Source organism: Phoenix dactylifera, chromosome 2 (assembly GCF_051530095.1).
Source record: "Phoenix dactylifera cultivar Ajwa chromosome 2, Ajwa_hap1_PhDact_Kaust_v1.1, whole genome shotgun sequence".
NCBI classification, from domain to species: Eukaryota; Viridiplantae; Streptophyta; class Magnoliopsida; order Arecales; family Arecaceae; genus Phoenix; species Phoenix dactylifera.
Genome location: NC_143191.1, coordinates 28,840,291 through 28,972,466, shown reverse-complemented (window position 1 = coordinate 28,972,466; position 132,176 = coordinate 28,840,291). Strand labels below are relative to the sequence as shown.

General features: G+C 45.6%; 4 protein-coding genes, 1 long non-coding RNA gene and 1 other non-coding gene across 11 annotated transcripts; 5 read left to right on the top strand and 1 right to left on the bottom strand.

Moving 5' to 3' along the window:
• Window positions 1-11,213: 11,213 nt before the first annotated feature.
• On the bottom strand, window positions 11,214-11,411 carry LOC113461326 (U2 spliceosomal RNA). Its single transcript, XR_003383541.1, has one exon. It is a non-coding gene; the product is annotated as a U2 spliceosomal RNA (small nuclear RNA).
• A 45,381-nt stretch (window positions 11,412-56,792) lies between these two features.
• Window positions 56,793-63,958, top strand: LOC149768270 (uncharacterized). Its single transcript, XM_089928850.1, has 2 exons — window positions 56,793-62,791; window positions 63,566-63,958. Exon 1 carries the CDS (start codon window positions 57,292-57,294, stop codon window positions 62,758-62,760), a length of 5,469 nt encoding a protein of 1,822 aa, XP_089784976.1. The 5' UTR covers window positions 56,793-57,291; the 3' UTR covers window positions 62,761-62,791; window positions 63,566-63,958.
• A 14,329-nt stretch (window positions 63,959-78,287) lies between these two features.
• LOC103723820 (serine/threonine-protein kinase SAPK2) lies at window positions 78,288-85,419 on the top strand. 4 transcript variants are annotated; one of them, XM_008814868.5, is made up of 9 exons: window positions 78,288-78,651; window positions 79,000-79,074; window positions 83,533-83,634; window positions 83,730-83,783; window positions 83,868-83,960; window positions 84,033-84,125; window positions 84,204-84,308; window positions 84,584-84,682; window positions 84,957-85,419. In XM_008814868.5, the coding sequence occupies exons 1-9, from the start codon at window positions 78,532-78,534 to the stop codon at window positions 85,242-85,244; spliced, it is 1,029 nt and encodes a 342-aa protein (XP_008813090.2). In that variant the 5' UTR covers window positions 78,288-78,531; the 3' UTR covers window positions 85,245-85,419. The 4 variants fall into 4 exon arrangements, with proteins under 4 accessions (XP_008813090.2, XP_026656047.2, XP_008813092.2 ...); XM_088715794.1 differs by lacking the exon at window positions 78,288-78,651 and adding an exon at window positions 82,217-82,280 and having other exon boundaries at window positions 79,014-79,074; XM_026800246.3 differs by having other exon boundaries at window positions 78,384-78,651; window positions 83,868-84,125.
• A 2,367-nt stretch (window positions 85,420-87,786) lies between these two features.
• LOC103697086 (large ribosomal subunit protein uL30y-like) lies at window positions 87,787-106,463 on the top strand. 3 transcript variants are annotated; one of them, XM_008778866.5, is made up of 8 exons: window positions 87,819-87,907; window positions 88,062-88,126; window positions 102,570-102,678; window positions 103,774-103,984; window positions 104,511-104,608; window positions 104,726-104,863; window positions 104,947-105,049; window positions 105,799-106,463. In XM_008778866.5, the coding sequence occupies exons 4-8, from the start codon at window positions 103,799-103,801 to the stop codon at window positions 106,012-106,014; spliced, it is 741 nt and encodes a 246-aa protein (XP_008777088.2). In that variant the 5' UTR covers window positions 87,819-87,907; window positions 88,062-88,126; window positions 102,570-102,678; window positions 103,774-103,798; the 3' UTR covers window positions 106,015-106,463. The 3 variants fall into 3 exon arrangements, with proteins under 3 accessions (XP_008777087.2, XP_008777088.2, XP_008777089.2); XM_008778865.5 differs by lacking the exon at window positions 102,570-102,678 and having other exon boundaries at window positions 87,787-87,907; XM_008778867.6 differs by lacking the exons at window positions 87,819-87,907; window positions 88,062-88,126; window positions 102,570-102,678 and adding an exon at window positions 103,261-103,386.
• Window positions 106,464-107,097: 634 nt separating this feature from the next.
• Window positions 107,098-107,557, top strand: LOC148714656 (uncharacterized). Its single transcript, XR_015975249.1, has 2 exons — window positions 107,098-107,237; window positions 107,330-107,557. It is a non-coding gene; the product is annotated as an uncharacterized LOC148714656 (long non-coding RNA).
• A 3,699-nt stretch (window positions 107,558-111,256) lies between these two features.
• Window positions 111,257-112,473, top strand: LOC120104650 (zinc-finger homeodomain protein 9-like). Its single transcript, XM_039116144.3, has one exon. It carries the CDS (start codon window positions 111,400-111,402, stop codon window positions 112,312-112,314), a length of 915 nt encoding a protein of 304 aa, XP_038972072.2. The 5' UTR covers window positions 111,257-111,399; the 3' UTR covers window positions 112,315-112,473.
• The last annotated feature ends 19,703 nt before the right edge of the window (window positions 112,474-132,176 follow it).

The following is a 132,176-nucleotide window of genomic DNA, read 5'->3' as shown; positions in this document are numbered from 1 at the left end:
CAGGGCCAGCTGTGGCCATGCGGATGGGGTGAACCCAGCGTTCAAGGACAGATTAGAAAAGGATTACCGCTAACCATCGCCGTGGGGCTAGTTAAGGAATATTAATTAGTCTCTAACTACCTTCACTATATTTTTTCCAAGAAATAAAGTGGAATCATCATTTAATGTAATATATCCTTCCAATATTACATTAAATGGAGAGAGAAAATAAAAATAATAATTATAAAAGTAATTAGTTATTAAGAGAGAATAAAGAAATACTTCTACTTTTTTTTCATTTCCTACTTTACCCATTAAGAGAGAATAAAAATGAAATGGCAAGGTTCAGTGCATACCACCATGACTGCTTTTGTGCCTACTCTGCCCATGGTGACATGATGCTATTTTAGTAATTTTCAATTAACAAATGGAGATACATCATTATAGCCAACAAATACTGTACTAATAACTTTTCCACTTTAAAATTTCAATCAAAATGCAGAATCAATTAAAATCCAAACATGAACTAATAAAATTCAACATCTTTATCAACTACTTAAAATGATCAACCTTGAGATTGAAACCAAGTCCACGTTGGGGAGGGGGAGGGGGTGTTTCCTAACTACAACAATGCTTCTTCGTGCCCAAAATCCAAGTCAATTTTTTTAAGGGCCATAAATGCACTTGAATGAGCGATGTCCATGTCCTGAAAATTTTTATAAAATGAAAATCATGTAAAATTTTTTTTATAACCTACCACTATATGAATATAAACAATAAAATAAATATGCAATGACGTATACCTTGAAATTTTTATCTAATATTTCAAAGAAAATATGGGGTTCAAGTCCAAGTCACTTGCGACAACCTTCTTCTTTTTTTTGCGAACCATTTGAAACAATGGCATTCTCCTTATTTTCGGGACATTTGTTCACATAATGCCCAGGTTCCTGCACATTGAACAAGTTCTCGTATTCTTTATTGAGTTTTTTCCCGCTTTCAGCCGCCTCTTCTTGGGAAGACGATGGCGGTGGAGAAAGACGACGGCAGGCAGGGTTCGACGAGGAGGGAAGGAAAAAAGGATCCGGGGCAACTATGTGTAATATAATTTGAATCCCACTAATCATCCGGGGTTAAGGGATAATAATTAATCTCCAACCACCTTTATTATATTTTTTTTTAGCTGCTTTTTAGAAGCAATTAATATTTTTGGAACAAGCTGCCTTTTGGAAGTAATTAATATTCTTGAAGCAAGTTATCTTTTGGAAGCAATTAATATTCCTGAAACTAGTCCTTCTTTTGAAAGCAATTAATATTTCTGAACCATTGCGGCCATGGTTATCATTTGCCACTAAAAAAACCAGTGATGTTTCTGCTAATAATCTTGTGACTCGTGGTGGGATCCACTTTAAATTGAATGCTAATTTTCGTGGTACGGAGAAAAGGCTGTTTCTTGTCTTGAACAGCTAATTTTCTGCCGTTCATTAAAATGTTTTTTTTAATAATTATTGGTAGAAAAACTTTAGACAGCGTGGTTGAATTTTATGCACTTTTGACCTTGCTGATAAGTGATAAGGCAAAGGTGTCTGCTTACATGCCTAAGCAAATAATAATAATAATAATAATAATAATTATTATTATTATATTATTATTATTATTATTATTAAAGGTGTTCATAAAAAAGTACTTTCGTATAACACTAACATCCCAAAGAAAAGTTATGTTATTGAAAACCCTTGGATCCTGAACAGATGGCAGCTAGCTTTGGATCGGAAAGCCATTGAACGCATGATCGAGTTTATGCAGGCAAACCCCAGTGACTGTTCATGATTAGTGGGTCTAATCAGAAAGGTTCATCTTGTGGACACCATTCGTTGGACCTCGTCTCCGGCTCGCAACGTGGGAAAGGAGAATCTTTTTAACGGCTTGATGTTGTCACGCCCCGGATCCGGATCCGTGACACGGCCGTGCTATTGCCGACTATCGCCCACAGTAGCACGCAGCCTCATACAGGGGTAACAGGTAGCCAAAAAGGATTCATCCTTATATATATATTAAAAGTTTGCAGTACAACCTTCAAGTTTGAAACCAAAAATACAGAACTTCTATGCTATTCAAATGTACAGAAGTATATAAGCTTCTCCAAAAATACGAAGCTCTGTAACAAAATAAAAACATATCTGATGGCGATCACTGGTGAGGATCTGAAAGAAAACGAAACATAAACAGATGTGAGCTACACGGCTCAGTAAGTAATCCTGCATAATCCTACCGGATCAACCAGTAGACTAAACATGTAAATCAGGGTTTTGAGAAGCTGACATGCATGTTTATCTAATAATCATCCTGGCATAATAAGTATGCGGTTTAAACAAAGCAGTAGTGCAAATCACAAAATTTTCATATTATATGCATATGAAACCGTGCCCCGGCATGCCGTGGTCCATTCTCTCGGATGCTACTGCGAAGTCAGACTCGACCACTGGCGGGGCCAGCTCAGTTACTATTCAGCCACTGGCGGGGCAGCTCAGTTACTATTCAGCCACTGGCGGGGCAGGCCCAATTCCAATTCAGCCACTGGCGGGGCAGGCTCAGTTACTATTCAGCCACTGGCGGGGCAGCTCAGTTACTATTCAGCCACTGGCGGCTCAGTCATTCTCAGTAGCATCTTTGAGCCCATTATAGTGCCTCTGGGGCTAGCTAAGACTTTATAAACTTACATGCATGATTAAAATATCAATATCATCAGGTTGCATACATAGCCATAGCTTCTGGGATCATGCAAGTTACTTATGCATTGTAACATATCATGCATGAAACATATGTACTTAAAATAAATGCTTAGGAAAACATTAATAACATGACATGATCTATAATAGGATTAGAACAGGTTACTTACATTCTTCACTAATCATGCATACAATTCAAATTGTATAAAAAACACTGGTTCATCTTATAAAACGTAATACAAGATCTACGATAGGATTAAGACAGATTACTTACATCAATTCGCTTTCCAAATTGCTCAAGTCCAGGTGACAAATCCTTAATCACCTAAAACAACATAATAGGGATTACATTATTCCCTATTTATTTATTATAAAATCTCTTAGTTCATCATATTATGAATTTACTTGCTTGGATCCCATCCAAGGATTTAGCCCAAGTCCAATTTGAAGCCTTTGGGGTTCGATTTAAAACCAGATTGGGTCTGCTGGAACTAACTCAATTTAATTGGGTTCGGACCCAAATCAATTTGGGCTTAATTCGGTTCGGATTTGACCCAATTTGCAGTTTGGGCTCGTCCAGACTTAGCCCAATTTAATTAGGCTCGGGTTCAGGTTCAATTGGCTAAATCAATTTCTTATTATTGGGCTTAACGGGTTTCGGACCCGAACCCGATTCCGGCCCGTTAACCCACTCTTTTCTTTTCTCTTCTCTTTTTCTTTCTTTTCTTTTCTTTTTCTTTTTCTTTTCTTTTCTCTTTTTTTTTTTTTTTCCTTTTTCTTTTCTTCTCTTCTCTTCTCCTTTTTCTTTTCTTCTCCTTCCCGAAGCTTCCTCCCCTCCTCCTCTCTTTCCTTCCTTCTCTCCCGATCTCCCCCTTCCTCTCTTCTCCGACGATGGCAGGACGGCGAGCGGAGGGGAGGATGGCGAGCGGAGGGAGACGGCCCACGACCGGCGGCGTCCGCGGCCAAGCCCCGCGGCATCCCCGGCCGAGCCCGCGGCCGAGCTCTTGGCTTCCCTGGCCGAGCCCGCGGCCGAGCTCTCGGCTTCCCCGGCCGAGCCCGCACCGGCGACGCTCACGGCCGTACACGGCAAGTCCCCTCCTCCTCTCCTTTCTCTCTCTCTCCTTGGTTCCGATCGGAAGCCCTAGCCATTTCGGCCGGTCCTCCGGTCTTCTTCTTCTCCTCCGGCCGGATCTACGGCCTCTTCCTCCTCTCTCTTTCTTTCTTTCTTTCTTTTCTTTGGTCCTTCCCTCCGGCACCACCCCCTATTCTCTCTCTCTCTCACTCCCAAACCCTCTCTCTTCCTCTCTCCATTCTTCCCCTGTGAAGGAAGAAGGGGGTTTTGGGAGGGCCGAGCCACAGTCGGCAGTGCCACGGCCGAGCTCGCGGCGTCCACAGCCGCGCCTGCGGCTGAGCCCACGACCGCGCCTGCGGCCGATGCCCGCGGCCACACACGGGTGAGTCCCCTCTTCCCTCTCTCCTTTTTCTTCTTTCTTTCATTTTCTTTTCTTTCCTCCCTTCTTCTTTTTCACTGAGACCCCCTATCCCACTGAAGAAGAAGAAGGGGAATGGACTCCGGCCGACTGCAGCCCCCTACCGAGAGCCGGCAGTGACTGCAACTGAGGTCCATGGAGTCCCTCCTCTATTTTTATTTTGGTAACAGGAGCTTACCATTTCCGGGGATGACCTGCGGTGCCTCCTCTCCAACACCTCTGCCGACTTAGGGGTTCCTCCTTCCTCTTGGAGCTTCCGGGCTCTCTCTCTTTCTCTCGTTCGGTGTTTAGGGGGTCTGTCATTTTGGGGTTGCCGGCATAGGCTTAAAGGACTGTTTAAGGATGAGACCCCCTCTGAGAGGTCCCTTCCCTCTCCATTCCTCCATACCTCGGGACTGGCCGCCGCCCCCCTTGTCTCCGGCGCGCCGGCAGCGGCTGTCAGCAGGGGTGAGGGTCACCCCTCCCTGTCGGTCTTATCCCTTCATTTTTATTATTTTTTATTTCAATCCTTATACAGCACTGCCCACAGTGGAATTTGGGCCCAACCCTTAACTAGGCCCATTTCTTATTGGGCCTAGTAGGTTCTGGGCCCGGACATTACATCCTACCCCCCTTAAAATAAATTTCGTCCTCGAAATTAAACATACCCTAGGTTCTGGTTTTCAAAAGTAGTCAACCATTGAGTCATCCTCTAGTTCTCGGTTAGTCTCCCTCTTAAAATGCTTGCTGATAAGATTTTGGCAAAATCATGGCACCTCAAAACTTGAACCTTTCCATCTATGACACGTAGGAGTTCTTTGATCTCTTTCAAAAGAGGACTAATCTTCCTGCCTTAGATTTTAAATGCTATGATTCTTGGCCCAAGAAATTAATTGCTCTCGATTAAGTCCACACAACGGTCGTAATCGGGTTAATAGAAATAGGTGAGAGCATTAGCATCACATACTTTTCATAATCTATAATCTTCTTTCTTCTCTTAACCTTGCCTACAATTTTATGATCAACTTTTATCCTAGCAAAACTTCAAATCCCTTTTAGATAGGTAGATCAAAGATGTCATAGCTAGGAGTAGGGAATATTTCAGGTCTAAGCCCAACCAAGGCACCATCAATCCGTTAATACTAAATTTAAGATGCCAAGATTCTCCCGGGAGTTACCAATAATAGAAAAACTCATGGGTGAAGATTATACAGCTCTCTCTCCAGATTATTCATAGAATCAACATCTTAATTCTGAATAAGAAGATCAAGTTTCTTTGTCAAAGTATCAACTGCTCTCGATTACCCGATCTATCACAAGATTAGATCATAAACAACTTCAATCCACCCTTGATAGTTATTCATCAAAGTCAATTGACAACCTTAATTTCTTTCAATCAGATGGAGGGTTGATATTAATTAAAGAAACTCAAGCTTCAAGTTTAGGAGGACGGAGGTTTATATCAGCATATTCCAGATCTGAGATCAAAATTGATGATCCGTTAATTCTAGTCTCGAGATGCTAAGAATTTCTTAGCATGACATAAAACTGGAGAATTTAAGGTAGCACAGCGATATCCCAAAAAAATCCGATCATTTTCTTTTCATTTATCAAGGAAAATCCTACTACAGAAGAAAACAGATCAAATCTTTTATTATTACAACTTTCCGAATCAATGGAATAATACTACAGACCAACTTAGAGAACTAATTCAGCCCACTATGTTTTCGCTGCGCACTCTGATTCAAAACATCAATTTTTTTTTTTTTTTTTTTGAATTCATTAATAACTTTTGATCGCCATACTATTTGTCTACCAACAGAACTATTTAATCCTTCATATGTATTTGCACTTCAAATCTTTCCTCCATCTAGATCATATGTTACTTAGCTAGAACTTCCTTTTACCTTTTCATGAACGAGTACAGAAAGGGTATCCCAACATAAGATCCCCTTAAATAAGTAACGATGCTTTAAATAAATTTTACATTTTCAGCAACTTCATTCATATAAAATGAGCCAAAAATATTCTTCAAGATTGGAAATTATCCCAGAATTTACTAAATGACTTTCAATCAAAATACCAATCTTACATTGTAATTTGAAAAGATCTAATATGTCACATTCCAAGTAAACAAAGGAGAAACTCTTAAATGTCATTCTCAGATATATTTTCTTTCTATACAATAGTTTCATGCATAATTGTCATACCGATTTTAACCTCGAAGAATATAAAAGCTTTCCTTGTCCAAGCCTTAAACAACTTATGAATGAACCCTATCTTGCCATCAAAATAATTAACTTCAAACTAGAAGTATTATCCACAGTATCCGGTATCAAGTTAAACTTCCAAAATCACCTATATACTGATACACCAATAATCACCATGTACCTTAATATTCCATAGCTAGTACTCCACTTAATATCAGTCAAAATATACTTTAATCATAATCCAAAATACAAATTACTCCATCGAGAAATCTCCAAACTAGCTTATTCTTATTTTGGCATGGCTCGCTACCATTCTGTTTGAAAACATCAAAAATTTTTTGTAGTCTTGAATCTTGAATTCTGATACCATCCCTGTCATAATCATGCCCCTCGAATGATTTTGTATTAGTCCTAACTTCTTTCTTTTTGTTGCTCATTGTCACCTATCAAAATATTTGTGTCAAGCAATTTTCGTGACTGACCGATGATACGACCAATAAAATCTTTTCTTTTTTTTTCTCTTTCCAAGTATGCAGAATCTTACCGAATGAGACTTAACTACCCATTCCCTTATTAAAATTTGAAATTTTTTTTTTTTTTTTACTCATGATTAACCTATTGCTCTGATACCACTAGAATGTCACGCCCCGGATCCGGATCCGTGACACGGCCGTGCTATTGCCGACTATCGCCCACAGTAGCACGCAGCCTCATACAGGGGTAACAGGTAGCCAAAAAGGATTCATCCTTATATATATATTAAAAGTTTGCAGTACAACCTTCAAGTTTGAAACCAAAAATACAGAACTTCTATGCTATTCAAATGTACAGAAGTATATAAGCTTCTCCAAAAATACGAAGCTCTGTAACAAAATAAAAACATATCTGATGGCGATCACTGGTGAGGATCTGAAAGAAAACGAAACATAAACAGATGTGAGCTACACGGCTCAGTAAGTAATCCTGCATAATCCTACCGGATCAACCAGTAGACTAAACATGTAAATCAGGGTTTTGAGAAGCTGACATGCATGTTTATCTAATAATCATCCTGGCATAATAAGTATGCGGTTTAAACAAAGCAGTAGTGCAAATCACAAAATTTTCATATTATATGCATATGAAACCGTGCCCCGGCATGCCGTGGTCCATTCTCTCGGATGCTACTGCGAAGTCAGACTCGACCACTGGCGGGGCCAGCTCAGTTACTATTCAGCCACTGGCGGGGCAGCTCAGTTACTATTCAGCCACTGGCGGGGCAGGCCCAATTCCAATTCAGCCACTGGCGGGGCAGGCTCAGTTACTATTCAGCCACTGGCGGGGCAGCTCAGTTACTATTCAGCCACTGGCGGCTCAGTCATTCTCAGTAGCATCTTTGAGCCCATTATAGTGCCTCTGGGGCTAGCTAAGACTTTATAAACTTACATGCATGATTAAAATATCAATATCATCAGGTTGCATACATAGCCATAGCTTCTGGGATCATGCAAGTTACTTATGCATTGTAACATATCATGCATGAAACATATGTACTTAAAATAAATGCTTAGGAAAACATTAATAACATGACATGATCTATAATAGGATTAGAACAGGTTACTTACATTCTTCACTAATCATGCATACAATTCAAATTGTATAAAAAACACTGGTTCATCTTATAAAACGTAATACAAGATCTACGATAGGATTAAGACAGATTACTTACATCAATTCGCTTTCCAAATTGCTCAAGTCCAGGTGACAAATCCTTAATCACCTAAAACAACATAATAGGGATTACATTATTCCCTATTTATTTATTATAAAATCTCTTAGTTCATCATATTATGAATTTACTTGCTTGGATCCCATCCAAGGATTTAGCCCAAGTCCAATTTGAAGCCTTTGGGGTTCGATTTAAAACCAGATTGGGTCTGCTGGAACTAACTCAATTTAATTGGGTTCGGACCCAAATCAATTTGGGCTTAATTCGGTTCGGATTTGACCCAATTTGCAGTTTGGGCTCGTCCAGACTTAGCCCAATTTAATTAGGCTCGGGTTCAGGTTCAATTGGCTAAATCAATTTCTTATTATTGGGCTTAACGGGTTTCGGACCCGAACCCGATTCCGGCCCGTTAACCCACTCTTTTCTTTTCTCTTCTCTTTTTCTTTCTTTTCTTTTCTTTTTCTTTTTCTTTTCTTTTCTCTTTTTTTTTTTTTCCTTTTTCTTTTCTTCTCTTCTCTTCTCCTTTTTCTTTTCTTCTCCTTCCCGAAGCTTCCTCCCCTCCTCCTCTCTTTCCTTCCTTCTCTCCCGATCTCCCCCTTCCTCTCTTCTCCGACGATGGCAGGACGGCGAGCGGAGGGGAGGATGGCGAGCGGAGGGAGACGGCCCACGACCGGCGGCGTCCGCGGCCAAGCCCCGCGGCATCCCCGGCCGAGCCCGCGGCCGAGCTCTTGGCTTCCCCGGCCGAGCCCGCGGCCGAGCTCTCGGCTTCCCCGGCCGAGCCCGCACCGGCGACGCTCACGGCCGTACACGGCAAGTCCCCTCCTCCTCTCCTTTCTCTCTCTCTCCTTGGTTCCGATCGGAAGCCCTAGCCATTTCGGCCGGTCCTCCGGTCTTCTTCTTCTCCTCCGGCCGGATCTACGGCCTCTTCCTCCTCTCTCTTTCTTTCTTTCTTTCTTTTCTTTGGTCCTTCCCTCCGGCACCACCCCCTATTCTCTCTCTCTCTCACTCCCAAACCCTCTCTCTTCCTCTCTCCATTCTTCCCCTGTGAAGGAAGAAGGGGGTTTTGGGAGGGCCGAGCCACAGTCGGCAGTGCCACGGCCGAGCTCGCGGCGTCCACAGCCGCGCCTGCGGCTGAGCCCACGACCGCGCCTGCGGCCGATGCCCGCGGCCACACACGGGTGAGTCCCCTCTTCCCTCTCTCCTTTTTCTTCTTTCTTTCATTTTCTTTTCTTTCCTCCCTTCTTCTTCTTCACTGAGACCCCCTATCCCACTGAAGAAGAAGAAGGGGAATGGACTCCGGCCGACTGCAGCCCCCTACCGAGAGCCGGCAGTGACTGCAACTGAGGTCCATGGAGTCCCTCCTCTATTTTTATTTTGGTAACAGGAGCTTACCATTTCCGGGGATGACCTGCGGTGCCTCCTCTCCAACACCTCTGCCGACTTAGGGGTTCCTCCTTCCTCTTGGAGCTTCCAGGCTCTCTCTCTTTCTCTCGTTCGGTGTTTAGGGGGTCTGTCATTTTGGGGTTGCCGGCATAGGCTTAAAGGACTGTTTAAGGATGAGACCCCCTCTGAGAGGTCCCTTCCCTCTCCATTCCTCCATACCTCGGGACTGGCCGCCGCCCCCCTTGTCTCCGGCGCGCCGGCAGCGGCTGTCAGCAGGGGTGAGGGTCACCCCTCCCTGTCGGTCTTATCCCTTCGTTTTTATTATTTTTTATTTCAATCCTTATACAGCACTGCCCACAGTGGAATTTGGGCCCAACCCTTAACTGGGCCCATTTCTTATTGGGCCTAGTAGGTTCTGGGCCCGGACATTACATGTCGCGTAGATCCGTCCGTCATTGGATCAAATGGTCCAGAATTTTTTGCCGTTTCACACTCAGCTGAGGCTGGAGGCAGGCGGACAAAGAATATTTATTGGCTAATTCTGAAGTCCAGGTTTTACTAATCAAGAATTAAACCCCCGGGATTAAACCCCCGATCTCTTGCTTGGAGGCAAAAAAAAAAAAAAAAAAGCACAGTCCGAACTAAAATTCGTGGTCACTTTATTAGCAAGTTTACAATACTCTTGCAATAGTTTTAGCCATGTTTATCCAATTTATTGAATTAAAAAAAAAAAATACAAGCCAATCCTTATTAAATTGGTTCTATGATACAGTATAATATTAAAATTTAAGCAAATGAACAGAGTTTGCTAGAAAAATTTCAAATGCGGCATATTGATCTCTTTGTCTCTCTTGAAAACTACTTCTATAATTTTATCTCATATATTTCGAAATATCAGACAAATTATCAATAAATATTTTATAACGTAATATTTGACATTGTAGCATAAAGACATTGAAATGAACTTTTCACTAGTAAGTTTTGCAATAAGTTTTCATCAATAATTAATTTATTATTAATTAAATATAGAAATAAATAAAATGATATAATTAATAATAATTTGGTAAAATTACTATTAATTATAATAAATAATGCATCAATAAAAATATAACCTACCTATCCAAAGTCAGTAAGCTATCGCCACCTGAAAGTAAAACTTAAGCTCCATTGGGATTTGGGAGCCAAAGTCATTTTTGATCATTTTAGTTTAAAACAGTTTAAAGTTGATTTAAGCCTCAAAATGACTTTGGGGTTCTACTTTGACACTCAACTAGAAAATGATAAAAACTTAATTTTATAAATGTGACTTTTGGTATTCTCAGGGATCACTCACATCCCAATAGTGTTGTTCGGATTATCTGACTAATTCCCACCTAAACTCATCATTAAATTGCATTCAATCAGAATCATTACTTCACACCTTAGCATATTTAGATCCAGCCATAAATGACATTGTGTTGTTTCATCACATGATATAATCATTAAAATTGTCTAACTTTTGGTAAACAACCTTGCTAAACACCAAACGATCACATGGAACTTGCTGAAATGAAAATTATCAGCAAATATAATAAAAAACTGAGAAAATCCGAGTTTCTTTGCTTTTGAGGGGCAGATGTTGTTCCAAAAATTCAAGTTCGATTGTTTAAAGAAACGTTTTCTGAAAATTAAACAACAGTAGAGTCGTGCCCCAGTCCAATAGGGAGGGTACCCCATTTGCAATTTAGATTTGGTAGTTGGGTGCGCCCGGCCCGTGCCGTAGTGCAACGCATGGGCGACGCTCGGGGGCCCCGGTGGCAAGCCACCGTGAAGGACCCTCCCCCGTAGAAAAATTAATTTAATATCATAGTGGGCCAATGGCCCACGTATCAGATATTAAACTGATAAGAACAGATACTACACTTGATCTTAGCCAAAAGGCCGAGAAAGGTATGAGTGTAACGGCCCGCTCCCACCTCCTTTTATGCCAAGAGCACTTTATCCACATGTTGCACGTGGCCGATGTGGGACTAAGGACAAACGGCTCCTAGAATTCATCTCGTTCAGTTCTTCATCAGCCTTCACGGTTTGATGATAAAAAATCTGTTGTCATTGGAGAGGGCATGAGTTTCTTCTTTTTAAGAAAAATATGTCTTTAAAGATAGAGTCAATGGATTGAACCCAATAGAATTGCACATGAGAGTGAAAAGAAAATAAATTTTAATGCGACATTATTATTTTTTTCAAGGATTACATGAAGTGCTTGTTGTTTTATCAATCATTTATTTTTTTGATAGTGAAGAAGTGAAGATATAATTTATATGAGTTAATAAATTTTTTCAGGGGTGTATCAAAAAATGCATTGTGTTTCACCATGTAGTTCTTTTATACTGCATTGTTTGATATCAAAGTTTGAGATTTTATACCAATTCCTTCTCTTTGACATTCTTGCTCATCCTTGCTTGTGCACGATTGGTCTAAGGTCACCAACTCCAAAACAACATCACATCATGGTTCCAATATCATATGTCATCATGATTGAAAAATACCATCACAATTATTGACTACTAAATATTAAAATATTTAATAAAGGAAGCTTCCCCCAATTTATTAAGGAAGTGAAAGCATGACTAAACGAAAAAAAGAAAAAAAGAAAAGGAGGTAGTAATTACAATGAGAGTTTTACGTCTTCAAGTAATCTAAAGTGTGTTACGGAAAGAGTAGATGGTAAGAAAAAAAACTTGTCGGTTGAGACGTGATGTCACTGTCCTTAAGAATAGATCACGTCTCTCGAAGAATAAGTCTGGTGCAGCAGGTAATGGCGGCCTATCCTCCAGGATACAACAACCGGATCACTCTAAGCGTACACTCGCAGATATAGTGACACTAGCGAACAGCTCAGAATCGCTCAGGAACACAGAAAACAGAAAGGAGTATGAAGAGGAAGATAAGGAAAAATATTCTGATTTTTAATCCTTGGATCTGATAGTGTTTAAAAAGAAGGAAGAGATGTTTTTAAAGAACACGATGTTTACTAAGAGACAAAACTAAAATCATTTTAAAATTTAAATTCAAAAAACTAAACGGCAAAAAAAAGTTAAGCCCAAGCCCAACACCCGCACCATCCACCAACACGAGCTTAAGTTTGAAAACGTACCAAATGCTTCTAATGAAAGGGCACTTAATTAAAAGATGCGAAGAGGTTTCAATACTTGTACTGTGATGGGACTTTCAAAGCTTGCTGTCGAACATATTTTTGGCGAGAACTTGACTGTTTACAGCCTATTCTTCAAGGCAAGGCAAAGAAAAGATCTACCTTCTTAAGCACAACTGCTTTTCACATTGCCATATAAAACGGGCAAATAAAAACTCCATTATTGATAAATCTACGACAGGAATCTATTGAGAAGATGTCATTGGTAAACTTGCAAAACCGATGCGTCAGCAATTCTTGAAGATCCGATAAGTGATTAGAGATCAAATAAAAACCCAAGTTGAAGGCCAGAAGCCAAGTCTATCAAGAGAGCCTTGCATATGCTTAAATACACACGATTTATCTTCCAAGCAGAAATTTTGGGTACGTTGCTATATATGATCATCAATAGAGACTGACATGATAACTCCATCGAGCTCAGGAAGCACTAGATATTTATGTTAAATTGCAACTTTTACAATTGAAGTTATATTTACGAGATTCAATTTATTATGCGGACAACATTAGTGAGAGCCATATATCTAACATAAATCACATATATGTATGTTAAAGGTATGGATCTAGAATTAGCAACATTCTCTCCTAAAATTGTGTACATTACAATTTCATCTTTCCGATGGCATAGTTGCCCTACCCATAGTTATCATTGCCAGCCTAGCCAGTTATCGAACTACATGTGTAACAACTCGTGCGAGCGTGTGTTTAGTCCCATATTGGTTATTTGTTGGATAAATCTTAAGTATTTATACAGGATCAAGTAACTCAAATAACATCTTCCGGCTAGCCATTTTGGATGAGGTTCTGAGTTGTTACAAATAGTATCAGAGCCGACCTGGCCTATAATCTATGTGGATTAGGGGACACTGTAGCACGGATTCATGGAGGCTGATTACGTGCCTATCATAGTGCTTGTGATTAGATTTGAATAGATTTGAACTCTTAGCCTGACGAGGACGTTAGAACTTGAATAAAGGGAGTATGTGATGATCCATGCAGGCAGGTGTTTATTTCTACATTGGTTATTCGCCGATCTTGGGTACTTATACAGAACTAAGAAATACAAAAAGATACCTTCCGGCTAGTCCTTTTGGATGAGATCCTCTATCATGACAAATGGCATCGGAGCAGACCTGGCCCATAACCTATGTAAACTAGCGAATAATGCAGCACAGGTTTATGGAGGCTGACCATGGGCCTATCGTGGTATTTGTGATTAGATTCAAATAGATTAGAACACTTAGCCTGACGAGGACGTTAGGGACTGAATAAGGAGAGTATGTGACGATCCGTGTGGGCATGTGTTTAGTCCCACATCGGTTATTCGCCGATCTTGGATACTTATACTGGACTAAGAAATCCTTAAAAATACATTCTGGCTAGTATTTTTTGGTGAGATCCTAAGTCATGACAAATGATATTAGAAAAAATCCGGCCCATAATTTATGTAAACTAGGGAACACTATAGCATAGATCTATTGGGGCTAACTATGGGACGATCATAATGCTTGTGAATAGATTTGAACTCTTTTTTTTTGATAAAAAATATATTTGAACTCTTAATCTGACGACAACGTTGAGGCTTAAATAGGAGAGTATATGAGGACCAATGCGAGTGTGTATTGAGTTCCATATCGATTATTTACTAAATAAATCTTGAGTACTTATATAGAATTAAAAATTTTAAATTAATTTTTTTTGATTAATTATTTTAGATAAGGTCCTGAATTGTAAGATTATGTATCTATGATTACATTGCAAAAGGTGCCCCTAATCTATGATTACATTGTAGAAGGTGAAAGCGCATGGGGACTCACCTGGAACAGCCGCCCAAAGGAGCCCCCGGCATCTGCGCCACATATTTAAGAGGCCCACCCATGACTTTGTTTACTCCCACACATTACCGTTACGGAATAATCGTTATTTATTAAAAAATAATAATAAACCAACACCGAAATATTCAAAGTTCCGATGGATCAATTTTGATGGATCTGTTTCGAATGGAGGTACGCAGAATTGTTAGAAACCTGCCCATGCCGCTGATATTTCAAAACAAAAATCAGATGGCAGCGGAAAGGGGGCATGTGCGGGATCAACGTTCATCGCATGAACGTTGTTTCGAGACCTTTCGTAATTAGGTAAGAATTAAAACTTTTAAAAACATTAGGAAGATCAGATCTTCACCTTGCGCGGGTAGATGATCACCGCAAATCTGAATTCGTGGTTTTTGGAAGAGGGTTCGCTTGAAGCCGTTCAAACGTCCGGCCTCTACGGGTATCCACACGAAGTAGAGGACCGATCAAATCTTTCTTGTCTTCCCGGGGTGCTAGCTCCCTTGCAAAGACTTCTTTTGATGGCTGATCTCCTCTCTTTCAATCAACCCTTGATTGTGCTTGAGAGGAGGAAGAAGAAGGATGAAGATGGGAAGAAGATCAAAAGCCCCTGCAGCCTTCTTCTCTTTTCATGCGTTGGAGCCAAGGAAGAAGACCAAGAGGAGGGAGACGCCTCCTCTTCTTTTCCCTTTGCTGATGGCGGCTGAACCAAGGAGAGAGGAGGCCACGGCTGGAAGGAGGTTATTCACCCTCCTAGGGTTCCGCCAAGGCCTCTCCTTTTAAAGGTGTGGAGCTCCTAACTTTTAGGAGCTCCTTATTTTCTTCCAAAGAGGGGTGCCGGCCCCTCTCTTCATGCCGCACCAAAGAAGAGCAAAGGAGGGGCGTGATCCTTCTTTATTGTGTTGCCCTAATCTTCCTCTAAGGAGGATTAGGTGTCCCTCTTACGGCTAAGTCCTAATCCTATTAGGCTTTAACCAAATCATGAATCAATTGGGTTCAATCTATGCTAGTCCTAATCCAATTAGGACTTGAATGAACCATGACTCAATTGAACTCTTCAATCCTAATCCAATTAGGAGTCATGTTGATTCATTAGATTAATAATTAATTAGGACTTAAAGAATCCTAATCCAATTAGGATTTGTTTAATTTTAGTCCTAATCCAATTAGGACTCTATTTGAATCCGAAGTCCTAATCCGATTAGGACTCTAGGAATCCTATTCCAAGTAGGAATCCTATTCCAAGTAGGAATCCAATTTTGATTCAAAACTCCTAATCTCATTAGGATTGCAGGAATCCTATTCCAAGTAGGAATCCCAGTCCTACTCCAACTAGGATTTTCAGTCCTAATCTAATTAGGACTCTAGGAATCCTACTTGAAGTAGGACTTTTTGTTTCAAGTCCAATTAATTAATTTCCTTTGTTCCTTCTTCAGCTTCTTATCAATCGAATTGATTATTTGTGATTCATAATCACTTTTCAACCATCGGATCGGTCAATACTTCTGGTGTGTGTGACCCCATAGGTTCTACTCTGACTGGTAGTGAGATATATTGTGATCTCTATCACAATATCATTGAAAACTCCTTTCAATGGGTTGGAACGATTCCAACTCAACTCATTAGGGTTTATCGATCATCGAGATAATCCCTGTGAGTCCCACCATCCACCAGTGACACCTAGCAGCATGTAGTGGCTACCCAGCAGAATGGAATGATGAACCTCTAGGTGCAGTTAACGTGTGATACAGTCCTACTATCGTAGATCCCTACAGGACGGAGGTCATGGACAACTCGTCAAACCCCATCGTCTGTCATATGTCAAGATTTATTCGACTCGAGTTCGATAGTGGAAAACGTTTTCTCCACTTTATATTACTGCCCTGGCCAAGGTCTTAGAACTCAGTCTAACAAATCACATAGGATCACTCCTCTTCTATCAAGGTCGATAGATTCCTTGTAGGTGCATACCCTACTCCTACAGTGAACCTACTGCAGCCAATCTACACTGCATGGACCCATATGGCTAGAGACCATGTATGTGTGCAGTCAAACTACAATAACCTCACTGTGAGTAGCCGAAGCACTGCTGGTCAAAGGACCAGTCACACTACTGCAACATCAAGTAAGTCACTGACGAGTGGATAGACATCCAAGTGACTTCTTGTCTTGGTCACGCTCAGTACCCTTATTCTCTAACAAGCACCTGCACTATCAGTTCAGTATCCCCACACTGTGGACTCAAGTCTCGTCCATCCAGAAGAAAAGTGATCTGTGCACTGATCGGATCGATCACCGTCCTCGTGATGATCCATTGATCAGGAGCATTTAGAAATTAATCACCAATGATACATGGCTCAAATTCTCAACTCTTGAGAATATGCATCATCATCTTATTAATTTCTTGGACGATTCATAGACACATAGATAATATGAATGAAAAGATGCCTTTTATTTATTCAATAATAAATAGTCAAGTACAAAATTATGTCCCTAGAATTAACAATGTGTCAGCCAGATTGGCTTCTAGGGCATACTTCTAACAATCTCCCACTTGCACTAAAGCCAATCAACCATAAACCTAAGCCCCATCTTCTCAAGATACGCTTTAGTTTTTCTGCCGACTTAGCTGCTTAGTGAATGGGTCCGCCACATTTTCTGTGGAGTCTACTCTCTGATCCTCTACTTATTTTCTTTCGAGGTAGTCGCTTATTAGGTTAAACTGCCGCTCTATGTGCTTTGATTTCTGGTGAGACCTTTGGCTCCTTAGCTTGTGCTATGGTGCCTTTGTTATCGCAGTAGAGTGTTATGACATCTGATGACATTACACCTAATTCTGCAATGAACTTTTTAAACCAAAAGATTTCCACTGCACCCTTAGAGACGGCTTAACATTCAGCTTCTAAGGTAGAATCTATAATGATCGGTTGTTTGAAACTCTTCCAATTTGCTGAACCACCATTGCACATATTCTGATGTAGACTTTTTATCATCAATATGTGTGCATCCTTCTACCTTCAACTCTGATGATCCTCCAAAGACTAAGAATAAATCTTTAGTTCTTCTCAAGTACTTAAGAATATTCTTCACAGCTGTCCAGTGTTCCTTACCTGGATTTGACTGATATCTGCTTGTGACACTCACAGCAAGAGCTATATCAGGTCGTGTACATAGCATGGCATACATGAGGCTCCCTATTGCCGATGCATAAGGGATCTTGCTCATGCATTGAATCTCTTCAGATGTGTTGGGGCACATCTTCTTGGAGAGATGAATTCCATGCCTAAGGGGTAAGAGACCCCTTTTGGAGTTTTCCATGCTGAACCTTTTCAGCACTTCCTCTATATACATTTTCTGTGATAGGCCAAGTATCCTTTTAGATCTATCTCTATAGATCTTTATTCCCAAAATATAGGATGCTTCCCCAAGGTCTTTCATGGAGAACTCTTTTGACAACCAGACCTTGACCGAGGTTAGCATGGGAATATTATTTCCTATCAGGAGGATGTCGTCCACGTATAGTACGAGAAATACGACAGCGCTCCCACTAACCTTTTTGTAAACACACAGTTTCTCTTCATTTTTGATGAAATCAAACGTTTTGATTGTGTCATCAAAACGAGTGTTCCAACTCCGAGATGCTTGCTTTAGTCCATAGATGGACCTTTGCAGCTTGCAGACCTTGTGATCTCCATCACTGGAAGTGAAACCCAGAGGTTGTTCCATATAGATATCTTCATCAAGATATCCATTCAGGAAAGCAGTTTTCACATCCATCTGCCAGATTTCATAATCATGAAATGCTGCAATGGCAAGCAGTGTTCGGATGGATTTCAGCATGGCTACAGGTGAAAAGGTCTCCTGATAGTCAATGCCTTCGCGTTGACTATACCCTTTCGCCACCAGCCTTGCCTTAAAGGTCTCTACCTTTCCATCCGAACCTATTTTTCTTTTGTAGATCCATTTACATCCAATAGGTACAATACCTTCTGGTGGATCTACTAAGGTCCAGACTTGGTTGGAATGCATGGAGTCTAACTCTGACTTCATGGCTTCCAGCCATTTCTCGGAATCAATATCAGATATCGCCTCATCGTAGGTTTTGGGATCTTGTGTATGATCCCTATCTCCCACTAGGAACATTTCCTCGGTATCCTCTTCTAGTATACCTAAGTATCTATCGGGAGGATGGGAGACCCTACTAGATCTACGAGGTGGTCGAGGGACATCGTGTACTGGCTCTGTATGAATGGGTTCGATAGGATCCATGACTCATTGCTTTTCAGAGACTTTCTCTTCAAGCTCAATTTTCCTCCCACTGCCTCTATCAAGGATAAACTGATTTTCCAAGAAGATGGCATGACGGCTCACAAACACATTGTGATCCTCTGAGATGTAAAAATTGTATCCTAATGACTCTTTAGGATATCCTATAAAACGAGCACTTATGGTCCTAGCCTCTAACTTGTCTGCCTGTAGTCTCTTGACGTGGGCCGGACATCTCCAAATCTTGAGATGACCAAGACTTGGTTTCTTACCATGTCATATCTCATATGGTGCGGTAGAAATGGACTTTAGAGGGAACTCTATTCAACAAGTAAATAGCTGAAAATAGGGCATCTATCTAAAGAAACAAGGGTAAATCAGTGAAGCTCATCATGGACTGGACCATATCAATAGAGTCCGATTCCTCCTCTCTGACACTTCATTGAGCTGAGGTGTTCCAGGAGGAGTCCATTATGAAACTATACCATTCTCCTTGAGATAATCACGGAACTCTCCATTAAGGTATTCACTTCCTCGATCTGATCGAAGAACCTTAATGAGTTTTTGTGCTTATTTTTCTACTTCATATCTAAGCTTTTTGAACCTTTCAAAAGTTTTATATTTGTATCTCATACACATATCCATACCGTGAGTAATCATCGGTAAATGAAGTAAAAAATTATAACCCCTAGCCTGCACATCGAATGGGCCACACACATCAGTGTGTACTAGGATAAGTATTTCAGTGGACCTCCCTGTGTCCTACAAAGGATAACTTGGCCATCTTTCCTTGAAGGCAGAATTCACAAATCAAATATGACTCGAAAGTCAATGAGCCCAAAAGCTCATGTTTCTCCAATTTGTTTATTCTGTCTTCTCCTATATGGCCAAGCCTGAGGTGCCACAAATACTTTAGATTTATCTCATTTTTGGATCTATTAGATCTTATGGTATTCACTGTTTGCTCAGATATATTCACAGATACATCCATATGTATGTGATAGAGACTGTCAATCATAAAACCATGTTGAATCAATTTATTTTTCAAATAAAAATCTTTCTGTGCTCAATAAAATACAGAAATTAAATTTCTGCTAGCAATAGGTAACAGTCCCTAAGTATCTTGAGCATATCTGACATACCTTCTGAAGGTGTATCACCCTTCATGTTCTTTATGCTTCCCATGTACGTAGGACAGTTCCTCTTCCAATGGCCGTCCATGATGCAATGGAAACACTTTTCCTTGCAATTGGCCCTTTTCTTGGAACTTCCTAACTTGGTGTTTTCTTAGTCTTCTGCTTCTTCGCAGGCTTCTTCTTCTTTCAAATAGACTCTCTCTTGAAAGTAGAAACCAACTTGACAGCGAAAACGATGCCCCTTGAACTTCTTCAAGGTCCCTAAGTTAGTTACCAATTTATTCAACAATTCTATTTTGGTGCATACAATCTTGTTCATATGGTAATTTACTATAAACTGTTCATATGAAGCTAGAAGGAATTATGGGATCAAATCCGTTTGCAATTCCTTGTGCATGGTCATGCCGAGCTTCTCAAGCTTCTTTAAGTCCTTTATCATGGTCAAACCATGAACATGGATAGACTGCCCATCGCGCATCTTTGCCTTGAAGAGCCTCTTGGACACTTCAAAATATGCTGCGCAACTCTGATCGCCATACAACTCTTGCAGGTGATTTAATATGTTCCTGGCAGTCTTCATGTTCTCATGCTGGCATTGTAATGCATTGGACATGGATGCCATTGTGCAGCACCTAATTTTATTGTCATTGTTCTTCCACTTAACAAGCGTCTTACGCTGATCAGTGATCGGACGGATTGGTAATACGGGGATTCCATGGTCTAGCATATACCCGAATTTCTCACAATTCAAAACTATTTTGAAATTTGCTGAGCCAATCTTTATAATTGGGTTTGGTCAAACGGTTGTTCTATAGGATATGATTTAAGAGTCTAGAAGCTGACTTTATAATCCTCAGAGAGTAAAGATTCTAGTTAGACTTTTGTACTTGATCCTCATCTGTTCTAAGGTCTTTTAGAACAAATATAACTCCCACTATTTTCTCGAATTCCTCACACTCCCCCGGTAGGAAAACGGAAATCCCACACGACTAGGGTTTCTAGTGGGTACTGCGGTCCTACCGATTTACATGCCACCTCACCTAACAGTTATTGGTGACACATAGATTGATGAATGTACAACTCTTGTACAATGCTTCTCAAGCATGTTGCAGTGTAACTTGGTCTCTAAGCCATGAAGACCTCACCTAACAGTTATTGGTCCCATTTCTTAGTTAAGTCAGACCCACCGTATAATCGTAGGAATAAAGTCGTCATTGGGTCCTCACCTAACAGTTATTGGTGCCCAACCCCACCTTTACCCTACAACATTTCATGTCTATAGAGAGGTCCAGCCCCCCGATGCAACTTGACCACTGTGTCCAGCCGAGACAAATCAACATCAGAAAGGCCTTAGCAGCTCTACTACAGTGGAAGACCTATTGACTTAATATTGGTTAATCAGGTCTTAGTGTTTACAACTTGAGCTCTTCATAAGAGGTAATCGAACAATTGGCCAGGTAAGCAGGTGGGAGGCTCCCCTTACTCAGAGAGTAAGGTCCTAATTAAGTAACCACCTTTCATGCTTTCCTAGACACCAATTAGATCAATTAATCTAATATGACTTGCTCATGTCGGTTCACTCTCGACTTGATTGAGGAGGTTTTGATTTAGGTCTCAATTGGGTTTGCTACATCATATGTAAACCTATCTACCCGACTCACATTCACATCACATGCAAACGGCGCATTGCAGGCATTTATAATCGCAGCAATAATTAAAGCTAAACTTTAAATAGGTGATGATCATGGATTCTAGTTAGGTCGTATTACAAGCACATGCACGTCAATCGATCAACTGATCTTCAACTCTTGAATTGGTTCCAAGCCTCCTTGACTCGATCCTTGACCAACTCTTGATCCAATCGTTATCAGCCGCTTGGAGCCCTGTTCATCTCATGCATCATCTTCGACTTGATCGTTGACGTACATCACATCACAGAAATACAATCAGATATAAAATAAAAATAAAAATAAATTACATCTCCCTTTTAGGAGGCACGCAGGCCTCTCAAAACATCAAATAAAATGCATGCAAGCATCTGAAAAATTACATGACATCGCAGATCACATCGCAGGTCATTACATTTGATACCAAAAGGGTTTGAATCCTATGATCATCACCATATGCAACAATTATAATTTTCAGATCTGATAATTAATTGATTATCTCATGACATAGGTTGCTGATCATGCTAATCATGATTCTATACTTTGTAATCACATTAACAATGCTATTAGAATCATCCTTTTATCATATAAAAATCAGCATGTAAAAATCAGCACCCTAGAAAAATTCTGCATGTAGAAAATTTTCAGCATGCATGATCATTCAATTTTCAGATCTAATAAGCCTACTTATAATTAATTCTTACCTTAAACTACGAAGCCTAGGCTCTGATACCACTGTTGGAAACCCGCCCATGCCGCTGATATTTCAAAACAAAAATCAGATGGCAGCGGAAAGGGGGCATGTGCGGGATCAACGTTCATCGCATGAACGTTGTTTCGAGACCTTTCGTAATTAGGTAAGAATTAAAACTTTTAAAAACATTAGGAAGATCAGATCTTCACCTTGCGCGGATAGATGATCACCGCAAATCTGAATTCATGGTTTTTGGAAGAGGGTTCGCTTGAAGCCGTTCAAACGTCCGGCCTCTACGGGTATCCACACGAAGTAGAGGACCGATCAAATCTTTCTTGTCTTCTCGGGGTGCTAGCTCCTTTGCAAAGACTTCTTTTGATGGCTGATCTCCTCTCTTTCAATCAACCCTTAATTGTGCTTGAGAGGAGGAAAAAGAAGGATGAAGATGGAAAGAAGATCAAAAGCCCCTGCAGCCTTCTTCTCTTTTCATGCGTTGGAGCCAAGGAAGAAGACCAAGAGGAGGGAGACGCCTCCTCTTCTTTTCCCTTTGCTGATGGTGGCTGAACCAAGGAGAGAGGAGGCCACGGCTGGAAGGAGGTTATTCACCCTCCTAGGGTTCCGCCAAGGCCTCTCCTTTTAAAGGTGTGGAGCTCCTAACTTTTAGGAGCTCCTTATTTTCTTCCAAAGAGGGGTGCCGGCCCCTCTCTTCATGCCGCACCAAAGAAGAGCAAAGGAGGGGCGTGATCCTTCTTTATTGTGTTGCCCTAATCCTCCTCTAAGGAGGATTAGGTGTCCCTCTTATGGCTAAGTCCTAATCCTATTAGGCTTTAACCAAATCATGAATCAATTGGGTTCAATCTATGCTAGTCCTAATCCAATTAGGACATGAATGAACCATGACTCAATTGAACTCTTCAATCCTAATCCAATTAGGAGTCATGTTGATTCATTAGATTAATAATTAATTAGGACTTAAAGAATCCTAATCCAATTAGGATTTGTTTAATTTTAGTCCTAATCCAATTAGGACTCTATTTAAATCCGAAGTCCTAATCCGATTAGGACTCTAGGAATCCTATTCCAAGTAGGAATCCAATTTTGATTCAAAACTCCTAATCTCATTAGGATTGCAGGAATCCTATTCCAAGTAGGAATCCCAGTCCTACTCCAACTAGGATTTCCAGTCCTAATCTAATTAGGACTCTAGGAATCCTACTTGAAGTAGGACTTTTTGTTTCAAGTCCAATTAATTAATTCCCTTTGTTCCTTCTTCAGCTTCTTATCAATCAAATTGATTATTTGTGATTCATAATCACTTTTCAACCATCGGATCGGTCAATACTTCTGGTGTGTGTGACCCCATAGGTTCTACTCTGACTGGTAGTGAGATATATTGTGATCTCTATCACAATATCATTGAAAACTCCTTTCAATGGGTCGGAACGATTCCAACTCAACTCATTAGGGTTTATCGATCATCGAGATAATCCCTGTGAGTCCCACCATCCACCAGTGACACCTAGCAGTATGTAGTGGCTACCCAGCAGAATGGAATGATGAACCTCTAGGTGCAGTTAACGTGTGATACAGTCCTACTATCGTGGATCCCTACAGGACGGAGGTCATGGACAACTCGTCAAACTCCATCGTCTGTCATATGTCAAGATTTATTCGACTCGAGTTCGATAGTGGAAAACGTTTTCTCCACTTTATATTACTGCCCTGGCCAAGGTCTTAGAACTCAGTCTAACAAATCACATAGGATCACTCCTCTTCTATCAAGGTCGATAGATTCCTTGTAGGTGCATACCCTACTCCTACAGTGAACCTACTGCAGCCAATCTACACTGCATGGACCCATATGGCTAGAGACCATGTATGTGTGCAGTCAAACTACAATAACCTCACTGTGAGTAGCCGAAGCACCGCAGGTCAAAGGACCAGTCACACTACTGCAACATCAAGTAAGTCACTGACGAGTGGATAGACATACAAGTGACTTCTTGTCTTGGTCACGCTCAGTACCCTTATTCTCTAACAAGCACCTGCACTATCACTTCAGTATCCCCACACTGTGGACTCAAGTCTCGTCCATCCAGAAGGAAAGTGATCTGTGCACTGATCGGATCGATCACCGTCCTCGTGATGATCCATTGATCAGGAGCATTTAGAAATTAATCACCAATGATACATGGCTCAAATTCTCAACTCTTGAGAATATGCATCATCATCTTATTAATTTCTTGGACGATTCATAGACACATAGATAATATGAATGAAAAGATGCCTTTTATTTATTCAATAATAAATAGTCAAGTACAAAATTATGTTCCTAGAATTAACAATGTGTCAGCCAGATTGGCTTCTAGGGCATACTTCTAACAAGAATGGCGCGAAGTTTGTTATGAAAGACCCGAACACCAGGATGATGGCAGCAAGTGGGCTGTCAGCTATTCGATATTTCGATTTCTGGTGCAGAGTTGAGGGTCACGTGGGCAGGCCCTCGACATGCCCGGCTAGGTTTGCGAGCTCGCTCAGTCATTCTGAAGGGCGACTTGGCTACGGTTATCAGATAGATCTAGAGAAATCCAAGGGGTACGGATGACGACCAACCTTTGCTTCGTAATATTTGGGCCATGACGAGGAATGGAGTGGCCTTTCAAGCCAAACTTATCTTCCATAAAGCTAATGGGGCTGCGGATTGGGTGGCCGCCTATATGGCCAGCTATACGGATAGTACCGTGTAGGCTGGAGATAGGGAGTTGCCTCGGGCACTCCAAGATATTTTGTTCTCTAATTTTATTGGGTGTATTTATACTCGTCACATATAAATCGTCTGTCCTAGCAAAACAAAAAAAAACCCTACAAAGTTCTTTAGGTATAGGTGATGCGGTCGCAAAACTGCTCTCCCAAGTGCAGGAGAATCGCGCAAGTAGTAAAACTCGGAAGTCCGAGGTCGAATCCTCAGAAAACGGTATAGGTATTTGTTGCTGGTGGTCCAAACCGAGAACGATTGGCACTGCGGTGTGAACGGAGTTCCGTCTGAGTTGTCTTGGTTGGTGTTGGTTGCGCTCCACCTTCCGCCAAGAAACCTGCAAACAAGCCTTGCACCACCACCAGGGTGGTGATGGCCCTCCGACGGTCAAGTCAGAGGAGATTGGAGGAGGAGGAGAGGTGATAATCGCAAGTAAGAGAGTGCTCTGGGAGATATTGCTCACCTCCCCCCTTTCTCCCCCCAGCCGCATATATACCTGGCTGGGGGGTCTCTCAGGGGGGTTCGTTATCGTGGGGCACGATGGTGTGGCCACTGACATGGCCGTTACAGGACGTCGTGGAGCAGCACCGGGTACGGCCACGTCAGGGCATAGTGGGGCTCCGCTTTGTACGGCTGATGCAGGAGATCGTGGAGCAGCATCGGATACAGCCGTTGCAGGGAGTAGTGGAGCAGGAGGCCGCGGCGTGCCTCTGGGGAATAGCCTGTCGTTATCAAGAGATCTCCGACTCGGGGTCGGAGCGCTGGATCAAGGGGCAGCTGACTCGGGGTCGGGCTGCGGAGCCGAGGATATCCGACTCGGGGTCGGATTGCTGGATCAAAGGGCAGCCGACTCGGGGTCGGGCTGCGGAGCCGAGGATATCCGACTCGGGGTCGGATTGCTGGATCAAAGGGCAGCCGACTCGGGGTCGGGCTGCGGAGCCGAGGATATCCGACTCGGGGTCGGATTGCTGGATCAAAGGGCAGCCGACTCGGGGTCGGGCTGCGGAGCCGAGGATATCCGACTCGGGGTCGGATTGCTGGATCAAAGGGCAGCCGTAGTCTTCCTGGGCGCGCGTGCCGGTCACGTGGGGCATGGCGGCTTATTTCCCCCGTAACAGTAGCCCCCCACTTCCGAGCCTGGAACCAGAAGGGGAACAGGTGAAGGGAGTGATGTTTCGGGATTGCCGCCGTTCCTCGGAGAGGCGCGCGCGCTTCGAGCTCCCCGCCCTTTTTATGGCGTATGGCGGTTATTGCTGACCTGGCAGTCTGAGGATTTCGGCGGACATCCTTCCTTAATGGTGTCGATTCGCCTTTGGGGCGCGAGCGACCCTTCGGCAGCCAGGCGTCCTCTGGCGTCATTGAGGCGTCACTTGCCTTTCCGCCTATTTATTCGGGGGCCTTTCCCCGTCCGTCTTCTTCTTTACAGATATTTTCAAGTTTCCCCTTTGCGCTGCTGTTGCTGCCGTCGGACTGTTCGCTCGTTTCTCCTTTGGCGCTCTCGGAGCCGTTCTTACCTCTTTTCCGGTGAGTTTTCCCCATTCTTCTGCTTAGGGCTCTCCATACTTTCCCCTCTTATACTAGTGTACTCCAGTCGCTCCGGTCTTTCCCCCCTTCCTGTCCCCGTCCTGACCGTAGGTTTATTGGCCATTAGGAATGGGCGAAGTGAGAGCAGACCAAATTAAGTCGGAGCTGGTCGCCACAGACTTAGACAGACTTGTGGCTCGGTACCACCTTCCCGAGGCCTGCAACGCCACGCTCCCGGGGCCTGAGGAGAGGATGTCCCATCCTCCTCCAGGGAAGATCGCCATCAATGAGGGCATTCTCCAGGCCGGGTTCCGCTTCCCCCCTTCGGATTTGGTCATGCAGGTGCTACGGGGTTTAAGAGTGGCACCGACGCAACTGGTGCCGAACTCGTGGCGGGCCCTGACGGTCTTCCAGGTTCTCTGCCGTATGCACGAGATCCCCGCCACCCTGAATGTTTTTTGGGAGTTCTACAGCCTGAGCGGCCACCCCCAGGACAAAGGGTGGTGGTGCTTCGCAGCGCGGCGAGGATGCGGCCTTGTCAAGGAGGCTCCTACCTCCATTCACAAATGGAAGGAGCGCTTCTTTTTTGTTGATACAGATCCCTCTTGGGAAATCAGGGCGACCTGGGAGACCCCGATGAAGTCTCCGATCGGCCTATCGAGACTGTCAAGGGAGGAGTCCGATGGCTTGGCCGCCTTGAAGGGGTTGGTTGCCGAGGGCCAGCTCCCCCCGGTGGCCCGCCTTATTTCCGAGGATACTTTGGTGAATGTCGGTCTGAGCTCGGTCCCCACCGACCGTGAGTCCGCCACCGATTCTTTCTTGACTTTTTCCCTTCTTTCGTCCCGTTCTTTCCTTTGGTTTCTCCGTCTCCGACTATCCCGTCCTTTTTGCAGAGATCGACGACGTCATGCGGTCGGTGAAGACAAAGGCTGTTGGTAGGGCGTCCCTGCTGGAAGCAGCCCAGAGGAGGAAACGAGCTCTTCCGAGCGGGGCCCCACCGGCGAAGAGGTCCCGTAAGGAGGTGCCTCCGACGCCGACCGACGAGTCCGGGCCCACCGATCAGGGAGACGTCGTGGGCACGAACCGGCAGCTGACGCTGTATCAGCCCTCCGGTGGTAAGATTGCCGCTACTTCGGAGGTATCATCCGAGCCTGCCCGAGACGGACGGGTCGGACGTGATCGGTCCCCGACCCGGCCTCCGACTCGGTCGGCTCCTGATGACTCGAGGAGGGACGCGCCGAGGCCCCGACCGAGCGAGACCCTATCAATTCCTGGGGTGACCCCCGCCCCGAGCGCGATCGGCCGGACTCTTCCCCAGGCGATGGATAGGGGTAAGGCTGCAGAACCACCGTCCAGCTCTGGGGAGAAATCGGGGTCTGCCTTCACTACCGATGGCGCCCGAAATCTCATCGAAACAGTGCTGCTGGAGAAGGACCGTCGGCGGGTCCGGGAGTTGGAGGTCTCTGACGTTGGGGCTGCCAGCTGTGTCTGTCTCATGTCGGTGAGTGTTCTTCTGGCCGCTTTTCACCATTTATTGGCTCTGTTGTTCTCCGCCTGACTCCCTTATTTTTCCTATTTCTTAGCTCGCCCAGTACATGATCCGTCTGGAGGAGTGCTACAAGGAACAGGCGGGGCTTCTGGCGAAGGCCGAGGACCGGCTGAAAGCAGTGGAAAAGGAAGGCCAGGCTGTGGCAGGCAGGACGACCGGGGACTTCGAGGCGAGGCTCCGGGAGGCCGAAGAGCGGGCACTCGGCTTTGCTGCCCTCGAGAAGCAACTGTTGGAGGCTCAGGAGCAGCTCAAGGTTGCCTCGGGTCTCGAGGGCGAGGTCAAGAAGGCGGATGAGCGGGCCGAGAAGCAGTCCCGGAAGGCTGCCGACTACCGGGAGAGGTGGGAGAAGGCCCAGCGGTCAGCCGACGACGCCCGCAACCGAATCCGGTCTCTTGAAGCTAAGCTGGGCGAATTGGAGTCGGCCTTGGAGAAGTTCCGTGCGAGCGATCAGGAGCTTCATTCGCGCCTGACGGAGGCTGAGGCTGCTCGCATTGCTGCCGAAGCGAAGCACAAGGAGGCTCGGGCTGAGCTGCTGAGGGTCTCCACCGAGGCGGAAAGCCGGATTGTGGCGAAGGTCTTGGAGGCGAAAGCCCAGATTATGGAGCGGGCAGAGGCGGCGCTGGCCGAGAGGAGTGCGGAAATCGGGCGTCAGGCGGTAGAGGCTTATCGCCAGTCCGCCGAGTTCGCTCATGATATGTCGGAGGCAGTACAGACCTATCGTCAGTCCGACGAGTTTGTTCGTGACGCGTCGGACGCGGGGGCCGAAGCCTTTATCTTAGGCTTCGAGGAGGGCCTGGCAAGGGTGTCGGCTAAGTACCCCGAAGTTGACCTGAGCGAGATTTCCCTTCTCGACTCCTCTCCGGCGCCATTGCCTGCTGGTTCTCCTGCTGCTTCCCTACCTCCTGCGGACGAGCCCGACGTTCCCGACCCGGGAGTTCCTCCAAGCTGACCTCTTGTACCTTTCATTGTCTTCTCTTTTTTTTTGTATACCGGAGTTTTGCCAAATTGTATGGGCCTCGGCCTTGAAACAATGAAAATTAATGCTAGTTGAATGTTTCTTCATTTCGCCTTCGTCCTTCTTTTTCTTTTAACTCTCGGTAGCGTCTTGCTGACTCCTGGCTCCCGAAATTCTTCCGGCGCTAGGCCAGGCATCCGAGGGTTAGGCCTCAGGAAACTCTTCCGGCGCTAAGCCAGGCATCCGAGGGTTGGGCCTCGGGAAATTCTTCCGGCGCTAAGCCAGGCATCCGAGGGTTAGGCCTCAGGAAACTCTTTCGGCGCTAAGCCAGGCATCCGAGGGTTAGGCCTCAGGAAATTCTTCCGGCGCCAAGCCAGGCATCCGAGGGTTAGGCCTCAGGAAATTCTTCCGGCGCCAAGCCAGGCATCCGAGGGTTAGGCCTCAGGAAACTCTTCCGGCGCTAAGCCAGGCATCCGAGGGTTAGGCCTCAGGAAACTCTTCCGGCGCTAAGCCAGGCATCCGAGGGTTAGGCCTTAGGAAATTCTTCCGGCGCTAAGCCAGGCATCCGAGGGTTAGGCCTCAGGAAATTCTTCCGGCGCCAAGCCAGGCATCCGAGGGTTAGGCCTCAGGAAATTCTTCCGGCGCTAAGCCAGGCATCCGAGGGTTAGGCCTCAGGAAATTCCACTCGTTGGTCGACCAAGGCTGGCGCATGCCGAGGCAACTGGTCGGGGCTTCAGGCTAGTCTGCTCCCGGGATGGTCATCGGGTTAGCCTGGCATCCGAGGGCCGAGCCTCGGGACCTTCCACTCGTTGGTCGGCCAAGGCTGGCGCAAGCCGAGGCGACCGGTCGGGGCTTCCGGCTAGTCTGCTCCCGGGATGATCATCGGGCTAGCCAGGCATCCGAGGGCCGTCAAGCCTCAGGAAATTCCGCTCGTTGGTCGGCCAAGGCTGGCGCAAGCCGAGGCGACCGGTCGGGGCTTCAGGCTAGTCTGCTCCCGGGATGATCGTCGGGTTAGCCTGGCATCCGAGGGTTGTCAAGCCTCAGGAAATTCCGCTCGTTGGTCGGCCAAGGCTGGCGCAAGCCGAGGCGACCGGTCGGGGCTTCAGGCTAGTCTGCTCCCGGGATGATCGTCGGGTTAGCCTGGCATCCGAGGGTTGTCAAGCCTCAGGAAATTCCGCTCGTTGGTCGGCCAAGGCTGGCGCAAGCCGAGGCGACCGGTCGGGGCTTCAGGCTAGTCTGCTCCCGGAATGATCGTCGGGTTAGCCTGGCATCCGAGGGCCGAGCCTCGGGAAATTCCGCTCGTTGGTCGGCCAAGGCTGGCGCAAGCCGAGGCGACCGGTCGGGGCTTCAGGCTAGTCTGCTCCCGGGATGATCATCGGGTTAGCCTGGCATCCGAGGGCCGAGCCTCGGGAAATTCCACTCGTTGGTCGGCCAAGGCTGGCGCAAGCCGAGGCGACCGGTCGGGGCTTCCGGCTAGTCTGCTCCCGGGATGATCATCGGGCTAGCCAGGCATCCGAGGGCCGAGCCTCAGGACATTCCGCTCGTTGGTCGGCCAAGGCTGGCGCAAGCCAAGGCGACCGGTCGGGGCTTCCGGCTAGTCTGCTCCCGGGATGATCATCGGGCTAGCCAGGCATCCGAGGGCCGAGCCTCGGGAAATTCCACTCGTTGGTCGGCCAAGGCTGGCGCAAGCCGAGGCGACCGGTCGGGGCTTTCGGCTAGTCTGCTCCCGGGATGGTCATCGGGTTAGCCTGGCATTCGAGGGCCGAGCCTCGGGACCTTCCACTCGTTGGTCGGCCAAGGCTGGCGCAAGCCGAGGCGACCGGTCGGGGCTTCCGGCTAGTCTGCTCCCGGGATGATCATCGGGCTAGCCAGGCATCCGAGGGCCGAGCCTCGGGAAATTCCGCTCGTTGGTCGGCCAAGGCTGGCGCAAGCCGAGGCGACCGGTCGGGGCTTCAGGCTAGTCTGCTCCCGGGATGATCATCGGGTTAGCCTGGCATCCGAGGACCGAGCCTCGGGAAATTCCACTCGTTGGTCGGCCAAGGCTGGCGCAAGCCGAGGCGACCGGTCGGGGCTTCCGGCTAGTCTGCTCCCGGGATGATCATCGGGCTAGCCAGGCATCCGAGGGCCGAGCCTCAGGACATTCCGCTCGTTGGTCGGCCAAGGCTGGCGCAAGCCGAGGCGACCGGTCGGGGCTTCCGGCTAGTCTGCTCCCGGAATGATCATCGGGCTAGCCAGGCATCCGAGGGCCGAGCCTCGGGAAATTCCACTCGTTGGTCGGCCAAGGCTGGCGCAAGCCGAGGCGACCGGTCGGGGCTTCCGGCTAGTCTGCTCCCGGGATGATCATCGGGCTAGCCAGGCATCCGAGGGCCGAGCCTCGGGAAATTCCGCTCGCTGGTCGTGCGCTTGTCGCTCGCTGCCCGACGGGGTTTCTCCGTGGCCAGCCGCGATCATGTTTCTCCTTTTCTCAAGCGTTGCCTGGGGGAACACGAGAAGGGCATTAAACGCTAATTAATGCGTTACCTGAGAAATCGGATCACCAGCTGCTGCTTGCGAGGAGTGTTAGTTGAGCGGCCGCGATACGCGGGTTCTTCGAGGAGGATACGGCCTGGGCGCGAGCGGAGATATGTGGACCTAGGGGTACATGACACCCGGATTGTCCTGCACAAAGAATGCGGTTTAAGGAGAATGACGCTTAGGAAATCGCGGGGAGATACGCCTCGGGAGCCGGAACGGCTCCGATTTCAATGCGCCTGCATTTATTGGAGCCACCCGCATCGAAACGACCAGGGGGCCGCAGTTTGGCTATAAATACAGGTGCAGGTACGATGGAGTTTGCCAAGCCGGAGCTGTTCAGGTTGCCATGGATCGCGGACCTCCTCCTTGGCATATGACTGAGAGACTCCTGCTGAAGGAAAGGAGAGACGCTCCCCTTGCGACTTCAGCCAACTAGCCGTTTCATCTGGGATCAACAAGGAGGGTCTTCCCGGCGGAGCTCCGCTCTAGGCGTTTCATCCGGGATCACATCTCCCCTCCTTGAAGTTCAGCCTCCCGATCGAGCTCTGCACCAGACGCTCAGTCCGGGACCGCGCCTCCATATGCTCTTCCCCCTCGTATTCCTTCTCTTTCCTACCACTGGGGAGGATGGGAATATCCTTTGGAGGCGGCGTTTCCCTGGGGGCAGCGGGAGCTTCTTCTGCGGCGGCTCCTCGTCTTTTTGGTGAGGTGCTGGATGGCGCCTCCGGTTAGAAGCACCCACTTCCGGTGGGATTGCAGCTGCTTTGGATTGAGGGTTTGGGATCCTCGGTCCTCAGCTCCACAGATTCTCCACCTCTTCTTTGCTTTCTTTACTCCCTAATTCCCCTCTGGGAATTCCTTGTAATCACACGAGCACGCCATTGTAACCAGAAATTATTGAAATGAAAAGTGTTGCACCTTTTCAAATTGTCTTTCTGGCCTTGTTGTTCTACTGGTAATACATCCGCAGGTTAGCGGAATTCCAGCCACTTGGAATTTCTCGGCCATCTAGGGCTTCCAACTGGTAGGAGCCAGGTCGGTTTACCCAACGAACTTTATACGGGCCTTCCCAATTCGGCGCTAGCTTCCCACCTTCCGTAGGTTGAGATGCCTTAGCTCGCCTCAGCACCAGATCTCCAATTCTGAAAAGCTTCGGTCGGACTTTGGAGTTGTAATATCGGGCCACCCTCCGCTGATACATTGCCATCCGAACCTGCGCCATTTCCCTTGCTTCTTCCAAGAGATCCAGGTTCCCTCGGAGTTGCTCCGAGTTGGCCTAGGGTCGGTGTGCGGCTACCCGAGGTGAGGGAAGTCCGAGCTCTACGGGGACAACGGCTTCCGTGCCATAGGTTAGGCTGAAAGGCGTCTCCCCGGTAGGAGTCCGATGCGTGGTCCGATACGCCCAAAGGACATTCTCGAGTTCCTCGACCCAAGCTTGCCCCGTCCGTCCGATCCGCGCTTTGATACCTTGGAGGATTGTCCGATTTGTGACCTCGGCCTCGCCGTTGGTTTGTGGATGCGACACAGACGTGAACCGATGTTCGATCCCGAACTCCTCGCAGAAGTCTCGGAAATGCTTGTTATCAAACTGTCGACCGTTATCCGAGATGAGGACCCGAGGTACCCCAAATCGGACAATGATGTTCTTCTTTACGAACTTCCGGACTTGCGCCTCCGTGATGGTGGCCAGTGGCTCTGCCTCCACCCACTTGGTGAAGTAGTCGATGGCGACAATCAAAAATTTCCGCTGGGCCGAAGCGATGGGGAATGGTCCGAGGATATCCATTCCCCACTGTGCAAAGGGCCATGGGGCGGTGATTGGCGCCAAGGAAACAGAGGGGACTCTCTGGATGTTGGCGTGGCGCTGGCAGGCGTCGCATTTCCGTACGTGATCCTTTGAGTCTTCCAATAAGGTCGGCCAATAGTAGCCTTGCCTCATGATCTTATGTGCCAGGGACCTAGCCCCCAGGTGCGATCCGCAGATGCCTTCGTGGACTTCGCTGAGGGCGTAAGCTGCCTCCGAAGGGCGGAGGCACCTTAAGAGGGGGGCGGTGAACGAGGTCCGATACAGCCTTCCTTCGTAGAGTACGTAGTGGGTGGACTTCATAACAAGTCGCCGAGCTTGATCTTCATCTTCGGAGAGGATCCCTTCGGCGAGGTAGGCTACAAGCGGGTCCATCCAAGATGGTTCCGGATCAATTGCCATTACCGCTTCAGCCTCGCCGATGCTCGGGGCATCTAGGGTCTCCAGGTATATCGCCCTTGACAAGTTGTGTGCCTCAGCGCCCACCAAGCGGGACAACCTGTCGGCCCTAGCATTTTCGCTCCTTGGGACCTGCTGAATGTCAATACTGCCGAGGTCGGGAATGAGTGCTTGCACCTTCCGGACGTAGCTCTGCATGGTCGGGCTCCGTGCCTCGAACTCCCCTCGAACCTGCCCGACCACCAGCTGGGAGTCGGTGAAGACCTTCAGACGCCGGATGCCGAGCTCCTTGGCGAGTTTGAGTCCCGTGACTAGGGCCTCGTACTCCGCCTCATTGTTGGTCACTGGAAATCCGAACCTCAAGGCATACTCGGCTATCACTCCATCGGGATTGGTAAGGACCAGCCCAGCCCCTCCACCTTCAGGGTTCGACGACCCGTCAATGTGGAGCGTCCAGATCGGGAGATCGAGGCTGGGTGTTTCCGGCGGCCTAGGTTCCGTCTCCTGCACAGTGCACTCAGCGAGAAAGTCCGCGAGCACCTGGGCCTTGATGGCGGGCCGGGGCTGGTAGCGGATGTCGAACTCACCAAGTTCTACTGCCCACTTCACCAGCCGTCCCGCATTCTCAGGATTGCTGAGGATCTGCCGCAGTGGTTGATCGGTCAAAAGGGTGACAGAATGAGCCTGGAAATAGGGGCGAAGCCTCCTGGTCGCAGTCAGCAGCGCGAAGGCGATCTTTTCAGCCTTCGTGTACCGCGTCTCGGCATCCCGGAGGACTCGGCTGGTGTAGTACACGGGCTTCTGAAGTTTTGCCTCTTCCCGAACCAGTACTGCGCTGACTGCGGTTGGGGAGACCGCCAGGTAAAGGTAGAGCATCTCCCCCTCTTGCGGCTTGGACAGCAGGGGAGGAGACGCCATGTACTCCTTGAGCTGGTCGAACGCCACTTGACATTCAGCCGTCCAGAGGAAGTCTTTCGGGCGCTTCAACACCTTGAAGAACAGTTGGCAGCGTTCGGCCGATTTTGCCACAAATCGTCCGAGCGCGGCGACCCTCCCAGCGAGCTCCTGAACCTCCTTCACTTTGGTCGGAGGGGACATATCTTGGATGGCCTTGATTTTGTCCGGGTTGGCCTCGATCCCCCGCTGGTTGACAATGAGCCGAGGAACCTCCCGGCCGAAGCACCAAAGGCGCACTTCGCTGGGTTTAGCTTCATACGAAACTTCCGCAAGGTGGCGAAGGTCTCCTCCAGATCCGCAATGTGCTGATCCGCATGGCGGCTCTTTACCAGCATATCGTCCACGTACACCTCCATGTTCCGGCCGATCTGCTCCTTGAAGATTTTATTGACGAGGCGCTGGTAAGTAGCGCCAGCGTTCTTCAGACCGAAAGGCATTACCTTGTAACAGTACAGCCCCCTGTCTGTTATGAAGGCCGTTTTCTCCTCGTCCTGTGGAGCCATCATTATTTGGTTGTAGCCGGAGAAGGCGTCCATGAAAGACAGCAGCTGATATCCGGAAGTCGCGTCGACCAGTTGGTCTATTCGCGGAAGCGGAAAGCTATCCTTGGGGCACGCCTTGTTCAGGTCGGTGTAGTCGACGCACATCCTCCACTTTCCGCTCGCCTTCCGGACAAGTACGACGTTTGCCAGCCACTCGGGGTAGCTCACTTCCCTTATGAAACCTGCCTCCAAGAGTTTGTCTACCTCCTGGTCGACCACCCGAATCCGATCCGGGGCACAGTGTCTCTTCTTTTGCTTTACTGGTCGGTGGGTCGGGTCGACGTTGAGGGCGTGAGAAATGACCTCCGGGTCGATCCCAGGTACATCGGCCGCCGACCAGGCAAACACATCAGCATTGGCTCGGAGGAATTCCACTAACCAGAGCCGAGCTTCCAAGTCGAGGTTGGCACCGACCCGGACCGTGCGGTCCGGGCGGCCTTCTTCGAGGGGAACTTCAATTACGCCCTCGGCCGGCTCCCCGTGCCGCAAGGCCACTTCGTCTCTGGCGTCAAGGGACTCGACGCTCAGGGCCTCCATGGGCTTCTTCCCTTTGAGAGTTGCTAGGAAACACTGCCGTGCGGTTGGTTGGTCACCTCGGACCTCTCCAATCCCGGCCGCCGTGGGGAACCGCATGAGCAAATGGTAGGTAGAAACCACCGCGCGAAGGGCGTTCAGTCCGGGTCGTCCGAGGATAGCGTTGTAGGCCGAGGGGACACGGACGACCAAGAACCCGAGTCGCACCGTGGCTTCTGCGGGTGCAACGCCCGCAGTCACAGGCAGCTCAATGACACCTTCGGCCGAGATAGCGTCTCCAGTGAATCCTATGAGGGGGGTGGATGTTTTGTGCAACAATTGTCGGGACAAGCTCATCTTTTGGAAGGCCTCGTAATACAAAATATCAGCTGAGCTTCCACTATCCACAAGAACACGCCTTACATCATAGTTCGCCATAGTGAGAGAGATCACCATGGCGTCATCGTGGGGAGTCTGAACCCCCTTTACATCTTCATCACAAAAAGTGATTACATTTCCGACCCGCTGCCTCTTCGCGACGGCCACTCCTGATGCTTCCGCCGAGCCCCCTGCGTTCCTCACGGGCCGAGAGCAGCCCCCAGTGATGGTGTGGATCACTCCCGCAACAGGTCGATTCTGCTCCCGAGGCTCCTGAGGGGCCGGGTCGGCCGGACGCGGGTCTGCCGGGGGACGTCGGTCGTTTACATATCGACCGAGACGCCCTCGGCGAATGAGAGCCTCGATCTCGTCCCGAAGCTGGAAGCAGTCTTCGGTATCGTGGCCGTGGTCTCGGTGGTACTCACAGTACGCCCGAGAAGGCCTCCTCCCAAGGATCTTCTTCATCTGCCTCGGGACCGGAAGGTCCTCCCGCCCCTTGACCTCCATGAGGATCTGGGCCCGGGGGGCCAGGAGTGGGGTGTACCGGTTGAAGCGTCGGTGCGGAGAACGAGGGCGTGTGGCGCCGTGGTTCCTTGCTGGTGACGGGCTTCTGCGCCGGCGTTGAGGCGTCGGGCTCCTCCTCTGGGGTGCCTCTTTTCGCCTTTTCTTCCCGGGCTTTAGAGGGGCCTCGGCGGCCTCCTTGTTCCGGTGGGATGCTGCCTCCTCGGCGTCTGCATACTGGTTTGCCCGAGATAACAGCTCCGGAAAGCTCCGCGGCAAGCGTTTGTCCAGGGAGAAGGTGAGTCTGCCCTTCCGGAAGCCACGCTTCAGGGCTGAGAGAGCCACTTCCTGGCTCAGGTTCCGGACCTCCAGTGTAGCCTTGTTGAAGCGGGTGAGATAATCCCGCAGGCTTTCTCCCTCGTTTTGCCGGACATCAAAGAGGGAGTCGGAGACCAGTCGCCGCCTGCTACTGACGGCGAAATGGCTGATGAAGAAGCGGGTGAACTGGTCGAAGGACTGGATGGAGTTAGCCTCCAGGCCGGCGAACCATGCCCTTGCCGGGCCACGGAGGGTCGCCGGGAAGGCCTTGCAGAGGAGCGGATCCGATGCTCCATGGAGGAGCATAAGAGTCCTGAAACTCTCCACGTGGTCCCGCGGGTCCGCCGCCCCGTCGTAGGGTTCGATCGCCGGCATTTTGAACCCCGGCGGGTTCGGGGTCCGCAGGATCCTCGAGGCAACCGCCGGCTGGGAGGAGATCTCCAAGTCAGCGAAGGGATCTTTGGAGTGGCCCTTCAGGACCTGGAGTTGTCTGTGGAGATCGTCCACCCGCCGGTCCAGGGAGCGCGACCGGTGGGTGGGGGACAAGGAGCGGCGCGAGGGGGACCGACTGGAGTGCGGGCCCCTCGAGGACTGGGGTGTCTGAGAACGCGCCCGGGTCCGCCTCTCGTACCCCGCACAGCTCCGATGAGAAGGTCCTGGCAGAATGGACCGCACTCGAGAATCCTCCTCGCGCCGGCGCTCCTCTCCATGGGAGAGGAAGGAGCGCGGGTTGTGAGGAAGAGGCGAGTGCTCGGGGGGCAGCGGCTCCTGAGCCCGTTGCGGCACCCGAGAGATCACACCCTGCAGATTCTGCACTGCCTCCGCGAGGGTGCGAACCTGCTGGGCTAGCTGGTCGAACTGAGCAGCTTCGACCGTCTGAATGGGAGAAGGGGCGGTGGAGTGCTGCTGAGAGTGCGTTGGGGACGCAGCAGCCTCTCGGCCGGAGGCGCGAGAGGCTCCGCGACCGGAAGCATTGGAAGCTCCACGACCACCTCGCCGTGCCATTACGATCGTTCTAAGATTCGGGCCCTCCTTCTAGCGCCAACTGTTGCTGGTGGTCCAAACCGAGAACGATTGGCACTGCGGTGTGAACGGGGTTCCGTCTGAGTTGTCTTGGTTGGTGTTGGTTGCGCTCCACCTTCCGCCAAGAAACCTGCAAACAAGCCTTGCACCACCACCAGGGTGGTGATGGCCCTCCGACGGTCAAGTCAGAGGAGATTGGAGGAGGAGGAGAGGTGATAATCGCAAGTAAGAGAGTGCTCTGGGAGATATTGCTCACCTCCCCCCTTTCTCCCCCCAGCCGCATATATACCTGGCTGGGGGGTCTCTCAGGGGGTTCGTTATCGTGGGGCACGATGGTGTGGCCACTGACATGGCCGTTACAGGGCGTCGTGGAGCAGCACCGGGTACGGCCACGTCAGGGCATAGTGGGGCTCCGCTTTGTACGGCTGATGCAGGAGATCGTGGAGCAGCATCGGATACAGCCGTTGCAGGGAGTAGTGGAGCAGGAGGCCGCGGCGTGCCTCTGGGGAATAGCCTGTCGTTATCAAGAGATCTCCGACTCGGGGTCGGAGCGCTGGATCAAGGGGCAGCCGACTCGGGGTCGGGCTGCGGAGCCGAGGATATCCGACTCGGGGTCGGATTGCTGGATCAAAGGGCAGCCGACTCGGGGTCGGGCTGCGGAGCCGAGGATATCCGACTCGGGGTCGGATTGCTGGATCAAAGGGCAGCCGTAGTCTTCCTGGGCGCGCGTGCCGGTCACGTGGGGCATGGCGGCTTATTTCCCCCGTAACAGTATTATTAGCGTAATTTCAGATATAATTTTTAGTTAATTCTCAAAAATCAAAAGAAGAGAATAATAGGTAATTAAACAAAGTTCAAGAATATAGAGAATGTTAGGGATCTGGATTCTCCTTGACAATGTTATTTTCAACAATTAAATTTTGCAACTCTTGATTAAGGATTAATTAGATAGAATAGTTCTAAACATGAAATATATAATTTTGAAAACATGAATTCATCATTCAAGTATTTATCGTGCCGGTTACGTCTACAATAAATCAAAAATCGAAATAATCCATGCATCAATAAATATAAACCATACAAGATCTATCTAATAAATAAGTATGCAAGAATTAAGAGCATATAATAGATGTAAATCAAAGAGAATAATCGTTCATAATTTACTTGAAGAAAGCAAACTGTCAAGGGTTCTTCCATCACCCTTGACAAAGGAATTAGCCTCCCATTACAACAGCAATCTCCTCTTTTATATTTTTTTTTCTTTTCCTTTTCGGAAACAGGGCATACCCTGTTTCTTTTTTTCAAATGAGAGAGCTCAACCCCCCTCCCCTGTTTGTGTGGGAACCACAACAACGTCCCAGCCCCAGCCTCCTCTATTTTTCCCGAATAAGAGCTCCCTTCTTTTCTAGCCGAGAGAGAGCTATATAGATCGCATCCCTCAACGCACGCGGTGGAGATGGGCGGATCGGAAGGAATTTTGGACGTTGATCGCGAGATATTGATGAAGGAGGACTAAATGCGGGGGATGCTTCGCGGGATCGGCGGGCGGATCGGAAGGAATGGATGCTAATCTCGGCCGGGAGGAAGGCTGATCGTGGTCTTCAGAGCATCGTGGATGGCTGGGATGGCTGAGACGCGGATCCGGAAGCTTTGAAATGCGGATGATGCTGGGAGGTGAAGTGGGCTGCTGGGAGGCGCTAATCACGGGCTGAAGCATGGGATTACGGGCTCGGGCAGACGTTGTGGAGGAGGCGGACGGCTAGGCGGTGATGTTGCTTGATCCGGAAGCTGGGATCAGTTGATATGCTTGGGAGCCGAACCGTGGACGGCTGGGAGATGCGTGAGGCTGGCAGAAGAACGAACGGACGCGTGAACGGGTGAATCGCGAATGCTGGGATCACGGAAGATGTTGATCACGGAAGTTTTGAAACGGGGAAAGAAGATGATGTGGGATGCTGGAAAGCTTCACGGGCTCGGGCAGGATGAGAACGCAAGTGGACCGATGCGGGAGCTCATCACGGGTGCGGACGACGTGGAGGAGACTCGTTGATCACGAGATGATCGCTGATGTGGCCACTTTCTTCCTTTTGGATCTTCTCGGCTTGATAAATCTAAGCCCTCGAATGTTCCATTGCGCGTTGTCTTAGGATGGCTGCCATATATCCCTCGAATGCAAATGTGCTTGATGAATGATGGGTTCGATCAGACCATGACGAGGTTGGGCGTATGTGGTCTAAGTTATGCATTTGTCTGGGCTCATTTTATACTAAATGCGCATTGTAACTTTGATTTATGATCACTTGCACCCAATCAAAAATATAATATTAAATTAGTGATAATATTGTTATCCGTTGGCAATAATACTAATTTAAGTAGTATGTAGATCGTACTTTTGTACTCTCATCACACCCCCCAACTAGCTTATTGCTAGTCTCTAGCAATTCAGAGTAAACAATAATATGAGAGTACAAAAAGTACTGGTCAATCCTTTGACTTTTTATTAAAGTTAAAGGTATAAAACTAAGATATGTATCCACTTTTGTAGGGCATCACGATTGCACTTAGCACGTGCAACAAGCCGTTAAACCCCTAGGTTATTCTAGTAGACGAGTGATGTCTCGTGAGGGTTTTCAGGGATGTTACCCACAAACATCATGAATGATATGACATGAGATCCTAAAAATATGAAATAAAGCCTAAGCTAATACACATGTAATTAATTAAATATATTTTCAAGCATGGCAACTTTCAAAGCAAGAAAATATGAAAGTGTAGTGTGCATAAAATAGTATAACTTTCTCAGAGTACTAATACCTCCACCACAGCAGGGCACCGTCCGAGTTTCAGGTGCACTACTCAAGTTCACAAGTGTTTTCTACAATTTGTTAGAACCTAATCTATCAAATTTTCAGAATATCACATGTTGTCTACATTTGTCAAGAATGGTTCGTATGCAAAGAAAGAGCTATCAATCCCAACTAAACAACCCGGGTAAACAGAGGTTCAATACAATGGAGTCAAACCAGCCATTACCACATATCACTGGGTTCAGCCTGACCAACTCATTCATGCTTATTTTTATTTCATTTTTTTTTAAATCACTACATATGACGACTACAACTGTCCAACCCCATTAGGCTCTAGTAAGGTCCATGTAGCGAGCTTTCAGCCAATGACCCCCGATCTAGTTGGCTCAAGACATTAGGTGAAACACCCCTCGGACTTAATTACTCGAACCAGACTACGCCACGAGGTTAGACTTGTCATCATAAGGATTTTTTTTTAATAATAATTTTGCAAGAAAAGAAAAGGCAGACTGAACCATATAAATATTTTTATTATATATGTGACTGCATCGTGACTATAGATCAACCAAGGTCGGATCGTAAGGTACTTAGGTGATCTAGCCAGGGTATTCAACCTCTATCTTTATGTGAAAACCAAATCATGAACCTTATTATACGGACAAGGATACTCGTACTTCTTTTACAGATACGGCTTAATAAAAATGCATTAAACAAATGTGAACTCTTGAGGCCTTCCTATAATCATTAAGTACATGTGCGGGGATCTAATAATAGATCTCTGATCAGTCATAGTATGCATGTGTTCCTTGCCTTAATAGTTGCACAAACTCAATATAAAAATACATGTGCATTTGCTTAGAAAAGAAAGTAATAGAATAAATCAAATGCAAAAACAAGTTTTTCTATTCTTTTTCTTTTTTTTCTTCTTTTTTTCGCAAAATATTTTCCTCCTCCCAACTTAAACATTGCATTATCCTCAATGTAATAGATACAAGAAAACTATATATGAAAGATAGTAGAAAAAATAATATTGGAGAGAAGAGAAATACCTTGAGCTGTTGATATCCGGAAAAGAAGACCTGCAAAATAAGAAGAAAACTAGAAAAAAATTAATTCTAACTAATATACACATACCTTTACTGTCATGTTCAGTCATAAGAAGGCTCCTCCAAAAAAAAGGAGTCCTCTTCATCTGCAAAATTCTCAAGAAAAGGTTTAAGTCTGTGTCCATTCACCTTAAATATCATACCATCCTGTGGATTCTCAATCTCAACCGCCCCATGTGAAAAAACAGTTTTTACAATGAAATGACCTGTCCACCTTGATCGTAACTTTTCAAAAAATAAATGTAAGCGAGAGTCATAAAAAAGAACTTTTTGTGAAGGTTCAAAAGATTTTTTTAGAATTGATTTATCGTGCCTAATTTTTATTCGTTCTTTACAAAGTCTAGCATTGTCATACGCATTCCAACGAATTTCATTCAACTCACTTAATTATAATTTTCTAGCTAAACCAGCATCTTGCGATTCAAAGTTCAATTTTCTAATGGCCCAATACGATTTATGCTCTATTTCAACAAGTAGATGACATGCTTTTCCATAGACTAGCTGACACGGGGACATACCAAGAATAGTTTTATAAGCAGTACGGTAAGCCCATAATGCATCTGATAGTTTCAAGGACCAATCTTTTCGTGATGGGTTCACCGTTTTCTCTAAAATATGCTTGATCTCCCTATTGGCTAACTCTACCTGGCCACTAGTTTGCGGATGATATGGGGTAGCAACTCTATGGGTGACACCATACTTTTTCAAAAAGGTCTTGAAAGGCTTATTACAAAAGTGTTTTCCACCATCACTAATTATGATCTTAGGCATCCCAAATCGTGAAAAAATATTTTCTTTTAAAAACTTCAGGACATGTTTGTGATCATTGGTCCTACAAGCGACAGCTTCTACCCATTTGGACACATACTCGACACCAACTAAAATGTACTCATATCCAAAAGACGGTGGGAATGGGCCCATAAAATCGATGCCCCAACAATCGAAAATTTCGATAATAGTAATGGGTTGAAGAGGCATCATTTTCCTACGAGTTAGACTTCCAATACGTTGACATGGATCACATGTCCTGCAGAACTCGTGGGCATCTTTGAACATAGTAGGCCAATAGAAACCACATTGCAAGACCTCTGCAACAGTTTTCTTAGAGGCAAAGTGTCCACCGCAAGCATCAGTGTGGCAGAAAAAAAGTACGCTTTGCATATCATGATGCGGTATGCATCGTCTAAAAATTTGGTCATTGCAATATTTAAACAAATAGAGTTCGTCATAGTAATAATTTCTCACTTCGCGCAAAAAAAAATTTCTATCCATCGACCCCCAATGCTCCGAAATTCGGTTCGTAACAAGAAAATTTACAATATCAGCGTACCATGGCACAATAGAGAGTGCAAACAAATGCCCTTTAGGGAATGAATCCTTGATGAAAAACTGTGACACCGAATCATGAAAAACTAGCCGTGATAAATGGTCAGCAACCACATTTTCTACTCCCTTTTTATCTTTGATGGTGATGTCGAATTCTTGGAGTAGAAGTATCCATCGTATTAGGCGTGGTTTGGCCTCTTTTTTATCCAGCAAATATTTTAGTGCTGCATGGTCCGTGAAAATAACAATAGGAGCACCAAGGATATAAGAACGAAATTTGTCTAATGCAAATACTACTGCAAGCAATTTCTTTTCGGTAGTGGTGTAATTTATTTGAGCATTGTTTAAAATTTTGCTTGTATAGTAAATGACATATAGCTTATTATCCTTGTGTTGTCCTAGGACAACTCCTATCACATAGTCACGAGCATCGCACATGATCTCAAAAGGTAATGACCAATCGGTGGTCATACGATGGGTGCAGTGCTAAGCATAGACTTCAACTTTTTGAATGTAGCTTGATAGGTTTCAGTCCAATTGAACGGTGTATCAAGGGACAGGAGGTTACATAATAGTCGAGCTATGACACTAAAGTCCTTGATGAACCTCCTATAAAATCCGGCATGATCCAAAAATGATCGAACATCTCTAACCATCTTGGGTGCAGGTAGCTTAGCAATTAAATCAATCTTAGCTCTATCTACATTCATGCCCTTCGTTGAAACAATATGCCCTAGGATAATTTTCTTTGGCACCATGAAGTAGCATTTCTCCCAATTCAGTATCAAATTCTTTTCTATACATCGAGCTAAGACTGCTTGTAAATGTGACAAGCAATCATCAAATGAGTCACCAAAAATGGAGAAGTCATCCATGAACACTTTCAAAAACTTCTCGTTCATGTCTTCAAAAATGCTGAGCATGCATTTTTGGAATGTTGCATGTGCATTATACAATCCGAATGGCATCCGTCGGAAAGCAAATGTGCCAAAAGGACATGTGAAGGTAGTCTTCTCTTGGTCTTCTGGTGAAATCTCAATTTGGTAATATCCCGAATAGCCATTGAGAAAACAATAGAAATCATGCCCTGCAACTCTCTCCAACACTTGGTCTAGAAAGGGTAAAGAAAAGTAATCCTTTCTTGTGACCAAATTCAGCTTTCGATAGTCGACACACATGCGCCAACTCGTCAGGACACGAGTTGGGACTAACTCACCCTGCTCATTTTTGACTACCGTTAGACCCGCTTTCTTGGGCACGACTTGAGTAGGACTCACCCACTTGCTGTCGGAAATCGGATAAATAATACCCATATTAAGCAACTTAAGGACTTCTGTTTTAACTACGTCTCTCATTGTCGGATTCGGCCTACGCTGCATTTGCCTTGTGGTTTTCGCATTATCCTCCAAATATATCCGGTGGGTACAAATTAAGGGGCTAATCCCCTTCAAGTCAGCAATAGACCACCCTAAAGCTCCTTTATGATTCTTTAGAACAACAAGTAATTTTCTTTCTTGGGTATGATCAAGTCCAGATGAGATGATTATAAGAAAAGTGTCCTCGGGTCCAAGAAAGGCATACTTAAGTTCCTTTGGTAAGGGTTTCAATTCGAGCTTGGGTGCTTGCTCATGGGATGGTACTATTTTCGCCTCTCGAGGTGAAAACTTCTCAAATTCCCCTACTTTCGGTCTCCACCCATTGACCATCTTGATATCCAAACTATTCACAATAGGTGTGACCGACAATTCATCATCATTGGTGCCATTAGGACACCAATCAATTAAGCTATCGGATGGGTCGTTAATTGATTCTGCTAACAAATATTCTTCCGCGATGGTTTCAACCCAATCAATCTCCTTACTTTCTTCGGGATCATTGGGTTGTTTGCACACATTAAAAATGTTCAGTTCTAAAGTCATGCTACCAAAAGAAAGCTTCATGACGCCATTTCTACAATTAATCAATGCATTAGAAGTTGCAAGGAATGGACGTCCTAAAATGACTGGAATCTGAAACTGTGAGTTCGAAGCTGGATGTGTGTCCAATACGATAAAATCGACAGAAAAGTAGAACTTGTTTACTTGGACTAATACATCCTCGATAATCTCCCTCGGAATTTTAACTGACTTGTCAGCTAATTGCAAAGTGACGGAGGTTGGCTTCAACTTACCTAAACCAAGTTGCTCATATACAGAATATGGCAACAAATTCATACTCGCCCCTAAATCTAACAATGCTCGCTCTATCATAAAATCGCCTATGATGCATGAGATGGTTGGGCAACCTGAATCCTTAAATTTAGGGAGAATGTTGTGCTACAAAGTAGCACTCACATTTTCAATTAAAATGCCTTCTTCTTAACATTTAATCGGCGCTTGACAGTACACAAGTCCTTCAAAAATTTGGCATATGAGGGTACTTATTTGATTGCATCAAGAAGAAGTATGTTGATCTTTACTTGCTTAAAAAGCTCAAGAATTTCAGAATTAGGTTCGAGCTTTTGCAATGGCTTTAACCGTTGTGGAAAAGGTGGAGAAAAAGGACATTCAACTTTCTCAGTAGAAGTTGGGACCTCAACTTCTTCTTTGTCCCTTTCATCAGCTTTGGGAGCATCAGAATTAGAAGTGACCTGCGGTCTCAATGGGACGGTCTGATCAATGACTTTCCCATTACGCAAAGTCATGATGCTCTTTGCATGTTCTGTATACGAACTAGAAGGAATCGTATTATTACTACCATGCACTTGGGGGTTAGGTTGGGGTTGAGCTGGAAGCTTACCCTTCTTCTGAGTACTTAGGACGGTAGTCAACATTGACAATTGGTTTCTTATATCTTCAAAATTTTGAGTATTTTGAGCATTGATATTAGCTTGACCTTGTAGAAAAGATTGTATAGATTGCAAGGTATCCTCGATATTCGGCTTATGAGAGGGTAGTGATGCAAAAGTAGGATGTGCAGGTGGGGGAGCTGAATGGTGTGACTGTTGAGGATGATCGTTTCTCCACCTAAAATTTGGATGATTCTTCCAACCAGGGTTATAGGAATTCGAGTATGGATCGTTATAAGGCTTTTGGTAGGAGTTCATAGCATTTGCTTGATCATGCAAGACTTCCTTGAATGCCGGTATGGTGGGGCAATCTGTAGTGGTATGACCAGACATATCACAGATACCGCAACACTCGTTTCTAAGCTCTATAATCTTGACAGTCTCAACCTTCCTAAGCTCAATTTCTTCTACCTTTCTAGTGAGGGCTACCATTTTAGCATGAAGATCTTCCTCAGTCCTGAGGTTGTAAAGGCCTCCCTGTGCAGAGCTAGTAGGCTTAGGCAAAGACTTATTGTTTCTATCCCCGTTATCCCAAAGTTGGGCAGTCTCAACAAAGGAATCCAAATACTCCCATGCCTCATCAGGTTGTTTTTCTAAAAATCTACCATTGCACATGGTCTCTACAAACTGTTTCAACGGTGGAGATAAACCTTTATAAAAGAAGCTAATGGTTTCCAAGTTTCGAACCCGTGATGAGGGCATAAGAGAAGAATGTCTTTAAATCTTTTCCAACATTCATAAAATGTTTCATTATCTTTTGTTAGAAATTGCTTATATGTCTTTTCAAAAAGTTGGTCCTTTGTGCGGAAAAGAACTTCTTCAAAAATTCTCTCTGCATACCTTGCCAAGTTCTTATTGATCTAGGTTGCAAGGAGTTTAGCCATGTTTTGGCCTTATCCTTTAGAGAGAAATGGAACAATGTCAAATTGAGGACATTCTCGGTGACGTTCGGCACTCTAAATGTGATGCTCAATTCTTCAAAATCCTTTAAATGAAGATACGGACTCTCGGACTCTAACCCATGAAACTTGGGCAGCAATTGGATTACCCCTGGTTTGATGCCAAAATGTCCTACATTATCAGAAAAAAATATGCATGAAGGCTGACTAGTCCTAGTCGATTGTAGGTATTATCTTAGGGTCATAACATGGGGTTCACGTTCTCGATCATGGTGACTCCCCGCATCTTCATTTAAATCGGCCATCTCACAAGGTGTGAGATACTGCGAAGGAATTTCAGGGGTGTGTCCTAAAGGATGATCTAAAGTTGTACGACTTAATCGACCGGTGTCGTCCCTATTCCACTTTAGCATGCAAAATTTCTCTCTCTCTTTTTAAAGTATAAGTACCACCTAAAGATACCCTAATACAGTAAAACAAAAGTCTATTCACAATTAAGCATACATCAAAACATTATACCTCAATTTCTAATATTTTTCTTAAATTTCTAGACAGCTTCTAACTGGTTTGAAGAGAAAACCTAAGCCTCCAATCCGATATAGTAACCTAGTCGACCAACTAAGCTCCCAGGTAAGTAGAGGGGTCACGATGCGTTTAGCAAAGGTCCCACTTAAAACCTACTTGCCTCGAACAGAGACTGTCTCCTTTAGAGGGACAAAGCTTGCCTAGACATCGACTGGGCCATAGAATAAAATTAGTGCAACTTTCAATGGTCTTCGTCCTATTGAGCTCGAATGTCCTTAGGAGCCAACATCTAGTTGATTTTAGTTAAGTTTAGGATATTTATGCACTGGGGTGATTTTTGGGCTAAGGACGAGTGATGAAATTCCGACGTTATCTTTTTTTTAATGGGTTCAGCCCTTAGAATATTTTATGCTGATGCCTTATACTATATGCAACAATCAAAAGATTTTTTTTAATATTTTATGACATGACATTAAATTATATTGAATAGTTGATCAAGCAAATTATTTATTTCTTGTTTTTTATTAGTTTAAATTTGAAATTTGAATTTTGAAATTTAAAATTTAAAATTTGAAATTTTGAGTTCTTTCCTCTTTTTTTATTTTGAATGATCACCCTTGATCTTTTCTTAAATTTTTTTTTCAATTTTTAATTATCAACAAGGGTTAATAAGATATGATAACAATAAAATTCTGATTCTAAAAAAAAAAATTTAAATACAAAAAATTCAAAATAGAAAGTAGCAAGGTTTCATATTAATCTAATGGTCTTAAAAGTCTCAGAATGTCAATCAGACCGTTCAGATTATCGAAAAATGCGTCTTGCACCAAACAACCAAATTTGAGTCCAATCAGACGGTGAATTTCTCTGATATCAGAGTTCGATGCAGACTATGCAGGGAATAAAAACAGTAGTAAAGATTTAATTTTTTTTCGAAAGAAAAAGACTAACTACTAAGGTACTAATTAAATCTATAATTATATTAATAACTCAGCCGTTCCCCGGCAACGGCGCCAAAAACTTGATGCGGTCGCAAAACTGCTCTCCTAAGTGCAGGAGAATCGCGCAAGTAGTAAAACTCGGAAGTCCGAGGTCGAATCCTCAGGGAACGGTATAAGTATTATTAGCGTAATTTCAGATTTTTAGTTGATTCTCAGAAATCAAAAGCAGAGAATAATAGATAATTAAATAAGTTCAAAAATATAGAGAAGGCTAGGGATCTGGATTCTCCCTTGACAATGTTATTTTCAACAATTAAATTTTGCGACTCTTGATTAAGGATTAATTAGATAGAATAGTTCTAAACATAGAATATATAATTTTGAAAACATGAATTCAACATTCAAGTATTTATCTTGCCGGTTACGTCTACAAGATCTATCTAATAAATAAGTATGCAAGAATCAAAACAATCCATGCATCAATAAATATAAACCATACAAGATCTATCTAATAAATAAGTATGCAAGAATCAAGAGCATATAATAGATATAAATCAAAGAGAATAATCGTTCAGAATTTACTTGAAGAAAGCAAACTGTCAAAAGTTCTTCCATCACCCTTGACCAAAGGAATTAGCCTCCCATTACAATAGCAGCCTCCTCTTTTATATGTTTTTTTCTTTTCCTTTTCGGAAACAAGGCATACCCTGTTTCTTTTTTTCAAATGAGAGAGCTCAACCCCCTTCCCCTGTTTGTGTGGGAACCACAACAACGTCCCAGCCCCAACCTCCTCTGTTTTTCCCGAATAAGAGCTCCCTTCTTTTCCAGCCGAGAGAGAGCTATATAGATCGCATCCCTCAACGCACGCGGTGGAGATGGGCAGATCGGAAGGAATTTCGGACGTTGATCATGAGATATTGATGAAGGAGGACTGAATGCGGGGGATGCTTCACGGGATCGGCGGGCGGATCGGAAGGAATGGACGCTAATCTCGGCCGGGAGGAAGGCTGATCGTGGTCTTCGGAGCATCATGGATGGCTGGGATGGCTGAGACGCGGATCCGGAAGCTTTGAAACGCGGATGATGCTGGGAGGTGAAGCGGGCTGCTAGGAGGCGCTGATCACGGGCTGAAGCATAGGATTACGGGCTCGGGCAGACACTGTGGAGGTGGCGGACGACTGGGCGGTGATGTTGCTTGATCCGAAAGCTGAGATCGGTTGATATGCCTGGGAGCCAAACCGTGGATGGCTGGGAGATGCGTGAGGCTGGCGAAAGAACGAACGGACGTGTGAACGGGTGAATCGCGAATGCTGGGATCACGAAAGACGTTGATCGCGGAAGTTTTGAAACGGGGAAAGAAGATGATGTGGGATGCTGGGAAGCTTCACGGGCTCGGGCAGGATGAGAACGCAAGCGGACCGATGCAGGAGCTCATCACGGGTGCGGACGACATGGAGGAGACTCGTTGATCACGGGATGATCGCTGATGTGGCCGCTTTCTTCCTTTTGGATCTTCTCGGCTTGATAAATCTAAGCCCTCCGATGTCCCATTGCGCGTTGCCTTAGGATGGCTGCCATATATCCCTCGAGTGCAAGTGTGCTTGATAAATGGTGGGTTCGATCAGACCATGATGAGGTTGGGCGTATGTGGTCTAAGTTATGCATTTGTCTAGGCCCATTTTATACTAAATGCACATTGTAACTTTCATTATGATCACCTGCACCCAATCAAAAATATAATATTAAATTAGTAGTTATATCGTTATCCGTTGGCAATAATACTAATTTAAGTAGTATGTAGATTGTACTTTTGTACTCTCATCAATAGGTACCTCAAGGCATGATTAGACTACACTTCTTTTAGATGGAACAAATCACCTATATCACAGTAGAACCTTATTTCAATTAATGAATATCATATAAAAATTTTATTTGATTGTTAATTTTGTATAGAAAAATCAGATTATTCATAAATAATGATGTAATTCAGGGAATCTCAGATAATTTTGCGCTCAATCTTGAGTATGAGATAGATGAAACAAATATATCAAGACATCTAATATACATTTATTGGATATCATATATATATATATATATATATATATATATATATATATATATATATCGTAACAACTTATAAGGAATTGAGCCTAGTCTACTTGAGCGGTCTAGATGTAAGAGTTGGAGTAGGAGACGAAGAAAAAAAAATTCTGTTCGACTTGCAGCAGGAGATCGAAAAAAGAGATAGAGCCTTGTTTGACGTAAAACTAGGAGATGGACTCCTCCTCCATCATAATCTTTTTATGTAAGCTAGGAAGCTTAGCCTCCAACGGCTCACACCCCCTTTCACCTCACCACCAACAAGATTTGTTGATTGCCACCGCTAGACCACGCAGAAGTCTTAGGTTCGAAGAGTGATTGTCGAAATTATGCAGACCTATAATTTGGTTTCACTTGCAAAGTAAATAATGATGTATCCTTTCTAATTTTTTTATTTATATAGTATTATTTTTATATCAAATAAATTGTTAATCGATTTATGTGATTTATGAATTTTATGAGATGTTGTTTTGAATGAAAAATAAATATGTAATTCGGAGTAATATTTTTTAGACTATTTTTATATTGTTTATTGATTGTACATCGCCTATGCATATTTTGATTGGATTATGATACAAATATTTTTTTAATAAAATTTTTTGACATGTATTAGATTTGTACTTTTAGCATAACTACGTTTTAGACTCTACTAATTAGAGGTTATATATTGGCACTTCGATTATTATTGAGCTCGTTGATTCCGTTTTTGGCCCTTTTATAAGGTATAAGTGCAGTATTCTATCCCACTTTACAGTATATAAGTGCGGTTCTATTTTTGGCCTAGCCATAGAGTATAAGTGTGGCCGTAGTTAAGGGCTGTTGAATTGAATGTGATTTATTTCGAATCAGATTTATGATTATATATTTGAATATTTGAAAGATATAGATTTTAATTGATTTGTATTTTGAAATAGTATTTGTTATGTTTTTACATTGATTCATAGTGATTTGTATTTTACTATTTGAGGATGATAGTGTTATTTCGATAATTAACACAATTATTGAGAAAATATCAAATTAATAATACAATTTAACATGATACATCACTAATGAATACGACACCCTCGATACATTCATAATATATTAAAAGAATGAAATCAAGACATCTTCCAATGATTAACAACGAAATAAAATTTGTAGTAGAAAAGGGATAGAGAATTCTTAATTCTAATTCAGCAAAGTTTCAAGTGAAATATACTCTTAAGGGCAAAACAGTGATTTTCATTATTAAGAGTATATAGCTCTATCGTGGCATACACTCAAAATTACTTGAGATATGTTTCATTGATTATATGAATTAGTCTAACCTTAAGATGCAGGAAAGTGTGGATTGAGTCGATCCCAAGCTAAATGGAGTCGACCCTGGCACACCATGGAACCATCTGGCACACCCCTACAAAAATAGCTCAGATGAACAGTAAGTGGAGTCGACCCCATGTATCTTTGAGCCGATCCCAGGTGAGAAGCCGACCCCAAAGAATCTTGAGCCGACCCCAGTTTGAAGCCTCAAGAAAACAACTCTCTGAAATTTACTGAGAGGGCCGACCCCAAGATTCCTTGAGCCGACCCCAGCTGGAGCCGACCCTAGGAACACTTGAGTCGATCCCAATGGAGCCGACCCCAACTGAACATGAGTCAACCCCAAGGTTATGTGTTCAAAACCATGTCTCTGGAATCCATGAGAGGGTCGACCCCAATGAAACTTTAGTCGACCCCACTGTAGCATGGGTCGACCCCAATGAAAACTGCCGAAAATACAAAGTTTCGTGATTCCTGAGAAGGCCGACCCCACTGTAACAGGGGTCGACCCCAGAGAAAGTTGGGCCGACCTCAGAGAAAGTTGAGTCAACCCCAAGTCTGATGAACAGTAAGTTGAGTCGACCCCAGGAAAGTTTGGGTTGACCCCAGCACGGGCAAAGACATAACGGTTAGTTCTGCAGAAGTGCTTTTTGACCTTCCAATGGCTAATAACGGATAGTTTTTCAAATCTAACCAATGAAGAGTGACCAATAGAAGTGGGCAAGTATTTAAAGTGACACAATTCATCAGAGAAAGCATCTTTTGCCAAGAAATCAAAGTTCATTCAAGAAAAGGCAAGCCCTAGCATTTTTCATCAAGGTTCTCCATTTAAGTCTCAAAAAGGAGGCAGTTGAGCAATCTGAGTGTGCATTCAACAGCTCCACCAAACCACTGTGAAGTGAAGAAACCTTGGGAAAGAAGAGAAGAGCATCCTCAAAGCGATAACTATTTTCTCATCTCTTCTATTAGTGTAAAATTGTTATATGTGCTCTTCTAGGGGTTTCAAACTCTTTCTTCTTTATTACTTTGTAAGGTTTGTTGGTGAGCCCGTAAAACCAACAGTGAAGGTTTGTTGGTGAGCCCGCAAAACCAACATAGGTTTCTGGTGATCCCGAAAAATCAAAGTGTAAAGGTTTTTGGATTGTGAGCCCGAAAAATAATCGAACTGCAATCCGCGGGATTATAGTGAATTCCCAAGGGAACGCTTGGGGAGTGGACGTAGGTGCTTAGGAAAGCACCGAACCACTATACTTCTTATGTGTTTGTATTGCGTATTGTTCTAACTTCACTACACGCACTCAATTAATATTAACTAAACCACTTACTCATCAATTGATTTAATTAAAGGATTAAAAATTTAGAAAAACCAATTCCCCCCCCTCTTGGCTTGTCACCTTGGGCAACAAGTGGTATCAGAGCAAGGTGCTCTCATAGTGATTGTTGATCTCACAATCAAGAGTCAAAGATCATGACAACCCAAGTATGATGCTCTATGAGCGAGGGACAATCCATAAATAGACCTCCTCTGTTTAATGGCACTAATTACATATATTGAAAAGCTAGGATGAGGATATTCATTCAAGCTCTAGATTATGACTTATGGAATATCATAACTAGAGGACCACACACACCCACAATTAGTATAGAGGGTATAATCATTCCTAAACCAGAAATGGATTGAAATGAGAGTGATAGAAGACTAGCACAATTAAATGCTAAAGCAATTAATGTACTTTACTGCTCACTAGATGTAAGTGAATTTAATAGAATATCTACATGCATCTCCGCGAAAGAAATTTGGGATAAACTAGATGTCACATATGAAGGAACTAATCAGGTTAAAGAGTCAAAAATAAATATATTAGTACATAGGTATGAATTGTTTAAAATGGAATCCACAGAGTCCATAACTGAAATGTTCACTCGATTCACGGAAATCATAAATGGACTAAAGAGTTTAGGAAAGTCTTATACTAACTCTGAACTAGTGCGAAAAATTCTCAGGTCACTACCAAGAGTTTGGGAAGCCAAGATAACTGCAATTCAAGAAGCAAAGAACTTCAATACACTACAATTGGAAGAACTTCTAGGATCACTCATAACCCATTAGTTGACCATGAAGCAAAACTCAGAAGTGGAGGTCAAGAAAAAGAAGTCCATTGCCTTGAAGTCTACGACTCCAAAACAAGAAATTGAATCAAAAGAGTCTGATGATGAGGAGGAATATGATGAAGAAGGAATAGCTATACTCGCAAGAAAATTCAAAAAATTTATAAGAGGAAAAAAGAAATCTCATAAAAGAAAGCCCTTCCTCAAAGGTAGCTCGAGCAAGGAGAAGAAAATGGATAAAGAAAAAAAAAAGAAAATGCCAATTTGCTATGAGTGTAACAAGCCCGGAGATTTCAAGATAGATTGCCCGAAATTGAAATGAATGGCAAGAAAGCTTAAAAAGAGAAACCTCATGGCTGAATGGAGTGAAAGTAAGGAGTCAAGTTCGGAAGGAGGAAAATCAACAAGAGACGGCCCAAATCTGCTACATGGCCAATGACGATGAGGTAGATTCTGAACTTGAATGTGATTTTATAGTAGAAGAGTTACATGATGCATTTTTAAAACTCATGGAAGAACATAAGAAGCTAATCAATAAAAATAAAGTTCTAAAAGATGAAAATCAAGCTCTCATCAAAGAAAAGCTGAAACTATCTAATGACTATGAAACATTAAGTAGGAAGTTCACTAATAAAACCAAAAGTCTAATTGCTGAAAAATTTAAGCTAAAAGAAGATGCAGAAAAATACAAATCATTAGTGGACAAGTTTACACTTAGCTCAACTAAATTAAATATGATTCTTGATAGTCAAAAAGTTGTATATGATAAAGCTGGGTTAGGATATAAAACAAATAAAAAGCAAAAATACTTAAAGAATATATTTGTGCTAGTCTCATTTCAATCCATTTCTGTGCAGGAAATCATCTACTATAACTAGTCCATACTTTTTTTCTTCTAGACTTGCAGTTCTAGTAGGCCCAAATAGATCCATGTGTATGAGTTCAAAAGGTCTAGTGGTTAATACTACATTCTTTGATTTAAAAGATGATTTTGTTTGCTTTCCTAATGAGCATGGTCCACAGATTTTATCTTTTTCAAAAATCAATTTTGTCTCATCTTTTATCAAATCCTTTTTGACTAATTTTGATATTAAGTCGATACTAGCATGTCCTAGTCTACGATGCCAAAGCCAACTTATTTCACTTTTTCTTTCTTCATTAGTGATTAAGCATAATCCATTTTTCTTGCCTAAATCATGAAGATCTACCATATAAATGTTTCCATGCCTATGTTCCATAAGTACAATGCTATTATCTTTAAGATTTGTGATTATGCATACTGAGGCTTAAAATGTGACTTTAAGATCTGTATCCCAAAATTGACTTATGCTAAGTAAGTTATGTTTCAGACCATTAACTAATAAAATATTTTCTATAAAAATGGATGGAGTAATATAAATTTTATCCTTTCCAATGATAAGTCCTTTTCCATTGTCTCCATAGGTTACCACTTCACCCTCCTTAGATTCCAAAGTGACAAATTGTTCTATGTCATCTGTCATGTGTCTTGAACAGCTGCTATCTAGATACCATCGTCTATCCCTCTTATTAGTTGTAAGACACTCCAGCAATCAAAATCAAGAATGTGCTTTAGGTACCCAAATTATGTTGGGTCTTTTAGAGTTAGTACTTGATATTCCTTTTGGAACCCAAATTTTCTTGGATTTTAGCTTACTCTTATCACCCAATTTGTTATAGTTGGACTTTCTAAAATTACATTCATATGCTTTGTGTCATACTTTATTGCAGCAATGACAAGTTATATTTTCATTTTTGGCATTAGGAATGATTCTCATTTCAATCCATTTCTGTGCAGGAATGACAAGTTATATTTGTGCATTAGGAATATCATACTTATAGATTCCAAAAATGAAAATATAACTTGTCATTGCTGCAATAAAGTATGACACAAAGCATATGAATGTAATTTTAGAAAGTCCAACTATAACAAATTGGGTGATAAGAGTAAGCTAAAATCCAAGAAAATTTGGGTTCCAAAAGGAACATCAAGTACTAACTCTAAAAGACCCAACATAATTTGGGTACCTAAAGCATATTCTTGATTTTGATTGCTGGAGTGTCTTACAGCTAATAAGAGGGATAGACGATGGTATCTAGATAGCGTCTGTTCAAGACACATGACAGATGACATAGAACAATTTGTCACTTTTGGAATCTAAGGAGGATAAAGTGGTAACCTATGGAGACAATGGAAAAGGACTTATCATTGGAAAGGATAAAATTTATATTACTCCATCCATTTTTATAGAAAATATTTTATTAGTTAATGGTCTGAAACATAACTTACTTAGCATAAGTCAATTTTGGGATACAGATCTTAAAGTCACATTTTAAGCCTCAGTATGCATAATCACAAATCTTAAAGATAATAGCATTGTACTTATGGAACATAGGCATGGAAACATTTATATGGTAGATCTTCATGATTTAGGCAAAAAAAATGGATTATGCTTAATCACTAATGAAGAAAGAAAAAGTGAAATAAGTTGGCTTTGGCATCGTAGATTAGGACATGCTAGTATCGACTTAATATCAAAATTAGTCAAAAAAGATTTGATAAAAGATGTGCCAAAATTGATTTTTGAAAAAGATAAAATCTGTGGACCATGCTCATTAGGAAAGCAAACAAAATCATCTTTCAAATCAAAGAATGTAGTATCAACCACTAGACCTTTCTGTTACGGGGGAAATAAGCCGCCATGCCCCACGTGACCGGCACGCGCGCCCAGGAAGACTACGGCTGCCCCTTGATCCAGCGCTCCGGCGCTCCGACCCCGAGTCGGAGATCTCTTGATAACGACAGGCTATTCCCCAGAGGCACGCCGCGGCCTCTTGCTCCACTACTCCCTGCAACGGCTGTATCCGATGCTGCTCCACGATCTCCTGCATCAGCCGTACAAAGCGGAGCCCCACTATGCCCTGACGTGGCCGTACCCGGTGCTGCTCCACGACGCCCTGTAACGGCCATGTCAGTGGCCACACCATCGTGCCCCACGATAACGAACCCCCCTGAGAGACCCCCCAGCCAGGTATATATGCGGCTGGGGGGAGAAAGGGGGGAGGTGAGCAATATCTCCCAGAGCACTCTCTTACTTGCGATTATCACCTCTCCTCCTCCTCCAATCTCCTCTGACTTGACCGTCGGAGGGCCATCACCACCCTGGTGGTGGTGCAAGGCTTGTTTGCAGGTTTCTTGGCGGAAGGTGGAGCGCAACCAACACCAACCAAGACAACTCAGACGGAACCCCGTTCACACCGCAGTGCCAATCGTTCTCGGTTTGGACCACCAGCAACAGTTGGCGCTAGAGGAAGGGACCGAATCTTAGAACGATCGTAATGGCACGGCGAGGTGGTCGTGGAGCTTCCAATGCTTCCGGTCGCGGAGCCTCTCGCGCCTCCGGCCGAGAGGCTGCTGCGTCCCCAACGCACTCTCAGCAGCACTCCACCGCCCCTTCTCCCATTCAGACGGTCGAAGCTGCTCAGTTCGACCAGCTAGCCCAGCAGGTTCGCACCCTCGCGGAGGCAGTGCAGAATCTGCAGGGTGTGATCTCTCGGGTGCCGCAACGGGCTCAGGAGCCGCTGCCCCCCGAGCACTCGCCTCTTCCTCACAACCCGCGCTCCTTCCTCTCCCATGGAGAGGAGCGCCGGCGCGAGGAGGATTCTCGAGTGCGGTCCATTCTGCCAGGACCTTCTCATCGGAGCTGTGCGGGGTACGAGAGGCGGACCCGGGCGCGTTCTCAGACACCCCAGTCCTCGAGGGGCCCGCACTCCAGTCGGTCCCCCTCGCGCCGCTCCTTGTCCCCCACCCACCGGTCGCGCTCCCTGGACCGGCGGGTGGACGATCTCCACAGACAACTCCAGGTCCTGAAGGGCCACTCCAAAGATCCCTTCGCTGACTTGGAGATCTCCTCCCAGCCGGCGCTTGCCTCGAGGATCCTGCGGACCCCGAACCCGCCGGGGTTCAAAATGCCGGCGATCGAACCCTACGACGGGGCGGCGGACCCGCGGGACCACGTGGAGAGTTTCAGGACTCTTATGCTCCTCCATGGAGCATCGGATCCGCTCCTCTGCAAGGCCTTCCCGGCGACCCTCCGTGGCCCGGCAAGGGTATGGTTCGCCGGCCTGGAGGCTAACTCCATCCAGTCCTTCGACCAGTTCACCCGCTTCTTCATCAGCCATTTCGCCGTCAGTAGCAGGCGGCGACTGGTCTCCGACTCCCTCTTTGATGTCCGGCAAAACGAGGGAGAAAGCCTGCGGGATTATCTCACCCGCTTCAACAAGGCTACACTGGAGGTCCGGAACCTGAGCCAGAAAGTGGCTCTCTCAGCCCTGAAGCGTGGCTTCCGGAAGGGCAGACTCACCTTCTCCCTGGACAAACGCTTGCCGCGGAGCTTCCCGGAGCTGTTATCTCGGGCAAACCAGTATGCAGACGCCGAGGAGGCAGCATCCCACCGGAACAAGGAGGCCGCCGAGGCCCCTCTAAAGCCCGGGAAGAAAAGGCGAAAAGAGGCACCCCAGAGGAGGAGCCCGACGCCTCAACGCCGGCGCAGAAGCCCGTCACCAGCAAGGAACCACGGCGCCACACGCCCTCGTTCTCCGCACCGACGCTTCAACCGGTACACCCCACTCCTGGCCCCCCGGGCCCAGATCCTCATGGAGGTCAAGGGGCGGGAGGACCTTCCGGTCCCGAGGCAGATGAAGAAGATCCCTGGGAGGAGGCCTTCTCGGGCGTACTGTGAGTACCACCGAGACCACGGCCACGATACCGAAGACTGCTTCCAGCTTCGGGACGAGATCGAGGCTCTCATTCGCCGAGGGCGTCTCGGTCGATATGTAAACGACCGACGTCCCCCGGCAGACCCGCGTCCGGCCGACCCGGCCCCTCAGGAGCCTCGGGAGCAGAATCGACCCGTTGCGGGAGTGATCCACACCATCACTGGGGGCTGCTCTCGGCCCGTGAGGAACGCAGGGGGCTCGGCGGAAGCATCAGGAGTGGCCGTCGCGAAGAGGCAGCGGGTCGGAAATGTAATCACTTTTTGTGATGAAGATGTAAAGGGGGTTCAGACTCCCCACGATGACGCCATGGTGATCTCTCTCACTATGGCGAACTATGATGTAAGGCGTGTTCTTGTGGATAGTGGAAGCTCAGCTGATATTTTGTATTACGAGGCCTTCCAAAAGATGAGCTTGTCCCGACAATTGTTGCACAAAACATCCACCCCCCTCATAGGATTCACTGGAGACGCTATCTCGGCCGAAGGTGTCATTGAGCTGCCTGTGACTGCGGGCGTTGCACCCGCAGAAGCCACGGTGCGACTCGGGTTCTTGGTCGTCCGTGTCCCCTCGGCCTACAACGCTATCCTCGGACGACCCGGACTGAACGCCCTTCGCGCGGTGGTTTCTACCTACCATTTGCTCATGCGGTTCCCCACGGCGGCCGGGATTGGAGAGGTCCGAGGTGACCAACCAACCGCACGGCAGTGTTTCCTAGCAACTCTCAAAGGAAAGAAGCCCATGGAGGCCCTGAGCGTCGAGTCCCTTGACGCCAGAGACGAAGTGGCCTTGCGGCACGGGGAGCCGGCCGAGGGCGTAATTGAAGTTCCCCTCGAAGAAGGCCGCCCGGACCGCACGGTCCGGGTCGGTGCCAACCTCGACTTGGAAGCTCGGCTCCGATTAGTGGAATTCCTCCGAGCCAATGCTGATGTGTTTGCCTGGTCGGCGGCCGATGTACCTGGGATCGACCCGGAGGTCATTTCTCATGCCCTCAACGTCGACCCGACCCACCGACCAGTAAAGCAAAAGAAGAGACACTGTGCCCCGGATCGGATTCGGGTGGTCGACCAGGAGGTAGACAAACTCTTGGAGGCAGGTTTCATAAGGGAAGTGAGCTACCCCGAGTGGCTGGCAAACGTCGTACTTGTCCGGAAGGCGAGCGGAAAGTGGAGGATGTGCGTCGACTACACCGACCTGAACAAGGCGTGCCCCAAGGATAGCTTTCCGCTTCCGCGAATAGACCAACTGGTCGACGCGACTTCCGGATATCAGCTGCTGTCTTTCATGGACGCCTTCTCCGGCTACAACCAAATAATGATGGCTCCACAGGACGAGGAGAAAACGGCCTTCATAACAGACAGGGGGCTGTACTGTTACAAGGTAATGCCTTTCGGTCTGAAGAACGCTGGCGCTACTTACCAGCGCCTCGTCAATAAAATCTTCAAGGAGCAGATCGGCCGGAACATGGAGGTGTACGTGGACGATATGCTGGTAAAGAGCCGCCATGCGGATCAGCACATTGCGGATCTGGAGGAGACCTTCGCCACCTTGCGGAAGTTTCGTATGAAGCTAAACCCAGCGAAGTGCGCCTTTGGTGCTTCGGCCGGGAGGTTCCTCGGCTTCATTGTCAACCAGCGGGGGATCGAGGCCAACCCGGACAAAATCAAGGCCATCCAAGATATGTCCCCTCCGACCAAAGTGAAGGAGGTTCAGGAGCTCGCTGGGAGGGTCGCCGCGCTCGGACGATTTGTGGCAAAATCGGCCGAACGCTGCCAACCGTTCTTCAAGGTGTTGAAGCGCCTGAAAGACTTCCTCTGGACGGCTGAATGTCAAGTGGCGTTCGACCAGCTCAAGGAGTACATGGCGTCTCCTCCCCTGCTGTCCAAGCCGCAAGAGGGGGAGATGCTCTACCTTTACCTGGCGGTCTCCCCAACCGCAGTCAGCGCAGTACTGGTTCGGGAAGAGGCAAAACTTCAGAAGCCCGTGTACTACACCAGCCGAGTCCTCCGGGATGCCGAGACGCGGTACACGAAGGCTGAAAAGATCGCCTTCGCGCTGCTGACTGCGACCAGGAGGCTTCGCCCCTATTTCCAGGCTCATTCTGTCACCCTTTTGACCGATCAACCACTGCGGCAGATCCTCAGCAATCCTGAGAATGCGGGACGGCTGGTGAAGTGGGCAGTAGAACTTGGTGAGTTCGACATCCGCTACCAGCCCCGGCCCGCCATCAAGGCCCAGGTGCTCGCGGACTTTCTCGCTGAGTGCACTGTGCAGGAGACGGAACCTAGGCCGCCGGAAACACCCAGCCTCGATCTCCCGATCTGGACGCTCCACATTGACGGGTCGTCGAACCCTGAAGGTGGAGGGGCTGGGCTGGTCCTTACCAATCCCGATGGAGTGATAGCCGAGTATGCCTTGAGGTTCGGATTTCCAGTGACCAACAATGAGGCGGAGTACGAGGCCCTAGTCACGGGACTCAAACTCGCCAAGGAGCTCGGCATCCGGCGTCTGAAGGTCTTCACCGACTCCCAGCTGGTGGTCGGGCAGGTTCGAGGGGAGTTCGAGGCACGGAGCCCGACCATGCAGAGCTACGTCCGGAAGGTGCAAGCACTCATTCCCGACCTCGGCAGTATTGACATTCAGCAGGTCCCAAGGAGCGAAAATGCTAGGGCCGACAGGTTGTCCCGCTTGGTGGGCGCTGAGGCACACAACTTGTCAAGGGCGATATACCTGGAGACCCTAGATGCCCCGAGCATTGGCGAGGCTGAAGCGGTAATGGCTATTGATCCGGAACCATCTTGGATGGACCCGCTTGTAGCCTACCTCGCCGAAGGGATCCTCCCCGAAGATGAAGATCAAGCTCGGCGACTTGTTATGAAGTCCACCCACTACGTACTCTACGAAGGAAGGCTGTATCGGACCTCGTTCACCGCCCCCCTCTTAAGGTGCCTCCGCCCTTCGGAGGCAGCTTACGCCCTCAGCGAAGTCCACGAAGGCATCTGCGGATCGCACCTGGGGGCTAGGTCCCTGGCACATAAGATCATGAGGCAAGGCTACTATTGGCCGACCTTATTGGAAGACTCAAAGGATCACGTACGGAAATGCGACGCCTGCCAGCGCCACGCCAACATCCAGAGAGTCCCCTCTGTTCCCTTGGCGCCAATCACCGCCCCATGGCCCTTTGCACAGTGGGGAATGGATATCCTCGGACCATTCCCCATCGCTTCGGCCCAGCGGAAATTTTTGATTGTCGCCATCGACTACTTCACCAAGTGGGTGGAGGCAGAGCCACTGGCCACCATCACGGAGGCGCAAGTCCGGAAGTTCGTAAAGAAGAACATCATTGTCCGATTTGGGGTACCTCGGGTCCTCATCTCGGATAACGGTCGACAGTTTGATAACAAGCATTTCCGAGACTTCTGCGAGGAGTTCGGGATCGAACATCGGTTCACGTCCGTGTCGCATCCACAAACCAACGGCGAGACCGAGGTCACAAATCGGACAATCCTCCAAGGTATCAAAGCGCGGATCGGACGGACGGGGCAAGCTTGGGTCGAGGAACTCGAGAATGTCCTTTGGGCGTATCGGACCACGCATCGGACTCCTACCGGGGAGACGCCTTTCAGCCTAACCTATGGCACGGAAGCCGTTGTCCCCGTAGAGCTCGGACTTCCCTCACCTCGGGTAGCCGCACACCGACCCGAGGCCAACTCGAAGCAACTCCGAGGGAACCTGGATCTCTTGGAAGAAGCAAGGGAAATGGCGCAGGTTCGGATGGCAATGTATCAGCGGAGGGTGGCCCGATATTACAACTCCAAAGTCCGACCGAAGCTTTTCAGAATTGGAGATCTGGTGCTGAGGCGAGCTAAGGCATCTCAACCTACGGAAGGTGGGAAGCTAGCGCCGAATTGGGAAGGCCCGTATAAAGTTCGTTGGGTAAACCGACCTGGCTCCTACCAGTTGGAAGCCCTAGATGGCCGAAAAATTCCAAGGGGCTGGAATTCCGCTAACCTGCGGATGTATTACCAGTAGAACAACAAGGCCAGAAAGACAATTTGAAAAGGTGCAACACTTTTCATTTCAATAATTTCTGGTTACAATGGCGTGCTCGTGTGATTACAAGGAATTCCCAGAGGGGAATTAGGGAGTAAAGAAAGCAAAGAAGAGGTGGAGAATCTGTGGAGCTGAGGACCGAGGATCCCAAACCCTCAATCCAAAGCAGCTGCAATCCCACCGGAAGTGGGTGCTTCTAACCGGAGGCGCCATCCAGCACCTCACCAAAAAGACGAGGAGCCGCCGCAGAAGAAGCTCCCGCTGCCCCCAGGGAAACGCCGCCTCCAAAGGATATTCCCATCCTCCCCAGTGGTAGGAAAGAGAAGGAATACGAGGGGGAAGAGCATATGGAGGCGCGGTCCCGGACTGAGCGTCTGGTGCAGAGCTCGATCGGGAGGCTGAACTTCAAGGAGGGGAGATGTGATCCCGGATGAAACGCCTAGAGCGGAGCTCCGCCGGGAAGACCCTCCTTGTTGATCCCAGATGAAACGGCTAGTTGGCTGAAGTCGCAAGGGGAGCGTCTCCCCTTTCCTTCAGCAGGAGTCTCTCAGTCATATGCCAAGGAGGAGGTCCGCGATCCATGGCAACCTGAACAGCTCCGGCTTGGCAAACTCCATCGTACCTGCACCTGTATTTATAGCCAAACTGCGGCCCCCTGGTCGTTCCGATGCGGGTGGCTCCAATAAATGCAGGCGCATTGAAACCGGAGCCGTTCCGGCTCCCGAGGCGTATCTCCCCGCGATTTTCTAAGCGTCATTCTCCTTAAACCGCATTCTTTGTGCAGGACAATCCGGGTGTCATGTACCCCTAGGTCCACATATCTCCGCTCGCGCCCAGGCCGTATCCTCCTCGAAGAACCCGCGTATCGCGGCCGCTCAACTAACACTCCTCGCAAGCAGCAGCTGGTGATCCGATTTCCCAGGTAACGCATTAATTAGCGTTTAATGCCCTTCTCGTGTTCCCCCAGGCAACGCTTGAGAAAAGGAGAAACATGATCGCGGCTGGCCACGGAGAAACCCCGTCGGGCAGCGAGCGACAAGCGCACGACCAGCGAGCGGAATTTTCCGAGGCTCGGCCCTCGGATGCCTGGCTAGCCCGATGATCATCCCGGGAGCAGACTAGCCGGAAGCCCCGACCGGTCGCCTCGGCTTGCGCCAGCCTTGGCCGACCAACGAGTGGAATTTCCCGAGGCTCGGCCCTCGGATGCCTGGCTAGCCCGATGATCATTCCGGGAGCAGACTAGCCGGAAGCCCCGACCGGTCGCCTCGGCTTGCGCCAGCCTTGGCCGACCAACGAGCGGAATGTCCTGAGGCTCGGCCCTCGGATGCCTGGCTAGCCCGATGATCATCCCGGGAGCAGACTAGCCGGAAGCCCCGACCGGTCGCCTCGGCTTGCGCCAGCCTTGGCCGACCAACGAGTGGAATTTCCCGAGGCTCGGCCCTCGGATGCCAGGCTAACCCGATGATCATCCCGGGAGCAGACTAGCCTGAAGCCCCGACCGGTCGCCTCGGCTTGCGCCAGCCTTGGCCGACCAACGAGCGAAATTTCCCGAGGCTCGGCCCTCGGATGCCAGGCTAACCCGACGATCATCCCGGGAGCAGACTAGCCTGAAGCCCCGACCGGTCGCCTCGGCTTGCGCCAGCCTTGGCCGACCAACGAGCGGAATTTCCTGAGGCTTGACAACCCTCGGATGCCAGGCTAACCCGACGATCATCCCGGGAGCAGACTAGCCTGAAGCCCCGACCGGTCGCCTCGGCTTGCGCCAGCCTTGGCCGACCAACGAGCGGAATTTCCTGAAGCTTGACAACCCTCGGATGCCAGGCTAACCCGACGATCATCCCGGGAGCAGACTAGCCTGAAGCCCCGACCGGTCGCCTCGGCTTGCGCCAGCCTTGGCCGACCAACGAGCGGAATTTTCTGAGGCTTGACGGCCCTCGGATGCCTGGCTAGCCCGATGATCATCCCGGGAGCAGACTAGCCGGAAGCCCCGACCGGTCGCCTCGGCTTGCGCCAGCCTTGGCCGACCAACGAGTGGAAGGTCCCGAGGCTCGGCCCTCGGATGCCAGGCTAACCCGATGACCATCCCGGGAGCAGACTAGCCTGAAGCCCCGACCAGTTGCCTCGGCATGCGCCAGCCTTGGTCGACCAACGAGTGGAATTTCCTGAGGCCTAACCCTCGGATGCCTGGCTTAGCGCCGGAAGAATTTCCTGAGGCCTAACCCTCGGATGCCTGGCTTGGCGCCGGAAGAATTTCCTGAGGCCTAACCCTCGGATGCCTGGCTTAGCGCCGGAAGAATTTTCTAAGGCCTAACCCTCGGATGCCTGGCTTAGCGCCGGAAGAGTTTCCTGAGGCCTAACCCTCGGATGCCTGGCTTAGCGCCGGAAGAATTTCCTGAGGCCTAACCCTCGGATGCCTGGCTTGGCGCCGGAAGAATTTCCTGAGGCCTAACCCTCGGATGCCTGGCTTAGCGCCGGAAGAATTTCCTGAGGCCTAACCCTCGGATGCCTGGCTTAGCGCCGGAAGAGTTTCCTGAGGCCTAACCCTCGGATGCCTGGCTTAGCGCCGGAAGAATTTCCCGAGGCCCAACCCTCGGATGCCTGGCTTAGCGCCGGAAGAGTTTCCTGAGGCCTAACCCTCGGATGCCTGGCCTAGCGCCGGAAGAATTTCGGGAGCCAGGAGTCAGCAAGACGCTACCGAGAGTTAAAAGAAAAAGAAGGACGAAGGCGAAATGAAGAAACATTCAACTAGCATTAATTTTCATTGTTTCAAGGCCGAGGCCCATATAATTTGGCAAAACCCCGGTATACAAAAAAAAAGAGAAGACAACGAAAGGTACAAGAGGTCAGCTTGGAGGAACTCCCGGGTCGGGAACGTCGGGCTCGTCCGCAGGAGGTAGGGAAGCAGCAGGAGAACCAGCAGGCAATGGCGCCGGAGAGGAGTCGAGAAGGGAAATCTCGCTCAGGTCAACTTCGGGGTACTTAGCCGACACCCTTGCCAGGCCCTCCTCGAAGCCTAAGATAAAGGCTTCGGCCCCCGCGTCCGACGCGTCACGGACAAACTCGTCGGACTGACGATAGGTCTGTACTGCCTCCGACATATCATGAGCGAACTCGGCGGACTGGCGATAAGCCTCTACCGCCTGACGCCCGATTTCCGCACTCCTCTCGGCCAGCGCCGCCTCTGCCCGCTCCATAATCTGGGCTTTCGCCTCCAAGACCTTCGCCACAATCCGGCTTTCCGCCTCGGTGGAGACCCTCAGCAGCTCAGCCCGAGCCTCCTTGTGCTTCGCTTCGGCAGCAATGCGAGCAGCCTCAGCCTCCGTCAGGCGCGAATGAAGCTCCTGATCGCTCGCACGGAACTTCTCCAAGGCCGACTCCAATTCGCCCAGCTTAGCTTCAAGAGACCGGATTCGGTTGCGGGCGTCGTCGGCTGACCGCTGGGCCTTCTCCCACCTCTCCCGGTAGTCGGCAGCCTTCCGGGACTGCTTCTCGGCCCGCTCATCCGCCTTCTTGACCTCGCCCTCGAGACCCGAGGCAACCTTGAGCTGCTCCTAAGCCTCCAACAGTTGCTTCTCGAGGGCAGCAAAGCCGAGTGCCCGCTCTTCGGCCTCCCGGAGCCTCGCCTCGAAGTCCCCGGTCGTCCTGCCTGCCACAGCCTGGCCTTCCTTTTCCACTGCTTTCAGCCGGTCCTCGGCCTTCGCCAGAAGCCCCGCCTGTTCCTTGTAGCACTCCTCCAGACGGATCATGTACTGGGCGAGCTAAGAAATAGAAAAAATAAGAGAGTCAGGCGGAGAACAACAGAGCCAATAAATGGTGAAAAGCGGCCAGAAGAACACTCACCGACATGAGACAGACACAGCTGGCAGCCCCAACCTCAGAGACCTCCAACTCCCGGACCCGCCGACGGTCCTTCTCCAGCAGCACTGTTTCGATGAGATTTCGGGCGCCATCGGTAGTGAAGGCAGACCCCGATTTCTCCCCAGAGCTGGACGGTGGTTCTGCAGCCTTACCCCTATCCATCGCCTGGGGAAGAGTCCGGCCGATCGCGCTCGGGGCGGGGGTCACCCCAGGAATTGATAGGGTCTTGCTCGGTCGGGGCCTCGGCGCGTCCCTCCTCGAGTCATCAGGAGCCGACCGAGTCGGAGGCCGGGTCGGGGACCGATCACGTCCGACCCGTCCGTCTCGGACAGGCTCGGATGATACCTCCGGAGTAGCGGCAATCTTACCACCGGAGGGCTGATACAGCGTCAGCTGCCGGTCCGTGCCCACGACGTCTCCCTGATCGGTGGGCCCGGACTCGTCGGTCGGCGTCGGAGGCACCTCCTTACGGGACCTCTTCGCCGGTGGGGCCCCGCTCGGAAGAGCTCGTTTCCTCCTCTGGGCTGCTTCCAGCAGGGACGCCCTACCAACAGCCTTTGTCTTCACCGACCGCATGACGTCGTCGATCTCTGCAAAAAGGACGGGATAGTCGGAGACGGAGAAACCAAAGGAAAGAACGGGACGAAAGAAGGGAAAAAGTCAAGAAAGAATCGGTGGCGGACTCACGGTCGGTGGGGACCGAGCTCAGACCGACATTCACCAAAGTATCCTCGGAAATAAGGCGGGCCACCGGGGGGAGCTGGCCCTCGGCAACCAACCCCTTCAAGGCGGCCAAGCCATCGGACTCCTCCCTTGACAGTCTCGATAGGCCGATCGGAGACTTCATCGGGGTCTCCCAGGTCGCCCTGATTTCCCAAGAGGGATCTGCATCAACAAAAAAGAAGCGCTCCTTCCATTTGTGAATGGAGGTAGGAGCCTCCTTGACAAGGCCGCATCCTCGCCGCGCTGCGAAGCACCACCACCCTTTGTCCTGGGGGTGGCCGCTCAGGCTGTAGAACTCCCAAAAAACATTCAGGGTGGCGGGGATCTCGTGCATACGGCAGAGAACCTGGAAGACCGTCAGGGCCCGCCACGAGTTCGGCACCAGTTGCGTCGGTGCCACTCTTAAACCCCGTAGCACCTGCATGACCAAATCCGAAGGGGGGAAGCGGAACCCGGCCTGGAGAATGCCCTCATTGATGGCGATCTTCCCTGGAGGAGGATGGGACATCCTCTCCTCAGGCCCCGGGAGCGTGGCGTTGCAGGCCTCGGGAAGGTGGTACCGAGCCACAAGTCTGTCTAAGTCTGTGGCGACCAGCTCCGACTTAATTTGGTCTGCTCTCACTTCGCCCATTCCTAATGGCCAATAAACCTACGGTCAGGACGGGGACAGGAAGGGGGGAAAGACCGGAGCGACTGGAGTACACTAGTATAAGAGGGGAAAGTATGGAGAGCCCTAAGCAGAAGAATGGGGAAAACTCACCGGAAAAGAGGTAAGAACGGCTTCGAGAGCGCCAAAGGAGAAACGAGCGAACAGTCCGACGGCAGCAACAGCAGCGCAAAGGGGAAACTTGAAAATATCTGTAAAGAAGAAGACGGACGGGGAAAGGCCCCCGAATAAATAGGCGGAAAGGCAAGTGACGCCTCAATGACGCCAGAGGACGCCTGGCTGCCGAAGGGTCGCTCGCGCCCCAAAGGCGAATCGACACCATTAAGGAAGGATGTCCGCCGAAATCCTCAGACTGCCAGGTCAGCAATAACCGCCATACGCCATAAAAAGGGCGGGGAGCTCGAAGCGCGCGCGCCTCTCCGAGGAACGGCGGCAATCCCGAAACATCACTCCCTTCACCTGTTTCCCTTCTGGTTCCAGGCTCGGAAGTGGGGGGCTACTGTTACGGGGGAAATAAGCCGCCATGCCCCACGTGACCGGCACGCGCGCCCAGGAAGACTACGGCTGCCCTTTGATCCAGCAATCCGACCCCGAGTCGGATATCCTCGGCTCCGCAGCCCGACCCCGAGTCGGCTGCCCTTTGATCCAGCAATCCGACCCCGAGTCGGATATCCTCGGCTCCGCAGCCCGACCCCGAGTCGGCTGCCCTTTGATCCAGCAATCCGACCCCGAGTCGGATATCCTCGGCTCCGCAGCCCGACCCCGAGTCGGCTGCCCTTTGATCCAGCAATCCGACCCCGAGTCGGATATCCTCGGCTCCGCAGCCCGACCCCGAGTCAGCTGCCCCTTGATCCAGCGCTCCGACCCCGAGTCGGAGATCTCTTGATAACGACAGGCTATTCCCCAGAGGCACGCCGCGGCCTCCTGCTCCACTACTCCCTGCAACGGCTGTATCCGATGCTGCTCCACGATCTCCTGCATCAGCCGTACAAAGCGGAGCCCCACTATGCCCTGACGTGGCCGTACCCGGTGCTGCTCCACGACGCCCTGTAACGGCCATGTCAGTGGCCACACCATCGTGCCCCACGATAACGAACCCCCCTGAGAGACCCCCCAGCCAGGTATATATGCGGCTGGGGGGAGAAAGGGGGGAGGTGAGCAATATCTCCCAGAGCACTCTCTTACTTGCGATTATCACCTCTCCTCCTCCTCCAATCTCCTCTGACTTGACCGTCGGAGGGCCATCACCACCCTGGTGGTGGTGCAAGGCTTGTTTGCAGGTTTCTTGGCGGAAGGTGGAGCGCAACCAACACCAACCAAGACAACTCAGACGGAACCCCGTTCACACCGCAGTGCCAATCGTTCTCGGTTTGGACCACCAGCAACACTTTCGAACTCATACACATGGATCTATTTGAGCCTACTAGAACTGCAAGTCTAGAAGAAAAAAGTATGGACTAGTTATAGTAGATGATTTCTCAAGATATACATGGATTTCATTTCTTGCACATAAGAATGAAGCATTTTCAGCATTCTTGAAATATTATAAAAATATCATAACTAAAAAGAAGCTCACCTTAATTGCAATTCGAAGTGATCATGGAACTGAATTTGAAAATCAAGTCTTTGAAGAATTCTGTAATAAAAATAGTATTTTCCATCAATTTTCAGCACCTAGAACGCTTCAACAAAATGGGATTGTTGAAAGAAAAAATAGGACATTGGCAGAAATGGCACGCACGATGTTGTGTGAGTCAAATCTTCCAAAGTACTTTTGGACTGAAGCCATATATATTGCTTGCCATATTTTAAATCGTATTTTAATACGTCCTATAACAAAGAAAACTCCTTATGAACTTTAGAAGAATAAGAAACTAACTGCTAAATATTTAAGAGTATTTGGGTGTAGATGTTTTATTTTAAACAATGGCAAGAAGGATCTAAGTAAATTTGATGCCAAGTTAGATGAAGGTATCTTCTTAGGATACTCTACTTCTAGCAGAGCATATAAAGTATTTAACAAAAGAACTCTTGTAGTTGAAGAGTCAATTAATATTATTTTGATGAGTCTGATAATAAGTCTTCTAGGAGAGAAAGTACTTTTGATGATGATGTAGAAATTATTGAGTTCGAAAAATTGAATCTTAATGACGTGCCAAATCAAGAAAAGGAAGATGATCGTGTGCCACCACAATCTCAAGACTTGCCAAAGGAATGGAGGTACGCACATGGACACCCTAAAGACTTAATCATTGGTGATCCATCTCAAAGGGTAAGAACTCGATCCTCTCTTAGAAATTTAAATGACTATCTTACTTTTGTTTCACAAATAGAACCTAAGACTTATGAAGAAGCTGAGAATGACATATGCAAGAAGAATTAAATCAATTCAAAAGAAGCAATGTATGGACATTAACTAAGAGACCAAAGCATAATTCTGTAATTGGAACAAAATGAATTTTTAGGAATAAATTAGATGAAAATAGGGTAGTGATAATAAATAAAGCTAGACTCGTAGCTAAGGAATACAATCAAGAAAAATGAATAGATTTTGAAGAAATATTTGCTCCCGTGGCTAGATTAGAAGCTATTAGATTACTTCTAGCTTTTGCATGCTTCATGGATTTCAAATTATATCAAATGTATGTAAAAAGTGCATTCTTAAATGGTTATATAGAAGAAGAAGTAAATGTGGAGCAACCCCCTAGTTTTGAGAATCATGAATTCCCTGATCATGTATTTAGATTACATAAGTCATTATATGGATTGAAACAAGCACTTAGGGCTTGGTATGATCGACTAAGCAAATTTCTGTTAAATAATGATTTCAGTAGAGGAAGTGTAGATAAAACACTTTTTTTCAAGAGAAAAAATAAAAATTTGCTAGTAGTACAAATATATGTAGATGACATAATTTTCGGTGCCACTAATGATAGCTTTGCAAAGAATTTACTGAATTAATGCAAGGAGAATTCGAGATGAATATGATGGGAGAACTAAATTTCTTTCTTGAATTGCAAATCAAGCAAACTAAGGAAGATATCTTTATTCATCAAACTAAGTACACAAACGAAATATTAAAAAAGTTTGGAAATGAAAATCACAAGGGAATAGGCACCCCAATGAACCCCACTAGTAAACTAGACAAAGATGAAAAAGAAAAAAGTGTATATATAAAGCTCTATAGAGGCTTAATTGGATCTTTGCTTTACCTCACTGCTAGTAGGCTAGACATAGTATTTAGTGTGGAAATATGTGCTAGATACCAATCAGATCCTAAGGAGTCACATCTAAGTGTTGTCAAAAGAATCCTTAGATATTTAAGAGGAACCACAAACATAGGATTATGGTACTCTAGAGACTCTTGTCTAGACTTGCTTGCATATTCTGATGCAGATTTTGCGGGATGCAAATTAGATAGGAAGAGCACTAGTGGAACATGTCAATTCTTAGGGAATAACTTAGTATCATGGTTTAGCAAAAAGCAGAATTTAGTAGCATTATCAACGGTTGAGGCCGAATATATAGCTGTCGGAAGTTGTTGTACTCAAGTACTATGGCTCAAGCAACAATTAGAGGACTATGGAATCAAACTAGACAACATTCCTATAAAGTGTGATAATACTAGTGCCATTGACCTTACCAAAAATCCGGTTCAGCACTCTAAAGCCAAGTATATTGAAATAAGGTATCATTTCATTAGAGATCATGTGCAAAATGGCAATGTATGTATTGACATGTATGTACCGAGAAACAATTAGCTGACATATTCACAAAATCTTTTAAGTGAATATAGATTCTGCATGCTTAGAAAGAAACTAGGCATATGTGATCCCTTTGATTAAACAAAAAAAAGGCAAGTTGTCTCATGATACTCTCCTCCCATTTTGAAAATTCCATGAAATATTAGTAAAATCATTTATTTATGGATTTCTTACTTACATATCAATATCCCATAAAGATTTGGTAAGGATCAGAAAGAAGGAGGAATTAAAAAAAAAAATTGGCCTGAACTGGGGCCAACCCGAGCCAGAATGGGGTCGACCCCTCCTTGAGTTGACCTAAGAAAGATCTGGGGTCGACCTAACGGCGGGATCCATTTTTAAAAAGGAGACCCGTGAGCCATTCTAGGGCATTCTTTCCCCTTGCCCTCTTCCTAAAATCCTATTTTTCACTTTTCAGTCCTTTCCAATCATCTCCAAACAGTACTCGATTGCTTCCTTAAGCCGTTAGATCAAGACCTAAGGAAGCACTTGGTGAAAATGGGACCCAAGCGAGCCGTTGCTAAGAGATCCGGGAGAGTCTCACGGCCAACCGTTGTAGAAAGGCATGCTAGAGATTCTTCTACAGTGCCTCCACAAGGTGAGACACGTGTAGAGCCTCCTCCACCTCCTTCCCCTTCAGTTCAACTTGCTAAATATGCGGAGAGACCGGTAACCATGGGAAGAAGGATCCATTCTAAATTTTTGGATCAAGAAGGGTTCCGGTTGGGTGGCTGGATCCGAAGGCAAGGATGGGAGTATCTTTGCTCCCTAGATTTGGTGACCTACCCGGGCTTAGTTCGTGAGTTCTATGCCTTCCTAAAAGTTGGACCGGAAGGGCTTGTGTCTGAGGTCCGAGGAGTGCGGGTTCGTATTTCAGAAGAAAGCCTAAGTGAGTTGCTTCATCTCCCCTGCGAAGGAGCCACACCAGAAAGACCAGAGAACAAGTTGAGGGCTCTACAAATAATTTTTGAGAGAGATGACTTTGACTATTCAGAAAACTTAGTAGCTAGCTCTCTATCAGCTGAGATGAGGTTATTGCATAACTTCATAGGTCGGATATTGTTTTCGAAGAGTGGGAGATTTGATCACATATCTGAGCGAGACATGGTCATTATGGAGCATGTCATTTAGGGCATTCCCCTGAATCTTCCAGCTATGATGATCAGGCAGATGCGAGAGACCATATGCAAATCAAGAGTTTCTTTGCCCTACGGTATGATACTCACCCTGATATTCAGGTAGCATGACATATGTGTGGAGGGAGAGATATCCAAACATCTACTATTTACCAACACCTACACTGCACGGTTCTTAGTTCGCATGGGTTATGAGAAGGTGGACGGTCAGTGGGTGCGTGAAGGTGCAGGGATACATGCACCGGAGGGTGATGCACCAGAAATTGGAGACTCTATCCCTGAGCCTGAGATACCTGCGGATCATCCTACAGCACCTTCAGAAGCTGGGCCTTCGTCATCCACACCTACGGGATGTACAGAAGAGTTTTGGAATAGGATGACTGAGCTTGTGTCAGCTCAAGTGAGGACCCTCTCTGATAGCATGATGCGTAGGATGAACAGTATGACTGCTGAGATTAGAGGCCTCAGAGACCAGGTGACAGCATTGGAGAGATAGAGAGGCTCATGGTCCATCTGTGCCGAGCAGCTGAGTCAGAGGTTTCGGCATAGAGTCATCCAGCTCACCGAGGTCCATGATAGACTCAGTCCCATCAGGCCAGACCTTTCCTCGCCACTTATGCTAGGAGGATGAGGACAAGATCACAGCCCTTAGATTTCCCCTAGGCCCGATGATAGTACTACAGGAGTCCATCATGATTAGTGCCTAGGATTTATCTAGTTCTCATATGCATTTTGCTTTGTTGATGTACTTTGCATCTTAATTAAAGAACATTGTACTTTTGGCATTAGTGTACTACAATGTTTCCTTTTGATCAATGAAATTTGGATTTTATCGTTTATTGCTTCTACCTATCTATTGCTATACATTCTTTTGATGATAACAAAAGGAGGGAGAAGTAAGAAAAGAAAGAAGCTATGATATAGGGGGAGAAATAAGTTTGCAAATTATTGGAAGAGATGATATTCACTTAAGGGGGAACAATATGTAATAATGAAAATTTTCAAAACAAGAAAGTCTGAATTTTCAATCAAAATTTCTGAATTTGGCACATACTTCTCATGCCTCGATACATAACCTGAAACTCTTGCTTAATCTCAAATTTTTGAAGTTTCATCTTTAATAAAATACAAAAGAAAGGGAGAGAAAATCAAAAGTTCAAATTGGTAATATTTGGATGAAAGAGGGGGAGTCTTCACTTTCAAATTTGAAAAGCTGAAATTCAGCAACTTGAGCTCTTTCTAAAACAAAACTCCTAATTTTAATATAAGTGTCAATCTGCTCATGCTCAATGTTTTGTAATCATCAAAATATGGGAGATTGAGGATGATAGTGTTATTTCGATGATTAACACAACCATTGAGGAAATATCAAATTAATAATACAATTTAACGTGATACATCACTAATGAATACGACACCCTCGATACATTCATAATATATTAATTCTAATTCATAAATGAGATCAAGACGTCTTCCAATGATTAACAACGAGATAAAATTTGTAGTAGAAAAGGGATAGAGAATTCTTAATTCTAATTCAGCAAAGTTTCAAGTGAAATATACTCTTAAGGGCAAAACAGTGATTTTCATTGTTAAGAGTATGTAGCTCTATCGTGGCATACACTCAAAATTGCTTGAAATATGTTTTATTGATTATATGAATTAGTCTAACCTTAAGATGCAGAAAAGTGTGGATTGAGTCGACCCCAAGCTAAGTAGAGTCGACCCTGGCACACCATGGAACCATCTGGCACACTCCTGCAAAAATGGCTCAGATGAACAGTAAGTGGAGTCGACCCCATGTATCTTTGAGCCGACCCCAGGTGAGGAGCCGACCCCAAAGAACCTTGAGTTGACCCCAGTTTGAAGCCTCAAGAAAACAACTCTCTGAAATTTACTGAGAGGGCCGACCCCAAGATTCCTTGAGCCGACCCCAGGAACACTTGAGTCGACCCCAATGGAGCCGACCCCAACTAAACATGAGTTGACCCCAAGGTTATGTGTTCAAAACCAGGTTGCTGGAATTTCTGAGAGGGTCGACCCCAATGGAACTTGAGTCGACCCTACTGTAGTATGGGTCGACCCAAAGAAAGCTTGAGTCGACCCCAGTGAAAATAGCCGAAAATACAAAGTTCTGTGATTCCTGAGAAGGCCGACCCTACTGTAGCAGGGGTCGACCCCAGAGAAAGTTGGGTCGACCCTAGAGGAAGTTGAGTCGATCCCAAGTTTGATGAACAGTAAGTTGAGTCGACTCCAGAAAAGTTTGGGTCGACCCCAACACGGGCAAAGGCATAACGGCTAGTTCTGCAGAAGTGCTTTTTGACCTCCCAACGGCTAATAACGGATAGTTTTTCAAATCTAACCAATGGGGAGTGACCAATAGAGGTGGGCAAGTATTTAAAGTGACACTATTCATCAGAGGAAGCATCTTTTGCCAAGAAATCAAAGTTCATTCAAGAAAAGCAAGCCCTAGCATTCTTCATCAATGTTCTCCATTTAAGTCTCAAAAAAGAGGTGGTTGAGCAATCTGAGTGTGCATTCAACAGCTCCACCAAATCATTGTGAAGTGAAGGAACCTTGGGAAAGAAGAGAAGAACATCCTCAAAGCGATAACTATTTTCTCATCTCTTCTATTAGTGTAAAATTGTTATATTTGCTCTTCTAGGAGTTTCAAACTCTTTCTTCTTTATTACTTTGTAAGGTTTGTTGGTGAGCCCGTAAAACCAACGGTGAAGGTTTGTTGGTGAGCCCGCAAAACCGACATAGATTTTTGGTGATCTCGAAAAACCAAAGTGTAAAGGTTTTTGGATTGTGAGCCCGAAAAACCATCCAACTGTAATCCGTGGGATTATAGTGAATTTCCAAGGAGACGCTTGGGGAGTGGACGTAGGTACTTAGAAGACCACCGAACCACTATACTTCTTATGTATTTGTATTATGTATTGTTCTAACTTCACTACACGCACTCAATTAATATTAACTAAACCACTTACTCATCAATTGATTTAATTAAAGGATTAAAAATTTAGAAAAACTAATTCACCCCCCTCCTCTTGGCTTGTCACCTTGGGCAACACTATTATATCTTATAATATTATATGAGTTATCTAGTTAGGATTTTCGTTACTTACTGAGCTGTCGGCTTATTATTTGTTTTTCTTTTAGATTCTAAGAACTAAAATGGTATGGGGTTATGATCGGAAGAGTGACTAGAGACAAAATTTGACATCTTTAATTTATATCAAGATTTGACTAGAGTTTGATATAAAATCTTTTAAATATTGTTGGTTCTGTGAAATATTAAAATTTGGTTCTAGTTATTTAAATTTAAATTTGAATATTAGTTATTTAAATTTATTCTAATGCTTGTTAATGATATGATGTTGAGATGCCTTGCATGCTTATGAGGAGGGTTCCTAGCCGCAACCTCCGGTTCTCAATTTTGGATCCGAAGTGTGACATATATTTCAAATATATATATATATATATATAAATTGTAGCCTATCATATATTTAAATTCAGGAATAGAAAGTTACAAGACCTCTATAAAAATAATTTAATTTTTTCTTGCAATACTGATAACTAACTTTTTTTTTATACACATAATTCATATTTAGTTACACTGGGATACACATAAAAGAGCTCTAGTCTATTCACCTTTAAAGATAAACAATTAATCTAACATTTCTCTAAAATAGATATTACTGCTATCGATCATCCATCTTCGTTGATTCACCGAGCCTCATCTCCCCCGCAGCTCATGGTTGCCATCTGTATCAGGTCAGTAAACGAGTGTTGATTTGATGACCGATTTCTAACTTTTTGTCTTCCATTAATTATTTTTATAAATAAAAAGAATATTTCGCGGTTGGTCATATGCATATTAAGAATATTTTAATAATAATATAATTCGATTATTAATAAATTTTTACGAACTGCACTTGTACATGACGTGTGTGCATATTACCAATCATATTTTATGCACCGTTTGATGGACGGAGCTCGTAAAAACGTGCGGTTGTGGCGAAGGATATAATTTCTCCACGGCGGTCCTGCTCCGCCACCCGGAGTCGAATACCTTGCGGGCCCAATGACGGCCGTCGAGACCGGGAGTTCCTAGGAGCCAAGGCGATGCTGGGTGCGAGGAAAGACTAATGGCATCGTTGACCGTGGTCTGGCGTGACCTGAGCAAGACCAGGTCAATATGAGGCAGCAGAGTGCCGCGTGGCAGCGTGTCATATTTCAATGTCGAAATGGACGTATGATTTTCGGGGATCCACGTGGGAGTCTCGTGGCCACAAGCCGTCTCGGGAAGGAGAAAATTTGCTGTCACGGCAATCACCTCGATGCGAATAGACACTGCTAACGCCGTTATGTAACAGAAACGTGGCGCTATTTCAACCGCGTTCTACCACTTGATTTTCTCACCAGTGCCGTGCTGCCTGGTGTAGGGCCACGAATTCCCCGTGCTCCTCCCCTTGAGCCGGTTAGGCCCAGATCAGACCGGTAGTGGACCGGCTAAGACTGACCCAGGTCCCATTGACCGGCACAAATTATACTGAACCAACCCATTGAACTTACTCAAAATAAAGCTGGCTGCACCTATCTGTAGCCCTTAATATATATCACATTATGACATTATCAGCAAGATAAACAACAAAATGTGAAGCCACTTCAAATATTCAATATAGAGCTAGCTAGTAGCACCCTCCTATAATTTAGTTATATTTTGCAAGTACAATATGCATGCCTTGTTTCCCCAAAATGCTAAAGGGAAAAATAATGGTGCTTATGCCATACCTAATGCCACCTATCTTCTATGTATCACACCAATCTTTTATTTCTATGTCAAAAATATATAAATTATTTTTTTCTTTTTAGTACATGACCGATAGAGATATTCATCATACAAAAGAAGGATTCATCTTCTCACTCATAAATCTATCATGATTTTTACAAACAAATAAATAAAAAAAATTTGAAAATGCTTTGAGACCTATGCAGAGTACAATTCAATCTGCAAAACAACATCAATCATTTCGGACACAGATTTAGAATTTAGAGGGTTGCGCATGGGTCCTTGGACTTCATCTCTCTCATTATACATGATGAGATTTATAATCTTAGAACTGGTTTAAATTTATAATTTATCCGTAAAATAGGCTCGAATGAGTATACAGCCTGACCAAATAAGCCAAGTTCAAGGGAGAGTACAAGTAATCGAACCAAACCTACAAATACCTCGGTGGGCCACCAATGGTGGGGGGAACAAGGATTGATGGAGGGTGGTACACCATATCGCCGCAAAGCAGTGCGGTAGAATTCTTTTTTTAACTCATAGCGGAAGTCGCACTTTCCAAGCTCTCCCCGCTGTAAAACACTTACATCGGACAGATGGATAGATAGATACGTCTAGTCGGCAATCTGCGACCGAAAAGCTCCCAATCTCTTTCCTGTTCTTCTGTCATTTTGTTCCCTCCTGCCAGAGAAAAGGAAAGAATAAAAGGAGGGAGAGAGAGGGAGAGAGCTGTGGGGTGGTGGGTCTTTTCTCTGTGCGATTGATGCTTAATTTCTTCAATTTCTATTCGTTCTCTGAATCGAAATGGAGCGGTACGAGGTATTGAGGGATATCGGATCTGGTAATTTTGGGGTGGCCAAGCTGGTTAGAGATGTTTGGACCAAGGAACTCTATGCCGTGAAGCTTATAGAGAGAGGACAGAAGGTTGCACCTCTTTTCCTTTCCCTGTTTTCTGGCTGGATTCTGCTTAAAAATCCAATTTTGTTATCTGGTGATTGCGTAGATTGCCAAATTGGCAATCTTTTTGAAGGCTTTTCTATTTGTTCATCGCCGTTGACGAAGGTGTTTGTTTTGTGGGACTGAGGAGACTTCTGCTGTGATGACAGAAGGTTCCTCGTCCTTTTTATTTCTCTACTTTCTCGATAACTGGATTTTGCTTAGGTTGCGCAGTTTGTGACTTTTCTTGAGTATTTGTTATCTGCTGTTTTACTGATACCTTTTAAGTTGCAAGTACTGTTCAATTATAAATCAGATGTTTGCTTCGGTGGACAGATTGATGAGCATGTTCAGAGAGAGATCATGAATCACAGATCATTGAGACATCCAAATATAGTTAGATTCAAGGAGGTATTTATTGCTATCCCTATTAAATGGACCTTTTTCCGTGTTATGTTAAGATGGCACTTTGAGCATCTTTCTCTTGCCTTACCTTGTATGCCCCATGAAGATTATATGAGTCGACTTATGTACTTTACACCGATTAGATGCATTATCTCTGTCTACTCTGATGATATTGCCGATCCTGGTTATCATCAAGTTTCGGTAAATTACTGGATTCAATATTTTAACAAGAGAAGTACCTGTTTAATGTGTATAATAAAAGACTTCTTGATGATGTTCTCTTCATAGAGGACTTGGTGGGGTTCTATTGTCAAAGTTGGAGTTGTGAACTTGTGTTACGATTCTCCATTGCTTTTGCAGAAAGAGCACAAGATAATTCGAGGATATGAAAGAACAAATGATTTTTGTAGAAATCAAAACAATTTCCAGTTGACGATAATGAGGACAAGCATTACAGAGACATAAGATTTAGTTTTTTGATTGCAGATATCTTATCCCTTATCACGAAACTGTACGCGTATTATTCCGTGGAATTTTGGCATTTCCCGATTTTGTTTCTGCCTGTCTCGATTAGTTTCTGTTCTATAATTGACATCAAGGAAGTTCTCTGTCCTAACTAATTTTGTGAAATCTTTCCACACTCTGTTTCTTAATGTTTACGAGGATGCTGTCCTATGGGCTTGCTCTTGGGGGAGGTCCAAGGTTCTAACTTTGGTGGTGCCACATTTCCACAAAAGATGACATGTACCTGCCAATATTTTTTTTGGTGTAAATATAATTTCACATTTTTTACTCTTGGGGGAGGTCCAAGGTTCTAACTTTGGTGGTGCCACATTTCCACAAAAGATGACATGTACCTGCCAATATTTTTTTTGGTGTAAATATAATTTCACATTTTTTAATTGTATGCCAGCCAGACATGTTTTGAAATCTAACAAGATATAAGAAGTATGACATGTATGTCCACTAAGGCCCTATTTGGAGAAGCTTTTTGAGGGCCAAAAAGCACTTTCTGGCCCTCCAAAAGTACTTTTAAATAAAAAAAATAGTGTTTGGTAAAATTTTCGGAAAGCTGTTTCAGCTTTTGCGGAAAGCTGAAAACAGCTTTTGGGAAGAAGCTCCAATTTGGAGCTTTCCGAAAACGTTGTTTTCAGCTTTGTCGGAAAGCTGTTTTTTGGACCAAAATACCCCATTTAAATCTCACTTTTTCCCCCAAAACCCTCATCCCACCTCTTCCTCTCTCACCCATCCCCTCCCTCTCCCTCTCTATCTTCTTCTTCCTCTCAACGCCGCCGCCTCTGTTCCTTCTTCCTCTTATTTTTTTTCTTTTTTTTTGTTTTGGAAGCTCATGGCTGCCCACGGTGGTAGCCACCATGTCGGCCACCACCCATGGCCGTCAACCCCTCTATCTTTCAATGAAATAAAATAATAAATAAATAAATAACTAAATAAAATAAATAAAAAGAAAAATAATGAGTGAGTGGCAAATAATCTGATCTAAATAAATAAATAAAAATATTAGTAATTATTTAACCAATTTTATCACCTAGCTAGAAAATTTGTTAGAGAGATAAATGGTCATTAGAAGGATGAAAAATTAATTTACACTAATAATTATAATATTTTATATATTTATTATTGTATTATACTATAAATATAATATTATATTACATTATATCATAATACATTGATATGTTATGTTAAATAATTTAATATTATATTAAATTATTATTCTATAATACATAATGTTATAATACTATATTATAATAATATTATATTACATTACATTAATATTATAAATTTATGTATTAATACATATTATATTTTATTATGCTCAGTTGTATAATACTGGTAATGTCCTTTATGGTCATTTTGTTACACAAAAGTACTTTCTCAGTTTGTTTACCAAATACATATTAAAGTGCCACAACACTTTAGAAATGTAGTTACCAAACAGCAAACAGCTTTTTATAAACGCTCTGCTTCATACAGCTCTATTTCCAACTGCTCTACTTCTAAAACCTCTACTACTAACAGCTCCCACAAATAGGGCCTAAATCTCTTGGTATTCAATTCTCTTGCAACATTGTAGAAGTTGGTTGATTTGATTCAGTTTGCTAACTGAATGACGTTGGGGCCCCTATTAACTTTATTCTGTTTTTGGAACTTGAAGTTGCTTGCTGATGGTGCTGTCACATGTCCTTGATTTTTCTGAATATTTTATGAATCTACGATATGCCTAAGATGCCTTTTTTTTTTGTTTTTTCAACAATGTTTGATATTTATTGCTCAATGCATGTCATGTAGCTTGTAAATCTCTTTGTAATAAAAAAAATTCTCTTCTATAAATGAGTCAGAAACATTCCTTGCTTGCACTAACAATGCAAAGGGATATCATGAGGGGATAGTGAGAGGATTATAGAACCCAAATGGTGCACCTTTGTTTTCCTCTTTCCCACAGTTTAATGATGTTTGCTGTTACACTAAAACCTTGGTTACTTTAGATACTTTAGATAGAATTAACTCTGCTAAAACAGTCCAAATAAAATTGCATGCTCATATTTTAATGTCTTCTTCATTTTCAGTCTAGTGTTGTTGGAAATAGATAATGTTGAGACTTTCAGCATATAAATTTCCTCGTCTATTTTATTTCTTTGACTATATTTACATTTTCTGACCTAATATTTAATGGGAATAGAGTAGGACTGATGTCCCAACTCTTACTTTTTCAAGAATTTCTCTGCAAGTTTCCCAAAAGATTGATGTTAAATCAACACAAAGAACAGATGAATAACCCTGATTTGAGGAATTACCACCCAGAAAACTTCCACTTGTGGGGAGGCCACCACAAGATCAGCTCCCTAAACTGGTGCCAGCCCTGATTCTTTAGGGTTATTCACCTCTTCTCATTTTAGTTTAGCATTTTTCATGTCCAAAATTAACTACTGAGTTTTCTTCCTGGAGAACTTTTGCTTCTCATGTGCCATAAAAAGCTTAGTTTCTTAAATTTGCAAGGCACATTTTCCATACACTAACTTAAATGTGCTCAATCAGTCCTGTTATATAGTGAAGTATTATTATGTGAAAGTTTTCCCTCATTTAATTGGGTATTAAATTATGAAACAGAGTTTATCTATTTTATCTCCAGGCAATCTTAAACTAGTTATCAGCAAGCTGGTTACTTGGTCAACCATGGTAATCTCATTAAGTAGGTAAATAATCTATCGTTGTTACTTGTCACTTGTGATGATGATATCTCAATATTAAGAACCTTGTTATACATTACTCGGAGCTTCTATTGTGAACTGTATAGTAATCTGGCTCGACATTATATAGCTTGCTAGAATCTGATGGTAAGGTTGTATCGAACACAAGAGTATGGTTTAACAATAATCTGTTTCTGAATAGCAGCATTTTCTATTTCTGAAAGATGTTCTGTTAATCCTTTCAGAATTTATATTTATATTTATGTTTATATATTTACAGGTATGTCTTAAGACTTGTCAGAATACTAGTCTATTAGTTACATTGCGTTTGGATTGTTGCTTGATTTACAGGCACATGCTAGAACATTAACCTCCTTCTGTCCATTATCATTTATATGAGTTTATTTTTGGATAGTGGGCTTTCAGGACATTCCCCATTTCTAAATTACTGATACACCGCTTATTTGATAGAATACCGCGTACTGAAAAACCAATTATCTATTCCTAAAATTCACAGTATCTATGTGCATTTAAAGCAGTGCTTTTTTCCTAAAAATGTAATATTGTATATCCCAGAGTTAATAGGATTTACATAGTGTTTCACCATAAACCATGATGGTTTACAAGTCGTTCATTCTATTTCTAGGCTGCTAATGATAGCCTGATAATGTAAAGTTCTCTATGATATTATGAGTTGTATAGATAAATATTACCTCTCTTAAATAGCAGCCTTAGTAAGTAAGCCTCTAAATTCACTTTATCTCTTTGTTACATAGGCTGTCCCTCCCAAGCCTGATATCTCCTATAATGGAAGAGCTTGTTCAACCACTGAATGGACTTTTGACTCTTTAGGCTTAGATTATAGAGGTGGGAGAAGCAGAAACTTGCACAAAGCCCAATTAATTACATTTTTTGATGTAACAATTAATTACATCATGAAAGAAGTTATTCAACTTTTCCATCTTTACAATGGCCTCTCATAACTCAAGGCACCATGAAAGGAGTTTCTGAAAAAAATTTCCCACTGAATCCATGCCATTATAAGGTAGGCCAGGTTAGATATGTGACTTTGAAAAACTAACTGAACAATAACTTATTTGTTTCCAAAGCATCATAGTTCTAGTTTCTCTCATGTTGAGGTCTAGCCTGCTAAATCTGACCATTTGTGAGTACGCCTCTCTCTTATAATTGGCTCTGTGTTGCTTTATTGAAAAATCCCGTGTCCACCATATGATTAAACCCAAAAATTTCGTTCCAGGTCTTGCTGACACCAACACATCTAGCCATAGTTATGGAATATGCTGCTGGTGGTGAGCTTTTTGGGAGGATATGCAGTGCAGGGAGATTCAGCGAGGATGAGGTAGAAATGTGCTCTCATTGTCTTCAATTTTGTTTATATGATATATAAGTAAAGTTTATATTTGATTTGAATGTTGTTTGTCACATTTGAAACAGGCACGTTTTTTCTTTCAACAATTGATTTCAGGAGTCAGCTATTGTCATTCCATGGTATTTATTTGTGTTTGTCCTGCCCTAGTAAAACTCCATATCCTATTACATGTTTTGATAGCTTTATGATTTTTGACGTGGCAGCAAATATGTCATCGAGATCTTAAGCTAGAAAATACTTTATTGGATGGTAGCACAGCACCCCGCCTTAAGATATGTGATTTTGGTTACTCAAAGGTAATTAAATGTTGTAAGGCCAGAAATTTCGGCTCAAGACAAATACATGACCATATCTTTCTCATCTTTCAGTCTTCGGTTCTGCATTCCCAACCAAAATCCACTGTCGGCACACCAGCTTACATTGCGCCAGAGGTTTTTTCAAGAAAGCAATATGATGGAAAGGTTAGTTCGGTTTACATTTTCCTCTATTGTCTAAGAGTTTTTTACCGAAACTAATCAACTGGTTGGTGAAAACTCTAGATTGCAGACGTCTGGTCATGTGGAGTAACATTATATGTAATGCTTGTCGGTGCTTATCCCTTTGAGGACCCAGATGATCCAAGGAATTTTCGAAAGACAATTGGGGTGAGTATCTAGCACCCTTTCAGAGCTAGAAAGATGATCGGAAAATTCTTGGTGCTTCTTGCAGCAATTCTAGAAACAGAATTGGAAAGAGATCCTGCTCTATCCGACCTTCTTATATAGTCTGAGTGGACCATAATTAGAGTGTGATATTGTCTTTTATCTGCTGGTCTCATGGAGATGATTTTTCCTTGATCGCTGAAAATTTCAGTTCAAGCTAATATTACCTTAACATGTTTTAGCATTGGTAACTAAAGAAAAATCTTTTACTTTGGCAGCGGATACTTAGCGTCCGGTACTCTATTCCAGATTATGTACGAGTATCAATGGAGTGTAGACATCTTTTGTCTCGGATATTTGTTGCTAATCCTGAACAGGTAAAACATTCTGAGGGACTTGGACACTTTTCGAGCTTTGCCATGCATATATGGAATGGAGATAGCAATTTATATATTTTATGACTTCTGAAAGCTGATTTTGTCACTGTTTTGGGATATCGCTCTTCCAATTTTTGCCGAACCATTTATTTAATTGCTTTTATTTATTTTTTTTGGCACCATTTTTGTTTCGACTAAATGTATCAGTACATCTCTTAGGCATTCATCTGTGGCAGTTGATGGTCTTATTACTCTGTTTGGTGCTTTCTTGCAGAGAATCACCATTCCAGAAATAAAAATCCACCCATGGTTTCTAAGGAACCTGCCAATCGAGCTAACAGATGAGTACCAGAGCGGACTGCAGAATTCCAACACCAACACCCCATTCCAAAGCGTCGAAGAGATCATGACCATCATACAAGAGGCACGGAAGCCTGCTGAGGGTCCAAAACTTGGTGGCGAGCACTTTGTTGGCAGCAGCAGCATGGACCTAGATGACATGGATGCAGATGCGGACCTTGATGATATTGAGACAAGCGGAGATTTTGTTTGTGCTCTTTAAATGTCAAGAATACAGAATCTGCCTGCTAGCATCTAGTTGTTGTGTGAGTTCTTTCTTCTTGGGACGAAAGCAGGATCGTCAACTCGACGAGGAACAATTCCAATTTGTCATGGGTAGAGATCTGTTGTTGTGTAAATGAACCAAGTGAATACCTCACGAGCCTTCGACAGTCTAAGCACCATTTGTTTGCTCTTATGCTAAAATCTTGGTTACTTTAGATATAATTAATAGACTTAATTAACTTGCTAGTACGCTCCAATCAACATTGTACGCGTAGGCTCCGTTTGGAGGAGCTTTTGGGGATCAAAAAAATATTTTCCGGTCCTCCAAAAGCATATTTGGATGAAATAATGTGTTTGGTAAAAAATTTCGAAAGTTGTTTTAGTTAAAAAAGAAAGAGCTAAAAACAGCTTTTTGAGAGAAGCTTCATTTTAGAGCTTTTCGAAAAAATTATTTTGAGCTTTGTTGGGAAGTTATTGTTTTACCAAAATATCCATAATAAAATATAACAATTACATACTTTGTCCCGTTATAAACCTAAAAATTTGCTTGAGCCTTAACAAAGAACTCTAGTCATGGATCAGACTTTCTTTCTTGCAAAAAAAAAATAATTTTTATTTTCTATTATTATTGTATACCTTTATTATTGTATTATACTATAAATATAATATAATATTACATTATATCATAATACATTAATGTGTTATGTTAAATAATTTAATATTAAGTTATATTATAAAAAATTAATTTACGCTAATAATTATAATATTTTATACCTTTATTATTGTATTATAGTATAAATATAATATTATATTACATTATATCATAATACATTAGTATGTTATGTTAAAATAATTTAATATTATGTTATATTATGAAAAATTAATGTACGCTAATAATTATAATATTTTGTATCTTTATTATTATATTATACTATAAATATAATATTATATTACATTATATCATAATATATTGATATGTTATATTAAATAATTTAATACTATATTAAATTATTATGCTACAGTATACAATGTTATATAACTATATTATAATAAAATTATATTACATTATAGTAATATTATACTATATCATATATTTATATATTAATATATGTTATATTTTATTATGCCCTATTATATAATACTATGCAATATTCTTTATGATAATTTTGTCATACAAAAATACTTTTTCAGTTTGTTTACCAAACATATGTTAAAGTGTTACAGCACTTTAAAAATGTAGTTACCAAACAGCAAATAGCTTTTTATAAAAACTCTACTTCCAAAAGCTCTACTGCCAACAGCTCCCCAAACAAGGTTAATGTCTTTGTTGTTGTCAATTTGAATATGTTGGAAATAGATGATGTTGAGATTTACCCTACTTTCGGAATTGGCATAAATTTCCTCATCTGTTATATTTTTTGGGCTATATTTACATTTTTTGACATAAGATTTGATGGGAATGGGAGTAAGATTGATGTTCTGACTCACTGTTCAAGTTTTAAGAAATTCTCACGAAAACAGATGGATAGCCCTTACTTTGAGGGTTACTACCAAAAAATTCACTTACGATCCACCACCAAACCAGCTTCCTAAACCGGTACCAACTACCATCCCTGATTCTTTAGGGTTGTTCAACTCTTCTCAATTTAATTCAGCATTTTTCATATCCAAAATTAACCGCTGAGCTTTCTTCCTCGAGACCATTTGGAACTTCTTAGGCGCCATAAAAAGCTTCATTTTTTAATTTGCAAAGTATATTTTTCATACACTAATCAATTTTGTAATATGGTGAGGTATTATTATCTCAAATTTGTTTCCTCATCAAATTATGTATCGACTTATGAAACAGAGTATAACTATCTTAGCTCCGGCAGCCTTGAATTAGGGTTATCAGCCAACTGTTTACTTGGTCACCACGGTAATCTCGTTAAGTAGGAAAATACTGCATCTTGATGGTGTTTGCAAAATTATGATTCTTATGATGTTTGTAATTCATAATCAATCATGTTTTGGATTTAGAATTTGGATAAAACATTTGCGTATATTGGGATGGTGAGGCCTGGCAATATAATTTTGTTTATTTTTTGTGATGGAGAGGGCTATATAAAGTCTAATGAATAAATGTATTGGATCATTTTTGAAAAATGTATAGTGACGTGAAATTTATTATTTTTCTATATAAATAATAAAAAAGTTTGATTGAAAATATCATTGCAATTCTTTATATTTTTCTATTTTATAAATTTTTGCTTTTTTAAATTTATTAAATATTTTTAATTATGATATTTTGGGTTCTTAAGTTGACGGGCAACTAAAACGGGTTTGGATTCAATCCAAGCATGCATTTGGAGCGTGTGATTAAGATCTGATTATAACCCAACCACTAATGTCTGGATTAGGCTCGCTCTCCGACAGGCTTCCGGTAAACCGGCTCGAGTTCTAATCTGTGGTAGCAATCGAACGGCACAGATCACCCAATCCGTCTAAGAGTGAACGGTTAAGATCATTGGCACATAACCAAATCCTAACCCTCCCGGTCCCAATATAAGACGCAGCCAGAAGCGCCCAAAGTCCCAGAGGAAAACCTAGCAGCCGTGGCTCGCTCTCGCGTTCTTCTCCTTCGATAGCCCTGGTGCAAGGGAAACTCGATCCAAGATGAAGGTACTGGTTCAAATCCTTGAATATTTGGCTAAAATTTGCGATTTTTCATCGATTTTGTGGTCTCTTTTTATCGGTGTTGGTTGTTTTGGATCATTTCCGCTTCATTTTGTACTGTCTGATCCACTTTTTGTTGATTTCCCCCCTAATCTTGCAGTTCAATATCGCGAATCCTACCACTGGGTGCCAGAAGAAGCTTGAGATCGATGACGATGAGAAACTGTAAGTTTGTTTGGTTATTTTTCTGTTAGTATCTTCTTCTTTTGTGTTTTATTCATAGATCTGATGGAGTCTGATCTTCTTCAATAGGACCTTTTTTTTTAATTTCTTATTTCTAATTTTTATCATTTACCTGGAAGTATTCTAAGCTGTCTTAGTGATTTAATTGATGGGGCTGTCGAGAGTTTGAGTGCTGGTAGAGTGGAAAGGTTGGCAACTTGACATGGTCGAAACCAGGCTGCGTATGGAGACGAAATTGTCCTAATAAGCAGCTTAGTTGATAAAATTATAATTTATTTAGTCTCCCTGCTTAATCTTGCATTTTCGAGATGTCCCTGATAAGCCCATCAAGGTAGTTGATTCTCTATGTCCAATGAATGTTGTTGGGGGAATAAGGTTTTTCCCCCAAATGACACGAATGCCCCTAAGAAGCCGCACAATCGTCGACCCTGGAAGGCCGAAGTCGGCATCCGAACTCGGAACCTCCGACCTAAGAGAAACCCCAATGTCCGAGGCCTACTTTTGTCAGCCACCTACTACGGCCGTACGTCTCCGAGGTCCGGCCAGAGACCGTACTATGACGCCCCTCCGGCATTTATTGCGCATGACCGCTGTGATCCTCCGGCACACTCCACAATAAATGCGGATCTCCGGCTTACTCCACAATAAATGTGGGTCTCCGGCTCACTCAACAATTAATGCACGTGACTCCTGTCATCTACGGACTCCCAGCTCTCCACGGCAAATAAGCCCAGCAGAGTCTAGTCGACTGTGATAAGTCTCTGATCTCGGCCATACCTCCGACACTGATGCAATAAATTCGCCTGGTAGCGTGCTAGTTCGGGTTGTACGACGCCCTCATCGCCGACATCAGTGCAATGATTCGCCTGACCAAGCGCCGACCTGAACGACATGCCGAGCCGTACTACGGCTTCGCCCCGTTACATCGCAGGTAAACCGACCCCCGGTCTATAAAAGGGGGTTGGAAAATCGATACTCTGGACAAGCACTGTTTACCTCTACTCTACACGATTTGCCCCCTCCCTGACTTGAGCGTCGGAGGGCCGGCGCCGGAAGACCCGGACCGGTTCGTGTGCAGGCACCCAGACGGAGGACGCCGCCCACTGTCGGATCGTCGCCCAGCCACGGGAACCAGCCGCTCCTTCTCTCCGATCGCCCCAGACGGAGGACGCCGCCCGTCGACGGACCACCGCCTCGCCGTGAGTAACCACCTTCCGCTCCCTCTCCTCGACCGAAGATTGCCCCCGGGTCCAATTTCCAGCAACAGTTGGCGCTAGAGGAAGGGCCCGAGTAGCAGTCATGAAGTTGAGAAGTAAGGGAGCCTCTAACGTCTCCCGGCGTCCCCCGCAAAGTCCTGGACACTCCGTCCAGAATTCCCCAACTCCAGCTGACCCAGGTCCTCAGGTCCAGCCGGAACAGTTCAATGCCCTGGTACAGCAAGTCCAGGCCCTGGCCGCCGTCGTTCAGGGCCTACGGCGCGTGGAAGCTTCACCGGCGCTTCCCCCGCAGGCCCAGGCCCCGCCGGAGTGTCTCCCCAACGGCCCGGTTCTCCCCAGTCAAAATCTGCATGGCTCCTCCAGAGCCAACAACGGAGAACGGGCTGCTCCCCGTAGGGAGTTACCGGGAGAAGGTTTCGATCGGAGACCCCAACTTTCCGAGGCGGAGTCAACCCCGGACCGCCAAGGGCCGGCGCAAACCACAACGACAATCCCACGGGTGGGGGAGCTCGACCGAAAAGTTGAGCATCTGGAGCGCCAGATTGCGGCACTCCACGGCAAGAAGGCAAGACAGGAAGGGGACTTTGAGTTCACTGCCAAGTCCCCCTTCTCCCGCCAGATCGAGGACGAGCCGGTTCCCGCGAGATTCAAAATGCCTCAGGTGGAGCCCTACAGCGGAATCACCGACCCCCTCGACCACTTGGAGAGTTATCGGGCCCTCATGGCCCTACAAGGGTCCTCGGAGGCCATACTCTGCAAAGCCTTTCCAGCGACCCTCCGAGGGACCGCTCGGCTTTGGTTTTCTGGACTGAAGCCGAACACGGTGTCCTCCTTTGAGCAGCTCGGCAGGCAGTTCGCCACCAACTTTGCTGCCAGCCGGCGCCAGCGACGGACATCAGACTCCCTCCTGGATATCAAGCAGAAGGAGGGGGAGTCCCTCAAAGAGTACCTGGACCGCTTTACCGCCGCCACATGGGAGGTCCGCGAGCTAGACCAGTCGATAGCCATGTCGGCTCTGGAAACTGGGGTTCGCTCCTACCGATTCCTCTTCTCCATCGAGAAGAGCTTCCCGGCCGACTTCACCGAAATGCTGGCCCGAGCCCGGAAGTATGCCAAGGCCGAGGAGGCAGTCGCCTCCAGGCGGGGAGCAATCGAGCCCGCCTCTAAGAAGCAGAAGAAGCGCCGCGAGGAGCGCGGCCGACAAAGGAGCCGGTCTCCCCGCAGAGAGAAAAATCTCCCCAGACTGAGGAGTCCGCCCCGTCAGCAGGGGCGACCTCAGCAGAGGACACCTCCTCGTCCGAGGTCTCCACCACGGCCCCGGATGTACCAGGCGAGGTACGAGAACTATACACCCGTCAATGCTCCCCGGGCCGAGATCCTGATGGAAATTGAGGGTCGGGACTTCTTCCGACCCCCGCCTCCTATGCGAGACACGGGATTTCCCCGAAATACCAGGAAGTATTGCCGCTTCCACCGAGACCGTGGGCACGACACGGAGGACTGCTTCCAACTCCGGGACGAGATAGAAGCGCTCATCCGACGGGGAGTACTCAACCGGTTCGTGAGGAATCGACCTGAGGAAAGAAGGCCGGCGGAGAATGTCGCACCAACCGAAAATCCAGGCGACAACAGGCCCATCGCCGGCACCATCAACATGATCGGGCGGGCCTCGGCAGGAACGGCCGCCCAGGGAACACCCCCGAAGCGCCCACGTACTGATGAAGTCATCTCGTTCTCGGACGAGGACTTAGAAGGGGTCGAGACCCCTCACGATGACGCTGTGGTCATCTCAATGATTGTAAATAGGTTTGATGTAAAGCGTGTCCTAGTTGACAATGGAAGTTCAGCCAACATTTTGTACTACCATGCCTACCAAAAAATGGGGTTGACAGAAGGACATCTCCGGAGAATCAATGCCCCGCTAGTCGGGTTTACCGGAGATGCGGTCTCGGTTGAAGGTGAGGCTAGCTTCCTTGTCACAGTTGGCCTCGCCCCCCGGGAGAGCACTGTGAGGATGGACTTCTTGGTGGTCCGTCTGCCCTCGGTCTACAACGCCATCCTTGGGCGCCCAGGGTTAAACACCCTTCGAGCCGTGGTTTCAACTCGCCATTTACTCATGCGGTTCCCCACCGGCCAAGGAGTAGGCGAGGTCCGCGGAGACCAACTGGTCGCCAAGCAATGCTACATGGCGGCCCACACAGTGAAACAACCAGCTGAGGCGCCAGACCGCCCGACGCGCCCTTCACTCCCCATAAAAACCCTCGATGCGAGGGACACCCCCTGGAAGAAGCAAGTAGAGCCCGGTGAGCTCCTTATTCAAATCCCACTACGAGAAAATTTTTCCGAGCTAACCGTGCAGGTCGGCTCCGGCCTCGGCGCCCATGAGAGGGATCGCCTCGTCAGCTTCCTGCGGGATAATGCCGACGTCTTCGCCTGGTCGCCCGCGGACGTGCCAGGAATTGACCCTGAGGTCATGGTCCACCGACTTCAGGTGAAACCAACCAGCAGGCCTGTAAAGCAGAAGAAAAGAGGCTCCGCCCCCGAGCGACAACGAGCTGCGGCCGAGGAGGTGGACAAACTCCTCGGAGCCGGCTTCATCCGGGAGGTCTCCTATCCGGACTGGCTCGCCAACATAGTCCTCGTAAAGAAGGCCAACGGAAAATGGCGTATGTGTGTGGACTACACCGACCTGAACAAGGCCTGCCCAAAAGACAGTTTCCCCCTCTCGAGCATCGACCAGCTCGTCGACTCCACCTCGGGACACCAACTGCTAACTTTTATGGACGCCTTTTCAGGATACAATCAAATCCGAATGGCGCCAGAAGACGAGGAGAAGACGGCCTTCATCACCGACAAGGGCACCTACTGCTATGAGGTGATGCCCTTTGGCCTGAAAAACGCTGGGGCCACCTATCAGAGGCTGGTCAGCCAGATTTTTAAAGACCAGATCGGCCGGAACATGGAAGTCTACGTGGACGACATGTTGGTGAAGAGCCGAGCGGCGGAACACCACATAGCCGATCTCGACGAGACGTTCGCCAAGCTCAGAAAATATCAAATGAAACTCAATCCGGCGAAGTGCGCGTTTGGGGTCACCTCGGGCAAGTTCCTGGGTTTTATAGTGACCCAGCGCGGAATTGAGGCCAACCCGGAGAAAATCCGGGCACTGCAAGAGATGTCACCTCCAAAGACAGTTAAGGAGGTGCAGCGGCTCGCGGGGCGGGTAGCCGCCCTGGGAAGGTTCGTCTCTCGGTCGGCCGAGCGTTGCCTCCCCTTCTTCAAGAGCCTCAAACGGCCGAAAGACTTCCGGTGGACAGAAGAATGCCAGCAGGCCTTTGAAGAGCTTCGGAGCCTTCTGGCTTCTCCCCCGCTGCTCACCAAGCCCCGGAAAGGCGAGGTCCTTTACTTATATCTGGCCGTCTCCCCAGCCGCAGTGAGCTCAGTTCTCGTCCGGGAAGAGGACAAGCTCCAAAAGCCGGTCTATTACACCAGCCGGGTTCTCAGGGATGCCGAGACCCGATATTCTAAACTTGAGAAGACCATCTTCGCTCTCATCATCTCGGCTCGGAGACTCAGGCCTTACTTCCAAGCCCACACGATAGCTATATTGACCGACCAGCCCATGAAGCAAATATTGCAGAGGTCGGATCGTGCGGGGAGGGTCGCCAAATGGGCGGTCGAGCTCGGGGAATTCGACCTCGAATATTGGCCCAGGCCGGCTATCAAAGGTCAGATACTCGCCGACTTCATCGTGGAGTGCACCCTTCCGGACGACCCCGAGCTGCCATCTGGACCCGCGGAGGAGGCCCCGAGGCAGCCATGGGTCCTGCACTCGGACGGGTCTTCGACCTCGGGGGGTAGCGGGGCCGGACTTATCCTCACTAGTCCAGACGGAGTGGTGGTTGAGCAAGCCCTGCGCCTCGAGTTCCCGGCCTCGAACAATGAGGCCGAGTATGAGGCCCTCATCGCCGGGCTCAAACTGGCGAAAGAACTAAACGTGGGAGACCTGACGGCATTCAGCGACTCCCAGCTGGTGGTGAACCAGGTCCAAGGAGATTTTGAAGCTAAAGAGCCATCCATGCAAAAGTATCTCCAAAAGGTGCGGGAACTCATATCTGACCTCGGGGGGTAGCGGGGCCGGACTTATCCTCACTAGTCCAGACGGAGTGGTGGTTGAGCAAGCCCTGCGCCTCGAGTTCCCGGCCTCGAACAATGAGGCCGAGTATGAGGCCCTCATCGCCGGGCTCAAACTGGCGAAAGAACTAAACGTGGGAGACCTGACGGCATTCAGCGACTCCCAGCTGGTGGTGAACCAGGTCCAAGGAGATTTTGAAGCTAAAGAGCCATCCATGCAAAAGTATCTCCAAAAGGTGCGGGAACTCATATCTGCCCTGAATTCTTTCAACATCCAGTACATTCCCAGAACGGAAAACCTCAGGGCAGACCAGCTATCCAAGCTGGCAACCTCCCGCATGAGCGAGCTTCCTAAGGGAACCGCGCTCGAGTATCTTCAGACCCCCAGCACGGAGGAACCCGAGCCTACCATGTGCATCGGCTCCGAGCCAAGCTGGATCGACGGGCTCGTCTGCTACTTTCAGGACGGAACCCTACCTCATGACGAGATGGAGGCTCGCCGAATCAAGCGCCAGGCCCCCCGGTATGTCCTATACGAGAACAGGCTCTATCGACGATCATTTACTTCCCCCCTTCTCAGATGCCTCCGCCCCTCCGAGGCGGACTATGCTCTCCGAGAGGTCCATGAAGGGATCTGCGGAAATCACCTGGGGGGTCGGGCCTTGGCCCATAAGATCCTGCGGCAGGGATATTACTGGCCCACACTCCGAAAAGACGCAACAGATTTCGTCCGCAAGTGCGATTGGTGCCAGCGAAACGCCAATATCCAGCGCCGACCTTCAGCTCTGCTGACCTCCATCATCGCCCCCTGGCCGTTTGCCCAATGGGGGATCGACATCCTGGGGCCCTTTCTCCTCGCCACCGGACAGAGAAAGTTCCTGGTCGTCTCCATCGACTATTTCACCAAATGGGTCGAGGCCGAACCTGTCGCCCGGATCACCGAGCAAAAGATGCGGGATTTCGTGTGGAAGTCTATAATCTGCCGATTCGGACTACCCCGTATCCTTATATCTGATAATGGTCGACAATTTCACAATATTCATTTCAGGGAGTTTTGCTCTGAACTCGGCATTGATCATCGCTTCACCTCGGTTGCCCATCCCCAGACAAACGGGGAAACCGAGGTAACTAACCGAACTATTTTGCAGGGACTTAAAGCTAGGCTTGATCGGTCCAAAGGACAGTGGGTCGAGGACTTGTACAATGTCCTTTGGGCGTACCGGACCACGTTCCGACTACCCACGGGAGAGACCCCCTTCAACCTAGCATACGGCACTGAGGCCGTCATCCCGTTGGAGATCGGCCTGCCTTCTCCCAGAGTGGAGCATTACGACCCCGACACCAACTCTTCCCAGCTAAGGAGCAACTTGGACCTTGTCGAAGAAACGAGAGAGGTCGCCCGGGTTCGCATGGCGAGATACCAACAGCGAACGGCCCAATACTACAACTCCAGAGTCAAGCCCAAGCTCTTCAAAGTAGGGGACCTCGTCCTCAGGAGAGCCGAGGCTTCTCAACCGACCGAGCAAGGAAAGCTCGCCCCAAATTGGGAAGGGCCGTATCAAATCGCCCGGGTACAACGACCAGGGGCGTACAAATTGAAGTCCCTGGAGGGGACTCTGATCCCACGAAGCTGGAACTCCGAGAATCTACGGATGTATTACCAATGAAACCCTAAGGGGTTCAAAACAATCAGGACAATGGACTCAGCTCCTTTTTCTGCAAATATTTCTCTCACCTTGATAACTGTAATCCTCTTTTAATATTGGGTCGTCTGTGATCCTCAGATTCCCCGACCAAAATCGGGATGCCTCGAGGCTCGACCGTAGAGTCCCAAACTCCCTCGACCTCGGGAAGAATCGCAAGACGATGAAACGTGGAATGGAGCAGGATTCCTCGACTAAGGCCGAGATGCCCCGAGTGTCGACAGTGCGTGCCCAGACCCCTCGACACTTCGGGAAGACGGGGTAGTACCTTCGCGGCCCCCCGTGGCGCTCATCACCAACAACGGGGTAGTACCTTCGCGGCCCCCCGTAGCGCCTCCTCGACAGTGCCTTCGCAGGTCGACAATGCGTACCCAGACCCCTCGACCTGACGAACGATTCCTCGACCAAGGTCGGGATGCCCCGAGGGTCGACCGTAGAGAACCAGACTCCCTCGACCTCGGGAAGGCGCCGTGAGGGGTGGAAAGGGTGGCTCCACCTGGGGCGCCACGAAGTGGACCCCCAGGAGCGGTCGACGATCCCCGATCCCCGAAGCGAGCGATCCCTCGACTAAGGTCGAGATGCCCCGAGTGTCGACAGTGCGTACCCAGACCCCTCGACACTTCGGGAAGACGGGGTAGTACCTTCGCGGCCCCCCGTGGCGCTCATCACCAACAACGGGGTAGTACCTTCGCGGCCCCCCGTAGCGCCTCCTCGACTAAGGTCGGGATGCCCCGAGGGTCGACCGTAGAGAACCAGACTCCCTCGACCTCGGGAAGCGTCGCAGGTCGACAGTGCGCACCCAGACCCCTCGACCTGACGAACGATTCCTCGACCAAGGTCGGGATGCCCCGAGGGTCGACCGTAGAGAACCAGACTCCCTCGACCTCGGGAAGGCGCCGTGAGGGGTGGAAAGGGTGGCTCCACCTGGGGCGCCACGAAGTGGACCCCCAGGAGCGGTCGACGATCCTCGATCCCCGAAGCGAGCGATCCCTCGACTAAGGTCGAGATGCCCCGAGTGTCGACAGTGCGTACCCAGACCCCTCGACACTTCGGGAAGACGGGGTAGTACCTTCGCGGCCCCCCGTGGCGCTCATCACCAACAACGGGGTAGTACCTTCGCGGCCCCCCGTAGCGCCTCCTCGACTAAGGTCGGGATGCCCCGAGGGTCGACCGTAGAGAACCAGACTCCCTCGACCTCGGAAAGCGTCGCAGGTCGACAGTGCGTACCCAGACCCCTCGACCTGACGAACGATTCCTCGACCAAGGTCGGGATGTCCCGAGGGTCGACCGTAGAGAACCAGACTCCCTCGACCTCGGAAAGGCGCCGTGAGGGGTGGAAAGGGTGGCTCCACCTGGGGCGCCACGAAGTGGACCCCCAGGAGCGGTCGACGATCTCCGATCCCCGAAGCGAGCGATCCCTCGACTAAGGTCGAGATGCCCCGAGTGTCGACAGTGCGTACCCAGACCCCTCGACACTTCGGGAAGACGGGGTAGTACCTTCGCGGCCCCCCGTGGCGCTCTTCACCAACAACGGGGTAGTACCTTCGCGGCCCCCCGTAGCGCCCCCTCGACTAAGGTCGGGATGCCCCGAGGGTCGACCGTAGAGAGTCAGACTCCCTCGACTTCGGGAGGTACCACAGGTCAGCAAAGCGTCCGCAGACCCGCCGACCCGACACAAGACCCCTCGACCAAAGTTGAGGTGCCCCGAGGTCCGACCACAGGGTCTCAAACTCCCTCGACCTCGCAAAGAGCTACAAATCAATAAAGTCTCCCCAAGCCCTCTCAACCTCGGCGGGTGCTGTCGGGTCCGTGAGAAGCCCGAGCCCCCTTAAAGTCAAAAATGACTCCGCAGGTCGACGAGGAAGGGAAGCAGCCTACTCCACCATGCGAAGCATAACTCTGAGAATGAAAGAGGTACATTCAACTGGACGCCCTCCTTGTCAAATTTTATTTACATATTGCTGAGCGGAATCTTAATGTTGGAGCCTTATCTCGCCCCAAAGTCGGGCCTCTCTAACGGGTCGGCTTAGGATCGACCTCCTAATTACATTATGCATGCACCGTTCGTCAAGTCTCCGAAACTGGTACAGAGGATTTCATAAATTAGTGCCCAACTCGGCTCTTCGACGTAAACTCCTACATCCGGCTGAAAAAGTGGTCCCGGCCACGAATGTGCCAGCCAAACACGGGTACCAAGGCAATCTCTGGAAACCCCAGCCTTGCTCACGGAAGCCTCGGCAGAGTCCGAGAACAATAACTACGAAAACCTTCGGTAATAACCTGCCTATTGGCCCGCGCTCCCTCTGAGGGGTTTGGAGTTAAGTTCGGAGACCCGACTAAACTCCCCGATTAGCGGCATGCACAGACCTAGTCCGATCTTAGTTAAAGGGCTAAGGCCCGACCTCGACGCCTTGGGACTTCCCTAAAGGCTAAACGCAATGACCTCCACGACTCCCAAATCCGAGCTATAGGACTTAGAGAAATTTTCTAAAAAACTCAAGACTCGGAGCTCCTCTTCGTCGGGATGACTGGAACCCGAGAAGGCTAAGACGTAGCCCGGGAAGAAGGGCAACTTCGTTAAGCAGCCCGGAAATTAAAATGCAAAGCTAGGCCATCGAGGCGGTTCGCTAAGGCCCTGGCCTCGGTCACGACAACAGAGGGAAAGATGAACACGGAATGGCAAAAATACTTTTTCATTAACAAAGGGCCGGAAGGCCAATTACAAAATTGGAAGTCGGCCGCTCAAGGGCCGACCCCGGATACAATGAAAAAGAAAAGAAAAATATGCTAAGTCCTAAGCGGCGGGAGCCACATCCGGGGGGTCGTCCGGCACATTGATGACCTCAAGACCTTCCTCCGGAACAGGCTCGGGGTCGGGAGCAGGAGCTTCGGGCACCACCTCCGGGACAGCGTCCGTCTCGGCCGCCAGAGCTACCTCCATGACACCGTCCGCCTCGGCTACCCCCGTCGAAGGCTCGGCGGGGTCTTGCTCATATATTCCCGCCTCGGATGTCAGGATGGTGGGAAGGGCTCGCACGTCGGACCCCCAGCCCCGGTCCTCCCTCGGACGGACCGTCGAGAAGTCGTACTGAGGGCAGTACAGGCGCACCTGCTCTCGGAAGTTCTCGAAGCCTCGAAGGAAACCGTCGACCGTCTCCTCCTCCAACATGTCGCGGAACTCTTGCGACTCTTTGAAGAGCTCCACGGCGTGCTCGGCTCGTTCGAGAGCCCTCCTCTCCCGGGCCTCAAGTTGCTCGAGTCGGAGGCGAAGGGCCCTCTCCTCATACTCGAGGGCCGCGACCCTGGCCTGGACCTCCCCCAAGCGCGCCTCCGTGCCGCGCATGGTTGCCTTGGTCATGGCGTGAGCCGCCTTCTCCTCCTCAAGCGCCCCCACCACGGCAAGGCGCTCGGCCTCGGTGGCCGCCCACCGAGCCTCGGCCGCGGCCGACACCGCTTCTAGCTCGGCGATTCTTTTCTTGGCCGGCTCCAGCTGCTGGCCGAGCTGCCGAACTTCTTCCCGATACCCGTGGGCGAGGAACGCCATGGTGTCGAGCTCGAGAATATGCTGAAAAAAAAAAAAGAAGCGAGGGTATTGTGAGTTGAAAGGCACGTATGCACGCTAATAACTCCGGAAAATTAAGAAGGGAACTTACCCGGGCGGTGCTGCAGTAAGCACTGCCGGCGACCTCCTCCAGCGAAATCCCCCGGAACACGGCCCGGTCCGCTGGAAGCACTGCACGCCGCAACATGTAGCGTGCGACCTCGGCGTCCTGAAAGGCCGAGCTCCCCTCAGGAATGGAAGAGTCCGGCTCAACCGACTCTTCTCGGAAAGCTCGGGAAGAGCTCGGCACGATCGAACCCGAGGTCCCGGAGCCGCTCGCCTCGAGGCCTCGGGCAGGCCCGGGTCCTGGCTGCTGCGGCCGGGCCGCGGACGATTCCCCCCGCCGGGCAAGGGGGGCAGGGCAAGGAGGGGCCGATGGGCCCGCACCACTGACCACCCGCTCCCGCCTCGGGTCGGCCGCAGGGTCCCCCGCCTCGGGGCCACTCGTCCCGGCCGACGAGGAAGTGCCGTCTGTCCTCGCCCTCCTCCGAGGCTGGGGATTAGCCCCCCCGGCCTCGGCCTCCCGCCTCCTCAGGCGGGAAAAAAGCGACGTGTTACTGGTCGGCATACGGGGAATATCTGAAATCAAAAATTTTGTTAAGTGTCAGGCCAGTGGCAGTAAAAGCGAAAGACAAAGAATGAAAATAACGTAGCCGCCCTTACCCTCGGGGCGCGCCGAGCTCAGACCCACGCTCGCCAGGGCGTCCTCCCGCAGGAGCTCGGTCAGGTCGTTGCCCCTCCCGAGGGCTCGCACAGAGTCTAGGATCCTCAGCTCCCTCCCCGTGGGCTCGGAGAGTCTGTTGAGGGCCTTCAGCCGTGGGTGTCCCCACCTCGGCTCAAACCCCCAAGGCGCCGCGGACGCCAGAAAGAAAAACTTCAACTTCCACTCATGGATCGAGGAAGGGGCGCCCCGGAAGAGTGACATACCGCCCCGAAAGGCGAAATATAGCCACCCTGCGTCCGCCGGGTTCTTCTTTAACAGAAAACACCGGCGGAAAAGGCCTACCGTGATCGGGATCCCGTGCCCGAGGCACAGGGACAAAAACCCGATTATGGTCCTCCATGAGTTCGGAGCCAACTGCGCCGGGACGAGCTGGTACTCGGCCAGCAAGCTGCTCACGAACCCATGGGTGGGAAAACGCAGGCCCGCCCAGAGTGTCTCGCGGTAAACCGCGATCCGACCTGGGGGCGGCTGCGTCACCCTGTCCCCCGGCCCTGCGGTTTCAAGACGAAACCCGGGCTGGAAGAAGAAACGGGAGCGGATTGTCTCCAGTTCCTCCTCTGACATATTCGACCCAACTTCTTCGGGACCGAGGCCCATTCTCACAGAAGAATGGAGTAAAAATTAAGAGCAGAAAATGGAAGTTGGCGAGGAGAAGAAAAGAGGAAACTCTAGTGAAAACAGGAAGAAAACCTACTGGACATTGCCGGAAATTGCTCCGGGCACCGCCGGCAAAATTCGGTTGAGGGAGAAAACAAGGGGAAAAAGACGACGAAAATGAGGGGAAGCCAAACAAGACCTTTAGGGCAGACTCGTGGGGTTTATATAGACCCCCCTGACGGCCCAGATCGATGGGGTCGGTTCCCATCCCCCGATCGGGCTGCGCCACGTGGCGACCTCTGAGGCCGAGGCACTGCATCCACTCCGGATCAATAAATCGAATACGAAATCAAAGTGTTGTCCCATCGGATCTCGGGACCTCATTATGGGTCCACAGAATCCCATCGCCTCGAAGAATGAGCGGACGGCACCCCCGCTCCCCTCGTTTAATAAAATCTGGGACACGTGGAGCCCCGGTGTGGCCTCCACTCCCCCGAAATTATGACCCGGTAACACGAAATCGGAAGCGTCCGACCCCTGGTCATGCCGCGTGTCCGTTTTGAAACCCGAAATGGCACGCTCATTGATGAGCGGGAACTCTCGATTGTGGGGCCGAGGCGCCGCCTCGTTGAACCCGAGGACCCTCATCCTGGGTCCGCCTCGCAAAGCAACCTCGGTAATCCAAGAGACACCGCCCCCGCTATAGTCGCCTCGAAAGACGTAGGGATATGGACCCCATCATTAATTCGCCGAACAAAGTAACCTCGAAACGCCCAAGGGCGCAGGTCCTACCATGACAATTCCAAGAAACATGAGGGTGCGGACGAAGTTCGCCCCCCAACTTTAACGATGGACTTTACTTCCTACGTCCGAGCCCACAAGCCGCTCGAACTCGGAAGTCGGGGGGTAGTGTTGGGGGAATAAGGTTTTTCCCCCAAATGACACGAATGCCCCTAAGAAGCCGCACAATCGTCGACCCTGGAAGGCCGAAGTCGGCATCCGAACTCGGAACCTCCGACCTAAGAGAAACCCCAATGTCCGAGGCCTACTTTTGTCAGCCACCTACTACGGCCGTACGTCTCCGAGGTCCGGCCAGAGACCGTACTATGACGCCCCTCCGGCATTTATTGCGCATGACCGCTGTGATCCTCCGGCACACTCCACAATAAATGCGGATCTCCGGCTTACTCCACAATAAATGCGGATCTCCGGCTTACTCCACAATAAATGCGGATCTCCGGCTTACTCCACAATAAATGTGGGTCTCCGGCTCACTCAACAATTAATGCACGTGACTCCTGTCATCTACGGACTCCCAGCTCTCCACGGCAAATAAGCCCAGCAGAGTCTAGTCGACTGTGATAAGTCTCTGATCTCGGCCATACCTCCGACACTGATGCAATAAATTCGCCTGGTAGCGTGCTAGTTCGGGTTGTACGACGCCCTCATCGCCGACATCAGTGCAATGATTCGCCTGACCAAGCGCCGACCTGAACGACATGCCGAGCCGTACTACGGCTTCGCCCCGTTACATCGCAGGTAAACCGACCCCCGGTCTATAAAAGGGGGTTGGAAAATCGATACTCTGGACAAGCACTGTTTACCTCTACTCTACACGATTTGCCCCCTCCCTGACTTGAGCGTCGGAGGGCCGGCGCCGGAAGACCCGGCCACCGGTTCGTGTGCAGGCACCCAGACGGAGGACGCCGCCCACTGTCGGATCGTCGCCCAGCCACGGGAACCAGCCGCTCCTTCTCTCCGATCGCCCCAGACGGAGGACGCCGCCCGTCGACGGACCACCGCCTCGCCGTGAGTAACCATCTTCCGCTCCCTCTCCTCGACCGAAGATTGCCCCCGGGTCCAATTTCCAGCAACAAATGTAGTTCTGTATTTTGTTATAGTTGTAAGCTTTATTAAGTGCGCACTGGGATTGTTACCTTGGTAAGGTGGCATCTTTGTTTATTAGAGAGAATTGAACTTGTGAGCTGAGATGTAAACAAAAAAGGTTCACTTTGCAGGAAGATCTATGCTTCAGCTTTTGTATTGCTAGTTTACCATAATTTTGCATTCAGTTCCTATGAGGGTACGATAACAGATTCCCCCAGATCAAAGTTTTCATGCTCAAGTCCTCATGCAATTGATAAAGGGTCATATTCTTTTGTTTATTGAGGGGAGAGATATTCCCTCCCTTCCTCTCCCCTCCCCCTCTCCAAACTTGTTTCCCAAGTTTTTTTTTGCAACTAAGTTGGTTATATTGCATGACACCTTTTTTTTTAATGCATCATAAATTTGTTTATACTACTGATCAGCTAATCAATGCCTCTAATTCTCAAAGCTCAGGGCTTTATTTTGTACCATCGATTATCTGCTCTTCTGCCTTTCTAAAATCTATTTTAGTGTATCTAAACTTGTGGAACCTTGCTAATGATTTTGTATACTCATAATGAAGGCATGAATGAGCTATGTGCTTTACATACCTCACAAAAGCTTCTCTAGAGAAGCCGTCGCCCCTCCGTCGAAGACCGGAGCCGGCCATTGCCTCCCTCTGCCGATTGCTGGTACTCTCGTCCTCACCCGCTCGTTCCCCCTCTTTTCCCTTCTTCTGTGAATCATAGCTCGTTTATATTACTTTTGGAACGGGGCTTCATCTCTATTGCCCTAACTTATAGACTTTTGAGAGCTGGAATTATGTCATTTGTGCTCAAAATCACTTTTTTTTTTTATTTCGTCAATGATTTCAAACTATATGATGATATAGTATGTAATTTTTTGAGTTTCTTCCCAAATTTATAAATAAAATTTGGTTCAAGTTCAACTAGTAGACACTGCTAATTAGTAAAAGAAAAGCATTATCTCATATCATAATCACAAAATTTAATTAAAATTACCATGATATAGTGAGTTAATTAGTTTCATTTCTCCTACAAATAAAAACCACGTGTAAGCAGAATTGGGCCGGCTGACAATTTCAGCCCTGACCATCAATGGGCCTCGTTGGGCCTGATTTTATCCCAAATAAAACAGACGGAGTATAAATTGGGCCTAAGCTAACGATTTCAAGATCCAACGGCTGGGAGCGGGAGATCACCAGATGAAAACCCTAATTAAAAGAAGAGAAACCCTAGAGCGCCCGGGCTCTTTCGTTCTTTCCCTTCTCCATCTCTTCCTCTCTTCCCCCGGCTGCCGAACCGCCGAAGGCCTCCGTCCGGCCGTCGCCCCTCCGTCGAAGACCGGAGCCGGCCATTGCCTCCCTCTGCCGATTGCCGGTACTCTCGTCCTCACCTGCTCGTTCCCCCTCTTTTCCCTTCTTCTGTGAATCATAGCTCACTTATATTACTTTTGGAACGGGGCTTCATCTCTATTGCCCTAACTTATAGACTTTTGAGAGCTGGAATTATGTCATCTGTGCTCAAAATCACTTTTTTTTATTTCGTCAATGATTTCAAACTATATGATGATATAGTATGTAAATTTTTGAGTTTCTTCCCAAATTTACTCATCTATCAAGCGGTAAAAATTTGCATCTTTTACTTGATTTGATTTGTAGCGAAAGTATTCTATTTGGTTAACGAATCCGATCATCCTCTCTTCTTTTCCTGTATATTTCTTGCGTTATAGGTTAGTATTAACTGTGAGTGGATTCTTTGTTGAAGCTGCTCTGAAGGTTATCAGGTTTTCATGGCGGAAGAGGAGCCACAGCCCCTCACTTATGTCCATGAGACGGTGCTAAAGAAGAGGAAAAACAATGAAGAGTGGGCTATCAAGAGGAGGGAGCAATTGGAAGCACGAAAGAAAAGAAACAAAAGGGACTTGAAACTCGCGATCAAAAGGCCCGAGGAGTTTGTCAAGGAATACCGTGATAAAGTAAGCATATTGCATTAATTATGGCTGCAATATTGCTGGTGCTCGGTTTGGCCTATTAAGATTTCTCTACTTGTTGCTTATTATCCATTCTTGCATACTTTCATCAACATTTTGTAAGTTTGTTTATTATTTTCCTTTGTTTATAATTCTTCAGTCTTCTTTGGTTCCTGATTTTCATTTTGATATATATATATATGTGTGTGTCTATATATATATATATATATATAATGACCTAAATTTTTTTGTGAATAATTTAAAAAAATATATAGAAGTACAGTTTATGTAACAAAAGTCCAACCACCATAAAGAAAATTGGAAACAAAATATTTGAATTCTTTTTGCGTAACATCTGTAACTTTAATATCATAGATACTTACCTCATTGGTAAACCTAGGCCATATAAATTAGATGACATGTTCATTTCTTGTCAATGCAAAGATTTTTTTTTTGTTGTACGTTTGGCATCTGAAATTTGTAAATAATTAAATTTGGAATTTTTTTACTGATTTTCTCACTCATTTTCCAGGAATTGGACCACATTCGGATGAAACAAAGACTGAAGCTGCGGAAATTGGCTTCTGACAGTCTTAAATCTGAGTTACTTTTTGTTATTCGTATTCGTGGGTGAGTTGGGGATGTCATAATACCTCTTATTTTGCAAATTCTCTTGTTCAAAGCTGATTTTGACATGTTTGCCTCTGCTAAATCGGTTTTCTCCCTCTTTTTTGTGATAATATTCAGCTCAAGGGACATGCATCCTAGAACCCGAAAAATCTTGGACTTGTTGAGGTTGAGACATTTTTTAAGTGGTGTATTTGTGAAGGCCAGTGAAGCGACTTTGAAAATGTTACTCAGTGTAGAGCCATTTATCACCTATGGGTAAGAAATCTGATATGTTCTTCATTATTGTACCATAGTTCTTGTTTTCTCTTATGTTCATTTTAAATTTTATGTGATCGCAGCTATCCTAACTTGAAGAGTGTGAGGGAGCTGATCTACAAGAAGGGCTGTGGAATGATAGATAAGCAGAGGGTTCCTCTCACAAATAACAATGTTATTGAGCAGGTATAGTCTCCTGCATTCTGTATAATCTTTCACCTGCCACATAACTTATTTTCTGTTTTACTTTTTAATGCATGGTCTGTAAATTTACTGTGACTATGGGTTAGGAACGGAAACCATCACAACAATAATTCATTTCATGTTGCTTCGCATTGTTAATTTTTGACTGTACAAATATTTAAAATTTTATTTGGAAGGACAAGAACAAGATTCGCATTGAAATTTCTGGTAGCATTGTAATTCCTCGAAGTCAAAGTTCAAATGCTGAAAGATTTCCTAGTCATAAGCCTTGTCTAAGTGGCTTATACTGCATCTCAGTCATAACACAGAAATAACGTCATGCTGTACCTTGGCCGTTTCCTCTCTCTACCTTAACATGCTTGGATACTTCTCATGCACCACAATTCAAGACAGTGTGGAAAACAGTCACCACCTGATCGGATGTGAATTCGGTGGGTCGTCCCCCCTTCCTATGGGTTTGGACAAGTTGTATTTTTCTCATTGCAGCTACATGTGACTTGACAAGTCTGACTTGACCTGAGCACCTACGATGTTAACATTGATTCTGACCTGCATTTTTTGAATGGGAAAACAAATATAAATTCAATTTTTATGCCTCGAGTAAACTTGGTAGCGATGAATGTGTTAAAGCTGCCCGTTCTCCATTGAAGATGATACGCCCCACATCATCTGTTTCCTGCTTTAATTTAGGAATAATAAATACTTACAAATTGTTTTGCTGCGTAATGCAGGCACTTGGAAAGTATGGCATCATCTGTATTGAAGATATCGTGCATGAGATTGCTACGGTGGGATCACATTTTAAAGAGGTGACCAAATTCCTGTGGCCATTTAAGCTTAAAGCCCCTGAGAGACGTCTGCAGTTGAAGAAAAAACCCCACAAGGATGGTGGTGATTCAGGCAATCGTGAAGAGCGCATCAATGAACTCATAGATAAGTTCAATTAAGGTGGTATTTGGAGATGCATTAACGGCATTCATGTGATGTAGCTTGACCATCATCAATAGTCTTAAAATTGTGATTGAAATCAGAGATCTTATTATATGTTTATGGTATTTGAACATATATTCTCTGATCCATGACAATTTTTCATCTTTCTCCTAAGTTTTTTTCTTTCACTTTTGTAATAGATGTCAAGAATTTAGCTGTTGAAGCCTGCAACTTATGCCTGGTATTTGTCTTGTTCAAACTTCGAGAGCAATTCATCGGTGAATTAGTTGATTATTCTTGTTTTTGAGCTTAATCTTTTATCGACTGAATCCTCTAAGCTTGGGAGATTTCTGTAATTCTTGACATTTGTAGTTTCTTTGTTCTGCTGCTCGCTGTACTGTACGTGAGAAAGTCTGCTACCTTAAATTTTATTTCGTAATGACAAAAATTGTTGATCACACAAAAATTTGCTTATGCCTTGACTCTTTTTTTGGTGGTTGGGTTTTTTTTTTTTTTTTTTTTTTTGGGGGGGGGGGGGGGGGTGGTGGTGGTGGGGGGATGAATGGACTGAATTGCTTTCCACATTTTTGCACAATGACTCTTCAAAATCCTACTTTTGGTATTAAGACCAGTTCCATAGACCAGGAGGAATTATCAAAAACAAGACTTGAAAGACTAGTACTGTCTGTACTTGGGAGTTCTTGAAAAGAAAATCCTCAAAAGACCTGGAAATTCTCGACATTCCAGCTGTGACATTCCAGCTGTGGAATTGTTGCAGATTAGGTTGAGGGAACCATTTTTCAGGGATGATATTTTGGAGTGCCCGACTGTTATGATTTCTTGAACAGGTCAAGCTTCTTGTAGAAGCAGGGTGTGTTGTACCTTGGCATGAAAAGAAAAAAAAAATGATTGGTCTTCTTTCGATCATGCTCTGTATAGATCTCAAAGCACTCCAAACTTTTTGATTCGTCATACCTTCACAGATGCCGAAGCGATCATCAGGCAGCAATGCAAGAGCCCTCAGCCGCTATTGCAACACGCAATTCCTTATCTCATTAGCGGGTGAAGAAAAAAAAAAGGATATTTTGAGGTTAACAAGCTGTATCTTTATCTCATGAATGCTAGCTGGGTGGTCGTATCTCTCTGCTTATAAACGAGGATATCAGGTTTATGCCTGGAATGATGTTATTACCGCAGTCTTATTTCTCTCTTATCAATGTGTTTCTCCAGTTGCTTTTGGGTATTCTGTAATCCTCCTATATTATTTTTCTGTTTTGGTATTTTGATACCTCATCTCCTACAGAGCTCATCCCTTTTAACCTCTGTTTTCAGTTTTCACTTCATCTTCCAATGAAGATGAACACTCCTCCCTATTTCTGAAAGAAGAGAACACTCTATCGCATGATCGGCCGTCCAAGAGAAAGAAGGAACGAACGATGAAACAAATTCTGGATATCAAACAAAACAGGACTGGATATTTTAAGGTTGTAAGGAAACAAATCTGAGTCTGAAACAGATGTTATATGGAACTTATAAAAGGGTGGCAAAGCTGGTCAACAAGTTTCCACGTCTGATAACTGATTCTTAGAATTAAGGAAACTACAGGTATTAATATTTTGTTCAAAAAACTGCAGAATCTGTATGATTCCTAATCTATACCTGACAACAGTTAATGGAGCTATATATCACAGTAACTTGTGATAATAATCAGCTCCGCAGAAGTTAACAAGAATGTCCGATAGACAGAATTTTGACGCAACAACACATGAATCTATGGAATTTAATCTTACAAGATGTCAGACTGCCAAACATCTGAAAGGAATGAAGATTCATGATGACCTACTTTACCTGCAAGAACAATCACTCTACATCGACGTATCCATTAATGAATTGCAGTACATAATAATTATAGCTTAATTGCTCAAAGCATTTCACCGAACGACGGATTTTTTGTTGACGCTTGCCTGCGTGCAGACTGGGCTGGGCAGGACCCCTCATTGTGAGATTTAGGTGCTGAGCATGATAAGCTGTGGAGGGTTTGCCCAGGAGGAACTTCCTAACAACAGCCTGGAACACATGATGCAATCCAAGGGTTGCATCATAAACCAGCTTGGCCTTATCCTGCGCGCAGGCATCATGCACCCGGACCAAATTGTTCCGGGGTCTCGTACCATTACCTATACCCGCCATGGATCGGATGAAGTTACAAAAATAAATTAATTATATATATATATATATATATATATATATATATATATATATATATATATATATATATATATATATATATATATATATATATATATATATATATATATATATATATATACAAATCGGATTCAGAGCTACTTTTATCATTATCTATACCCGCTTCAGATCCATTGCAAGTCCGTGCGAGCATGTATATAAACGCATATTGGTTATTTGCTGGATAGATCTTGGATACTTATGCAGAATTAAGAAACCCAAATAATTCCTTTTGGTTAGCCATTTTGCATGAGGTCCTGGGTTGTTACAATTGGTATCAGAGCGGATCTAACCCATAACCTATGTGGATTAGGGAACACTGCAATATAGATTTATTGGGGCTACAACAGACTGATCATAGTGCTTTGATTAGATGTGATTGGATTTGAACATTTAGCTTGACGGATACGTCAGAGCTTAAATGGAAGGAGTATGTGAGGATTTATGCAGACATGTGTTTAGTCCTACATTGGTTATTCACTAGGTAGATCTTGGATACTTATATCGAATCAAGAAATTCTAATATTTTTTAGCTAGCTATTTTGGATGAGGTCTTGGGTTGTTATAAAAATTCGCTTTATTTAAAATGGGTTAGATCGGATATTCGATGCGGAGTAAATTGTCATCCCCATCAAAAGTGGTGGAAGTGTTTCTAATAGTAACCGTAACAGGACCAAAAAGCCTGCTCTCCTTTACTTTGGCATTATGGTATCATAAATGAATTACTGAGCTGTACCTTGAAGAAGAGGAGAATTGATGTCAATTTATGCAGGTTTGTAGGCAAAGGGATGAGACTTGTGGCTCATGGGTTGAGATCGACCTGGATCGACCTCATTGCCAAAAGGATACTTGAACCCATCATTCATGTCAGAGAACAAAATATACCTTCATCACCAAGTAAAGCTCCTTTATGAACAAAATCTCGGGTATGCCATGCCTAGCTAACACCACGCATGTTCAAGGACAAGTCTTTTTCTTCTGTTTTTTGACTTTTCTCTCTCTCTTTTTTTTTTAACCCCCTCCCTAACTTGTTGATATTAGTGTTTGTAGATCTGTCATGATATTCCTGAACTCCTAGCAGCCCTGGAAAGCTTAGTATCGTGGAAAGGCATGACCCCCATAGTCTCTACAAGCTACACGATATTCCACAATTTCATGTCAAGATAGGTGAAAGGATAGGATCCTCATGAATGTGAAAAATTCTCACAATAGTTGCAGATCTAAGCAGAGAGAGGGAGGCAAATATGGCCAACTAGTTAAATAAAACTAAAAATCAAATCCAACTGTAAAAATTTTGATTTACAGATAAAAAATCAAAAGGTGAGAGGCTTTTAATAGAGGTTTTCATGTACACATTTTGATAAAAAGATAGTACATTTGATTAGGGACCATACAAGCCAAGAGATTTTGGTGGTGGATTGAAATTCTAAATAGGTAAAATGTTAGTAAACTAGAGAGGGGAAGGTAAGAATGAAAGAGAGAATTTTCAACCCAAAAAGAAAACAGTGGAATAATTTAAAGTAAAAAACAGTTTCCATAGCATCTTTGTGAAAGTGAGATTTATCTTTGTTAATTCAACCCTGATCACTTCATTTATTTATAAAGAAGGACAATCACTTAGGAATCCATTGAGAAGGAGAGATATGTCTCTTCATTTTTTGTCTCTAAATATAATATAAGAAAAATTTGGTCCAAAAGTTGTGGGATAAACTATTGGATCTTTTTGTTCAAATCGAACTAAATTAGTTTTAAAATTTTAATAATTCTTGGAGAGGACTATGGATGGTTTCACTTCTTTTTAAAACAAAAGGGTGATGTTTCGCCTCTGTTATATTTATCTAGGTTAGTAACTTGACTTGCACTAGTCTAGACCTAAACCTAGAGTTTGGACTTTAAAATGGAAGAGTATGGCCACCGAGAATTCTCAATTAATATTATTTTTTCTCTTTTTAATATAGAATTATTATTTTTATTAGGACTCCATTCATGAAATTCCTCTCGCAAAAAGAGACACTATATGAAATGTAGATAGGAGAAATCAAGAACATTCCCTTCTATTTTTTTTTTCGAAATAAATTAAATGCCTTTCCTTAAAAATAGAGGAAGCCTATGTTTCTTCCTCTTATCCCATTTAATAAAAATTAATTAAAAACTTTCTCCATAAACCAAAATTAAACACAAAAATGAATTTAAATATTTACTTATAAAGTTAAAAAATGTTTTGAATATCTTGATTTTCACTATACACTACATAAACTATTTTTTTAAAGTTTGAAGAGTCTAATTCACATCTGTTATCTAATACCCACCGCGGCCGAACTTGCATACCAATTTAATACTCGTAGACTCGAGGCTTTACAGATCAAGAATAAAAAAATAAAAAATGTGAAAAGTATCCTACCCAAGTGCTAAATAATTTACTAATATTTATTATCATCATTTTTAAGATATATAATTATAGAAATATGCAAAATAAATTATTTTTTCAAAAGTAAGAATTTTTGAAAGTTTACCATTAATTCTCAACATTCTTACAAAAGTAATTTTACTTTTCACTACTTTTCTTTCGATGCATTTCACTGCAACAAGAATACCTTGAAAAATTCCACCCATTGTACGGCAGAAATCTAACCAGATAAAAAACAAGGGAAAAAAATAACTATGAAATGCATTTACTCTAACTTTCGCTCAACAATGAAAGACATTTACTACAGCCACTTTAAATTCTCATCAAAAAGTTCAACACACAAATAAATAACCATAGTAAATTCCTTGTTCAACAAAAATTAAATGCATGCTTAGAGTCCGTGACACTTGTACGCTCCTCCACCTCTCTCTCTCTCTCTCTCTCTCTCTCTCTCTCACATATCTCTTTTTGTTTTTTTTTTAATTTCTTTTTTCCTTGGGCTTTTTAATCCCCTTACGTGCTCTTTTCTTATCATCACCGCTACAGGCTCACCGAGGCAACCCAAGGACTCCCTTCCCAGCTCAACTTCGCCTCTCTCTCTCTCTCTCTCTCTCTCTCTCTCTCTCTCTTTCTCACATATTTTATTTGTTCTCTCTCCTCCTTTCTTCCTCGTTGCCATCCACCTTCCGACCGTTCCTAATCTCTGAACTCTTTCTTTATCTCTCTACTAATTCTCTAAGAAACAATTATGGATTCCGTCACGAAAAGCTTCGACCTGGACACCCAAAAGCCCGTTTCCTTCCCCAACGGCACTCTAAAGAAGCAACTTCCTCGCCCCCCGGCGCCGGCGGCGGACGGCCACCACCAGTACCGAGAGTGCCTCCGGAACCACGCCGCCAGCCTAGGCGGGCACGCCGTCGACGGCTGCTGCGAGTTCATGGCTTCCCCCTCCGCCGACCCAGCCGTCCCCACCTCCCTCACCTGCGCCGCCTGCGGCTGCCACCGCAACTTCCACCGCCGCCTCCCCCTCGACGCCCGCTTCCGCCACGACGACACCGACCCAGACGACGACGACGAGGAGGAGGAGGAGTCGGAGGACGACGACAGGGAGCGGCGCCTCCGCCGCCGCCTCCGGAGCTCCGGTTCCCCGCCCCCCTACTCCTCCGCTCCCCACATGCTCCTCGCCCTCAGCGGCGCCGGCGCCGGCAGTGACGGGCCTGGGTCCACCCAAACCATGGCCGCCCCCATAACGGCGTCTCCGGGGGGCTTTCAGGCGTTGGCGCCGCCGTATGCGGCGGCGGGGGCGATGCCGAGGAAGAGGTTCAGAACGAAATTCAGCGGGGAGCAGAAGGAGAGGATGCAGGAGATGTCGGCGCGGCTAGGGTGGAGGATGCAGAAGAAGGACGAGGCGGTCGTCGAGGAATTCTGCCGGCAAGTCGGCGTCGAGAGGGGAGTATTCAGGGTGTGGATGCATAACAACAAGCACGCATATCTTGGCAGCCCCTCATCGAGGAGAAGTGAGATGGGCGGCAGCGGCAGTGGCGGCAGCGGCGGCGGCGGCGGCGGCGGCGGAGATGGCGGCGACGAGGGGAATGGCCTTGGCAGCGGCGGCGACACTAGGGGCGGCAACAATTTAGCTGTGAACGGTTCTCCTTCCTCTTGAACCTTAACGAGATGCAGCGGTCTTTGAAGAGAAACTAGCTAGGGAGAGTCATGAAACATGTTGCAGCTGCTGTTCTTGTTTTTAATCTTGTTAGTCACCTTTTTCTTCCAGAAAAATGTTGTTGTTAGCACTTAGCAGTGAAACTCGGTGGTTTTTTGACCTGTCTTGTTAGATTCCGTTTTTAGATCTACTGGGAGAAAATCGAGTGATGCATGGCAGAGGAGAGGAGACAGTAGATATGCGAGAGGAATGAAGACCTTCAGTTTTTCTCCCCCCCCCTACTTTTCTTTAATGGATATTTGATATGAGGTTTGTCTTCTTTGTTGTTGTTGGTCTTAATTATGGGCTTTAAGTTTGAAACTAATTTCCTAGTTGCTGGTCTAATAATGCACAGGGATATTAGGAATGATATTGGCCATTGGATTCATATTTCTCCTGCTGTTAAGCTTTCGTTCATGTTTAAACTAATCATTCTTTCCATCTCGTTTTCATTTATTTGCTGCCTGTATACTATGTCAGTCTTGTTAAGCTGTTTTTAAATGTTATTTAACCTTATTATTTTAATGGATGGTGTATTAATTGTTGCTTTTGGTATTGGGATTGATGGAGTGTCATGCGATTCTTTTCCACATGGAAAGTGAAAACTGCGTGTTATCTGCCTGCATCAGCAGCTGCTTTTATTAGTTTAATGATGCTTTGGAAGTTCTAATCTCTGGGTATGCAAGTTGATGAAGTTTAACTTGTTGGGCTTTTAGGGGTCTGTTGTTCAGATCTTTGCCTCCATGTTTTCTCATCCTATTGCGGGCACATGATTTAGACGATGATTCTGAGATTTTGCTGTTGGGTTTGCAGGGTCCATGAGATCTTTAACCTTAATATTGTAGTTCACTCTCCTCTAACTGTATACTATATCAATCTTTTCTACCACAATGATAAACTATATTAGTGGATGAAAAGAGAGGTGCTCGCACTTAAAATAAGCCATGCTCATGCTGCCTGATACTCCCACCACACGCTTGTCAGATAGTGATAATTTTGTACCCACTTCTAAAAATTCCCAATCCCACTCTTTCTCACTGACAGGGAACCACATTGGGTGGGTCCCAAATAACAATGTGATGGATGGAGTTCGGTACTTGGATGTTTCTCATAGTAGATTATGTTGAGTATAAACTATATCATTTTTAAATGAGAGATTCTCCCTAATCTTCTCTGTTTAAGCAAGGGACCAACTTCAGGACTTCCCTTCTCAGAAAAGGATGCTTCTCAGAGTACCTGGGTTGAGCATAAACTGTATCATTTTTAAATGAGAGATTCTCCCTAGGGGACTATCATCAAGACTTTCCTTGTCGGAAAGGTTGCCATCAAAAGAGGCCAGCTACAAGGAATATAAAAGGGCTTGTTAAGCCTATGTCATGCCTTTCCTTTAATGACCTGTCGTGAGGCTTGGAGTCAAGGATATGGTTATGGCTCCACTGCCCCTTCTAGCCTATCCTTATTTAAATTGGTGGTGGCGTCTTCTTGCAAGGGTTATCTTCTGGGATTCTGGAGTGGAGGTCGGCCGATGATGTGATCATGTGTGAAGCCATACTCCATTGCTTTAAACTAATCCTTTTACTTCTAGGAAACGGAAGTGGAATGGTATGCATGTACGTGTAACGTTTGTTTTATGTGTTAACTGACATCCATGGGAAATTTGTGGATATACGGAAGGGACAGAGTGTGGATGAAATGACGAGATTAGTACCTTTCGACAGGGTTCGCTAATGGTGACGCTCAATTGCCCTTATTTTAAGCCATGAGGAAGCAATATAGTACCGGCTGTCTACTGAGTACATGACACAAGTACTGGTTGCAAATACGTATTAGCAGAGGCTTCAAATGATGCATCTGCTTTGATTTATTCAACGAAAAAAAAGGAGTTATCTTATGGATGGCTATCATTCCGCGTTGCAACACCTTTTATTTTTCTTTTGTTTCATATGTTAGTGTGAATATGATGGTGCGTTTATTGAAAATATGGTGTAGAAATGAATACGGAAGCACAAAAACAATTGCAAACGGCATAATCAAGCCATTTGGACTACCTGATAGGAACATGGCTTGGTCAACAATATGCTAGACATATGACTGATGCGAGTTGATTGTGTCCGGGTCTAATTTAGCCTAAGTTTGAAATGAAACTTGGTTCATTTATTATTTTGTAAACTTATTTCAATCAGCTTGATAACCTTAAATCAAGTTGACATCTATCAAGATTGTATCAAGCTTGAGTCAATCACTACTTGAATTCGAACAAAAGATAGGTTCCAACTTGAATTATAACAGATATATATACATATATACATACATACATATACATACATACATAGATATTTTACATTAGTAGGTTGTTTGCTATATTCATGTTGAAAAGAAAAACAATAGGAACCGCATGTCTTTGGTAGCAGAACATCTTGATAAATCAAGAACTCAACCATGCAGCCTTTGCAAACATAATATTGCCGGTCCAAGATTCAAAAATAATTTAGCTGAAGGCAAAGATCCGAAAAGAATTTAAGTATTTAGAAAACAAAAACAAAAATATGTTGAAGCAGTATATATATTATACTTGTTCATGTGAAGCTTGAGACAAACAAGAGTAGCATGTGCTGTTTTCAGTAATCAATAGAATAACCATGGTCACAAACAACATTCCTCCAAGGCTCCTCGTAGGATTCTGAAAAATGAAGCGAATGTCAAGTGGTACAAACCGGAACCAAAAAATAGAAAGTCGATAGTGAAATCAAGGGATGATAGTTAATCAAGCAGTGCTTTGTTCTGTCCATCAACCATGAGATGGTTGAGATCATGAGATGCGACCACAATTTGATTACAGCAGCTATAAGCATGATTAGCCCAGATACTCTAGTAATGATGCAGATCATTCTTCTTTTCAGCTGTTGCACCGTCCTTAGGCAAATAGGTATCAAATTATCATATCTAATTTTATGCAATTTTAGCTTTTGAATACAATACTTTCTGTATACCTAGCAATCAGCCAACTCTCAATCTACAAGGTGCTGAAAGCAATAAGATCAGAAAGACTGCTTATGAATTATACAACAGAATTCTCCTGCATGAAGCCAAATCCATAATTGGATGAGGACAATTCAAAGGCTGCGAAACATCAATCTTATCACAACCATAAATAAAACACTGGTTGCACGCACATGAACTTCCTTGAACCTTATTGAACTCTTAAACAAGCAACAAGTAGCCAATTTAATTTATCTTCAGTAAAGTATGTAGGTATGTGAATCTTATCCAGTTAGGCAATTCTCATTGATAGGGGATAGAATGGATTGCTCAAGACAGGGGACCCCCCCATTCCGGACAAGAAGACCTCAGCGCGGGCCAAATTTGAACCACAACACTCATCATTATAACGATTACATTGACTGTAAGGACATTGCAGTATTCCACTCGTTAGTCCTATATACAGCATCCAAAAAATGAGATCATTTGCACAGTTGTTACTTCAATAGTCAGAAACAACAGCTGTCAGCTTTTTCTTTAGTATCTTGACCTTTCATTTACAAGTGTGGAATAAAAATGAGGATTCACTAAAGCTTTATATCTTTACATTCTCATGGACTTCTGTGATTTAAGCAGAAGCGTGCCTGTGGCTACTGCCGTCATCCTTCATATGATGAACCTGATCAAAAAATCATGCCCTCTGCCAGCAACTCCTTCAGTACATGCTTTAAGCAATTCATCCTTTTCCTTGCTTCCTGCATCAAATTTAGAGCAAAATGCCAATGCATGTCCTATAAATCTCAGGTCAATAATAATGACAAGCAAGATTAGTTTCTTTCTTCCACTAATTGTCCAAGGTGCATACAGATTGATGCCCTTAATTTACACAGCCACAAGCACTTGGACCTATCCACTTGCAGCTTTAGACAAAAGTCAAAAAACCAGGGTACAAGTATGAAGTCAACTATTTTGATACAGGAACAACATTCAACAACCAATATTCATGTTATATGCCAATGTGTACTGCTGCAATCTTTTCAGTAATTACAAGTTAACAAACAACTCACCTTATGAATTGTGGAAATACTTGTTTCTGCATCATTTAGCTGAGCCTCCATTGCTTCTTCAACTTGTAGGAGAAGCTTCCTGTGTGACGCCTCTACTCATATACGAGAACCGACAAAACCAACAAGGTTATTAACAACAATAAAGGACAAAGATATTTATATAATCACAAGGTAAGATCCCCAAAAGCCTGGCAAACTATTTTCAGAATACATAAGTTCATAATTTAGCTGAAAGGTGACTCATTGAGCAGGTTAAGGTACCGGGAAGGTCTCAATTTTACAGCTCCTGGAAATATCTTTTTGATCTGTTCTCTGATTATTATTCACCATTTCTGATTTCAAAAGGGAAAATAATGAAAATAAGGATCCTAGAGGGAACCTATGAAAACAAAGTTAAAGATAGCAGTGGAAAGGCCTTCAAAAATTTTCATTACATCAAAAACCATTTTTAAATTAAGGAATGCAATCATAATCAAGTTACGGGCATCGCCAATATAGAATAAAATAGAACAAAACATAAGATTAGTCCAATGATTATTTGCATACGCTACTACAGAAGCCAATGTAGAGATGGGCACACAATTTGTACATGTACGAGTTAGACATCTGCACCACAAGTTCTACTGGGGGATTGGTGTTAGGCAAACCACAAACACTTGAGCAGTGGCTCTATTGACATTCAAAATAGGGAACTTAAAAGATGTTTTGAGGATGACTTAGTACAAGAATACCAAGAAGAAAAGAGAAATAAACAAATTAACAGCCAACTGATTTGAGAAAATTTAATCATTCCAAGACGTGATATGATGCATGATCATATCCAGGCTACCGAAGGATGAGAGAAGACCCCAGGTCATTCCCCTTAAGCTTATTTTTGTTATAACATCTGACCAAGGTGTAAACCTCACTTACTCTGCTGGTCTGCACATCCTTTAAGTTCTGTTTGGTATGCTTCAAACTCTTCCAGGGTGCTCCTGCAGTCCAGGAGGTGCTTATTGATCTCCTCTTTAAATTCGTGTATAAACTTCAGCTTTCCTTGTTGCCCTGCATCCAACCAATTTCAGCTTAAACCAATTTAAATAAGGAACAATCTGAAAGAAAAATACAAGATGTATCAAAAACAACATGATAAGATGGATGAAATGGGGAAAAAGCAGTAAATCTGCAATTAAAATATAAGAGTCATGATATTATATGATATGCATATTATATAACATACCTACTAGCTTATTGCTAAATAATTTAAGTTTTCTTGAAAAAGGATCACATAAAAGGGCCCCATAACATTGTTATCCATTTCATATTCAAAAAACAGAATTCCCATGCTTATCGAAGCCTAGAAGCGACTTGGTTTGACCAGTGATCTTGTAAAAGAATGGATAAAGTAATTTACTTAGGTGTTTAACCATTTATATAATCAGATATCTACCACACTGGTTAGAAATGTGGCATTTTGTTCTTGTTAGACAAACTTGGTGTGTTGATGCAGTTTCTGTTATCTGGTTCTAAATATATTGCACCTTGTTTTTTCTTGAAGGTAGCACCTTGTTATGGGCATGATAGCACATATATAGTGTGTTGGCAACTAAAAATTCACTTTCATGTCTTTCTTTACATTTGTATTTAAAAACGATAAGCTTTCATTGTATCCATAAGCTCTGTTTTTTTGAGATAGAGTTTCTTGGAAGATTTTATATGAATGACAATACATATTCATTCATGCTATATGGTTGTGCAATAGTATGATTTCATTTTCTTATAAGTTTGTGTAAATAAATATTATACAGAAGTTTTATATTGGTTGTAAATACGTAGTGTCACACTTGCAGGGTCTGAGTCCTAATTATATTTGCTTGGTCCACATTGAACTTTCGTGATTTCAGGGGCAACAATTGCTCATTTTAGATCTCCACATAAACTTTCAAGGTAATTCTGTCAGATTTGTCCATATACTGAAAATATTCATAACCAGACTAAAATCCGCTTGACCCCCACTACAATATGTTGTGCTCCCAATCTGACCTGAATAAGTTGATGAAATCATATAAAAGGGACTCATAAAATTGGTATCCATTTCATATGCAAAGAGCAGAATTCCCATGTTTATTGAAGCCCATATGCTACTTGGTCTGACCAACCATCTTGTAGAATAAATGGATAAAGAAATTTACATAGGTATTAACCATTTATATAATCAGATATCTACCACACTGGTCAAAGATGTGGCATTTTGGTCTTGTTAGACAAACTTGGTCTTTTGGTGCACTTTCTGTTATCTGGTTCTAAATATATTGCACCTTGTTATGGGCATGATAGCACATATATAGTGCGTCGGCAACTAAAAATTCACTTTCATTTCCTTTTTATAGTTGTATTTGAATATGATTTACTTTCATTCTATTCATAAGTTCTTTATTTTTTTCTGAGAATTTGTCGGAAGATTTTACATAAATGATGACACGTTCATTCATGTTACATGGTTGTGCTACCGTATAGTATGATTATACTTTGTTATAAGTGTGTGTACATAAATATTATACAGAAGTTGTATAATGGTTGTCGACATGCGGTGTCACACTTGCAAGGTCAGTGTCCTAATTATATATTCTTGATCCACGTCCTACCTTAGCATCATCAAGTTCCGTGGTTTCAGAGGCAACAATTGCTCATTTTAGAGCTCCGCATAAAACTTTGATTAATTCTGTCAGATTTGTCCATATACTGAAAAGATTTGTAACCCGACTGAACCAGCTTGACCCACATTACAGTATGTGGTGCTCCTGACCTGTCCTGAGTAATCATTAATTTATTTGGTCCAAGGAGCTATCTTCATCCTCTGATGGTTCATTTGATCAGATTACAGCAATAGAGCCATACATCTTGTATTAGTGAATAGGGCCCAGAAGAACATCTAGTTTTGTTCTTTGACTTTAGGATTTATAGGAGGCCAGAATCCTCATCATGCTTGGCCCTTGTTCTTCTTTTGCTAAGTTTTCTAACTTACTAAAAGAAGAGGTGGCAAAACCTGACCCCAACCTGCCAGACCCGTGAACTCATCCGAAATAAATGGGTTCAGGCTGGCCTTTTTTAAGCTCGAGTAAGCAATGGTCAACTCGAAATCAACCCATTATAAATAGGTGGGTTCAGGATTAGCTCCAAAACCAGGTGGGCACCAAGTCAAAATATATCACAAATATATCAGATTTTTGAAGTGTAGCAAAGGCAGCAAAATCACTTGCATGAAGATACACTAGCCCACAAAACAAGGAACTTCTTATTGCCTTCTCTGTTTTAATTATTACATTTTACTTAGCTCATCATTAACTAGTTTTTGATTATAATATATACTAAATTTCAAAATTTTTCATCCTCATAAAAAAAATTGGAAGTTAAATATGTTCTTTTTTTGTTTGTGATGTTTGAATACTATGTTTTAATTTGGTCTTTAGTTTTATATAATTGACAAGCGAAAATTTAATGGTTGGTGGGTAAGGTCCAGGTTTATGCAAAATAAATGGATAATTATAAATGGGTCTTGTTTTGGTTGGGAGTTTTTTTGACCCAAACCTGCTTCGACCCAACCAATTGCCGCCCCTAATTAAAGCCCACCCTATCATATTCATTTCATTTCATATTCTAGTACTTCATCCCTCATCAGCCTATAAATCGGTGCTGAAAGTTCTTTTATGTGTTTATATGCATTTTTGAACTATTTTATATCATCTCCAATCATCTGGGAGTCAGTTAAATTACATTGTTCATAATTTTGTTTTGGGTTGGAGATCATAGTTGCAGAAATTTTCAACTTTCAGACCTTCAATGCAATCTTGCAAATTTTGAACTTCACATGAACCTATAGTTTGAACTTTGAACTTTCTACCAAGATGTTTTTGTTTGACCAAAATATCTCTAAAGAATTGATTGATCATTCTGATAATTAATAATAAAAGGAGCCATGCCATCAATAGATTAAAGTGATTTTAGCTAATAGAAAGTCAAAATACTATTATATGCCAAAATTTAGCACTCTAAAAAGATCCATCAAAAAGTATAAGTTGCATTTGAAAATGACTAACTTAGAGGAGTATAAATTAAATTGGAGAAGAAGCATATAATTGAACACTTGCTGCATCAAGAATGAAAAAAAGAAGACAGCAAACATTTGAAAACTAGAGGCAAACATGTTTCGATTTTCAAATCCAGCCAGGCTTAATAGGATATGAAATCAGCAACTTCCAAATCCAACATGGAACAGTAAAAAGGCATTTTGGACCAGGGAGTAATTTAAGTGAGCTTCACTAAGCGTGGTCTGACCAAGCTTAGCTTGAAACTAATTTTAAATTGAAGTTTGCCAACAAGATGTGCTCATTTGTTGTTTGACTTAGCCAAATTTTGAACCAACCTGAACAAGAACCTATTTCAACCGACTCAGTGACATTAAATTGTGTCAAAATCTATCATGTTGCATTCTCAGTCCAAGTTTGAATTAAGTTTGAACTGATTCTGATGATTTAATCAATCCATTGATCAAAGCCTTGCTTCGCATTGGAAGCACCCCAAACATTAGCCATTGGATTCCAACAATTGATTACATATAGGTAAACAGCATGTATACCATTATTTATAGTGTATATTAAACATCAAATTCCAAGCATTATCAAGCCAAGCTTGATTGAGGTGGGTTTTTTTCAATCTTAGCTCAGAATTAATTGCAAGACTAGCAATTAACTATTGAGCTTCATTGAGCTATTGTATTTGAGCCAAGATTGAATGACACTTAGGGTCTGTTTGGGGATGCTGTAGCTTTTGGCTGAAAAGCAGTTTTTGGCAAAAGCTTCGTTTTGAGGTCAAATGCTGTTTTGAGGCAAAGCAGTATTTTTGCTGTAAAAGCGTTTGGCTATTAAGATCCAATAGCTGTTTTGAAGATATAGAAGTGGTTTGTTGTGTGTTTGGGTGGAAAACCCAAAAAGCTGCTTTCGAATGGAAAAACGACCAAAAAGGACAAATGTCTAAAATTCTCATCCTGTTCATTCTCTTTGAAATGACATCTGTTGATTTAATTACAATACTTATTTTGGTACGTGACTTTCTTATTGATGCTCAAGTAGAGTCGATTTTATAGAACTCTGCTCCTCTATGATCTAAAGCTTTCAAATGCTTGTCCTTCTTGTCCTAAATGAATTCGGACATCAAAGCAAGCAATTCTCAAAACCTCTACAACTGTCCCACCTGGCAAATAAAATTCTCGCATTATGAATTTTGACATGAAAGCAGGCCCTTAGTGGATATGTTGTCGAAGGCGCCTTCTCTTTTATATATATAACAAGAAAGCCTTGAGCCTGGTCACATGTTGTGTCCAACATTGTCTTATTTTTCAATTAATCCAATCTTTATGAGAGATCAAATGTCTGCAAATTCCGACCTCTATAACTATACTAATTTTAAAAAGGAACACCTCGCTTAGTTCAACAATTGTTCTGAACTAGAGAAACAAGACTAAAAGTTGAGCATATTTTAAAATTACATAAATAATTTAATCAGATCGGAATACATAGCCATCCATACTTTCTCTCACTAACACTGGTGAAAAATAACACCTCGATTAACTAATATCCTATTTTTCTGCCCAAAAATCACAATAAACCCTCCATGATTACAATTTTTTCAATGTTCTAGTGACATCAAGGAGGATGACCCAGTGGCACTACCGCCGCTATCACCACTATTGCATAAGTGGAGCCCACGTATTTGTTGTTGCTTTTTCTTTTGCCATCGGATGGCAAGGTGAGCATCGACAACCTGAGGGGCGACAATGCCATGGCAAGCTCCTCCCAAGCGAATCACTTTAGCAAGCTCCCCATGGTGGTGAGCACCTGGAAGTAGGCAGCATGGGTGACGACAAGGGCATACCAACATTCTACCATTATCCGGATCAGCTCTCTCTACTCCCGACACAACAATGCCACCAGAGACTCCTCTGACATAGAGCTCGCATATTCCATATCCCGTCGCCGCTGTCCTTAATCCCTCTCCCCATCTCCCTTTCTCTCAACCATTGATTGACGACCAAAACCCTAACCACCGTTGCCCAAATTAGCTCCCTTCATTCCCAGCACAATGACATCACCCTGGACTCCTCCCCTATGGAGCCCCCACATTGGTTCCTCCTATAACCCACCACCGCTGCCCTCAATCTCTCTACCCATATCCCTTTTTCTCAACCATCAATTGATGGCAAAAACCCTAACCCTAACACTAAATTGCTCTTATGTCCGGCTCTCCATTTGGAATTGGAAACAGTTCTCTTCTTTGCTGCCCATGGTGGCTCCTGGCAACATTTCAGTTCTTCTAATAATGGTGGGTTACGAATGATTTCAGGGAGGATGTTGGAGGGCATAAGCTGGAATGGGAACGAAAATGGGGAGGGAGAACAACCGCGGTAATCATGAACTGAGAGAGATGAGGGAAGGGGAATGGAACGAGGATGGAGAAGAGGAGTTTTGTTAGGGAGTTGGGAAGAAGCGGATGTGCAAGGGGTGTTGAGGGGTAGCCCGCTATTTTCTAGGAAAAAATAACTTCCCGCAAGAGAGATATTCAGCTTGCAAGGTTGCATTTACGAGAAGCAGCAAGGGTCAGCTTTACGTAAACCATATTTTGGGGAGTCTTTAACGTAGCTCAAAATCGCTTTTGGGTTGAGGGCTAGCACGCTATTTTCCAGAAAAAAATAACTTTCTGCAAGCGTGATATTAAGCTTGCAAGGCTGCGTTTACGAGAAGCAGAAAGGGTCAGCTTTACGTAAACCATATTTTGGGGAGTCTTCAACATAGCTCAAAATCACTTTTGGGTTGTGGCCAAACAATTAACATTTTGCTTTTGGATCCCAAATCACTTTTAACGAGTACAAACTAGAGCTGATCAAAACCGGGCTCGGGCCGGGCTCGGGCCGGGCTCTACAGCAGAAATTAGGCCCGATGGCTATGCCCAGACCCGGCCCGGCCCGACTGTCGGGCTTAAATTTTTGTCCAGGCCCGACCCAACCTTATAAATCTGGTCCCAGGCCCGACCCGAGAGGCCCGACCCGACGGGCCCGACCCGAGAGGCCCGACCCGACACCCGACCTGACAGGCCCGACCCGACACCCACGTCCCTCCCCCCCACCTCTCTCTCTCTCTCTCTCTCTCTCTCTCTCTTCCATCCTGCACCTCGTAGCCGGGATCGAGCTCGAAGAGGAGGAGGACTGTCGGCTCGCACCCGGCCGTCACGGCGGCGATGGTCTCGCGGAGGCGGTCCACGCAGTCGACGAAGTCGAGATAAGGGGGGACGGCGCGGTTGATGCGGGCGTGGAGGACCTTGGTGGCCATGGCCTGCGAGCGGTGCCACCGCCTCGGTGACCGCGTCCAGGGAGTCGAGGCCGAGGGAGAGGCGGGCGTCCACGGCGGCGAGGCCTTTGTCCTTGCGGGCGGAGGCACGGAGAATGGAGACGATGTTGGAGCGGGAGGCGCGGAGCGCGGCGATCACCGCCTCGTCGTTGTCGTCGACCGCTATCGTCGCTCGCTGCTCCTCCTGGTGCGGCGGCTCTCAGCGAGGGAGGGGGGGTGCGGCGGCTCTCAGCGAGGGGGGGGGGGGTGCGGCGGCTCTCAGCGAGGGAAGGAGGGGGGGTGCGGCGGCTCTCAGCGAGGGGGGTGGGTGGGTGGGTTTGGTTTAGGACTTTAGTCTAGGGTTTCTCAAAAAAAAAATTTAATATATTATATTAATGTTTTATGGTCGGGCCGGGCCGAACCGGGCCATTTTTAAAAGTTTCCAGGCCCGGCCCGATTTTTTTGATCGGGCCGCTTTTCCTGCCCAGGCCCGACCCATGGGCGCTTTTTCAATGCCCAAGCCCGAAAATTTTCGGGCCGGGCCGGGCGGGCTGGGCGGGCCAGAAGGCCCGTGATCATCTCTAGTACAAACACACCCACAAACATGCACTTAAGCTGCTTGTATTTGTTCCTTTGATGCATTTTTGTAACCTTTTGACTTTATCCTCATGGCATCAGTAACATGCCATCCCCGACCTATTTTGGTATGTCTCCACTTTTCCTTGTCATGTACTCAACTTCCTTAATGACATATTTAGTTGTTTATCATATTGTGACATTCTATAAGCATGCAAACTTAAGATCCTGGTCGTGTTATATACACCAACACTCTTTAACTTTTGTTCCTATACAACTCCTATATGCTATGAGTACAAATTTGCAACATATTAAGAGGTATTGTTAGTCTTTCATGCAACAAACTATTGGCATATCTCTTTAGTACTTTTCCCAGTATATCGAAAATAGGGGTTGTTTAGGTACTTAGTTCCATGTAAACGAAAAGTTGTTTTGCTTTAATTGGTCTCCCATGAATTAGGTTACATGCTAACCAATATAAAAGAAAGCATTTTTCCTTAATTTCATGTGGGTTATATTCTTTCAGTGTATGCACCCCCTTGACTTGACGAGGAATCTGTTTTCGTGAAGAAACACGCCCCCTAACACACCTAGGAGCACCCCTTCTAGCATATCCATGCAAGACCCGAGTAGGCGGGTAGAGGTCCTACGAGGGACCTACTTCAAGAATAAGGAAGAGAGATCGTTAAATAACATTGCCAATCCTCAATAACAAGTATGCTTGCTTCCCACTTATGTATATACTCTTTGATGGGAGGCAAAATGGATCGTTCTATTCCGGCATGGAGTCACCCAATTCCGGCCGAGCAGACCTCAGAGCCGAACAGGCCTAAAGGGTAGACTTCGGCCCCCGCCAAGAGCCAGGCAGACCTTGGCCCCCGCCAAGAGCCAGGCAGACCTTGGCCCCGCCAAAAGCCAGGCAGACCTCGGCCCCCGCCAAGAGCCAGGCTGACCTCGGCTCCGCCAAGAGCCAGGCTGGGCTGACCTCAATCCACTGGAGGCCGACCCGAGCTCGACAAGCACATGCCACGGCCTCCGAGCTTGCCCGATCTCGCCCGCAGCCGAACCCATGCGCACACCCATGCCCGCACGTGTGGCCGAACATTCCAGCCTGGCCAGCCCCATTCTTCGAGCCATTACTTGCTGGTCACATCATGACATGCCTAGGGCCATACCCGCTCACACCTATCAAGGGCCATACCCTGCTACACCTGCCAGGAGCCATACCCTACCACACCTACCAAAAGCCATACTCCGCCACACCTGTCAGCACACGCCGTCTTTAGATATTGGCCAGCTGATCATAGCTCAGCCTGAGATTTCAGGTAACGGCCAAGACTCTCACCCTATAAAAGGAGGATAGGAAAAAGCCTTCGGTAAGGAATGATAAGCCTTTACAAGTATTCTTAAGCTTATACAAGCTATTTTGAGCTGCAAGAGGCCATGAAAGACACTCAGACAACTCTCCTCTCCACATAAAAGGCCCGGCTGACTTAGCCATCGGAGGGCCTTTGTCGGAATCTCCAACCAAGGCTTTGTGCAGGTACCTCGAAGCGCAGGGAGGTGGCTCTTCTTTTCCGTCCTAGCCGGCGTCCCCTTGACTCCCTTCCGGCGTGGTCACCCCCAGGCCGAATTTCAACCATAACATATGGCGCTAAAGGAAGGGCCCTGAGTCGTGATCATTAGGTTGAGGAGTCAAGGAGCTTCTATTGCATCGAGGCGTCGGGCACCAACTTCTGGCGACTCGCTCCAAAGCCCACCCCCTGCGGCACTGGCGGATCAAGTCCCTCAGATCCAGTTAGAGTAGTTTAACCTGCTCGTCCTGTAAGTCCAAACACTCACTGCGGCCATTCAAGGCCTTCAACAGGCAGGAGTCCAGTCTGCACCTCTTTAACAACCCGAGGCTTACAAGCTGGAATCTCTGGATGGGACTTTAGTCCCTCGAAGCTAGAATTCTGGGAACCTCAGAATGTATTATCAGTAAAAACAGTCCTTGGCAACTTTTTTGAAATGCCTTGATAGGTCCGACGCGCTTCGGTTGTCTACGCGACACGAGCTATAACAACGATAGAATGACGCCCCAAACAGAGCTCCGGGCGCCCTATAGTGTCGACCGCGAGCCGAAGAGGCTTCCTCGACCGCAAGTACAATGACGCCCCGAGAAGAGCTCCGGATGCTCTGCAGTGTCGACCACGAGCCGAAGAGACTTCCTCGACCGCAGGTATAATGACGTCCAGAGCAGAACTCGGAGTGCCTTGCAGTGTCGACCGCGAGCCGAGGAGATTCCCTCGACCGCATGTATAACGACGCCCCGAGCGCTGCTCGGGGCACCCTATAGTGTCGACCGCGAGCCGAGGAGGCTCCCTCGACCGCAAGTATAACAATGTCTGCTTGGGGCGCCCTGCAGTATCGACCGCAAGCCGAAGAGGCTCCCTCGACTGCAGGTACAATGACTCCCCGAGCAGAGCTCGGGGCACCCTGCAGTATCGACTGCAAGCCGAAGAGACTTCCTCAACCGTAGATACACGCCCGGAACAGAGCTCGAGGTGCCCTGCAGTGTCGACCGCGAGCCGAAGAGGCTCCCTCGACCGCATGTACAAAGACGCCCCGAGCAAAGCTCGAGGCGCCCTGCAGTGTCAATCGTGAGCCGAGGAGGCTCCCTCAACTGCAGGTACAATGACGCCCAGAGCAGAGCTCAAGGCGCTTTGCAGTGTTGACCGCGAGCCGAGGGGGCTCCTTCGACCCCCGAGCAGAGCTCGGGGCGCCTTGCAGTGTCGACCGCAAATCGAGGAGGCTCCCTCGATCGCAGGTATAACGACACCCCGAGCAGAGCTCGGGGCGTCCTACAGTGTCGACCACGAGCTGCAGTGTCGACCGCAAGCCGAGGAGGCTCTCTCGACCATAGGTCTAACGACGCCCCGAGCAAAGCGCCCTGCAGTGTCGACCGCAAGCCGAGGAGGCTCCCTCAACCGTAGGTATAATGACGCCCCAAGTAGAGCTTGGAACGCCCTGCAGTGTCGACCACGAGTCGAGGAGGCTCCTTGACCGTAGGTACACACCGAGCAGAGCTCGGTGCGCCCTGCAGTGTCAATCGTGAGCCGAAGAGGTTCCCTCGGCTGCAGGAACAACGACGTCCTGACCTCAGCCAGAACCAACCTCGGCTAGAGCCGACCTCGGTTCCCACTGAGGACCGAGCCCCGACCAGAGATCGGGGCACCCTGCAGTGTCGGCCGCAAGCCTAAGGCTTCCTTGACCTCAGAAAAAGTTTAAGGGTACGAGTGCCGAGCATAGTAACTTAGCCAAAATTACTTGGTTATATGAAAGCTGAGCCAGCACCTAAGTTATGCAATTCGGATCCTGTTAGCCGAACACAAAAAGTCAACACAAGACTTAAAGCAGGACGAGCACAAACACTTGCTAAAACTTTGAAGCACAAAGTATCAGAAAAATGCATTTTATTGATATAAAAAGGCCAAAGGCCGAGTACAAAGGATTTCGACCTTGAGGTCTGATCGAATATAAGAATAGTCAACTGTAAAAAGCCTAAGTGGCTTACTTTACAAGAATAATAAGAAAAGAAAAAAAACAAGGGGTAAATCTCAGGCGGCCTGCGCAGTCTTGGGCCCGACCTCGGCAGCCGCCCCAGCTCCGACGTCAGCAACGGCCACATCAGAAGTCTCATGAGCATCCCCGTCCTCGATGACGACGAGCTCGTCCGATGCAGCAAGTTCGCCCGCTTCGGCCATAATCGTTGCCTCGGCGGCCCCACCCAGAAGTGGATGAAGGCCGTTGAAGTCGACGTCAAGGCAGAGTCGCTGTGCTTGATCGCAGCAGTTCTCAAAGCCCCGGATTAGGCCATCGATCGCCCCCTCTGCCAGTTCATCCAGATACTCCTCAGACTGGCAGTAATTTTGGACGGCCTCCCGGACCCGCTCCTCGGCCGACCTAGCAAGCTGCTCGGCTTAGTGCTTCTGGACAGCTAGTGCAGCCTCGAGCTCAAAAATGCGACCTCCTGACAACTCGGGGCGCCGAACAAGCTTGGTTGCACTCGAGCTCCGCCTCCAGAATTCGGGCGAGCCCAACCTCAACCTGAGCTTCGGCCGTCTTCGCCCTCTCCTCGGTCTTTTGCTGCTGTTGCTTGGTAGCCGCCGCCTGGACCTCGGCCTCCTACTTCTGTCGCTCGGCGGCCTCCACCCTTGATCGAGACGACCTCGCCCGGTCCCGGTAGTTAGACGCGACGTTCACCAACATGTTAATCACATGAAGGCGCTGACACCGGAAACAAAGCATTAGCTGAGGTCAAATACTTAGAAAAATATAAATGGCAAGAGTGTGATATCACTCACCATGACGCCAGCAGAATACGCCTGATCGACGACTTGGCTACTTTCTTCGCTCGAGCCAAGAGACGACTCGAACTTAAAAGTCGGAGGGCAAATGATGGGAGGCAAAATGGATGGTCCTATTCCGGCATGGAGTCACTCAATTCCGGCCGAGCAAACCTCAGAGCCGAACAGGCTGAAGGGGCAGACCTCGGCCCCCGTCAAGAGCCAGGCAGACCTCGGCCTCCGCCAAGAGCCAGGCAGACCTCAGCCTCCACCAAGAGCCAGGCTAGGCCGACCTCAGTCTGCCGGAGGCCGACCCGATCTCGACGAGCACATGCCACGGCCTTTGAGCTTGCCTGATCTCACCCGCAGCCGCACCCATGCGCACGCCCACGCCCGCACGTGTGGCCAAACATTCCAGCCTATCCAGCCCCATTCCTCGAACCATTACTTGTTGGTCACATCATGACATGCCTAGGGCCATACCCGATCACACCTGTCAAGAGCCATACCCAGTCACACCTGTCAAGGGCCATATCCTGCTACACCTGCTAGGAGCCATATCCTACCACACCTACCAAGGCCCATACTCTGCCACACCTGCCAGCATACGCCATCTCCAGCTTTGGCCAGCTGATTACAGCTCAGCCCGAGATTTTAGGTAACAGCCAAAACTCTTATCCTATAAAAGAGAGGTAGGAAAAAGGCTTTCGATAAGGAATGATAGGCCTTTACAAGTATCATTAAGCTTTTACAAGCTATTTTGAGCTACAAGAGGCAATGAAAGGCACTCAGACAGCTCTCCTCTCCACATAAAAGGCCCGACTGACTTATCCATCGGAGGGCCTTCGTCGGAATCCCCGGCCAAGGCTTTGTGCAGATCCCTCGGAGCGCAGGAAGGTGGCTCTTCTTTTCCGTCCCGGCCGGCATCCCCTTGACTCCCTTCCGGCGTGGTCACCCCCAGGCTGAATTTCAACTACAACACTCTTCGTTTGAGTCAATCATATATAATAAATTTTTGTCGTAAGGTTTATATACATGCGCCCCATATCAGTTGTCTACAAAGAGCAAAAACATATTGCCCTGTTGGCATATATCCAGTAACATAGGGTGTGCATTCCAAAGCATGCTGCTGACCATAAGTTTCAGGTTTTAACTTCATAATTGGTGCTATCAAGCTGACCGTCTAGATAGAATTACTGAAGGCCTATTTTCTCTTTTTATCATCCAAAAGATCTGCTGTTAGGTATCTTACCTTGAAATTTAGATAGAATTACTGAAGGCCTATTTTCTCTTTTTATCATCCAAAAGATCTGCTGTTAGGTATCTTACCTTGAAATTTAGATCCCAGTTGCTTTCTCTGGGAACTGCCCTGCAGGCAGAGAAGAAGATAAGGTTTTTGTTAGTCAATAAAAATTATTTAGGAAGGAAACATTGTTTATAATTGTTATCATTTGTAGTATCTAAAAACTTACACATCTGCCTGTATATGAGTCTCAATATCTTGTAGCTGCAGATGTATTTTTTCAGCAGCAGCTGAGAGTATCTCAGAGCTTTTCTCGATTGTGTGTGATTTTATTTTGCTCTTGAACCTTTCCAAAACCAATGCCAGTTGGCAAACAGCCCTGCCACATAATGTAAATGGGTATTGCTCTGAAGACTCGTGTGAGCCACTAGTTTCTTCAGTTCCTGAATCACGGTGATTGCAAGTAAAATTATTCTAAAGAAAAATTTAAAGGTGGTTGGTGGAAAAAGGTTAGCATTTCAATTACTGTAAGTGCCAATTGGAGATGGTGAAGATAGGTTGATTTTGCATAATTTTTCAATTTTTCTGCTGCAGACCCTTTTCCTATGATGAAGTGTGAGCTGAGAAATCTTTGGGCTATCCGCATCGGAAAACAATTTGTCAGTCTGTCTACAACCTGCACATGGAATTGCACATTATGCAAAATTTGGATTTTGGTAATACTTTGTTTCCAACATAAGCAAAACAAAAGGCAAAAAACTTTTGGAAATATGTAAGAACCAGAAATGTTACTATCTTAAAATATTGGATACAATTATCGTTCCTGTGGTCAAAACTCACGATGTAAGAACTCAGAGGGACAATGACAACACTGACAAAAATGCTGAAACTCCATGCTATTGTTAGACAAAATTCTAGTGGTGGCACCGATTATGGAGATTCCAAAAATATTGGATGGGAAAAACTGGCATATCACTAGACAATAGAATCATAACAAGTTAGCCTAGGAACGATTAATCTATTTTTTTGTGTGAGAAAGAGAAAACTATATACAGGTTTCAAGAATTGAATTTCACACCACATATAAGCCCCAAAACCTGCAGTGGATCCCAAGAATTATCATATAGAATGCTATATGATGGCATCTACCTGTTTAACCACATGCGAGCCAAAAAAAAAAACAGGACAAATGAAGGTGAATAAAGTCATTGAAAATTATCCACCAAAAAAACAAGAGCAGCCAGATGACATATTCCGATCTCAAGCTAATCACATCAGAATCTGAAATTTTGCCAAAACCTCAAAACCAAAAACTGGTACTTGGTTTCACACAGACAATCTAAAGCCAGGGTTCAATTCAGAGGTTTGCCCACAACTAGGTTATGATGCTAAATTTATTGTGTATATGAGTAATTAATGCAGCCCCGTTGGCATTTCTACATTTTTCCCAGATTCCAAGTAACGTTTTTCTCATACTCAACTAGGATTTTGCAAGTCAAGAAGATAACAAAGCATGACAACATAGGACTCCAAAGAAATTCAAAAAAGTTTTTTTCATATATATAGTTTTGGCTGTGAGTTCAAATCGCTAGACATCAAATTTCTCACGCTTCCAATTGTCCGCAAATAATAGCATAATATGTAACAGTCGAAATGATTTTTACCTCTTTAGGAAGAGTTATAATTGATTGTTTCAACATGCACCAGAAGATCATAAAAAATAAAATAAAATTTAAAACATTTTCTAAATTAATTAATTTTCTTGTCCTATTTTTCTTTTTTTTCTGATTTTCCCCAAATACTTTGTACCAAGACCATAAATTATCAAAGTCACCACTCATCTGTCTCAGTTGAAACAATGACTGAAGCTGACATTTCGAACCTTAATTTGTTAAAATAATATAATAATAATGTACATCATATGTGATATCTCGATACTGTTACTGCATTTTGCATTAAATAATTCCACTTCTGCCTGCTGCAAGTCATGCGATATCCTTGGAGCAAAAAATATCAAAGGATTGTTCCAAGCTCAACAATTTTTTATTTTTTTTGGCTACAAAAAATTAACTAAGACACCTAAGCAAGTAGTGTATCTTTGAGTTCTACAGGATAAAACTGAAAAAACTTATTTGGCACCCATGGTTTCATCAAAATCACATATCTGTGAGTGTTGTTAACATCATCTTGACAATTTGTTTGCTAACATTCACAATAAAAGTTTAATATAGTTAACAGGCACAAACATGTACATGCATCCTGGCAGATGATA

Excerpts from the sequence above, each read along its gene's own strand:
- LOC149768270 (XM_089928850.1), top strand. The coding sequence starts at position 57,292 with ATGGCACGGCGAGGTGGTCGTGGAGCTTCCAATGCTTCCGGTCGCGGA.
- LOC120104650 (XM_039116144.3), top strand. The coding sequence starts at position 111,400 with ATGGATTCCGTCACGAAAAGCTTCGACCTGGACACCCAAAAGCCCGTT.
- LOC103723820 (XM_026800246.3), top strand. The coding sequence starts at position 78,532 with ATGGAGCGGTACGAGGTATTGAGGGATATCGGATCTGGTAATTTTGGG. Across the intron at positions 78,652-78,999 it reads TTATAGAGAGAGGACAGAAG|ATTGATGAGCATGTTCAGAG; the intron begins GTTGCACCTCTT and ends TTCGGTGGACAG. Across the intron at positions 84,126-84,203 it reads GAAAGCAATATGATGGAAAG|ATTGCAGACGTCTGGTCATG; the intron begins GTTAGTTCGGTT and ends TGAAAACTCTAG.
- LOC103697086 (XM_008778865.5), top strand. Across the intron at positions 104,609-104,725 it reads TTTGTTATTCGTATTCGTGG|CTCAAGGGACATGCATCCTA; the intron begins GTGAGTTGGGGA and ends GATAATATTCAG. Across the intron at positions 105,050-105,798 it reads ATAACAATGTTATTGAGCAG|GCACTTGGAAAGTATGGCAT; the intron begins GTATAGTCTCCT and ends TGCGTAATGCAG.